The 110,107-nt window shown below is 40.2% G+C and overlaps 2 protein-coding genes across 7 annotated transcripts; both read left to right on the top strand.

Annotated features, from left to right (window-relative positions):
- The first annotated feature begins 2,604 nt into the window (after window positions 1–2,604).
- On the top strand, window positions 2,605–51,862 carry LOC149310487 (nephrocystin-1-like). Of its 6 annotated transcripts, XR_016281671.1 has the most exons (21): window positions 2,605–2,731; window positions 10,443–10,516; window positions 12,991–13,051; window positions 14,463–14,599; window positions 15,056–15,299; window positions 17,311–17,412; window positions 17,766–17,869; window positions 19,620–19,662; window positions 20,091–20,175; window positions 20,722–20,816; window positions 22,349–22,477; window positions 23,025–23,099; window positions 25,227–25,337; window positions 29,370–29,452; window positions 34,659–34,735; window positions 36,176–36,275; window positions 38,897–39,009; window positions 47,251–47,324; window positions 48,377–48,421; window positions 49,337–49,416; window positions 51,406–51,488. XR_016281671.1 is itself a non-coding variant. In XM_089529050.1 (20 exons), the coding sequence occupies exons 1-20, from the start codon at window positions 2,636–2,638 to the stop codon at window positions 51,682–51,684; spliced, it is 2,055 nt and encodes a 684-aa protein (XP_089385176.1). In that variant the 5' UTR covers window positions 2,605–2,635; the 3' UTR covers window positions 51,685–51,862. The 6 variants fall into 6 exon arrangements, 5 of the variants coding, with proteins under 5 accessions (XP_089385176.1, XP_089385175.1, XP_089385177.1 ...); XM_089529050.1 differs by lacking the exon at window positions 49,337–49,416 and having other exon boundaries at window positions 20,794–20,816; window positions 51,406–51,862; XM_089529049.1 differs by lacking the exon at window positions 49,337–49,416 and having other exon boundaries at window positions 51,406–51,862.
- A 3,398-nt stretch (window positions 51,863–55,260) lies between these two features.
- On the top strand, window positions 55,261–73,323 carry LOC149310486 (MAL-like protein). Its single transcript, XM_089529047.1, has 4 exons — window positions 55,261–55,555; window positions 67,189–67,356; window positions 67,514–67,651; window positions 71,873–73,323. Exons 1-4 carry the CDS (start codon window positions 55,445–55,447, stop codon window positions 71,933–71,935), a joined length of 480 nt encoding a protein of 159 aa, XP_089385173.1. The 5' UTR covers window positions 55,261–55,444; the 3' UTR covers window positions 71,936–73,323.
- Window positions 73,324–110,107: the final 36,784 nt, after the last annotated feature.

Raw genomic sequence — 110,107 nt, 5'->3', positions numbered from 1 at the left:
TGTACAGCTCTTAGTGTCAGGAAGTTCTTCCTAATATTGAGGTGGAATCTCTTCCTGTAGTTTGCATCCATTGCTCTGTGTTCTGGTCTCTGGAGCAGGATAAAACTTGCTTGCTTCATCCTCATGTGACATCCCTTTATGTATTTAAACCTGGCTATCATGTTTAAAGTTGTAAACGTGAGGGCTACGTTTGGTCCCCATTCCTTGTCTTTGAATCAGCTCTGAGTTGTACTGTGGTATGAATTCTTGTCTGGCTCAAGTAAATCCAGCAGGCAAAGTATGGGCAGCACTTCTGGCCCTGACTGCAAGTTCCTTGCCTTCCAGAATTCTTTTGTGTGTTGTCCCCATATCATTCACTTCTGCCTTTTAGACTCATGAGGGTATTTAAAAAACAATAACACGCCTGGAAAAGGGGTGGGGAGCCAGCTAAAGGGATAGGAGGGCAGGGGAAGGAGCGCATGTGCTCCTGCTCCTCCCCTCCCCTTTAAGTGACTTCCTAAGGGGGCAGTTATTTGCGTGTTTTCCACATTTGCAAGGGTGTTGTGCCCCTAGCCCTCATGAATGTGGAGGGACAACTGTAGTTAAATGCCTGTACTGCAAGCCAGAAGGTTGTGAGTTAGATCCCAGGGGCTCCAAGGTCCACTCAGCTTTGCATCCTTCGGTAGGATGCTAAAATGAGTACCCAGCTTGTTGGGGGCAATTAGCTTACACATTGTAAACTGCTTAGGAAGAGTTAGTTCACTGATAAGCAGTATAGAAATATACTTGCTAAATGTGCTTTCATATTCTCCTTTTCATCCCTTCTTCTACCAGAGCTAAAAGAAAGGTCCTCTCTTCTGAAAGAGCCACTTTTACTATCTACATATTACCTTCACAAAGTCCCCACTGCTCTTTAAATTATTGTAATCTAAACCAGTTGAGGACAGGAGCATTAGCCATTCCAGAAGAAGGGTGTCCCTCCAAAACACTTAAGATTTAGATTGGATAAAAGGGAAACAATGCTTTATTCAGAGATGATTGGGAAGAGGGAAAGACAATTTCCAGACTAACGTGTGGATGTTTTACCAAAGAATATAAAATTTAGAAATCTTGCATTGGTCATCTGGTGAACACTTAATCCTGATGTGTTTGTACACAATGCAATATAAATGCCATACAAAAAACAAACAAAAAATTAATCTTGGATATTTCTGCCAGCTGTTGTAGAATCTTGGATATTTCAATCAGATAATACTGTTGAGTTCTTTCTTGCTAGAACAAACCCATAAAGCTACAAATTTATACACTGGTCCCTCCATATTCACTGGGGTTAGGGGTGAAGGACCCCTGTGAATGTGGAAAAACCACAAATTTAAAAAAAAAACACTATTCTTTTTACCTAGGAGAATACCTCTCTAGGAATCCCCAGGTCCTCCAGTGCAACTCTGTGGTCAACATCTGCCATAAGTTGATAGTAGAATCCTGCTGGCGGACCTACAAATGCCTACAGAAGTGTTTTCTCCAGGAATGATGACTTAAGGTGAACCTATCATGGGAGCTTGACAAGATTTCTTCAGAAGGGGTTTGCTTTTGCCTTCCTCAGAGATCTAAATGCCACTTGTGTGTTTTTCCACGAATGAGTGAAGATTTAACCCTGGTCTCCAGAGTAGTAGTCCAGTGCTGAAACCACTACACCACACTGCCTCTCTCACACTTCAAGTACTCACTAAATTCAAAGGAACATTATATTCTCACAACCTGAGTGTCACTGATTTCAATGAGAAGTTAGTTGAGACTAAAGTCATGAGAAGGCAAGTCTCATTAGAAAAGTCAGTAATGCTAGGAAGGTGGAGGTTTCTCTCATGTATTTTGTGCATTTTGATTGTCCCTAAAAAGCAGTATTTTGTGGATTATGGATATTATTATACTTTGCAGTACCCCTTGACTATCTTTTATTCCCCTTTCCCCTTGGAACAGGTCTGGATTTTAGTTTTCCCCACTGTGGAGGAAAAGTTGGAGGCCACCTCATGCTGGCAGGCATACAATAATGCATCACCTTCCACCCCCACCTCCTATTCTTCCTTTTGTTGCTGTTGCTGTGTCTCTTCAAGTGGTTTCTGACCTATGGCAACCCTAACTCAGACCTCTGGAGACCAGGGTTCTAATTCTCACTGGGCCATTGAAACCCACAGGGTCACACTCTCTCAGCTTCAGAGGATGGCAATGGCAAACTGGCCATTGAAGAAACTGGCCAAGAAACTTTAATGATAGGTTCACCCTGAATTGGAGGTGACTTGAAGGCACACAACAACAACAAAGACTGCATCCTCACTGCAGAAATAATCCACTTTGACACCACTTTTGCTACTCAATGCTATGAAATTCTGGGAATTGTAGTTTTGTGAGACCTTTAGCCTTTTCAGTCAGGGAGCTCTGGTCAGTGTCACAATAAACTACATTTCCCAGAATTCCACAGCATTGAGCCAGGGCAGTTAAAGCGGTCTCAAACTGGGTGATTTTTCTGCAGTGTGTGTTTGGGTGGGCCTAGTGAGCCATGACTTCTTTCTCGCGGCGCGCGGGGATGACGCCTTCAGCGCTGGTTTCCTAGGCAACCAAGTGAGGCCTACTCCAGGCGCCAGGCCTTCCAATAGAGCTGATGATAACAAATAAAGCAGAAGCAATGGCCGGGCGCCGGGGCAGGACGGGGCCGCTCCAGAGCGTGCTGCGCCGGGGCCGAGAGCTACGGGAGCAGGTTGTGTCCCGCCTTCCTGCTGCTCCTTTCCCGGAGAAAGAGAGCCATGGAGGATGGGAAGGAGGATGAGGATGACAAATGCCTTCTTGAATCTCGGGCTGCATCCACACTGGTGCAATAACCCGGTTTGGCATCGCTTTAAGTGTCCTGGCTCTTTGCTATGGAATGCTGGGAGTTGGAGTTTGTTGTGGGGCCCAGAGCAGAGTTTTGCTCCGCTCTGGGCCCACAACAAACTCCAACTCCCAGAATTCCATAGCAAAGAGCCAGGACATAGTTAAAGCGGTGCCAAACCGGGTTATTGCACCAGTGTGGATGCAGCCTCTCTCAACACAAGAGGCTTATCTGTCCCAAAACACACTGCAGAAATAACCCAGTTTGAGACCTCTCTAACTGCCCTGGCTCAGTGCTAGGGAATCCTGGGAATTGTAGTTTGTTGTGGCACCGCAGCGCTCTCTCTCTCTGACAGAGAAAAGGCTAAATGTCTCACAAAAACTACAATTCCCAGAATCCCCTGAGCATTGAGCCAGGGCAGTTAAAGCGGTCTCAAACTGGATTATTTCCCCAGTGTGTTTTGGACCTAAGCCTGCCTCCACATAGCAGAAATAATCTGGTTTGATTCTACTTTTAACTGCCCTGGCTCAGTGCTAGGGAATTGTGAGAACTGTAGTTTTGTGAAACATTTAAGAGCGCTCTGGTGGCCGAACAAACTACATTCCCAGAATTCCATAGCACTGAGCCAGGGCAGTTAAAAGTTACTTATTTCTGCAGTATGGACGCAGTCTTTGTTGTTTTTTTGTGCTTTCAATTTGCCTCTGACTTAAGGCAAACCTATCATTAAAGTTTTCTTGGCAAGTTTCTTCAGAGGGGGCTTGCCATTGCCACTTTCTGAGGCTGAAAGAGTGTGACTTGCCTAAGGTCACCCTGTGGGTTTCAGCTTTAGGGTGCATCTACACTGTAGAAATAATGCAGTTTGACACCACTTTAACTGCTGTGGCTCTGTCCTACATAATCCTGGGACTTGTAGTTTGGTGAGGCACAAGCACACTATGGCAGAGAAGGCTAAAAGTCTATGCAAAACTACGAATCCCAGGAATCCATAGAATGGAGCTACAGCACTTGAAGTAACCAGATGTCCTAACTGCGAAGGTGGATGAGGCGCTTTAAAAGGTAGAACATTCAAGAAGAAGGTAAGGTGACCAAAGAAGATATTAAAACACTCATATAATTAAAAATGCATGCTTCTTAGTCATGTTCCAAATGGAGGACGTTTTGGAATTCCTTCAGGACAAGGAGGATGTCTGGCCACCCTGTGTCAAACTGCATTATTTCTGCAGTACAGATGCAGCTTTTTTGTTTCAGGATTTGTAAGCTACAGTCTACCCACTTCTTTGTCAGATGCATGATTCTGAGTAAGGTGAAGTAGCTGAGGCACAGAGGTATATACAGCCCGTGAAAAAGTGTGTTGTAAGAAATCTTTTTCGTTTTTTACAGGACTCTTGGTTGTTTTGGCTGCAGTAGGCTAATGTTGCAAATAAATATACTGGCTGACAAGGGGTATATCCTGGCTTGGCCATGCAAATCCACTGGGTGACATTCGGCAAGTCACACTCTCTCAGCCTCAGAGGATGACAATCGGGGGCCCCCTCCCTGAAGAAACTTTTCAAGAAATCTCTGTGATAGCTTCACTTAGGGTTGCTATAAGTTGGAAACTATTTGAAGGCACACAACAGCAGCAACAACAAATGGGTATTTATTTTTTGGCATAAAGACATGCTGATGAACATGTACTAATCTAGAATTCAAAGATATAGTTGTGTTAGGGACCAAACAGACAGGCCAAAATAAAGCTGCTTCAGGTCACTTTGGAGGTATGCTGTTTAAATGCTGCATGTATCTTAAGAGGTTGGAAGCCACGCCGAAGCCATGCTCCAGTCCTAAGGACTGGAGCACAGCTTTGGCACAGCCTCTGGTCTCTTAAGATGCATGTGTCATTTAAACAGCGTACCTCCAAAGTGACCTGAAGCAGCTTTATTTTGGCCTGTCTGTTCAGGCCCTTAGTCTGTAGAATCAGTATGCAGAGAGATCTTGTAGCACCTTTGAGATTAAATGAAAGAAAGAAGTTAGAAGCATGAGCTTTTGTAGACTTAAGTCTACTTCCTCAGATGCATTTCATCTGGAATACTGTGCCCAGTTCTGGGCACCACAATTCAAAAAGGATGTTAAGAAGCTGGAGTGTGTCCAGAGAAGTACAACCAAAATGGTGAAGGGTCTGGAAACTATGTCCTATGAGGAATGACTTAGGGAGCTGAGTATGTTTAGCCTGGAGAAGAGAAGGTTAAGAGATGATATGATAGCCTTGTTTAAATATTTGAAGGAATGTCATATTGAGGATGGGGCAAACTTGTTTTCTGCTGCTCCAGAGAATAGGACCTGATCAGTAGATGCAAGCTACAGGAAAAGAGATTCTACCTAAACATTGGGAGGAACTTCCTGGCAGTAAGAGCTGTTCAACAACGAAACACACTCTTTCTTTCTTCTTTGGATATCTTTAAACAGAGGCTGGATGGCCATCTGTTGGGGGTTGCTTTGATTGTGAGTTCCTGCATGGCAGGGGACTGGACTGAATGGTCCTTGTAGTCTTTTCCAACTCCATGATTCTGTGATTCTAAGTCTTGGAAAGCTCACACCGTCAATTTCTTTCAGTTAGTCTCAAAGGTGCTACAAGATCTCTTTACATACATACCAATGTAGGCAAAGCAGAGACTTGATAGTGGATATCTCCTCCAGTGCAGCTGATTAGCTGTTCCTAGCAGTTTCTCATTTTAGGAGTCCATTGGCAACAAAATAACTAGCTACCTTGGATCCCATTTTGGGTGAAAAGTGGATGTAAGTGCAAGAAACAAACAAACAAAGAAAGAAACAAATGGTCTGTTGAGAGCCAGTGTAGTGTAATGGTTTGAGCATTGGACTATGACCCTGGAGATCAGGGTTCAGATCCCTGTTCAGTCATAGAATCATAGAGTTGGAAGAGACCGCACGGGCCATCCAGTCCAACCCCCTGCCATGCAGGAAATCCAAATCAAAGCATCCCCGACGAATGGCCATCTAGCCTCTGCTTAAAGACCTCCAAGGAAGTAGACTCCACTACACTCCGAGGAAGTGTGTTCCACTATCGAACAGCCCTTACTGTCAGTTAGTTCCTCCTAATGTTGAGGTGGAATCTCTTTTCCTGTAGCTTGCATCCATTGTTCCGGGTCCTGTTCTCTGGAGCAGCAGAAAACAAGCTTGCTCCCTCCTCAATATGACATCCTTTCAAATATTTAAACAGGGCTATCATATCACCTCTTAACCTTCTTTTCTCCAGGCTAAATATCCCCAGCTCCTTAAGATGTTCCTCATAGGACATGGTTTCCAGATCTTTCACCATTTTAGTCGCCCTCCTTTGGACACGCTCCAGTTTCTCAACATCCTTTTTAAATTGTGGTGCCCAGAACTGGACACAATATTCCAGGTGGGGCCTGACCAGAGCAGAATATAGTGGCATTATTACTTCTCTTGATCTAGAAACCCACTGGGTGACCCTGGGCAAGTCAAACTCTCTTAGTCTCAGAGAATGGCAAAGGCAACTCCTTTTGAATAAATCTTGCCAAGAAAACCCTTTGATAAGTTTGTCTTAGTGTCCGTAAGTCAGACACAACGTGAAGACACACGACAACAAGAATGTTCTGTTATATGGTATCACAATAAGAATTAACACTAGAGCATTCATGAAAATCGGGTGTTTCATAGGGGAGAGGTATGTGCAGACCCTGATGAAGTCAAACTTTATATTAATATGGCTTTGGTTTTTATTCATACTTACATGCACATATATAGATTTGAAATATTTAGGTTACATTCATATATCCACTTGCTTGGGACTTACTCTGAATGCAATGAAATTTACTTCTGAGCTGGTGTGAGCTTTTTATGCCGTTCTTTAGTGCTTGCTAGGTGCAAACAGCTTCCTAAAGAGTTTTGCAAAGCATCAGTTTAAAAAAAAATAGTCCCAGGAACAGAAAAAAAATCTATGCATTTGGGATAAAATTACATGAATATACAGCATTATATTGTACTGGGCATAGGCTGGATTTTTGTGAGTCATTTCTTTCACCTGCTTAAAGACGTGGTGGCTGTATTAGTTAAATTGCTGTCTGATTTTGAATCATCACTTACAATACAATCTAATGCATGTGTACTGTGAAGTTCCTCTGAATTTACTGTGACTTATTATGAGGTAAGAGTGAATGTTGTAGATTTGGACTGCAATCTATACCTGAGGATAAGTCCAAATGAACTTAGTGGATTTGGCTTCTAGGCAGATACATACAAGATTTTACTGTTAATGATTTCTCTGATCTGTGATATTGAATACTGGTGGCTGAGAGAGGAAACTAGCAATGTGATGACCTTGTGTGTGTGCATGTGCCTTCATGTTGCCTGTTGACCTATGGTGACTCCATGAATTTCATAGGGTTTTCTTAGGCAAGGAATATTAGAGTTAGTTTCGCCCATTTATTCCTCTGAAATATCGCCTACAACATTTGATATTCATTGGTGCTCTACCACCCAAGTACTGACCAGGGCTGACCCTATTTGTCTTCCAAGGTCAGATGGGATCTGGTATATTGACATACACTGAATACTAATACATGATACAGCTTATATGTGTGTACACTAATGCATGACTGTAATCCACAACGGGAATGCTCATACAGATCACATCGAATGTATTTACCTGTCCCTGAAGGCTAGAGACAGTCTAGGGATTCTGTTGGTCTACCGGCCACCCCGTGCGCTAACAGACTCCCTGGCCGAGCTGACACAGCTGGTCTCAGAACTGGTGTTGGAGTCCCCTAGGCTTCTTGTCATGGGGGACCTCAACATCCCTTTCGAGGCCAGTGATATTCCAACAGGTGCAGCTCGGGAGTTCATGACTACCATGACAGCCATGGGCCTGTCTCAATTAGTTTCAGGGCCAACACATTGTGCTGGTAATACTCTTGATGTGATCTTTAGTACGGATATGGAGGTTCCGTGGGTAGAGATCTCTAGTGTCTCTCCCTTGTCATGGACGGATCATTTCCTGGTTGAGGCTAGAATCAAGGCTTCTACCATTAACCCCCCTGGGGGTGGTGGACCTATTAGGATGGTCCACCCTCGAAGGCTGATGGAACCCATAAGGTTTCAAGAAGCCCTAGAGGGGTATACAACTGGTTCTGACGGCGATTCTGTTGATGCCCTAACAGACACCTGGGATATTACTCTCTCTAGGGCTATACACAGTATCGCTCCCAAGCGTCCTTTCCGGCCTGCTTCCAAAAAACAACCCTAGTATACGGAAGATCTCAGGGAAAGGAAGCGGGTCGCGCAACGACTAGAGCATAAATGGCGAAGACATCAGCGCTTGTCTGACAGGACACTCCTTCGCTCTCATTTAAAAGCTTATGGAGTGGCAATACGTGCAGCAAAGAATTCCTTCTATGCTGCACGTATTGCGTCCGCAGAGTCGCGTCCGGCAGAGCTGTTCAGGGTTGTGAGGGAGCTAACTCGGCTTCCTCCCACCCTGAGCCCTATTTTGGAGTCATCTAAAGCCTGCAGCGACGATTTTAACAACTTCTTTGCGGATAAAATCTCTCGGATAAGGGCTGATCTCGACGCCAGTATTTATGCAGATCATACAGGAGAGGTGTCCGAAGCGTCCGTGGTCCCTGTTATACTGGATCACTTTGAGTTTGTTAGTACCGATGAAGTGGACAAGATCCTCCGAAGTGTTAGGAGGACGACTTGCTCTCTTGATCCCTGTCCCTCATGGCTGACAGCTCAGGGGGGAGATGTGGTGCGACTTATGTTACACCGCATAATCAACACATCTCTAAGTGAGGGTCAGTTTCCAGCTAAATTAAAATTAGCAGTGGTTAAACCCCTGCTAAAGAAGCCCTCCATAGACCCCCTGCTTCATAATAACTATAGACCCATCTCGCTGCTGCCGTTTTTGGGGAAGGTGATCGAGAGAGCAGTCGCTTTCCAGCTTCAGTCGATCTTGGATGACACCGATTTTCTGGACCCATTTCAAACCGGCTTCCGGGCGGGCTATGGAGTTGAGACTGCCATGGTCGCCTTAGTTGATGACCTCCGTCTGGGCATGGACAGGGGGAGCGTGTCCCTGTTAGTGCTCTTGGACATCTCAGCGGCCTTCGATACCATCGACCATGGTATCCTTCTGGGACGCCTGAGGGAGTTGGGAATTGGGGGCACTGCTTTGCAGTGGTTCCGTTCCTACCTCTCGGGCAGATCCCAGATGGTGGAGCTGGGGGACTGTCGCTCCGATAGGAGGGCCCTGACATCTGGTGTCCCTCAGGGAGCGATTTTGTCTCCTATGCTATTTAACATTTACATGAAGCCGCTGGGAGAGATCATCCGGAGACATGGGGCGCGGTGTTATCAGTACGCTGATGACACCCAGATAATTTTCTCTATGTCTCCGACTGATGCAGTAACTAAGGATGGCATCTCTCCTCTAGATGCCTGCTTGGCGTCGGTAATGGGCTGGATGAGGGAGAACAAACTCAGTGTGAATCCAGGGAAAACGGAAGTACTGGTGATAGGTTCCCTGGTTTCGGGTGGTGAGATCTGTCACCCGGTCCTGAATGGGGTCACGCTCCCCCTGAAGGACTTGGTGCGCAGCTTGGGAGTACTCCTTGACTCGTCGCTCCAGCTAACTTCTCAGGTGGATGCGACGGTCAGGAGTGCTTGTTATCAGCTACGGCTGATACGCCAGCTGCGTCCCTACCTGGACCGAAAGGACCTTGAATCTGTTGTACATGCTTTGGTAACCTCTCGATTAGATTTCTGCAATGCGCTCTACATGGGGCAACCCTTGTACCAAACCCGGAAGCTGCAACTGGTGCAGAACATGGCAGCCAGACTGGTCGCTGGTAGTTCCAGGTCGGACCATATAACACCTATTTTAAAAGACCTTCATTGGCTGCCTATTTGCTTCCAAGCTCAATACAAGGTGTTGGTTTTGACCTATAAAGCCCTAAATGGCTTGGGCCCAGGGTACTTGGAGGACCGCCTCTCCCTATATAATCCGCCTCGCACACTCAGAACTTCCGGGACCAAATTGTTGGAGGTTCCTAGGTCCAACTTGATACGGACCTCACAGAGGGCTTTTACTACTGCTGCCCCTTCACTCTGGAATAAGCTCCCTGTAGAGCTTCGCTTCGCCGCCTCATTAGCTGTCTTTAAGAAATAGCTGAAAACATATCTATTCCGGCTGGCCTTCCCACCTTAGATTGTCTGTCTATTTTCCTGCCCTCCTTTTCCCTTTCGACCCCGGACCGTTGTAAATTTCTTCTCTTTTTTCCTTGCCCTTGACATGTATATTTTATTGTTTTCCTGTTCCCGTTTCTGTAGTAATGTTTTTAACTGTTATATTGTATTTTTATCCTGTATTGGAATGTTTTTAAAAATTTTTGTAAGCCGCCCTGATCATATTTATGGAAGGGCGGGGTAGAGATAAAATTTATTATTTATTATTATTATACTTGTGGCAAGTCTAAACCAAGACCAGCTCCTCTGGAAGTTTTTGCTCATTAAGTTTTACATATGTGAGGCTGTATAGATGTTTTTCTCTGACAAAATGCATCTTGTTCTTAAAATATTTTAGGTGAGTGCTTTGCTTCAAGAAAGCAAAGAACCAGGGACCCAAGACTCTGAAAAAAGGAAAAGCCTTCACCAGAGGTAGCGTATATATGTTAGAAATGCCTTTTGTTAGTAGCAATGCAAATGTATTACATGTCAGAATCACAAAAATATATTTTTTTGTTTTTTGTGGGTTTTTTGGGCTATGTGGCCATGTTCTAGAAGAGCTTCTTCCTGACGTTTCGCCAGCATCTGTGGTTGGCATTTTAGAAGATGCCAGCCACAGGTGCTGGCGAAACGTCAGGAAGAAACTCGTCTAGAATATGGCCATATAGCCTGAAAAACCCACAAAAATTATGGATGCTGGCCATGAAAGCCTTCGACTTCATATAATTTATTCATTGTTATTAGTTTGGATGGTAATCTAAAAGTATTCAGATTGGATGGTCCTCTAAAAGTATTCTCATGTATAACCCTAAGCATAGTTACTTGGAAGGAAATTGCATTGATATCTGCAGGAGTTACTTCCAGACATACAGCTTGCATTTGATATGTGTGATAAATGTTATTTGCTGAAAGATATAAATGAATGTAAACACTTGAGGCAAAGCTATTGTGTTAGAGGAGTGACGAGATTTGTTCTCAAATAACTGTAAAGAAACCTAGTGTATCTAGATAAAATTCTTCTTCTTAGAGATAGTGCATAATGATTTTATTTGTTAAAGAATAACAGTATAATAAAGAATAAAGAATGTTCCAGCGGGGTGTGTAGAACAAAGTACACACACACACTCTCTCTCTCCCCCTCTCTTTCTTTTCTCTCTGTTTTTCAGATGATAGCCCCTATGGTGTTAAATTTGGAAAGGTAGCATATATACTCATGCACAATTTATATTGATCAGGCTGGGCTCGAGTGGGTTTAATATCTTTAGATGTTGCTTTGACATGCTTTGATACTCAGGAACTGAGTATACTCACTGCTGTTCCCTAGCCAGGAGAGTCCATTAAAGTACTATAGTGTCATTTCTTCATTTCAAACTGGCTTCAGAGCGGGATATGGAGTTGAGACTGCCATGGTTGCCTTAGTTGATGATCTCCGTCTAGGCATCAACAGGGGAAGTGTGACCTGGTTGGTGCTTTTGGACATCTTAGCGGCTTTCGATACCATAGACCATGATATCCTTCTGGAACGCCTGAGGGAATTGAGTAACGGGGGCACTGCACTCCAGTGGTCCCGATCTTATCTCTCGGGCAGATTCCAGATGGTGCAGTTGGGGGACACTTGCTCCTCTAAGAGGGAACTGACATCTGGTGTCCCTCAGGGAGCTATTTTGTCCCCCACTTTGTTCAACATTTACATGAAACTGCTGGGACAGATCATCCGGAGACGCGGGGCGCGGTGTTATCAGTACGCTGATGACACCCAAATATGTTTCTCTGTGTCTCCGACTAAGGATGGCGTCTCTCCTCTGAATGCCTGCCTGGAATCAGTAATGGGCTGGATGAGGGAAAACAAACTCAGTCTGAATCCAGAGAAAATGGAAGTACTGGTGATAGGTTCCCCAGGCCCGGGGAAGGAAATTTATCCACCTGTCCTGGATGGGGTCACACTTCTCCTGAAGGACGAAGTTCGCAGTTTAGGAGTACTTCTGGACTCATCCCTGCAGTTGACATCTCAAGTAGATGTGACGGTCAGAAGTGCTTGCTATCAACTTCGGTTGATATGCCAACTGCGACCCTACCTGGGCCAAAGGGACCTTGAAACTGTGGTACATGCTCTGGTAACCTCTCGATTAGATTTCTGTAATGCGCTCTACATGGGGCTACCCTTGTACCAAGCCCGGAAGCTTCAGTTAGTACAAAACATGGCAACCAGACTGGTCACCGGCGCATCCAGGTTTGACCATATAACACCTAAGCTGAAAGATCTTCACTGGCTGCCTATTCGCTTCTGGGCACAATACAAGGTGTTGGTTATTACCTATAAAGCCCTACATGGCTTGGACCCGAGTTACTTGAGGGACTGCATCTCCCCATATAACCCACCCCGCACACTCAGAACATCCGGGAAGAATCTTATGGAAATTCCACCTTCCAAATATGTTTCTACATCCCAGATGGCCTTTTCAGTGATGGTCCCGCGAATCTGGAATAGTCTTCCTGAGGAGCTCCGTTTGATGACCCCCCTAGAAACATTTAAAAAAAGGCTTAAAACCTTACTTTTTTGTCATGCCTTCCCCCCGATAAATGAAATTGTGTATGTTGATGCCATTGATTCCCTGCCTTACCATGCTGTATGACTGGGTTTTAAATTTTTTATAATTGGTTTTTATCTAGAGATGTTTTATAACTTTTTAATGGTTGTAATGGTTTTCTACGGCTGTAAACTGCTTTGATCTGTGGAAAAGCGGTATACAAATAAAATTTATTATTATTATTATTATTGTTATTAAAGTTGAAAATTGTATGGCGGTTCTGATAAAAGTTAAACACAAAGCAAAATTTTGGCCTTGAGAGCTTTTGTTGTGGTTGTATACGCTATATATGAAATGCAACCTTTTCTTTTGTTGTAGATGTTTGGAGTTGAAGAAATCTGTAGATGAAAATGCCTTTGCTCTTCAGAACCTGAAGAAGGTAAGTGTTTTAGATGCACTCCTTTCTTTTTCCTACAAAAGAAATTGAAGAGAAAGTTAAAAAGAAATACAGTGGACCCTTGTTATACACTGGGGTTTGGATCCAAGATCCCCCGTGGATAACAAAATCCGTGAATGCACAAGTCCCATTAAATATAATGACACAGCAAAATGGTGTCCCTTATAAAAAATGGAAAATCAAGGTTTGATATTTGAAATTTATACTTTTTTTGAACATTTTCAAACCGTGGATGCTTGAATCTGTGTTTAAAAAATCTGTGTATAAGAAAGGCCGACTGTATCTCTTGGCTGGATCATAATATTGCAACTTTTATCTTGTCCAGTTCACTCTATATATAATCCTCTGGGTTTATGTCCCAAAATGAGTGTATGCAGCTTTGAAAGCTACTTATCCGGTACTGGTAGAATTCAGCTGAACTGAACGAGAGAAGTTGGTAGCATAAGTTTTCATGGACTTTAGCCTCAGATGAATGTTTAGCAAGTTGAGTCTAGCTTAAGTCAGATGCATCTGAGGAAGTAGACTCAAGTCTGTGAAAGCTCATGCTACCAACTTCTCTCTTTCAGTTAGGGCCAGTACAGACCAGCATGAAAAGCTGGCTTCCAGCTGGCTTGGAGCCATGTCATACACATGCCGCATGCTCCCAAGACACTCAGAAGCTGGGTTCACACCGCCCAGTTGCCTGTCCGGCAGCCGGATTCAAGGCACTCGGGTGGTGCGGCCATAGGAGTGTCATAAAGCTGCAGCAGGGTGGGAAAAGCCAGCATTTTGCTGGCACAGAAAGGAGCAGCATTTTGCCGCTTCTTTTAGGGCTGGCAGAAAGGTGGATTGGGGCCAAGGTGTGTGGTTGCAGTGGCCCTGACTCGGTTCTTTCAAGGGCGATCTGTTTTGCCCCTTAGTCTCAAAGGTGCTACAAGATTATTTTTTTTTGATTGATTGAAATTTTATTTATATACCGCCGTTCCTATGATCACGGCGGTTTACAAACAGAATAAGATACAATACGATACAGGTTATAAATATAATACAATAAAAATCAGAGTTTAAAAATCAAAATTAACAGCTAAAGTCCTTCATAAAAAAAAATCGTATACTACTATATATCATTAAAATCCATCATTAATCAATCAAAATAATAAAACAATATAAAAATACAATAAATAGTATGCAGGAGCAAAGTATCCCTTTGCATACTAATGATCCAATATTGTTAAGCATATCTCAAAGAGAAAGAGTAGGTTTCTTTTTCAGTAGATAATAATCTGAGTATTTGCATGCCATTACGATGACTTTCCTTGGAATGTGATAATACAAGGCTATACTAAATTAAACTGAGTTCAGATCCCATGAACATGGGATATTTTCAGCAATTTATTGTATTGTTATCTCATAGTCAGATGAACCTGCACCTGTGGGAAATTATTATCAGAGAAAAGAAGAAGAAGAACAAGAGTTGCTAAAACTTTCTCAGCAGCTAGAGAAACTTACTGCAATCCTTAGCTGTGAAAATGTGATTAAGGGCTCCAATGTGTAAGTATATTAACAATATTTAATCAGACATACAGTAAGTCCCATTGAATCACATGAGCTTTACTGCTAATGAAGTATGCATGGAAGTACATCCTAAACTTATTGCATTTATTAGCCAGAATTGGACAATTACAGGTTTGCTCCAATCTGAGCATGGTATCTTTTTTTAGAACCAATATAAAGCTTTCTTATAAGAGATACATAGTAATATGGCACTAATCCTTTGTTTCCAATAGTACTTTAGACTTGATTTAAGAGCTATGGTAGCTTAGATGACTAAATGCAATCAAAATATGAAATTGGAAAATCAAAGAAACACCTGGTTCTTTGATGAACCACTCCCAATAAATTATTGAGGGAAAAGACCTCTAGGTATTGACTGCATCAAATAAACAATTGTTAAAGAGCCATGGCTTGTTTTGGTTTTTTCCCTTTCTTTCTTTGTGATGAGAAAAGGAGAGACAGCCCAAAGACTAAGCTGGTAAATGAGCAGATTGAAGAAGATGATGATAATGGTAGTGATGATGAAGAAGAAGATGAAAGTACACAAGATGAAGAAGAGGATGAGGAAAGTGAGAATGAGGATGAAGATGATGACCATGATGACAGTGATGAAGACAAACTTGGAGATGATTCAGCTGTTCATTTTATCACTCTTGGTGATTTTGCAGCACAGCAAGAAGGGGATCTTATGTTTAAAGTAAGTAAAATGCTACATGTTTAGATTTAGATTTAGAAAATGGGTGCACTATACCAAATACTGTGGCTGTGTGGCATCAATTTGCTGTTGTGAAACTAGTGCAAACATTGCATATGTCAGTTGTCTGTAGTCCACCCTAATATCCTCCTGAAGTGTGCAGCAACATTTTTTTATGCTACTGCACTTATCTTGCAACCAGATTGTTGCTAGAATAGCAAACTTGATCTCTGCTGCTACATTGGTGGGATGTGTCTATTTAGCTGATGCTGCCTAGACGCAACGGTTGTTCACAATCCAGAATATTTGTTTTCTGGTGTATTGTTTAATAGGAACAGATTGCCATTACTGCTATCATCACTCTCAGCAGTGTAACCCCTGGAGCGATTGTCAGTGCAGACAGGCTTACATAGTGTTATTGTCATGACTGATAATTTCTAACCACAGGGTTCTTTTTTTTTAAAAAAAATACATATCTTTTTAGTTATTTATATATAATTTGGTCTGCTCTACACTGTTCCAAAAACCTCTCATATGGAATGGTTAATAAAATGTGTGAATGCATAGTTATGGATGTGGATAAAGTTTTACCCCAAAACATTATTTTATCAAATGGCACTCTCTCCTCATCTAAGGGGTTTGACGCATGGGCCCAAATGCCTCTGTTCCCCTGGCCTGGTGTAGTCCTGTTTAGATGATGCAGACTAACAGCCCCAGGTTGGGGCAGAGCAGGGCAGGGCAAGCTTGCAGATTTGGCTTGCCCCAACCTGCCCTTGGTGAGGTTTGCTTCATGCTCCATTACATGCTGCTGCTGCCAAAGTTCTACTTGCAGATGTCAGTCATGGCCAGTGATGTCAGATGTGGGTGCCTGGCCATGTGGGTGAAGCCAGGCATCCCTTTCCTGCCCATACGGCCGCAGCGGGGCCTGCAGGTAAAATGTTCGTAGTCATGATAGGTGAGGCTGCAGTGGTAGCAACAGCTCCACTGTGTGACAGTGGATGGGCATCTCGATATCTACCTGTCACCATGCTGAAACAGGTAGAGGTGGTGGCAGGAATGGGCTGGATTCACAGGCAGAATATGATGGGGTTGGCCTGTCATATCTTGCCTGTTCATTCGGTATCTAAGTAAATTGTAAGTAAATTGCTGCCATGGAGAGGCAAAAGTGAGGATGGGAATAGAAAGATATACTAAATATGTTCTTATGACCCTGCTGTTTTTGAGTAGCTGGTGAAGAGTTTTTATCCAATTTTTTTCCTTCTTTCGCTTTTCTAATTGCTGCACATCTATTTTGTTCTTATACATTTAATACAAACATTGAGAATGAAGGCTGGGCTATCCCCTGCCTAAGTCTTATCAGGTTCTGTTTTTCCAGTTTGTCTCTCTAGAAATAGGAAAGAAGCAGAATGCAACATCAGGATTTTATACATGTGATGATGCATTTTGAAGTGTTGTTTTAAAAAAATTAATAGTAAGTATTAAGTTAAATGGAACACATATTTAGGTTATTGTTTGTGAAACATCAGGTCAAAGTTTGAGATCTGTCCAAACATTTGTTTCCACTCATTTAATTTTTTTATTAATATTCTAAACCCAGCATAAATCATCCATCTGTCATTACACTGTTTAGAGTACAGTATATTTCTTTAAAAAATAACCTTACTTCCATCCTTCCCTTTATTAATTATTCAACCTAAGTATAAATCCCTGCTAAAATTATTTCTGCATCATCTTTCTATCAAAATTTACAATGTTACCTGCATCTTACTAGAAATCTTCTTACATATTTTTCATTACAGAAGGACCTAATCTTTCAGTATTATCCAACCTAATTTAATTGTAATTGTCTAATTCTGAGCATGTCTTGCCTAAAAAAAACCTGTAAAATTTGTGGGGTCACCATAAGTTGACAGACAACTTTAAGGCACATACATACTCAGCAGAAAGTCTCTTTAAACACTGCAATATTAATATAGTTTTCTTTGTTTTTCATTTTTTCTTTCCAATATTGAAGAAAGGTGAAGTTCTTCTCATACTTGAGAAAAAATCTGATGGTTGGTGGTTGGGTCAGAATTCCAAAGGAGAGAGAGGACTTGTGCCTAAAACCTATCTCATGGTTGGTATCCTTATCCTTTCTTTCTGTCCAGTTTCTGCTTTAGAAAACTTATTATTGTTGGATTCTGTCCACATTCATGGGACAGTTGGTTTACAGAAATCTAGATGAAAACAAGGAAATCTAGATGAAAACAATATTATGCATGGTGTCTTGAAGAAGCCTGGATCTTGTAATGTACAATTAAGGTTGGCCATATTTAAGTAATCCCGGTTGACCTCATAAAGAAATGCAGCTGGCAACTTGGTTTTCAGCCTGGAAATTTCCCACTTGTGCTTAGCAGTCATAATATATCTTGTATTCCCATTACAAAAAAGAGGTTATAATGTGGTTATTGAACTATGGTAACTTTTTAGGTAAGTGACAAAGAAGGCAAAATTCAAGAACAAAATGAGGAGGAAACAGAAGAAGACATAGAAGTAACAGATGAGACAGCAGGAGGAGCCACAATTATGAAAAGGTAAAGATTCAGGGGTTTTATACACGGATACATTGCCACCTTGTGTGATGTGGTATTATCCAGTACAGAAGCAACCACTTCTCTTGGAACTCTACTCATTTTGAGGGGTGCACTAAAATTAAATAAACAGATAATGTCTTTAATACTGTGATTCATTTTGGATTGTCTAAAAAAAAGAGAGACAAAATGATGACCAGGAATTCTAGAGACAAAGGGGCCATACAGTCTACCTTTTACCCCGGATCAGGAACTGAATTATGCACGTGAAGTTCATATTTGCCCTAAATCTCCCACAAGCGAATCAGAGGCTTGCACAACTTTTGGGGGGCAAATGCCCTTAGCACGGGTCATTTGGAATCGGGGTAAAAGCTGTATCTTTTGAAAAAGCCCGGGTTCGGCGAATATGAACTTGCCCCCGATCATAATCGGGGCAAGTTCAGGGGAGGGATTTAGGTCAGAGGGAGGGCAGTGGGCAAAACATTCCCTCCCCTACATCGGGGAGAAGGAGGAGGAGGAAGGAGCCAGAGGAAGGATGCAAAAAAGGGCAATCAGGGTGACAGGATGCAAAGGGCATTCGGGGTGATTGACGGGATGCAAAGGGCACTCAGAGGGAGGGCAGAGGGGGGAAATGGAGATAGGGTGCCAAGAGTGATGGAGGAGGAGGAGGAGGATGAAGGAGCTGGGAGGGAAGAAGGGGGCCATGGAGGGCAATCTGTAACGGAGCAGGAGGAGGAGAAGGAAGGAGCAGGACGAAGGGTCAATTCAGGGCAGGTCAGAGGGAGGGCAAAGAACGGAACAAGCCTCTCTCTTGCACCAGGCAGCTTCCTCTTCTTAATTTTTAAAAATTATTTTTGGTAGACTATGCCCATGTTTTTTGCTACAGGTAGATAGATATATAGATAGAATGTGCCTGCCTGCCTGTTCACTTTCTCTTTCAGTTCCTTGCTTCCAGCAGCACTTTGCAGGAGGCTTTTTTCCTTTGTGAATGCTACAATGCGAATGTTACAAACATTTCTCTTTCCAATTTGGCAAATTGATACAGAATGCTTTTGCTACTATCTGTAAAGAATTTGGGGTAGCTGAGGGAAAGCAAAGGATGCATGGCATCCTTTTCTGGCATTCCGAGGTGAGGAATTACGTAATTATTATTATTATTATTACATGTATATGAGGCATTCTGGGGTGGCAAGAAGGGAAGATGCAGGATGCAGAGATGGCATTAGATTGCATTTTGGGGTTGAAAACGGGGCCAAGGGAAGATCCATATTCTGCAGTGACCCTTGTCGTCCTCCAAGTCCTCCTCGTGGCTGGAGCCTTAACAGATTGGCATCAAAGGCCAGCATCGGGGCAGAGTGGGGGCGTGGTGTCCACACGACGCACACCCCAACTCTGCCCCCATGCAACGTGATGTCGTGTGCCACTACTTCCAGATGACGCAGTGCCAAAGGAGCGCTGAAAAGCCACGGCGCTGGCGGCTATGGCTCCCTTTCCGCTGTGCAAAAAGGAGCCACTTTTTGTAGCTCCTTTTTGTGCCATGGAAAGGCCAGATCAGGGTGAAGCATGTAGTTGCCGCAGCCCCGATCCAGCTCTAAAAGGGGTGGCCTGTTCAGCTACTTAGTATAGTTTATAATTTGATCAGCTGACATGCATACTGAGTGCCATATACTGTATATTTTTTGCAGAAAATTTGACTTGTGAGTTTGTGTTATTTTGGTTTAGTCATATTCTTATTTATATCTATATTTTACAGGACAGATTCACATTGGAGTGCTGTTAAAAAGGCTATCACAGAGGTAAGACTGTATTTTATCTCTCTCTCTCTCTCTCTCTTTGTGTGCATGTATGTGGGTGAGTGCATGTGCACCTTCAGTAATTTTTGGAAGACCTTATTTTTGTCAGTTGCTTTAAACAGGCATAAAGGGTCCATCCATCTTCGTATTCAAATTTGTCAAATAGGCTGTATGAATTTCTCAGTTAGCAAGGTAGGAACGGTTATAATGTTTTAGTTGAAAAAGGACCCAGAATATATGAAGGTTTGTTCAAAAGTAATTACCTTGCTATGTTCTCTGGGTTTTAGGTAAGTGTGAAATGCAGAGCATTTTTGTTTGTTTGATCAGTTTGCCTGGTTTGCCTAAAAATTTGAGACTATTACAGTGACAAAGCTGAACTGATAAACAGCAGATATATTGGGAGATGAAAAATCTTTTTTCTAATTAAACAGAATAATACCTTAGATGCACTGACAACTATGGGAGCTGTTCCTGCAGGATTTCGACCTTCAACGCTTGCACAACTCTTGGAAGAAGGTATTAATTAATTATATTTTGTTTACTAATTTCATAACCTGTCTTTTACCCAGCATGGGACCAAGGTAGTTGACAATATAGGTAGGAGTTCTGTATAGCTGTTTCATTAATCCTGTAAAGCAGATTTCCCAGATATGGTTGTTGACTAAGAGATAAGTAGAACTTTAACTGCAGAATGTAATCCCTGCTAGCAATTTTGTGGGTTTAAAAATGTATTTTATTATCATATTCATTCATTTTTATGTTGTGTACAGCAGTGATGTAAAAACCTTTTAACAGAGTTTAAAGTACAAATGTACTTGTCCAAGAATTGGTTTTATTATTTTTCTTCTTCTCAAGTGTACACTTAGTGCTAAAATCTGGGCTTGCTATATGATGTGTTGTCCTAGGAACACATATGTGGTAGTAATTTTTTAAGATTGACAAAATTTACCAAGTCAGTTTTAAAACTGGGATGCCAGCTGTTATTGCAATTTTGAGATTTATAAAATAGATAAAAAGAAAGTGGAGCAAAACCATTTTAAAAAGCACACCTTGTTCTTCTAGGGATTCACTTTCGAGCTTCTTACTTCCTACAACCTGTACTCACATCTTCCAATCTTTCTTTTCGTGATCTAGTGTGGAACCCTGAAAAAGGCACTGTAAGTTTTTGTTCTTAACAAAATTACATAATGCTTGATATCTTTGGGGTAATAGATGATAAGGAAATTGTTATCTATGATGAGTTTTGGTTGAGAAATATAGTAGACAGTGTAGCTGTAAAATTATTTTTTCTTACTGTTAGGTTACCTGCAGTATTATGTTTTCATCATTTTGCAGGTTGAACATTAAAAACTAATGTTTGCAAGTTGAAAGATATAAAATATCTTTTTTGCCCTTGTGGCCATTTGTATTAATTAATTTTGTACCTAGATGTAAATAGTCATCTACAGAATAGGCAAGCAGCATTTCAGAGGAGACGTTTTGCTGGGTCTTTTTCATGTTTATGTATTTTATGAAGGAACAGGAATAATATACAGGAGTGTGGTTCATGTATTTTATGGCACTTCTCTACTTAGTGTTTGGAAATGCACATCATAGAATCATAGAGTTGGAAGAAACCTTAAGGCTATCCAGTCCAACCCCTTGCCATACAGGAACACATAATCAAAGCACCCGATCCAGCCTCTGTTTAAAGACTTCCAAAGAAAGAGACTCCACCACACTCTGAGGGAGTGTGTTCCACTTTCGGAACAGCTCTTAGTGTCAGGAAGTTTTTCCTAATGTTGAGATGGAATCTCTTTTCCTCTAGTTTGAATCCATTGCATCCACATCAAAGTACTATAAATGTTAGGAACCGGTCTTCCATGCAGAACAGGGAGCTCAGACATGTGTGTGTGTCACTTGGTGACTGCAGTTTCTTCATCATGGATGAATGCCATCTGGCAGCTTCTCCATTAGCACTTTTTGTATAACTGAAAGAGCCACTGAGCACAGAAGAGCCACTAAACTAAAACATACTTGCTGTTTATGTATGATCAGTGTAAGAGTTGTTGAAGCCCTTTTTGTGGGGATGATGGGTTAATCTATACAGTGTGTATGAGATCAGATGAAACCAGGTAATCCTGAGGAAGGGCTAGGAGCACACCAGGATGTTGGCTGTAATCCAGATTTAGAAATCCCGGGGTGCAGACGTTAAAATGAAGCAATTAGAACTTTAGAAAACTTGGTTACTGAAAGTTCTGCTTTATGACTTTTAGGATTAGGAACATTCATTAACCTTGAGATACAATTTCAATGATTGTGCGGCTGAACAGACAGGCCAAAATAAAGCTGCTTCGGGTCACTTTGAAGGTATGCTGTTTAAATGCTACGTGCGTCCTAAGAGGCCAGAAGACACGCCAAAGCCATGCTCCTGTTCTAAGGACTGGAGCGCAGCTTTGGCGCAGCTTCTGGCCTCTTAAGATGTGTGTGTCATTTAAACAGCATACCTCCAAAGTGACCCAAAGCAGCTTTATTTTGCCTGGCTCTTTGGGCCCTGTGACAATTTCTAGAAATTCTAGTACAGACTAACAGCACAATCTCATAATGGTTTCTCAAAAACAAATTACACTGAATTCAGTGGGATGCATTCCCAAGCAATTAGGAACAGCACTGCAACTTCAATATCTTGTTCTGTCATTTTGTCTCTCAGATTCAGTCAAGGCCAACTCGGATATCACTAATTGTGACTCTGTGGAACTGTAAAGCGATTCCTTTTCCTGGGCTGAGCATACAGGTCCTCAGCAGACATGTTCGACTCTGCCTTTTTGATGGTAACAGAGTAAGTATTACAGTCCAATCAACTTGAAGTGTTGACATTTGAATTCCTTCCAACTTTTTAATCAAATTAATGACGTAGAATATTTGTGCTTACTCAGCTATCATCTTATATTTTGACATGGGTTTATACAGTCCCTATATGATTAGGATATTTTGATCCCCCTTGCCAATTGGAAACCATTCTATTTCCCCATATTCTGTCCTGAGTTTACCTACAGTTTACCTATCTGGACAATCAAATATTATGGCACACCAGTTTGTTTAGGAACAAGCCATAGTTTTTCATGATCTATACATTCAAATGCTTTTGTTATAATCTATAACGCACAGGCTGAAATTCTTCTGAAATTCTTTGGTCACTTCTTTATCCAACATATATTCATACTTCTGAGTCACATAAAAAAGTGAAGGCTGGTCTTTCAGACAAATGCAGATCTCATAATGAAATAGTTGGGCTTGCTTCTTATTGGTCTTCATTGCTTAAGCATTGAATAAAGTAATTTAGATCATGCTTTAAGTCTTCCACATGCTTTCTTATCTCACTTTAGATCCTGAGTAACATTCATACAGTTAGAGCTACATGGCAACCTAAAAATCCAAAAACATGGACCTTTTCTCCAAGGGTAAGTGCATGGAGAAAACTGTAGTGAGATCTAATAAGGTAAATTTTAAGAACATAAGGAGAAACCCCATGAGAGAGCCCTGGATATAGTGCTCTGTGTCTGCTATAAGATGTTATATAAATGCTTAAAATGAATAAAAGTTGAGATCACAAAAACTATTACAGGAATTAATTTCCTCCCACAGTGCTAAAGTTCCAACTGAATTCATGCCTCCCCCTGACATTTGGCTTAAATAGAGTTTAAAGGAAATTTGGCTTTTAAATTGTGTGTATAATTATATATGCATCATTTTGGAATATAAGGGGAGGGAGGGAGGAGAAAGGGAAAGATTTATATTGGATGAAGTATCAGGAATTTGTCAATAGATGGCATTGCTTCCTCTGAATAAGTACAGTATTGGAGTCATGTATCAGGTGAGTGCTGTTTGGAGATGGACAATTATGATTTCCTTCATGAAGAGTTGTCTACATGCAAATACCTCAAATTCAGATTTTCTCTCATCTTTATATCTCAGTTTTCAATAGACCACTGAATACTTTAGTAACTTATATTTTTTAATGTCTGAGATGTGTTTGCATACAAAGCGGGTCCTTGGTGTCCACTGGGGTTTGGTTCCAGGATCCTTTGTGGATACCAAAATCCATGAATGCTTAAGTCCCATTAAATATAAAGGCCATGAAACCCACTTGGTGGCCTTGGGCAAGTCAGAATGGTAGAAACAAGGTTTGCATTTGGAATTTATATTATTTTTGAGTCTTTTCAAGCCATGGATGGTTGAATCAGTGGATAGAAAATCTGTGGATGCAGAGGGCTGACTGTGCGGTACATAAAATTTTACTTTTTTATTCCTGTAATGTGTAGATGTCATTGTAACTGTTCCCCCCCCCCCCACACCCCCAATTGTAGGAGCAAGTGATTTGAATCTGGAGAGAGGAGTGGAAATGTATCATAGGATTGTTTAACATCCACTTCTATTACTGTATATTAATGTCTATATCCTTTTCTTTTCTTTTTTTTTTGGTGGTACTGTTGTTTATTGTTAATGGTTCATGTTTTTAACTGGTTTCATTTTTTTAAATAGTTTAATCACTTTTTAACGTTATTATTTTGTGGCTATTTTATTACTCTGTTGTAAGCTGACATAATAATAATGATGATGATGTGGGAAACGAACTCCACAGAGGGTTGGCATTTTCAGTGGCAGCCATGTGCTCTTCATTATACCTAGTCCTGCTCTTCCTTTCCCATGATAGAGCTGAAGAGATACTGAATCATATATCGTATATCATTGTTTAGCTCAGCTTTGTCATGCTCAAAGCACAGAATGTTAAGAGTGCAAATGTTACAGGAATTAGAATGTTTAGACATGAAGAGCACAACAGAATAGCATTCATTGATGGCTGGTGCTTGTGTGTTAGATCCAAAGTTCATATGAGTAGAAGTCCAGTCATGGAATGTTCCTGCCAGAGGAAATAAGTGCAAGGGGAAGTGATTAGTGACAATTCTTTCCCTTGCACATCCCAAGAATCTACTTTGGAGGCTCAGAAATATTCTCAGCAGTATGGGAGGTAGAGCTGTCTGTTTTTAATGAAAACTCCCTTCCATCCTTTCTCCCTTCAACAGCAGTCTGTGATGGATGTCAATCTCTTCCACAAACAGGAGGAATCCTTTTGTTTATGGAAGAGCAAGTCTGGATCCAACCAAATCTCTTTGTGGTGAGAGATTTATGGTACCCTCCTAGTAATGTTGCTTGCAGAGCACTTTGGAAATTAACCTTCTTAGAACTCCTCCAGACTGTACAGTAATTCTGGTAAATGTTTGGGCATTCTATTACTACTCCTGTGTCCAGTCATGCTTGAAACATACCAGGTTTTGACCCTTGTTTATTGGTGTCTGTAGTGGACTTTAATATTACCCCTGATCTGCATGTTATACTTCCACTTGAGGCATGGCATAGAGGTGGTTTCACTCCATCCCTGCCATCTTTTCAACGAAATCAACACCTCCCAAGTTTCCTTTTTTTTTTTTTAAAAAATGGAAGAATAATAGGGGTGTTTTTTCAAACTACTTGAAAAGACTTTTGAAATCAAATACTCAGATATTTTTTGCTTTCGCTGTGTTTTACAGGTCACTGGTATCTTACCATGCTTGCTTGATGGTGATTGTTTTATTAGATCTAATTCACTATCTCCAGACATTGGCATACTATTCGAACTTGGGATCACTTATATTCGTAATGTAAGTTTAAAGAGTTAACTCACTGCATGAAACTATTAGAAAATGGTCTCTCTGTGTTGATGTATTGGAACAGAAGTGTGAGATGGTTCAAAATTAAAAAATGCAAGCCTCCCTTTTGAACTGGCATATTTTAAAATGATTGCTATTCTCCCATGGAGTGATCTGGCAGCCTGATCCTTAAGGTCTTATGCTGTCACCAGAAACTTGAAAACATAAACAAGGATTGATATATTAAAAAAAATAGGGTGCCAATGTAGTATACTGGTATGTGTATTGGACTAGAACTCTGGGAGGCCAGTATTCAAATCCCCTTTCAACCAGAAAAAGGTACTGAATGACCTTAGACAAGTCACACAGTCTCAGCCTGAAGAAAGCATTGGCAAACCTGCTCTGAGTAAATGTTAATCTTGCTAAGCAAACTTATGAAGTTAACTTGATGGCACACATGTTAATAATTCAAATCTACTTGCTAATGTAAAAAATCATAGAATCATAGAGCTGAAAGAGACCACAAGAGCCATCCAGTCCAACCCTTTGGTCATGCGAGAACACAGAATCAAAGTACCCCTGATAGATGTTTAAAGATCTCCAAGGAAGGAGACTCTACCACTCTCTGAGGGAAGTGTGTTCCACTGTCAAACAGCTCTTACTGTCAAAGGTTGATGAAGATAATCAAATATTTTTATTCCTCCTGTTTAGGAGGTATCTTTTGAAATATAAGTGAGCAAACGTTGTTTCACTTTTTAAACTTTCAGTGTAGCTCCTTGAAGGTAGTGTTGTTCTTTATCTGTAAAAAACATCCAGTCCTAGGATAGGTAGGAATTCTATGGTCTTTGGGCCACAATAGTTCTGTAAGCCTCCAGGAGCTGTGATTTTTCCTTAAAAGAAGGGTAGAAAAAATACTTGCAGGCCACATGTGATACCCCAGGGTAGTTTATGTGACCCACAGATCTCTGTTTTTGTGCCCCAAAATGCTGCATAATGTCCTTGGATGTGTGCGAGGCAATTTTTTCATGTCGCATGCCAACCATTGCAGCCCAGGAGATACCTTTTTTCCAACAACAATGACTACTACTACTGGTAGTAATATTTATCTGTATCCTGCTTCCCCATCAAAACTGGGACTCAAAATGGCTCACAATTTAAAAGAACAATACAATTAAAAACATAGAAAAGGTGAACATTAAATAGAACAACATTATTCACAATATTAAAACAATTCAAAGCTCAAGTTAAAAAAGTAAAATGCAATTCTTAAAAAAAAAAAAACTATTTAAGCAATTCCGTTAAAAACAGTACAGTTAAAACAATACAGAATCCCCAAGTCTGTTTTTTAAAATTTTTGTTTTAAAAGCCTCACAATAGAAAGGTTTAATTTGCTGACACAAAGACAACAAGGAGGGGGCCATGCTGGCCTTCCTGAGAAGAGAGTTCCAGAGGGGCAGCTACTGAGAAAGTCCTCTCTCATGTCCCCACAAACCATGCTTGCAATCGTGGTGGGATTGAGAGAAGGCCTTTGCCTATGATCTCAGGGCCTGGACAGTCTCATACGGGGAGATACAGTCTGCCAGGTAGCCTGGACCTGAGCCATATAGGGCTTTATCAGTCATAACCAGAATTGTGCTGGGAAACAAACTGGATGCCAGTGGAGCTATTTTAACAGGTGTAGTATGGCCTCTGTAACTTGCCCCAGTTAACAGTCCCAATACAGCTCTTTGGAACAGCTGAAGTTTCTGAACATTCTTCAAAGGCAGCTAAAGTAGAGCATGTTAACAGTATTCCAAACGAGATGTAACTAAGGAATGTACCACCATGGTCAGATCCAAAATCCAGAAAATCCAGAAACTGATTTTGGGTCCTTTCATCTTGGGGGGAAAAAAGACCTTTTCTGAGCCTATAATGGCCTAAAGAAGGCCCAAAACATGAAATTGCCCCAATGCATCCTAGGAGGCTTATGGAGATTTGAAGGCAAATTTCTTTTCAAATATTTCCCCAGGATTGTGATCCTCCAAGGTTCCTGAGAGGGCTATAGGCTTTCCTCACATTTGTCCCCCTCAACTTAAAACAAGGTGCAGCCTCTCCACATCCTGGTTTGCAAAGGGTGGGGGGGATGGGACCCAAAAGTATTTAAAAAACAAAACAAAATGGGAAGTGGACTTCTAGCCACTTCTGATGTTGTTTGGGAATGGACGGGGTGGTAGTGGTGTGTTGCTTGGTTGGATTGTGTGGTTAAAAACCTCTGGAAATTACCCCTGCTTAAGAGTTGCTAGGGGAAAATACAAAGCAAAACTATTTTTCAGTGTCTTACTGCTTTTTGACTAGTCCCATCTCTGTAGTGCACAGAAAGGTAAACTGCTCCCCACCCTGTTGTTTCGATGAAGTCCCTTCAGCTACAGCTAGACTTGAAACAATTACTAAAGGAAGTCAGAGAGGAAAGTGCCAAGGCAGGCTTGCTGTTGAACATGAAGGAAACAAAAATAAGGTGGAGCATGTCCAGAGGAGGGTGAACAAAATGGTGAAGGGTCTGGAAACCATGCCCTATGAGGAGTGACTTAGGGAGCTAGGCATGTTTAGCCTGGAGAAGAAACGGTTAAGTGGTGATATGACAGCACTGTTTAAATATTTGAAGGGGTGTCATATTGAGGATGGAACAAGCATGTTTTCTGCTGCTCCAGAGAATGGGACATGGAGCAATGGATGCAAGCTACAGGAAAAGAGAGTCCACCTCAACATTAAGAAGAACTTTCTAACAGTAAGAGCTGTTGGACAGTGGAACATACTCCCTCAGAGAACATGTGGAGTCTCCTTCTTTGGAGGTTTTTAAACAGAGGCAGGATGGCCATCTGTCGGGGGTGCTTTGATTCTGTGTTCCTGCATGGCAGGGTGGTTGGACTGGATGGCACTTGTGGTCTGTTCCAGCAGTCTGATTCTATGATTCTAAGAGTTTGAAGCTACAAGAATTCAATATAGACAATAAGGAAATAGAACTAGTTAAGGATTTTCCACACCTTGGACCAATTATTGATCAGAACAGAGATTGCAGTCAAGAAATCTGAAGAACTGGATTAAGGCTCTTAAAGTGCAAAAATATTAAACTGAATACCATAGTTGGGATTGTCCAAGCCACCATATTTCCCATGACAATGTACAGATGTGAGAGCTGGACAGTGAAGAAAGCATATAGAAAGAAAATAGACTCACTTGAGATGTAGTGCTGACGAACTGTGCTAAAGATACTTTGGACAGCCAAAAAGACAAGCAAATTGTCCTAGAACAGATCAAGCCTGAACTAAATTTGAGGTTGTCATACTTCAACCATATCATGAGAAGAGATGACTCACTAGAAAAGACAATAATGCTAGGAAAGGTGGAGGGCAGTAGAAAGAGAGGAAAGACCACATACCAAATGGATAGACTCAATCAAGGCCACAACCCTGAGCAGAGCAGTTAAGGTCAGGGAGGCTTGAAGGCTTCTAATTCATGGGGTTGCCATGAGTCGAGTATGACTCAAGCACAGTTGACAGAATCTGAGGTCCAAAACACACTGCAGGAATAATCCACTTTGAGACTGCTTTAATTGCATTGGCTCAGTGCTAGGGAATCCTGGGAACTGCAGTTTATTGTGGCACCATAACTCTCTAACAAAGAAGACTAAATGTCTCAAAACTACAGTTCCCAGAATTTGTTATCACTGAGCTGGGGCAGTTAAAGCGGTCTCAAACCAGATTATTTCTGCAGTGTGTTTTGGACCAAAATCAAAACATTTGGAAAGCACCAGGGTACAGCCACTTAAGCTACATCTATTTTTGACCCCCCTAGCCATGAGTGACAAGTGGGCACTAGGTGTTCATGAGTTGAGGGTAGAGAAGAAGGGAGAACTTTCTGTTGGGCTCCATGGTCTCTGTCATTCTTACTCCAGCTACATACGATACCTAGATAGGAGAGAAATGTGTGGATTTAAGCACTGGATTGTGCCTAGTCATTTTCCATTTGAACGCCTGTATAATTAGTATTATTCACTTTATTTTCTAGTCAACAGGTGAGAAAGGAGAATTAAGCTGTGGTTGGGCGTTTCTAAAACTTTTTGACTCAAGTGGACTTCCTGTTTCCTCCAAGTAAGTTTCCTTTATGGAGAAGGAGGGTGGCACAAGTGAGCCAAGACAGAATGAGAACTATTTGACAAAGATGGTGATGCTCTCAGTGAGATATCTGCCAGAAATGAAGATGTACTACATGGGTTATGCTCAGGAATTCCAGCTGCCAGAGATTATGAGTCAGCAACACCGAAGTACTGTGTATGGTCCGTAACATTCAGGAGTTAATTCGTTCTAACGTGAAGGATCTGTAACTGTGGCTGTTCTGTTGTAAAATTGTATGTTTTGATTTTACACACACACACGCACCATTATTTAGCCTAGGGCCCTCAATTGGAGAAAATAAAATTGTTTACTAAATACAATGACATATCCAAATTACAACCACAAAATAATAAACACAGATAGAGATACGAATGATAAACAAAATATATAAGCAACTTCAGGTCAATTTACATAATATTAAGAGAAATAAAGACCCCATACTTTATTGATCCCTTCCTTTTGTTGTTCATACATTTATACTATCCACCAAAAGAGGTAAGCAAAGTGACTTATGAATTAGTATGCATTCTTTTCCTTCATCCTCCCAAAGTTCAGTAGGCTGATCTCAGTTTTGATTTAAAAAAAAAATAGGGCAAGGCAGAACCAAATGCTGATGAATGCTGTTTAGTGACGGCTTTTTCCCTCCCCAACATTCTTGTAGTTTTTGCATTCCAGGGACTCAGCCCAAGGAAGTTGCCCTTGAATGTACTTTTCTCACCATACCACAAATCCTCGAGCTCCGATTGCATAGTGCCGCAAGAATGATTCATTTAAAAGCTTGTGCTAAATGTGTCATAAAGCCTGGGCTTAATACTGAAACTGGATGTCAAATATGCTAGCAGTTTCTGAGAGTGTTAAACAAGTTTCACCCTCGACCCCCAGACAAAAATGTGGTTTGAAAATAAACCAAATGAGAAGTGGGCCTAGATTCCCCCTCCTTTTTTCTTTTCCTTTTCTTTCTTTTTTTACAGAATCTTCATATGGACTTCCTATATGGCATCATTTCATATTATTGCCTCAGTCCTGAATGAAGGCATGTGAAAAAGAGACTAAAATAGAGTAATAAGAAAAATCTTCACTGCCTGCTTAGTACAGCTGTTTCCTTTCAAATTGCTTTAAAATCTTCACTGTATTAAACAACCCCTTGAGAGAGGTAATTCTTCAGGACTTGCCATATTATCAGTTTTTCATGGTACTCATTTTAATATTTGAAATATTTCCCCTCAAAGTTGCACTTGCATGGCAAAGATACCAGTACATTTGGTCCTTGGTATCTGTTGGGGTTTGGTTGCAGGACCCCCCCACCCTGTGGATACAGAAATCTATGGCTACTCAAGTTCCATTAAATACAATATTTTCCCCCTGTAATCTTGGAACCTTTCAACTTTTGTTTGATCCACCAGTGGCATCCTTTTTGTATTTTGTTTCTTTCTCTGTTATGTCAAAACCATAAATAAGTCAACAACCAGAATAAATAATGCTAACTTCTAAAGAACTATGTACTAAGGGGGGAGCTGGAATTGGAATGGAATTATGATTTTTTACTTTGTTTTCCCCCCTCTGAATTGCTTATTCCATGTCAATATCATTTCTACTGAAAGCATAGGATGTGAATGTCAGGTCGACCCACGAGTATTCCCTCACCCTCCTTTACACCTTGATGACCAAGTTGTAGCCACTGTGTGATGACTGGTATACAAAGAAGTGAACACCCATTTCTGTTGTAGCTTTTCTTAGATCCAGTGTTGAGAGTTGGCAGAAACATGTCACTGACATTTATCATCAAACTAAAGTACCACTGTAACATGACAAGAATTTCCACAAAACATATAATTCAGTCATCATTGCCAGACGGGAGGTTGTGTTGAGCTGATGGACACTTTAGTGTTTTGTTTGGTAAAAATAATAGTTGAAGCGAGACAGCATAATGATGAACAGGCTTTTGAGAGGGGAAAAACACACCACCCACTATTCTCTTCCTGTTCAGAGGGGGTTAATTAATATTGAATCATAATTTACATTCTTATTTTACACTTTATCCAGTGAACTCAGGGCAATATATGAAGTGCCCCCCTTCCCCCCAATTTTTTTCCTCACAACTGCACCGTGTGGTAGGTAGGTCAGACTAAGGAAAGTCTTCATGGCTGGATAAATATTTGAATTTAGCTAGTTATATTCTTGCTGTAGTCCATTGCTGTATACCACACTAGAGCTGTAGACTAGGATGGTTCTAATAAATATTAGGATTGTGTGTGTGTGTGTATGTGTATGCTCATATGCATATACCTATATTTGTTTCTGTGTAATATATCTCTCACCACTCTAGCTCAGTCAGAAGCATCCAAGGCAGTTTACAACAGTAAATGCAGCAGTTAAAATAATAATAATGATCAGCTGACTTGCATGGTCCATGCACACAAAACAATGCACACAAAATAATAATATTGCCTAGGCAATAACACAAATCCAGGTCAACCATCCAACAGGCCAAAGACCATGAGCAAAAAACAATTTATGCAAGAATTATTTTATGGTTGTGGCTTTGTGGATGGAGCCTCTCTAATTTATGGGCCTGTAGTACAATATGTACTACAGTGGGCTCTCTGAAATCTCAGATTCTGGATCCACAGATTCAAATACCCATGGCTTGAAAATACTAAAAACAAAACAAAACAAAAAAACCAAAAAGCAAACCTTGATTTTACCATTTTATATAAGGACCCACATTTTACTATGTCGCTGTATATAACGGGACTTGGGAACCCATGGATTTTGGTATCCATAGGGGATCCTGGAACCAAATTTCAGCGGATACCCAGGGCCCACTGTTTCTATATCTAAACAACACAGGTGGAAAAAACACCAATAACTAACATCAAACAAACAAACAAAAAATCTCGCAATAAAACATACAATAAAGAAGGGAGAAAAGCTTCCAGTTTACCTAGCAGTAACTCTTGTCTAACTCTTTTAGATTTATTTATTTAAAAGTTAAACCAGAAACTAATAAATATTCTTAGGTATACTCGCATACTATTAATAAAAACTCTTCCATAGAACTTAACAAAAGTTTAAAACATTATATAAAAACAAAGCATCTACTTAATATATAACTCTTAAAAACTTAAAATCTTACTAAAACGCCCCTTATTTTTCGTATAGTCAATCAGCATTTTCTTTTTAAAATTCTCCAAAGTTTTCTTGCATCAGCATAGTCAACCTGTCCCTTTCTGCTCAATCATATATTTTTAACAAGTACCTACTTTCTTCTGAGGGCCACAAGAAATTATGTTTTTGTAGATATGGAACTCATTCCTGTGTTTGGTAAGATGGATAAATGTGTGGGATGCACTGAAAAAAACATGCTTGTTTCACTCTTTTGTTCACATATATTAAAAACTTGAAATACTGTAGAATCATAGAGTTGGAAGGGGCCCTATAAGTCATTGAGTCCAACCCCTTGGTCAATGCAGGGACTCCCAGCTAAAACATCCCCAGCAGGTAGCATAGTTTAGTAAGAAATGCTGTCCCCTGGCTGTTTGTTAAACGGTTAAAGTTAAAATATTCCTTTGTCACAGCTTGACTGTGTTCTTTATCCATACTTTCTATGACCCTTAATCTGCAAAGGGACATAGCATTATGTCTATGAATTTTCTGCAGTTTAGGTGACATGCAGGAAGAGAGCAGGGACTATTCACATCTGCATGGGACTGTATTGTGCAAACGGCACAGGAGTGAGTGGTTTGGAATGGAATTCAAAACAAGAGTAAATTTAGTGAGTCCTATCTTACTTGATATTTGTGATTGCACAAACCTAGGGTGTATGTTTGACTCGGGAGAAACCTTTCATGTATTATCTTGATGAAATTGACTGACCTGACCCAGAGAGTTCTGCAGGTAGCTACAAGCCCAGTAGCAGTTTGGACTTTAGTTTTTCATACTGCCCTAATGCCAAAGAGTAAGTTACCTATGAATTGTATGAGAATTTTAAAAGTGGCTTCTGACACATCACTGAGGACACAGGATGACATAGTAACCTTTAAAGCTAAAGTTCCATGCAAGTTGTTGAGTGTATCAGTCATAAGTTGAATTCTAGATCATTGAAGTTTTGGTATGCAGAAGAGAAAGATTAAAATGAAAGAAGAGATTATACTCCTAGCTATTATGACTTGGACATATTCTACCAAATAGATACCATAAATTGTCAGATAATATAAAAACTTTTTTACTGGATCCTGTCTTCGGAAAGATGAACTGTACCTATCAACCTGAGCTCACCTTGTTTCGATGGGTCTGTTTATTAAGTTGCTTTTCATTACAATGTCTAATAAATAGCTTTCTGGTTTTATCAAGCAATTTATGATATCTCTTTGGATGGATTTGTACATAGGCTGATATATATGAGCAAGATCTACAACTAGCAGTAATCCAAATGATGTGGACTGCAGGGAAAAGAGATTCTACCTCAACATTACGAAGAACTATATGACCGTAACAGTAGACAATGGAATACACTCCCTTGGATAGTAGCGGAGTCTCCTTCTTTTGCTGGATGACCATCTCTCAGGAGTGCTTTGATTGTGTGTTCCTGCATGGCAGGGCATTGGACAGGATGACCCTTGTGGTCTCTTCTTACTCTATGTTTCTATGAAAGGGCTGCATCCCTGAAAATTGTGTAGATGTGTCTGGTGTGAGTGGGAGCTTTATCTAATATCCAGGACCTCTCATTTTTTTTTCAAGCCTATGCTTCACATTCTGGAGGCTGCCTCATATTCAGGAGAGGATGAGAGGCTTTTTGGTGGGCTAGCAGGTGAAGGAGTGGTGGGAGAGTCACATTCCCTGTATGCCCTTTCACCAGTGCAAAAGTGGATACTGCCCTTAAAATAAAGAATATCTTTACTATCTACCTTTACTATGAAGAAAGACTTTTTGAAATAGATTTATGCAATGTCTGGAAAAGATAATTTCTGTGGAATCTTCATACGGTTATTGAATTACAGTCATTAAGAAAAACCTGAATTAGGTTTTTTGTTTTTGTTTAAGATTTAAATCTCTGCAAATTCAGAAGATTTATAAGTTGAAAGCTGTTAATTGCTTTATTCTTTAGCTTTAGTAATTTCAGAAAAAGTATATATTTTCACTTTAGTTCTCACCTCCATATTACTTTTTGTATATTCTGCAGAACGTATGAACTCCTTCTGAATGGTGGGACTCCATATGAAAAAGGGGTCGAGGTAGATCCAGCCGTTTCAAGAAGAGGTATCATTTATTTAATTTCTTTTGTAACAATGAAAACAATTTAGTGGATATAGCCTAGTAATTATGTCAAAAAGTCTAAGTTATTTTATTAATTTTGGAAGCCCCTCATACTGTGGTAGCACTTTACAAGCTTAAAAGAGGGACAAAACTAGCTGTGCCCTGCCACTGGTTTAAATTTGATAGCAAGGAACATTGGAAACAGAAATGAGAAGGAGTGTTAAAATAAGTTAGGTTAAAGTGACATTAAGTGTAAACCAATTTCTCAGATTGCTGTGAGTGGGCTAGGGGGCAGGTCAAAGAGAAAAAGATACATTTTAAGAATTGCTTTTAAACAGAGAGAGGAATCACATAGGAGGAGGCCTGCTGGATCATCCCAAAGATCTATCGAGTTCAGCATTCTGTTTACACAGTGGATAACCAGATGTCTATGGGATGTCCCACAAATAAGATGTGAACTCAATAGTGTCTTCCCATTTATACTGGCCAGCATCTGACATTCAGAAATAATTGCTGGAGGTAATGTATTGAGTCCATGACAAGTAGTTATTGATAGCTTTATTCTTGACTACCCCCCCCCCCCCCGTTCTTTTTTAAAACTATGCAGATTGCTAGCCATCATTTCATCTAAATAAAAGTACATTTTGTTTGCTTTTAATCCCCCTTGGTTGAACAACAACGGATGGATTTCGGTGCTATGGTAGAGAGAAAAGCTTCTTGGTTTTGTGCATAGTTTTATAACCTTTATTGATTGTGCATAAGTTTTATAGTCTTATGAAATACTACCTCCTTTTTTACATTTTTCAAAGCTCAACGGTTTCAAACATTTGCCCCCTACATCATAGTTGCTGTAATCCTTTGATCATTTTGGTTACCTTTTTTGTTACCTTTTGCTGCAGCATGAACAGTATAGCAATAGCAATAGCAAGTACATTTTTATACCGCTTATCAGTGCACTTAAGCACTCCCTAAGTAGTTTACAAAGTGTAAGCTAATTTTCCCCAATAATCTGGGTACTCATTTTAGCGACCTCGGAAGGATGCAAGCCTGAGTCGAGCTTGAGTCCTTTGCTGGTATTGAATTTGCAACCTTATGGTTTGTGAGTGAGTAGCTGTAGTACAGGCATTTAACCACTTCGCCACCAGGGCTCCCTGATGTATGAGTAGGTAAATAATTCTGAATGTAAGGAGAGGCAAATGAGACTAAAATTGATGACTTAACAAATAGGAAAGAAGTTGGAATGTGATGAAAAGGTAGTCAATGACAGAAATTAGAACAGACATATATGTGTTTTTGAGTGTGTGTGTGTGTTTATAAAACAGGTTGAGAAACTGCAGGGGAATAGAAAGAAATGAAGGATTTATTTTAGAATATTTAGAGGTACCTTATTACTGCTACTGGTATCAGTATAATTGATTTTATATATTACTTCTTTTACAAAAGCCAGCGGTAGTGTTTTCCAACATATGATAGCACTGAGGAAGCAGCCACAACTTCTAGTGAAGCTGAGATCCTTAAGTACTCAATCTAAAGACATACTGAAGTGAGTGAGCAAAATTTAATATTGTTTTCTCATTATGTAGTAGTTTTTTCATATGGAGTGCATATGTGTATCACTGGTTTACGTTATTTTCTGAAAAGTTTCAAATTATTTTAAAAGCTGCAGAGGTGAGGGGTGCTTTGGCCTTCAGGAGTATCTGCTAGCATATCCAGAATAATGATATACAGTTTCAAGGGGTACTGAAGAGTTATTTTTTAAACTTAGTATAGCTAGCTCCATAGGTTATCCCAGCTTGATCTTCCATAAGACAAGAGCATGAGATCACCTTTTTTCTTGTGAGAATTTCAGAGCCCAAGTTTGGCCAACTTTTGTCCTAGCTAGGAAAAGTGTGAGAGAGTAAATCTTCTGTTATCTGCATGCATTTGGCTGCTCCCATGCATTTATGAAATGTATGTAAGGTTATATATGAAATTTTCTTTTGCCTGGCCCTTGGCCTCGGTCTCAGTTTAAAGGGTTTAAAGTTTAGGGTAGCCTAAACAGATTATTGGCCAAATGGGATATGTTCTATAGCAGTGGTTCTCAACCTTTGGGCCTCCAGATGTCTTGGACTTCAATTCCCAGAAGTCCCAGTCAGTATGCTCATTGTTCAGGAATTCTGGGAGTTGAAGTCTCAATCTAGAGGACCAAAGATTGAGAACCACTGTTCTATCAGCTTGTGGACCCTGTCTATCATTAGTTATGAGGGGAGACTGGTTCCCTATCAGTTGACCAACTGAAGTCCCTACAAACCAAAAAACCCCAAGGTGTAAAACTAAAACAAACCAAACTGAAGGGTTCTAACAAAAAATGTGAATAGTCAGGATAAATAAGAGAATAACTGAACCCTGTAGCAGAAAAACCAGTTATTCTCTTATTTATCCTGACTGTCCCTATCAGTTGAACAACTATGGACATTTTCCTCTGCTGTTACATATCAGTTGCACATTTTTACTATCTATAAAGCTTGTGTTGCACCAATGATGTTTGTCATCCTTAGTACAACACATGAATAATAATAATAATAATAATAATAAGTTTATTTCTATCCCGCTTTTCCAACTTTTGATCAAAGCGGCGTACAGATTTAGATAAAAAAAATACATCAAGATAAAACAATTGAAACAACATTTTAAAACAATCACAATAACAACAACAGGGCCAGCTGAGTGGGGGAATCCATAAACATTGCAAGGTCGTCAACAGAGGGGGTAAAATATAAAATGACATCTCATGGTGGGAAGGCTTGGGAGAAGAAAAAGGTCTTAAGATTCTTCTTAAAAAGATCTAAAGATGTGGTGGAGCGGAGCTCGTCTGGGAGATTGTTCCATATTCTAGGGGCCGAGATAGAGAAGGCCCATTGCGAGGTCCTCGCATAACGTGTAGTTGGGACCTCCAGCAAGTTCTTCCCTGCCGACCTGAGTGTGTGGGACGGATTATATGGGGATAGGCGGTCCTCCAAGTACCCTGGGCCCAAGCCATTTAGGGCTTTATAGGTCATTACCAACACCTTGTATTGAGCCCGGAAGCAGATAGGCAGCCAATGAAGATCTTTCAAGATAGGTGTTATGTGGTCTGACCTGGAACACCCAGCAACCAGTCTCGCTGCCATATTTTGCACTAACTGTAGCTTCCGGGTTTGGTACAAGGGTTTCCCCATGTAGAGCGCATTGCAGAAATCCAATCGAGAGGTTACCAGAGCATGTACTACAGTTTCAAGGTCCCTCCGGTCCAGGTAGGGGCACAGCTGGCGTATCAGCCGAAGCTGGTAACAAGCGCTCCTGACCGCCGCATCCACCTGAGACTGTGTCCCTTTGCAGCTCAAAACAGCCACCTAAGCCTAAACTAAATTAAAGTTCTGTTATGAGTAGAACAGGCTTCTATATTATTGCATGTTAACTAGCAGGTGTTAAATACTGTTGCGTGTCAGCTCCCAAATGGTGTTAAACATTGCTGAAGGCTATTCTGTGTTATCTGTCAGATGCAAAATATGAGTAAAGAAAGAAAAAAGCACTCCAGATTGTGAACCCTAAGAAAAAACTAAACGTACTTTCAAAATGACCTAGACCAAATTAACTTAATGCAGAAATATTAGGACTGTAGTGTTTAGCTGTTCAGTCTATTAGATGTAGTAATTTAAATATTTTGGTTGAATTAAAAGGTACCACCAAGTAATAGATCCGTGGATTTAAAGCATTAAAAAAAACTAGTACAAGAACGTCTTAAAAGTTAATATAGCATGTAAATCAGATACTCTCTTGAATGAATTTTACCTACTTAGGAGCATAGGAGCTGACAACCTTTAAATCTGCACAAAAGAAAATATCTGGACATACAAATACTGCAACCAGAGTGTTGGGTCCCTTAATATCTTCCATTGGGAGGCCTATAGTATAAACTGCTTCCTCTGGTTAGGATTTAATCCTCTGTTTTGTAGTCTTTTTCTGGCTGTTCAATGCCAGAATTCCTTAGTAGGTAAGAAAACCAAAGCAGTAGTTCATAACTATCCAGAATAAAGTGCAGGTTAATATGTTTTCATTTAGATATCTTGCATGCTAAACGTGTTCTGAGATATTTCAAGGGTAACCTTAAGTGACAACATGTTTTCTTTTGTTCTTTTTAATAAGTCTGCTACCAGAAGTATTAATTGGCAGCATGTGCTATATACACCTCATACTGTTTTATCGTCAGATTCTTGGTGATGCGCTCCTCAAGGAAAGAGCAAACATGCAAAATGCAGGTAAGCATCCTAGTTTTCAAGCAGAAAAAGTAGCAGCAATGTCCAGTACTTGGTGGTACAAGAGTGATGTTTTTAGAATAAAGACATGTCCTATTGAAGAGTGAAGCATACAGTCTGAGCTAGAAACAAATAATTCAGTTCTTAAAGCAAAGGTATCTTGCTAGAGCAGAAAAAAGTCTCTGAAAAATGCCATGTGCAGCACAGCATTATATTGTTGCAAGAATCCAGCAAAAAGGAACAACAAGGAATATTTCCACCACAGACTAATTTGATGGGGATAGGGTGAGGTCTGTTTGGGACTTCTGCTTAGCTATTCATCTCCTAAAGAAACTTTAAAGTGCTAGCATGCAGCCTTTCTCAGACAAACTGTTGCTGAAAACAAACAATGGTAAAGGGGCGACTTAACGCTGCCTCTTTGGAGTTTATCATGCGGGAGGAATTTATCTTAATTTTGAATGAAAAGAAAGTGGGGCCAGAACTCATTCACGTGAATTCTCTAGTTCAGTGAATGTACGTGAATTCAAATTACGTTTGAACTGACTTCCCATTGCCCGAAAATAGCTTGCCATTGCCTGCGATTGTTTGTGATCACCTCTCACGCAATAACGTGAAACCCCATGATTGCGTTCGGATTGCCATTGGATTATACTTCCAATTTCCCTTGTCTGATAAACTCCTTTGAGTGCCGGGTTGGGACCGCGGGCAATCGCACACTCCCAACTCAGCATTTTCCCGGCGCAAAAAGAAGCAGCAGAAAGCCTCTTTTTTGCACTGGAAAAAAGCACCTTTGCCATGGTGGTGGTGGTTTTTCTGGGTTTCAGTGGCGTGTGACATCTAAATGCCACACCTCCAAAACACCGCAATGCTGCTGCTGTGTGGTTGCACAGGGTGGCTTCATGGCAGCTTGTGAGCATGCATCATGCTTATGCCATGCTCCAAGCCACCGGGAAGCCAGCTCTTTTTGTTGGTCTGTATCAGCAGTATATCTAAACATATAGCCATATTAGTCTGTAGAATCAGTGTCTTGATTCAGAGATCTTGTAGTACCTTTGAAACTAACTGAAAGGAAGAAGTTGACAGCATGAGCTTTCATAGACTTAAGTCTACTTCCACAGGTGCATTTGGAGGAAGGCATTTGCATCTGAGGAAGAAGACTTACGTCTATGAAAGCTCATGCTGCCAGCTTCTTCCTTTCAGTTAGGCTCAAAGGTGCTACAAGATCTCTCTACATACTATGTCTGAACAATATAGTGATCATCTTTTTGTGGCAGAAGCTCATGAAAAGTAATGTGCTCAGTGTACAAAAGAAATGGAGGGGACAATTGTTGATGAGTTCAGATTAATCTTTAGATTAACAATTGTTATATGGATATAGAAGTGAAGCTGCCTCTCAAAATTCACTGGGCAATTTTCTATGTTTGTTACAAGTATCCTTCTAACATGGTAAAAAAGGAATCCAACTGTAGGAAGTCCCCCCTCGCTGCTGCCACCACCCAAGAAAATTAGCAGTGTTTTTTCCCCCATGGTTCAAAATCCATATTAGAGGAAGACGTTTGTTAAGGCAACTAAAAGGAGTACAAAAATATATGCAAATGGGGAAAGAAGACTTAAAAAATAGAAAAAGAAAAAGTCCTTATGCACTCATTATGTCAGTATTGCTGGTGAGGGAAGAATCAGCATATATTCAAGTCTGGTTTTATCAGGTGAAATGCTGATGTTAAATTGTTTTTTTAAAAACCATATTAGCATGTCTGATAATCATGGATTATTTTGGATTTCTGGCTATCCTCTGACCCTTCCCTGTACCAAATACATTATCTAAACTTTCTTCTTAATAGTTGGTAACAGAATGTCAACTTTAAAAATCCTGTGTTATGCTTTTTAAAAATCTGATCTACTAACAAAAATGTATAAGGGAAATATATGTAATTCCTCCAGTTAGCACTGTGTGTCCCTCACTGTGAACTATCACTTAAACATATTTATTAGAGTTATCATATTTCCAGCTCCCTCAGAATTCCTTTTGCATAGATTGAGTTCCTTTTTCTTGTCAGCCTGTGATCAGTCATTTTCTAACTCCTGTTGTAACATGTCTACGATGTACAGTAAACATCAGTAACACTGAAAGCTAAGAGTTGGGTTGAAAACATAATCTGGATGTCTGATGGAAGGATGCACTAGCTACTTTACTGCATAACTATCTGTAATGTACTTTGAACTTTTAATGCAACTAGGAACAAATTTTTGGTTGAGTGGCTGCTTTGCCTGAATGAAAGGATGTGATAGATTACTGTTGGGGGTGGAGGGTGGAAGGAAGGCAGGCTCTTACAAAATACACCTTTTTAAAAAGTGATTTTGGAGATTCCACTGAAGTAATGAATGGGGAGAGACTTACCGTAATTCTACTGACTGCATTTAACTGACTGTACTTGCTTTAGTTGAGGCCTTTGTGTACAAATCAAGGTGTTTAAAATGCTGTTGAATTTGGCAAGGAATCTCACATTATTTGCACTCTTGTTTTATAATCAATACTGTATTATATAGTTCATTGCACTTGGCCAACTGGATTATATAGTTCATTGCACTCTGAAACTTGAGTATCGGATTCTTGAAATACCTGTTGGTGCACCAATATAGTTCTGCACACATAGTCCAGTCCCTGGATAATCTATTATTTTATTAATCGTTAGCTAAAATACAGTGCACCCGCGTTATATGTGGGTGCGCTTTACGTGGTCTTGAGCATATATGCTCAATCCGCGGGGAGCGCGTGGGGCGCGCAGGGTGGCGCATCCCATTCAAATGAATGGGCGCACATGCCTGTGGCGTCCCATGCGTTGCTGCGCCGCCACACACGAGCCCCATTATTTCTAATGGGGCTTGAGCATAGGTGGAATTTGCCTTATGCAGGGGTGTCCGGAATGGATCCCCCACATAAGGTAAGGGCCTACTGTACCAGCTTTGCATTGGTTGGAGTAGCCCTTAGTTTGATACACTGAAGACTTCAAGTTGCACAGCTGTCAGACCTGAATGCCATCAGCCTACCTGTTAGAGTGAAGCTATAGCCAACAGTACTTCAAGCAGTGGTACACACTAACTACCATGGTGTATCTCTACAGCCATGAGGAGTCTGTCTGCTTGCTCTATTCCCAGAAAGGGAACTGCCCCATAGCCTTTTAACTGTCCATTAGGCCACTTCCCCAAGTTTTAAACTCAATTGAATATGTGTTGGTTCATGAAAATTGCACTGTAGGCTTTGAATGGTCTTGGTGATGGACTTGGTTTCTGAGAGAGACGAGTGTTTGAATCCGCACTCAGCCATGGCAACCCACTGGGTGATCTTGGACAAATCATATTCTCTCACCCCAAGAGGAAGCCAGTGGGAAACCTCCTCTGAATAAAAGTTGCGAAAAAAAACATTGGATACGGTTGCCCTTAAGTAAGGTTGAAGGCACATAACAACGACAAAGCATCAAACACACATCCACATTTAAATTCAATAAAATGAATTACAGTCCTCCCTCCGTTTTTGCGGTCTTCAGACTCGCGTCCCTTGCTTATGTGCGAGAGATGAACGGAGGGAAAATGAATGGGACACATGCCCCCTGCACACACATACCCCCACACACATGTGCCTATGTTCAAGCCAATATAGGCAAAACTCCGGAATAGATCCCCTGCCAAAAAGGAGGGGGGACTGTAATATGTTTTGACAATCAAAGAACTTAAGATTACTCCTTTATTAATTGATATAGCTATAACTATAGCAATAGCAATAACATGTACAGTGGGCCTTTGTTATCCGCAGGGGTTTGGTTCCAGGACCCTCCGTGAATAACACAATAATAATAATAATAATTTGTTTTATTTATATACCGCTATTCCAAAGATCATAGCGGTGAACAGCAAGTAAGCTAATTAGCAAGTAAGCTAATTTGCCCCCAACAGTCTGGGTACTCATTTTAGCGACCTCGGAAGGATGCAAGCCTGAGTCGAGCTTGGGCCCTTTTGCTGGTCTTGAACCCGCAACCTTGTGGTTTTGAGTGAATGGCTGCAGTACAGGCATTTAACCACTGCGCCACCAGGGCTCCAATCTGTGGATGCTCAAATCCCATTAAATACAATGGCATAGTAAAATGATGTCTTTATATAAAATGGAAAATCAAGGTTTGCTATTTGCAATTTATACTTTTTTTGGAATATTTTCAAGCTGTGGATGCTTGAATCCATGGATAAAAAATCTGTAGATAAGGAGGGCCAGCTGTACATTTCTATACTACTTATCAGTGAACTCAGCACTCTCTAAGCGGTTTACAATCTTTAAGTCAATTGCCCTCAACAAACTGGGTACTCATTTTACCAACCTAAGAAAGGATGGAAGACTGAGTCAACCTTGGGACCCCTGGGATTGAACTCACAACCTTGTGGCTACATTACCGGCATTTAACCACTGTGCCACCAGGCTTTGGCTTATGATGATTCTATAGACCTTCAAGTAACTCTGTCATCAGCAGCCTGGCTCAGGTCAGCCATGGCTTCCTTGATTCCATCTTTCCACATGTAACGCAGTTGTCTTCTTTTCCTACTACCTCCAACTTTACCAAACATTATAGTTTTTTTCTAATAAGTTATGTTATCTCATTATATGGCCAAAGTACAATAGTCTCAATTTGACCATTTTGGCTTCTAGGAGGAGTTCAGGCCTGATTTTCTCTAGGACGTGTTTTTTGTTATTTTGGCAGCCCATGATATCTTTAGAATTCTTCCACAGTTCAAATTAGTTGATTTTCTTGCTATTGGCTTTTGCCATTATCCTCCTAGGATGACGACACTGCTGCAAAAATTTCCTGCAGTGTTGTCATCCATATCCTCATTCTCCTCCTCCTCCAGCCCATAGCTGTCTTTCCCACCTTGGCCTTATCCGCAGGCTGCCTCCACTGTTTCCCCCCATCTGCCTTCCCCTCCCTCCCCAGTTTTCCACTGCTTCCAGTTCTCAGCCTCTTTCCTTCTCCTTCTTGTTCTCTACCTCCTTGATTTGGAGCTGGGTGAAGAGTACTTGTGGCATCACAGTTTTCCCGTGGCATCACTCACTGGCTGCCTGGTCAGACTGGAGATGCATGGATGGGAGTGCACACCCAAAGCAAATGCCCAAAGAGGAATCTCAGCAGCAGTGGTGGTGGTGATTCTTCAGGGTTGCAGCTGCCTCCTTGGATTTCTTTTGAAGATCCAAGACACCCCTACACCTCCTAAATCAGCTCTAAATCATGGATAATGATGATGATGAGGGCAGCTGAGAAATGAAAACAAAGGTTGGGGTGTAGGAGGTGAGGGTAGGGGGTGGGGTGGAGAAGCAGCCCATGAGCAAAGCAGAGGTGCTGTTGTGTCAGGGCAAGAAAGGCGGTATGGGCCAAGATAGTGAGGAGGAGGAGGAGGAGGAGGAGGAGGAGGAGGAAAATGACACTGCAGGAGATTTTTGCAGCGGTATTGTTGTCCTAGGAGGCAGAAAGTACAAACAGAGCAGAACAAAATACAGACGTGACAGAGGTGGCCTTGGAGCAAGATTGAGATTTTTGCAACAGCAGAGTCTGTAGCATGCATGTTTTGGGGGCTTAAAATATTTGTTATTTTCCCACTTTTGTTGGGAGGGGAGCTGTATCCCTAATCCCCACAAAAATTGAGGGCCAACAATGGTTTTCTTTATCTCTGAACAGCAGTGTTCATGATTCTGATCCTTTTTCTGTCATCCTTTACTTTTGTTTCTTGCTTCTCCTTAACTGTATGAAGTTTCAGGTGTCATCAATGAGGTTTGCTTTCTTTTTTACTGCAGATAGTGTTTTTTTGCAATCTTCCTTGACAATGTCACTGACTTCAGTCCAGAGTTGTTCTGGTTCTTGGTCTGTTATGTTTAATTGTGCAAATCTATTCTTTGCATGGTCTTTAAATTCTACACAGATCTTCTTCAGGTTTTTCATGATGATCAATTTAGCGTGCCTTCTAGCTTTACTCTAATTTTCGATATCAGTAGTTCACAGACTGTCACAGTCTGCTCCTGGTCTTGTTTTTGCAGAAAGAGTGCAGCTTTTCCATCTTCTGCTTCCAGTTATGTAGTCTATTTGATTTTTGTATTGGCCATCAGATGCTATACACATATACAATCATCTCTTTGCTTGTCTGAAGAATATATTTTCAGTGAACAAACTGTTGGCCTCACAAAGTTCAATAAGTCACTTTCCTGATTTGTTTCTTGATCCTAAGACAATTTTTCCAACAGTATTTTATTCTGCTCTGTTTGTACTTTTGCATTCCCGTTTCCTATGATTATCAGCATATCTTGCTTTGGTATGTGTTCAGTTTCTTGCTGGACTCCGGCATAAAAACTTTCAGTTTCTTCCTCTTCTGCCTACTAGCTCTGTAGTTGGAATTTAAACTTGGGTTATGGTTATATTGATAGGTTTTCCATGAAGGTTTATTATTATTTGATCAGATTTTGGATTATATCCCCTGACTCCTTTTGCTATGTCTCTCCTCACAATTAACAACATCCTAGTTCTTTTTAGATTTTCATTTCCTGGTTAAAACACCTCTAAGATACCTTTATGCATGCCAAGTTCTAAGTGTCTAGGTTTTATTGTTTTGGAACTGTGGCTCTGGCAGGAAGACAAGATATAACATAAACACGAGTGCTCATGAACATACATTCCAAACAATGGAAATAAATACTTTGAAATTTGGTGAATCATTTACAAGACAATCTATAAATATGCAGTGACTCCTGCCAAAGTCATTGCTAGCATTTTAGAGTCATTCCCTCCTCAGTAATTGGCTTTGGACTGTTCGGAGTTATTAAAAGATGAGGGAAAATTCATACTTTAGATTTTGTACTAGGATATAAATACTTCAGTTCTTGAGTACACAGTTCATTTGCACTCATGTAGATATATAATTAGGACATCTCTCTCTTTAAAACAACACACAATCCTCACAGAAGCAATTTGTTGTTATTGTCATATTCTATCAAGTTGGTTCTGACTTATAGCAACTCTAAGGCAACCATAGTGTGAGTTTTTCTTGGAAGGATTTGTTTGAAAGGAGAGATTTTTCCATTGCCTTCCTCAGAGGCTGAGAGAGTGTGACTTGTCCAAGGCCACACAGAAGGTTTCTGTGGATGTGTGTATTTGAAGCCTGATCTCCTACTCCGACACTCAGATCCCTACACTTTGCTAGCTCTCCACAGAAACAATAGCTCACTCAAGTCTCTTTAAAAGAGATTTAGGGGCACTTGAGATCATATGTTCTCCTTTTGGGCCTCCAGAGCCAAACAAAAAACAAAACAAAACCCCAAAACCTATATAAGTAGAATTTTTTTGTATGTGTCATTGTTATTTCTCCATATATACAATGCAGTATTGTTGTATGTATGCCACAACTGGTGATTATGGCATTTTGTAAAGTATCAAAAACATAAGAAATTTATTTTAAAGTATTTCTGTATTGTTTGTCAGTTCACCACCACCCCTGAGGTGATGAACAAATAAAAGCCAATTAAAACAATACAAAGATTAAAAGATTTTAAAAAAGCATTTTAGAAACATATTAAGAAGTATTTTTAAAAAACTCCTAAATGCAGTCTGAAAACAATCCTACAGTCCAGTTTTAAAACCATTAAAACAGAAATTTCAAGTACTGAATGTCAAGCAGAACAACACTATTTGTGCTGCTGTCCTGAAGTCTAAAAGGGATGGGGCCATCCTAATGTCCTTAGGTATGGAGTTCCACAGTTGAAGCGCTGCTACAGTTAGAGCCTTGTTACGTGTATCCACCAGCCTAACTTCACAAGGTGTTAGTACATGCAACAGAGCCTCCTCTGAAGATCTCAAATTTTTGGTCAGCTCATATTATCTACTCCAAGAAGCATTCGAGAAATTAAGTATTCTAAATATGGTGGAACCTTGTTCTGCTGCTTCTATTGGTAACTGGATCTTGTTGACTTGAAATATTCAGTACTGGATATTTCTTTGCGTGAGGATATTATTTTTGCAGCCAGTTCTGCCACAGAGACAACAGTGTCCTTATTTCTCCATCAACGTTCTTTGTGCTTTTTAAAGTGTGCTCACAGTGAATGTTCAGAATCTTAGAAGGGTGAGGCTGTCATGTAAATTCTTCTGCAAATTGTTTCTGTCTTACATAAAATATCACTAACACATTGATCAATAACAAATACATTTTTGGTCTTCCTTGCAGATTTGATTGGCAATCCAATTTTGGCAACATTTCCCAAACTTATGGAGCAGCCTGATCTTATGGATGCACTTAGGGTGGGTGAAAGGCATTGCACCACTAATATGAAAGGACAGCTCAAATGAAACCCTATTTCAGTCTAGCACAAGAAAACTGAATGGCCCTGCCCCCATAGCTGTTTTACGCACCTCCTCTGATGTTTTTAAGCTGGGGTAAATTTCTGGAGGCAAATTAAACAGAAATAGAAGCAGAATGCCCAAAGTCCTTTGGAAAGAGGTGACTTAGGAGGGGCTGGAATGCAATGACAGGGTGTGGTATGTTGAAAGAAACGCTTCACAAAGTTTGACATTCCAGTGGTCATTACTGAAAGAATGATTTGTGTTCACATCTCCAGGTATCTAAATGAATATAAGCCCTCTGAGAAAAAGCAGAAGAACCAGAGTTTGTTTAGCTTTGGGTGTGAGTTTGTGTGTGGGGTGGGGGTGGGGGGGTGGGGGTGGTGTTATTTGATAGCATTCAAATATTTTACAGCTTGGGTTAGAAACAGAAGAGAGAATAACTCATTTCACTGAGTTGGGTCCAGAGTGCCCCTTTCATTTATAAAAGGCTTTTCAGTTAAGTGGAGGCTCCTGCTGAAGTGCTATGTTATTTCAACTGTAGCTCCCTATGCTATTCCTATATTGTTCTAGAGAGTTCTCCACTCCTCTGAGCAACTTTTCAGGGAGCTGCAGGAGTGAAGAGAAATATGCGCCTTCTCTACCTCCAGACCATCTAGAGATCAGCTCCAGCGGGTGCGGGGATCTCATCTATTACCTTTTTCTGCTAAGAAAGAGATCAGTGGGTTTAACCAACCAAAAATGTAGATTTGGGTTATATCCACTGTGGAACCATCCTAAGCACATACACTTGAAGGAAATTTCAGTAGGTAGGGTCTGGGTTAAGCATTCTCCTTACAATCATATTTCTCAAGACATTCCATTTGTCTTTTCTGGGGCCTAGATTTTAAAACCTCTACAATTGCCTGCAACTCTGTGTGCGACATCTTCACAGTTGTACTTCTTTACAAACTGTTTGACAACTTAACCTGATACATGGCTTTGGCCTTTGATCTTTATTATTATTCTTTTAGAGTGCCTGGGCTGAGAAAGAGAGCACACTAAAGAGATCGGAAAAGGTAAGAAAATGAGAGAGTATTATTTCTGAGCCAATAGTTTATACATTACACATAAAACCCCAATCTTGGAAAGATCCCAGTGCTATCATAAAAGAGACTAGAATCCTACTACTACCCTGTGCTGCTCTTGAAACCAGGGTCCCTTGTTCCAGAACTGCTGGCTCCACTGTGTGTGATGAGGGAGGATGTAAGCATTACTTGAAGTGCTGCACTGATATTTTAGGAACTTAGGGGTGGAGGGCTGCCATAATCCCACTTTTGCTACAGACACAGAAGGTTTTGCTGCCATATCCTTGTGCTGATTAACAGCTGTAGTCAGAAGATTTTGCCTTGATTTAAAGGTATATATAGAGGTGTTGCTGTGCAGCTGTGTTGTAGCAATTAAGATATTAGAGAAAGGGGTCATTCAGACATCTTTTTTTTTTTGCGAATGTTGCGAATAAGCCAACACATGCACACCATTTTTTCATCGTAACCTCATCTCTTTGTATCTCTCTATGTTGTGTTGTTCAGACATGCTCACTAGCCGTGCACCTTCCCCCCAAGGTTGTGGCGATCCCTGGGAGAAACTGTCCCCAGCTGGGTCTCTCACTGCTCCTTGGAGCTGCTGGCTGCCAAGAGATGTCGGGGGCAGGGGCGAAATGAGAGAAGGAGAGTCCGCTGCTCCAATCATTGGAGGGGAAAGATGTAGCTGAGCAAGCAGGGTTAAATCCCGAGTCTATTCATATTGTTATTCACACTGCTGATGATGGAAATCTTTTTAAAAACTCAGAAAACACCCCGGAACTGATTATACTGGGTTAAGTGGGTTTTTCATCAGCAACCCTACAAACTGAATCAAGTGCATTTGGGATGCATACGAACAATGAAAATGCAACTCGGATTCATTCCAAATTATTTTCACTGTTTGAATAGCCCCTCACTTTGGCACAAGCTTGAGTCTGATTCCCCCTGAATTCAACACAGAGTAGCATTGGTGTGATCATCTCAGCCCAGTGAGTTTATCAGCATTACAGTTTGAATGTAAAACATTTCTGATTGTAGTCTTTAGCCATTTTAGACATGGAATTCACCTTTAACACCAATCTGTAACACTAGAATGACTCTTGAGTTTTGTATTATGTATTTTATCTCGTTCCCTCTCTTTGTCTTTCACTCTTGTCTTTCAGCTTATCTTTTCTTTAAAAAATAAGACAAAGTTAGAAAAGAGAGAACATAGTACTGGTGATGTAAGTTGCACAATGTAGAAATGGAGTCCATTTGTGAGACCCGACCCAGCAGCTGAAGACCACATTTCTCTAGAATAGTAGTTCACAACCTTGGGGCTCTAGATGTTGTTGGACTACAACTCCCAGAATCTCTGTTAATTGACCATAATTGGCCATGATGGCTGGGGTTCTGGGAGTTTAGGTCCAACAGCATTTGGGGACCCAACTTAGCAAACTACTGTCCTGTACAAGCATTCCACAATCAGACGTCCCCAGATTTGTTGGAGTACAGTTCCTGTAATTCCTGTCATCCAGTGCATCTGGAAAACACCAAGTTGGGGAAGGCTGCCTTAGAAAATGCCTCGGAAAAGCTGCTTTTCTTGCCTTTCTCTTTTTCACCTGCATTTGTCATACTGAATCAAGGCAGGGCAATGCGAGGTGGATGTCATGCTTATGTTCAAAAGATGATCCCTACAATTATATATATGAATAACAACAACCCTGGCCAGTTTTTAGGTGTAATTGCTGCCCAAAATGTTATTTTATATAAATGCAGTGTAGCTAATTAGTCTGTGGTACTAAAATGTGTTCTAATGGCCATAGCCTCCCACCTTCTCTGTATTGACTACTAAGAACTGTAGTTCTTTGATGCTTCTTGATGGTATTTTTTGAATTTTCACTGGCTTCTTCATCAGGCAAAGTGCTACAAACCAAACAGGAGGAAAAAAAATTGAGGATGTTAGTCATAGACCTGCATTTTGCTGTTTTTCTTCTTAGTTAAGATGGTATGGAGGGGCATATCTTGCAGGCTGGCACCTTCTCCTTCTGACCATATGGCAATTGGGAGATTTTCAAAGTCCAGGAAATTTAACATCAGTTTGCATTACAACAAAGACACTTTCTTACCCCTCCATACCCCCCATACCATCTTAAGAAGAGAAACAGCAAAATGCAGACCTGTGACTAACACCTGCAGTTTTTCCCTCTTGTTTGGTTTGTAACACCTTGCCTGATGAAAAAGCCAGTGAAGCTTCAAAAGCTTGTAACATGTATATTGTGCATTTGGTTGGCCAATAAAGTTATCACTGTTGGGTGGTTTTTTAATTGGATTTGCTAAACGTCCAACATAGCTAGTCTAGATACTTTAGACTGTAGGCAGAGAGCAATATATTTTGCATCTCCCCCCCCCCAAAAAAAAAAAAAAATACCACAAAAGGGGGGGGGGGAACCTTCTTGCACATACAGTGGACCCTTGTTATATGCTGGGGTTTGGTTCCAGGATCCCCCATGGGTAACAAAATCCATGGATGCTCAAGTCCCATTAAATATAATGACATAGCACAATGGTGTCCCTTATAAAAAAAATGTAAAATCAAGGTTTGATATTTAAAATTTATAATTTTTTTTAACATTTTCAAACCATGGATGCTTGAATCCGTGTATAAAAAATCTGTGTATAAGAAAGGCCGACTGTAGTATGCTAGGACATAGGAGAGAAAGATTTAGAGCCATCTTCTCCCTGGTGTGCTATATGCTATGAGCTTGTTAGATAGTGAAGCAGTGAAAAATTAATTATCATGTAGCAAAAAAAGAAAAAAGAATAAAGGACAAGAGAGAGAGAGAGAGAGAGATCAGTGGATATTTTCCAGGGTAAATCATTGTGAGGTAACTACTTGTGATTCCAGTGTAAGAAAATACACAACTTTAGGATGTTGTACTTATTTCATTATACAGTAGAGACTAATGAATATTTTACTTTCTCCTCTTCCTTTTTAGAGAGACCGGGAATTTCTGAAGTCTATGTTCATCTTGGTGTACCATGATTCTGTCTTCCCTCTTTTCCAGTCTGTGTTCCTTCCAGAATATAAATGGGCAGAAGAAGAGTCAGAAGGCACACGCTGGCGAATGATTGCTGACTTCTTGAAGAAAACCCGAGAAAGAGATGGTGCTCTCTCCTCTCTGCTATCATCAGAAAGTCTCCACAAAGCTTTTGATATCACAGAAATAACATATGATTTTGTAGGAGTGGCAAGGAAGAGTAATCCTTTGGTGTAAATGTATTTTAAGGTCAAGGATCTCTGCCAATTGCTGTGTCAAAATGAATCCATAGATATAATTGATAATGTGGCCAAAAAAATAATATTTATAGTTTAACTTTACTATTTGTATAGCCATTTTATAAATAGATATTGCAATAATAAAATTAAGATATCATGTTGGATATGCTATTTATTGTTGGTTTTTTTTTAAACAAAATATATAAAGTTGTGTTAACTTTCATAAATCATTTCTGCTGGGTTTTTATTGAGTTGTTTCATAGAAGGAGTTTTGTATTCTGTTATGGAGTTTGCATTACAGCAGATACCACTCAGTTGCTGAGATCCTACATGAAGCAGATGAAGAGTAATGATTCCAGGACACAGTGCTGTGCCTCCCTTTTGGACTTGGCTGCTGTCAGATGCTGGGAGAGGTCTGTGCTGCTTATTGGTGGTGGGGCAGGGAGGACAGTTCAGCTGATAAAGCAGCAGCTGATTTCAGCTTGGAGGGCAGAAGAAACAAAAGTGCACTCAGATTTCACCTTCCTTTTCCTTCCCCTTGAAATCTAGAGTAGTTGCATCTTCATTGTCTCCACATTGGCAAGCAGGTAACTTGACAGCTACTCAGGGGGCCAGCTTTTAGACAGAATGCAAATGGCTAGCAAACAGCTTTGCACCCTATCCAAAAAGAGAGAGAGAAAGCATGTGTGTAAGTCATACATAGAGCACACATATCTCACAGGATTCTGCCCAGTGAATGCTTTAATTTACTCCTCCTTAATATTTTATAAGATGAGTAGAAAATGTCAGACACTCTGACTTTGACTGGTGAATTTCAAGAATCACTTGTTTATGTGAATGTCACAATTGATTCTGCTGTGAAATTTGTTCCAAATGTTTATGAATGTCTTCGTAAATGCCAGCATTTATTAATAATTCATGGAAATTAATATTTATTTACTAGATGCATTTGAGCTGTGATGGTATTTGTGGGAATGTGTGGGAACGTATACATATCCTGAGCCAGCATGGTGTAGTGGTTTGGACTATGACCTTTGAGACTAGGGTTTGAATCCCCACTCAGCCAGGGAAACCAACTGGGTGACCTCTGACTACAAATTGCCAAGAAAACCCTGTGATAGGTTCACCTTAGGGTCACCATAAATCAGAAATAACAATCCACATAGCAGCAGCAACAACAATGCATTTTTCCTGCTGCTCTTCTAAGATACTAAGAATTATAGGCAAATGCTAACATTTATTATAACTTCTGTAAGCGAAGTATCAAATTGGACCAAAGTAATATTGAATATTCAACCTGATTTCCGTAATGATTTCAGGGAGTGTATGTGATCAAAACCTCTCCCAGGAATCCTTGCTTTACACTACAAACAATAGTTTGAGTGCTGAATGTTTGACATGGTAGGAATAGACTAGAAATATAAAGCATACCAGCATATTTTCTTTTTTTCCTTTTGCCACTCCCATATTGTAAGCATAATGGTGCAGCATTTTAAGATCGGAGTGTTAGGTTGTTATTTTGCAACACATGGTGCCTCAGAATGCTTCCCCCTTCTCATGGTTTTCCTAGCATAATAAATCTAATTGAAGTGAATTTGGCTTAAGCATCCCAAGTGGTTCTGGAGATAGGAGTGGTAATTCATAATGCAATTATTTTAAGATGTTTGCTTAGTGGGCTCAAAGCAGAAATCTAGCCTTGGCACCTGACTGGAGATGAAACTAGTTCAGCAAGGCTAACCAGAAATAGTTCTTTGTTGGATGTATTCCCAGTCATTTAACAACAAAACAATGGAGGCCTTCAGAAAAGCACGTCAGTGTTGCCCTTAGAGCATTTAGAAAATGTGCTGCTATGTTAATATAAGGGTTGCTTCAATCCCATCAGTTAAATATATATATATATATATATATATATATGCATGTATGTATAAAAAAATTAAACTCCCACAGGGTTAAGCAGTTAATCCTGCATACATTTTCCTTTCCCTGCAGCAGAGTGTACAGATTGAGCAGACAGGATTACTATCCTTAAGGCTATAGGTTTACTTTTCATTTCCTAACTAATTCAAGATGTAGTGATGGAGAAGAGTGCTGAGGATACTGTGAACAGCCTAAAAGTCAAACAAATGGGTTCTTCAGCATATCAAGCCTGAAATCTCACTGGAAGCCAAGATGACTAAACTGAGACTGTCATACTTTGGCCACATCAAGAGAAAGCATGACTCACTAGAAAAGACAATGCTGGGAAAAGTAGAGGGCAGCAGAAAGAGAAGACCACACGGCAGATGGATAGGCTCAATTAGGGAGGCCACAGGCCTAAATCTACTAGACTTAAGCAGAGCAGTAGAGGACAGGGAGTCTTGGAGATCTCTGATCCACAGGGTCGCCATGAGTTGAGGTTGACTCAAGGGAAGTTAACAACAACAAAAGCCTCTGCTTTGGCCCTCCAGAGGTTTGGGACTTTAGCATCCAATACCACCTTATCATCGATCACGGTAGATAAGGCTGATCAACTTTCCATCAGCTCCATCCAGCATGGACAGTGGTAAAAGACTATGGAAGTTTGTCTAAAACATCTGGAAGGCCAACGTTTCTTTATTCTAAAACTATTCTAATACCTTTAGGAGCAGAGAAAGCTGACACGCTTGGCTGACTTTTACCGCACCAGCTGAGAAGAATGTACGCAGTAAATTTGCATGCACTGAGTTTATTAAGACATCATTTCTCTGATTACACCTTCTTCCTGGCACCCAATTCTTTTTGGAAGTAAGTCTTGCACTCAAAACCAATAAATACCAGTTCACATGTTAACTTTTGCTCTCTTGCACAGAGCGTGCTAACCCAAAAGCAAAAGACATTTTTTTCCCCTTCAAATGTATGTTTAAATAGGACCAAAGATGTTTTGGAGACAAAAGCATTCTTTGTCTCCAAGCAAACCTCATGTTGGCTCCAGAACAAAAACAAGCCAGGGAACTTGATTCAGTAACAGTTCTTCCTGTTTTCTTTTCCTCTGCCTTCATCCTGCCATCTCAACTCCCCCTTTACAGCACCTGCCCACAGGTTTATGCCAGTAATGGGCTGAAAAATGAGATAGAGAAGTTTCTGTGCAGCCCTCTTTCAGCCAAGGGGAAACTGTAACCTCTCACATCAGTTGTTCCTTTTTGCTGGCTGGAGTGACCCAAGACTCATCTGATCCCAACATTTGACACAAGCCAACTAGTTGCCCCTTGGGAGACCTTTTTCTTACCTCAGCTGTGCAAAAGTCAGATCCCAACATCTTTTAATGTAAGTTCAAAACTGTGAGTCTGTTATCTTGCAAAACACATGTTTTTAAAAGTATACAGGCTTTCAGAATAAATAGTTAATTTCTAAGGATTTTTCCTGTTGGTTACAATGGCATTCAGTTTCTAGCCATTCAGAGTTCAAGAAACCATTAAATCCTTCTTTTGGCAAACTCTGACTATAAAAAAGTAAAGTTTTTCAGCTGAAGTGTGTGTGTCCATAGCCCCCCTGCTTGCCCTCTTTGTTTTCACAGAGGATTTGATCTCTGCTTTCTGATAGGTTTTATTAGCTTTTGTATAGTTGATTCTTCTTTGATGACTTAAACAGCTACCTGCCAAGCTGGAACTGGTTTCACCCTTGACGTCCACCTGGGTGTGTCAGTGGATACTATTTTAAGCTTCGCATGCCAATGGTAGTGTCACAGAGATAACAAAGAGTAGCAGAGTTGTAAGTGCCAGAACAGTTTTGATTGTACAGAAATGGATAACAAAGCTCCAGGACCAGCTTCTGGTTCCCCAGCATCTGAAAATATTCCTTCTGGACTAAGTGTTTTCAGAACGATACCATATGCTTTCATCTTGCCAGAGCTGGTAAGTTAGACTTTTAAAACTATTATTTTAAAAGACTAATCTACATTATGTTTAACAAAAATGCTAATCTACATTCTGCTTGACAAAAAACACTTCACACAGTGATAAACCTGTATTTGACATAGCGTATAGATATGAGGGTGAGTAATGGTTCCAAGGCATTTGAAACTTTGTATGATAAACACAGACTATATTGATGTGGACTTGAATAAGGAAATCCTCTCATATAAGCATGCATTGACACATGTGTACAGATTTAATTTATTTCAGAATGCCCTTCTGATAACTGAGTTTGAATTATTGCAAGATTTTGGAGCATCTGTTCAGGTTTAGCACATACCCTATTGCAATCTGTCAGATCCATCTTGAGTGCAAAGGATTTATTTTTTTAATTGGGACATCTTTGAAAGGAAACGGAAGCCAAAAGAGGAAACTACTGAAGAAAGCAGGGAAATTGTAACTTCTTGGAAAGTACACTGGTGGAATGAACATTTTCACTGTATTGAGAAAATGTAGTAGTTCCTTGAAGGAAAATTTGGATTAGTGGCTATAGATCAGCCTTTACCAACCTGGTGCCTCTAGATTTGTTGGCCATGCAACTGTGGATGATAACTTCTAGCCCAACACATTTGGAGGACACCGAATTGGGAGAGAGTGATTTTCCAGAGCTTGGAACTGTTGTGTATGTCTTCTCTCTAGCAAGAGGGGCTCCGCATGTGCACTAATATAGAATTTAGACTTAGTGCTATATTGTTGCATACTCCCTGTATGGTGAGAAGTTCCAGGGGCCCTTTTTGGTAGAGAGTACACTGGACATAGGGAACTGACTTAGATCATGAATTTGCTCACTCCAGTATTGTCTCCTCTGACTGGTAGCAACAGTTTAAGACCTTGTACTGGTCTTTCCCAGGACTTGATGTTGGATGCTTTCAACTGAAGAAGCTGGGATTTAAACCTGGGACATTCTTAGTGCAAAGCATGTACCCTGCCACTGAGCTACTGCTTTTTAAGATGCCTTTATGGTATTCATCCCCTCCCTCCTTCTCAACTTCAGGATAGCATAGATCATAATCATAAAACTGTCACTCTAATGTGCAGTAAATATAAAGATAACATGCAACACAGCAAAAACAACCTTAGTCAACCAAGATGCAGCTAATATATTCCTAATAGTAAAGCCTGACTGAATGGTTTAGAAAGTTGTCATGCAAAAGAGAAAGTTTCTAAGTTTTGCATCCACAGAGTACAATGTGGCCATTCTCAAGTGTAGACACCTTGGTTTTCAGCTAAGTGTACCGTATATACTTGACTATAAGTCCACTTTATGTATAAGTCAAGGGCAAGTTTGGGAGCCAAAATTAAAGATTTCCCTATGACCCATGGATAGGTTGAGGGTATAACCTAGGGGTATATATCAAAGGATCTAAAGAATGAAGCAAAGCAAAACAATGTCAAAGAACTTACAAAATTCCAGCAGATGCAACTCTTTGAGCTTACTCTTAAGGCTGGCTGGATAAAAGAGTAGGGGGAATCAGTGCTTCCAGGACAGGTTATACTCTTGCTTTTCATCAGGGGATGGTTCCTTCAATTAAATAAAAGTTAAGATACAGGACTTACATTGGCCTGTGGATAAGTTGACTCAGTTTTTTGGGGTCAATTTTTTTGACCTACATTTCTGATTATATACAGCATTCTCAATCTCGCTTCCTTTCACACACTCTTTACCTGGTGACACTTCTAAGCCCTCTTGCTTATCTAATTCCCAGAGTGATGCCCAGAAATAAGGAGAACATCTCCTAACTTTTCATGCCCATTGATGAAGCATCAGCTGCGCATCCTGGACTATTTAAACAATAATCTGCCTAAGTAAGATTTGGCCAACCAGCCATTATCAACAGTGCATTAAAGCATCCAGTCCAGCACATCTGGTATTGGGGAACCACCCCTTTCCCATCCCTGATTATTTATCTCCTGGAGGCTGATTGTTTCAAGGATATAATGACATCCTCTGCTCTTATAGGAGTTTTCTTTTCAATATATGGCTCATTATCCAATTAAGCCTGGAGGCAATGATTAGATAGCTTTCACTGCTGGCTGTGGCAAGACTGTATGTGGTACAGAGTAATTTAACCACACAAGAGAGCAGATTGACTCATGTAGGCCAGAGAAGCAGGGAAGTCTGAGTAGATGCAGGTTTGGAGACAGAGTTCTTCCAAAATGCATCTGCAAACAAGAGAAGACTGAGCTACTCTCACTCCTAGTCCCAACCATGTACAGTGGTCTCTTGATATCCACTGGGGTTTGGTTCCAGGACCACCCCCTCATAGATACCAAAATCCATGGATGCTTAACTGTACTCAAGCTGAAAAGACATTCAGCTGTTGATATGTTGACTTTACCACTTATAGAACAAGGAATGCCAGAAATCCAAGCTCAGTTCAGGAAAGGAAGAGGCACTCAGTATCATATTGCAAACACCAAAGAATTCCAAAAGAAAGTCAGTCTGTGCTTTATAGATCATAGCAAAGCCTTTGATTGTATAGATCATGGAAAAACTATGGCTCACTCTTAAAGAAATGGGTGCACCACAATATTTGATTGTCTCGATGTAAAACCTGTACTCAGGACCAGAAGCAAGGCAGAATAAGGAGAAATGAAAAGATTTCCAATTGGCAAGGGAGTCAGGCAAGTGCAGTTTATCACCCTATCTGTTTAACTTATACACTGAGCATATCCTTCATAATGCAGGCTTAAATTCAGAGGAAGGAGGTGTCAAAATTGAAGAAAGAATCATGAACAATTTAAGATATGCAGATGACATCATACAACTAGTAGAAAATAGTGAAGACTTGGAACAATTACTGAAGAAAGTGCAAAGGCAGGTTTAGAAGAATGCAGTCAAGAAATCAGAAAAAGGCTGGGACTTGGAAGGGCAGCTGTGATGGAACTAGACAAGATCCTCAAGTGTAAATATACATAATTGAATACTAGAGTTTGGACAGTCCATGCAATTGTATTTCCAGTTTGTATGTATGGTTGTGAAAGCTGGACAGTAAAGAAAGCTGGCAGAAATAAAATCAACTCATTTGAAATGTGGTACTGGATAAGAGTCCTTACACATACTGTGGACTACTAAAAAGACCAATAAATGGGTGCTAAAGAATATCAAGCCTGAATCCTCCCTAGAAGCCAAGATTACTAAACTGAGACTGTCATACTTTGGACATATCACGAGAAGACATGACTCACTAGAAAATACAATCATTCCTGATAAAGTAGAAGGTAGTAGGAAAAGAAGGAGATTGCATTACAGATGGATAAACTTAATTCAGGAAGGCACAGCCCTGAATCTGCAAGTCCTAAGCAGGGCTGTTGATGACCTGGAGGTCTTTAATTCATAGGGGTGGCTTAAAGTGAAGCTGACATAATGGCAGTTAACATCAACAATCTCTGACTACTGTATACCAGAAGATGGGAAGCATGGAGGCACCATTTGGTTCATTGTGGATTACATGAATTGGTAGACCTTATCTTTCATGACTCGGTTGTTATTTTTAAAACATATATCTAACCAAGTGGCTATCATTACATTTTGAAAAATAAATCCATGGGGGTAGTTGTGGTTACATTTCATAGCTTTGCTTCACTTCAGAAACCTTTCAGGAAGTTGTAGGGCACGCTTTAGAGAACGTGATCAAGTATTGTTGCAATAACCAGATCATGTTTCCAAGTGAGCTGTATGATGTGTGGACTTTAATTCTGTCGGACTCTGCCTTTGACGTTGGTGGGGTGTGTATATCATTAGAAGTGCTATTCAGCTACAGTCACAAACTCAGCTATTTGAAGAAAGTGATCACCACACAATGTTGATAATGAAGACATAGCAAGAAGAAATCTCTACTTTGTAGAACAGAAATTCAGACATGATTCTTTGATATAACTTACTTCACAGTTTTGGAACGGGCAATACATTCTGAAATGAACAGAAGGTACAGTCAACAGCAGCAGCAAATCAGGGGAACAATCGTTGCAAAGAGGCATAAGAAAAATATTGTGAAATGGTGGAAAGCTCAGTCCCTGCCCAGACCTCTTCACACCCTAGAAAACTATTTTGTGTGTATTTTAAAATAAATTAATAAATAAGTAATCACATTTCAGTGTTGCATTACAAGACTCACATCTTATATGTTTAGAATAGAAAGAAATGAATCCTCATTGTCAGATTAAACTATGGTTGTAATTTAGACAGGTATTTCAGACAGGATGCTGTGGAAAAGAGCTGATGGTTAAGGCAAGAAGGCATCAAAGCTATAGAGAAGGACAGGAAGTTGTGGAGAATGCAATTTAGTCTCCACATTAGCCCTGGCCAAGCATGCAATTTGACATTCCTTGAATTGTTCAGGAATTAAAAGAGTACCCTTTTAAAAAGCTCTTCATGGGGACTAAATCTTCTTATGCACCAAATCTCTAGTGCACATGTCACTAGAATAGCAGAGACCCCTGTATGAATATGTGATCCTATACATGTATGTTGTTGTATTCCTTCAAGTCATTTCTGACTTATGGTGATCCTAAGGCAAACCTATCGTAGGGTTTTCTACAGCCAAGATTTGTGATTTGGCGAAGGTCACCAAGTGGGTTTTCATAGCCAAGCGGGGAATCAAACTCTGCTTTCCAGAGTTATAGTCCAATGCTCAAACCATTACACCACCACTGGCTCTTAGATGTCTACATAAAATTAAATCTTAATGAGTTCACTCATGAGGATACTGCCCTGCCTTCACACTTTTAATAACGGATGTATAAATCAGCTGATCTTATTCTGTTTTAGTCAACAGTTCTGGGCTTTCCTTCTCAGCTCCAGGTTCTCTGTCTGCCGGCCCACTTTCCTTGAAAGTTATGTTAACTTGTCAGATATAAAATGGACTTTTAAAAAACTCATAATTGACTCATTTGAAGGAGTAGTTTTTTTAAGTATGCAAAACTAGTCTTGCATAGCCTCCAGTATTCCACAGAAGAAAATTAGGACATGAGGTCAAACATCAGCATGTGGTCAAGATGTCAAAGTTGTTAACAAGAAAGGACACACAAGCTAGGAGAGCGGCAGCAGTTTGCTTTTGCCATAGTCTCCTCGGAAGGGTAAAACTCTGTCCTTCTGTGAAGTCGAAGGCTTTCATGGCCGGGATCTATAGTTTTTTTGTGGGTTTTTTGGGCTATGTGGCCATGTTCTAGAAGAGTTTCTTCCTGGCGAAACATCAGGAAGAAACTCTTCTAGAACATGGCCACATAGTCTGAAAAACCCACAAAAAACCCTGTCCCTCTTTTTCTATCTCTCCCCTATTGAATTAATTGAATTTCAACTACTTTTGGTGCTTCAAATTCAGTTTGCACCAACTGAAATAAGCTGAGGGGGAAGAGAGAAAGTGAAAGGAGAGAGAAAATGGGACCTTTTAATAGCAGATGAGAAAGGAGGACAACGAAGGACTAATTGGCACTGTCCTGCCAAACTAGGACAGTTGGAGGATGTGATCTTGGGTTTGTGTGGCTAGTTACTTGTGTGTGTTGTGTGCCTTCAAGTCGTTCCAACTTATGGCGACCCTAAGGCAAACCTATAATAGGTTTTCTTGGCACGATTTGTTCAGAAGACGCTTGCCATTGCCTTCCCCTGAGGCTGAGAGAGTGTGATTTGCCCAAGGCCACCCAGTGGGTTTCATGACTGAGCTGGGATTTGAACCCTGGTCTCCAGAGTTGTAGTCTAACACCCAAACAATTATGCCATGCTGGCTCTCTGGTGGCATAAGTGCTGGCCAGTCCATGCTACAGCCAAGTTCTCATTGTAAATCACATTTCTTTATTATTTTTTGATCCTTTCCAACAAAGTACACTTGTAAGGTCTACATTTTCAGAATCAGCTCCTGACAAATAATATCATAATTGTTTTCATCCTCAGTGGGGCTTAGCTGCAAGCAAACGGTGATAAAATGGATATGTTGACACAATTTATCTGTTTCTGGGAGATGTTATCTTTCTAAACAGTGGAGGACTGCATTGCATGAAAGAGAGTTCAGGAAATGGATTTTCGTACCTTTGGGTGTGCTGCCATTTTGCAATGATTTATGGGCAGTTTTGAAAGGAGGTTACCTGACATCATGGCGAATCTCTCTGTTGAGAGATATTAGCCACAATAGCTCAATTGGATTTCTATGTTCAAAGAGGCAATGAGCCTCTGGATGTCAGTTGCTGGCTGGCCTTACTGGGAAAGAGTTGTCTTGCTTTGCTTGTAAGCTTTCCAGAGACATTAAGCTGGCAGTTTGGGAAACAGAACGCTGAACAAGGTGGGCCTGGATCTCTACAGGACTGGCAAACAATGGGGGATGGCCATTGCTGGGATATGGGAGTACCTGTTTTAGCCAGTCCCCCAAGCTATCTCCTTTTAGAAGACAGACTGCCATACCAGCTTCCCTTTGTCCCCTGAACCAGCCTGCCACTGTCAGCTACAGTGAAAGATCCTGTCTGATCCCTAGGGTTGAGGTAAGATTCAGGTACCACCCTGGTTGGCATCTGTAGAATTAAAGAGAGGGTAATCTGTTTTTCTTCTATTCGTGTAGGAAAATGTAAGTCTCCATTTGTCCATATATTCTTGTGGTGCACAGCTGGCATGACAAATTTAATATGGAAAATTAAGCTTGCTACTTTTGCTATTGTGTACTGTCAAGTCCTTTCCAACCTATGGCAACCCTAAGATGAACCTATCATGGCGTTTTCTTGGCAAGATTTGTTCAGAGGATGTTTGCTGTTGCCTTTTCCCTGAGGCTGAGAGCATGTGATTTGGCCAAAGTCACCCAGAAGGTTTCCTGGGCGAACTGGTAATTGAACCTTGGTTTCCAAATTCGTAGTCCAACACCTAAACTGCTATATAATGCATCTTGCTACAGCCCCATTACAATAACAATTCAACAAAGCTTGTACATGAAAACACCCAACCCTAGATTCCAAAGATGTGGACCACAGTTTGCTACTCTTTTCAACCATTTAAAAATATATATAAATAAAATAAGTGATATTCTGGTTTTTTTTGCCAGTTTTTAAAATAAGGTTTTTCATATTTCCCCCCTCCTCTTTCCAAACCTGAGTACCTGTCTAATTGCTTCTCAGAAGGGTGGATCATTGCTTACGCTGACAGTGATCCTTGCTCACAGGTACTCAGTGGGAGGGCAGGTCTGAGTAAGCATATGTTAAAATGCACCTGTCAGTATGAAAAGTTCAAGAGGTAATCCCTTCCCTGCTTTCTTGGCATTGAACAGGTAGTTCCAAGTACATTTGGCAACCCCTTTGCAAAATATGTGACTGTTTTTATATTGGTGGTTGAAGTGATTTCATAGGAACTAGCATCAAAAAGCCAGCATGGTGTAATGGTTTGAGCACTGGACTACAGCTCTGGAGACCAAAGTTCAAATCTCCACTCAGTCATACAAACCCACAGGGTGACCTTGGGCAAGTCACCTTCTCTCAGTCTCAGAGGAGGACAAAGGTAAACCCCTCTGAACAAATCTTGCCAAGAAAACTCCATGATTATTATGGGTCTCCATAAGTCAGAAATGACTTGAAGGCACACAACAGCAACGTGGAAATCCAATTGTGTGGTCCTGTTCTTAATTTGTAATCAATGATCTGGAATGAATAGTCTGTTTATAATGAAAAATTTGCACAAATGATATGAGATGTACTCCAAATATTCCTTCCCTTGTTGTGTCCTTGTTGCTGGGCTTCACAGGTGTCCTTTTGTTGTCAGAGGAATGAACAGATTTCATGTTTGTAGGATCTGTTTTGTTTTTGGGCCACAATTGTGGGGTCAAACATCCCAGGGGTCAATCGATGAATCCCCATGTAGAGAGATCCTGTAACACCTTTGAGACTAAATGCAAGCAAGAAATTGGCAGCATGAGTTTTTGCAGACTTCACTCTACTTTCTCAGATGCATTTATTTCATTTCCCCCCCTATTACTGGTTGCTTATGAATGTTTTTGTTAAAAAGCCAAAGTAGCCTCGAACAGACCAAATGTTCAATTTGGTATTAGTGGTAGTATTAGCTGCCATTTTTTAAAAAAGACGAGTTATTTATAGTCTTCTGTTTGTCAAATAGCAGGAAGGTTTGTAGTTTATTCCACGGTGTCCAGTTCAATGACTTCTGGGTGGGGACCTTGAAAAAAGAAAGCTGAGCAAGGAGAACGGAAGAGGGCATGGGTGTGGAGGTAACAGAAAAGAATCACAAAGTGGGCGAGGACCTGTGGTGTTGTCGTCTTGGTAACAAGGCTTAATGCTGGAAAAAAAAACACTTATGATTACTGAATATTCTTTAAATAGCATAGAGGCCATCATACAGCATTGCAATGGAAGCATGACACATCCAGGGGTGTGTGAAGGAGAAGGAAGGGGGGCTTTGCCCTTCATAAGAATTCTGTTCCGACTATGAAGTCTTTAGGTGTGAAAAGTCAGAATGGACTTTATTACACCAGGGTGGGTGTGGGGGGGTGATTGGTAGCTTAAATGGCGATTATCCCATGTAAATTGTGTAGTCACGATTAAAGTACAATTAACATTTTCACATACAGCGCAATAAAAGAGCCATTATCCCGGGAATAACCAGAAAATAAACAGCAACAATTCATTCATGGGATTTTGCCATGTATGATTTGTTGCTGTTTATTGCCTGGTTATTCCCGGGATAATGGCACTTCAATAGCTTTTCATCGTGATGTCATGTGAAAACCGTTATCGCTACTGAACAATATTAATGAGATAATGGCACTTTATTCATGACATCGTGTAAAAATCTTAATCATGAATGCACGATTTTCACAGGATAATCACATTTTACATTAATTGTAACATGCTCATACTAACCACACATTCTGATGCTCCTTTTACTGGATCAGAATTTTCCTAAACAGGATTAAATTCTTCTATTGCTGTTGCATTATTGTACATAACAGTGATGGAGAACATGTGGACTATTGGATATTGTTGGACTACAGCCCTTCAGCATTACCTGATGAGAGCTGCTGTTCAATTACATCTGAAGAAGCCATATTTCCATCTTCCTTTGATATATAGGAGGGATGTGCAGCTTTAGCTATCCAGATATTGTTGGAGTACAACTTCCATGTTCACTCTGCCTGTGCTGGCTTAGACGGATGGGAATTGCAGTTCAACATCGTATCAAGATCCAGAATCACCTATCCCTGATATTTACTCATAGTAACCTCAATTCTCTAAAAGCCTTTTGTTTTGTAGCCAACATGGCATCACTTACATACAAGAGAAGAGGTCTCAGTATGCTTGGGGAACCCCAAGAATGGCACAAGTACAAAAGAACCCAGTGGGGACTAAATATGCTCTGTGGCTAAAGGTATAAGAAAGTTAGTTGAGTTTTTTGGGGTGGGGGGGTGGGGAAATGTTATAAGTGCATATATGCGTTTATAAAATGGCAGAAGCTACTGAGATCCAAAATTAAGACCCCAACATAAACTTGTTGTCCTGCCACATTGTTGTCCTTATTCTCCCTGTTTCTGATGTTCCAGCTGTGAATGCCATTATGTAGCAAAAATTGTACCACCAAGAGAGAAGTATTTGCGGGCGCAAGGGAATCTCCCAGCACTTGCAGGTGTGCAAATAATCTTGATGGGGTATACAAAGAAGGGATAGTACTCAAAAGAACCCCATAAGAACTGAGAATGCTCAATGGGCATGGAATGATGACTAATGGTTGGCAAAGGCAGATGAAGGGGAGTGATGAGAGTGCTGGAGAGGAGTACCTCTATCCCACAGCATTTTGTTGAAGGGTCCTGCTTGCTTAACATATATTTTGCTTTCATAGCTTGAGAGGCCTTACAACAGAAGTGATGTTCTCTCTTTCTGCCCTGATTTTATGCAGTTCATATCTAAAGGTCTTACAATCAAGCTAGAGAGACAGAGCTTGTTCTTCAAATGGGTTTGATGATGTTTATTATTGTGTCTTTGTTTTAACTTTTGTATGGGATTTTAGAAGAGATTTTCATAGAATCATAGAGTTGGAAGAGACCACACGGGCCATCCAGTCCAACCCCCTGCCATGCAGGAAATCTCAATCAAAGCATCCCCGACAGATGGCCATCCAGCCTCCGCTTAAAGACTTCCAAGGGAAGTCGAACAGCCCTTACTGTCAGGAAGTTCCTCCAAATGTTGAGGTGGAATCTCTTTTCCTGTAGCTTATATTTATTGTAACGGGTCCTATCCTCTGGAGCAGCAGAAAACAAGCTTTTTCCATTCTCAATGTGTCACCCCTTCAAATACTTAAACAGGACTATCATACCACCTCTTAACCATCTTCTCTCCATGCTGGACATACACAGCCCTCTAAGTCTCTCCTCAGAAGGCATGGTTTCCAGACCCTTCACCATTTTAGTCGCCCTCCTCTGGACATGCTTCAGCTTCTCAACATTCTTTTTGAATTGTGGCGCTCAAAATTGGACGCAGTATTCCATGTGAGGCCTGACCAAAGCAGAATAGAGTGGCACTAATACTTCCCTTGATCTAGACACTATACTTCTATTGATGAATTGCATTGGCTTTTTTAGCTGCCACATCACACTCTTGACTCATGTTCAACTTGTGGTCTACCAGGACTCCTAGATCCCTTTCACATGTAGTCTTGTTAAGCCAGGTGTCCCCTATCCTATATCTATGGATTTCATCCCCCCCCCCCCCCCCCAAGTGAAGTACCTTACATTTCTCCTTGTTGAAATTCATTTTGTTAGTTTTGGCCCAACTTTCTAATCTATTTTCAGGTGATTTTGAATGTTGATCTTCTTCTCTGGGGTATTTAGCTACTCCTCCTAATTTGGTGTCATCTGTAGATTTGATAAGCATGCCCTCTATTGTTTCATCCAAGAATGTTGTTCAATTTATGATTTTAAAAATGGCAATATTTTAATTGTGTTTTAATTTTATTGCTATCTTTTTAGCTATTTACTGTATATACTCATGTACAAGTCTATCAATTGTAGTCAAAATTGCCTCAAAAAACCTGGGTTGACTTATCCATGAGTCAATATAAGTACTGTACTTTAAATCTTAATTTAAAAATGGATCCTCTCCTGGTGAAAGGCAAAAGTGTAATCTGTCCTGGAAGCATTGACCTCTCTCTGCTCTCTCATCCATCCAGCCTTTATTGTGAACACAAACACTTGTATTTTCTAAGTTGTCTGGCTTTGTTTTCCTTTGCTTCATCCTTTAGATCAGTGATGTCCAAACTCTGTCCCACCAGGTGTTTTGGACTTCAGCTCCCAGCATCCCAGACCATTGGCCAAGTTGGCTGAGGCTTCTGGGAGTTGAAATCCAAAACACCTGGAGGGACAGAGTTTGGACATCACTGCTTTAGATCCTTTATTACATGCCCCTAAATTTTACCCTTTATTTATCCATAATTTTGGCCCCCAAACCTGCTTTTGACTTATACATAAGGTTGACTTATAGTTGAATATATGTGGTAGTTCTATTGTTTATGAGCTGCCTTGGGTCCCACACCAGGAGAAAAGCGGCATATAAATGCAATAAATAAGTAAGTAAATAAATGTTTTCTTCTTCCCTTACAGATCTTGGGTTGCTGGGTTTGGATTCTGGTAGCGGCTACCAATGTGTATTTCCCTTTGCTGCAAGGATGGGTTATGTATGTGTCGGTCAGTTCCTTTGTCATCTCCTTGCTCCTTCTACTGTCCTACCTGTTTGGCTTCCACAAAAACTATGAATCATGGAAAATTCTGGTAAGAAAATCTACAAGGTCTGAGTAGATTTGCAGAAGGAAGAATGTCAAGATCTTCCTTGTCCCTCCTCCTCATGCCTATGAATATATTTTCTTCATTTCAATAATAAATGGGCTTTGGAGTTCCACTTTACATTTTTGTTCTCCTTCTCCCTCAGGATAGCCTTTACCATGGAGCCACCGGCATATTCTACATGAGTGCTGCAGTGTTACAGGCAAATGCAACCATCCGTTCTGAGACAGAAGTGCCAGCAGAACATATACCCCGCTACTATCAACTTAATGTTGCAGCCACGGTAAGATGATGATGATGATGATGATGATGATGATGATATTTATTTATATCCTGCTTTCTCCCCAAAATTGGGACACAAAGTGGCTTACAAATTAAAACAGTACAATTAAAAACATATAAAAATGCACATTAAAATAGAATTAAATTAGTACAGTATTAAAAATCACTTATGAAATGAATAAAATGCAATCAAAAAGATAAAAGCACTTAAAAACAGTACATATTAATACCGTTTTCATACAAACCTTAATCAAAGGGGCCTAAATACCCTAGAGGCACGTGATCCTATTTGATCCTGGAAGCTAAGCATTGTCAGCTCTGATTAGTACTTGGATGGGAAACCACCAGTGAATACCAAGTGTTGTAGGCTATATTTCAGAGGAAGGAACTGGCAAAACCACCTCTAAGTATTCTTGGCCAAGTTGATGAGCAACTGAAGGAACACACACTTACAAAACATCCCTATTTCAAACTATAGTTTATGACGTTGGCTAGTTTCAGTAAATGATAGCTCAGATTAACCAGCAATCACAGTTCAGATGTAACACTACAATATGGTTAATCTAAAACAAGTGGAAAATGGGGATGTTCCCACTTAAGATTTGAAACGATTTAAAATATAACGTTTTTAATAGATCCGATTCAAAATAACCCTGGTCTTATCACGCGTTCCGAATCGCTTTTATTCTTCGTTCCCATCTGGTTTTTTAAATCGAAGTTTTTACCTGCAAGCGTTCCTACTTGGCATGAAATCGGTGTTTAAATAAAGCGATTCTTCTCCTCCATACCTTATTTGGAGCTGTCAATCAATAGTACGTCAGAATGATGTAACGTTAATCCAGAATATTTGGAAGCGATTTATCTTTTGGCATCGTTTCCATTTCATTGACTGTTTGTGAATTTAGCGAATTTAGGAAAGTGAATTTAGGAAACCCAAGCTCTTTCCAGAGGAACTATGGGATAGGTTTTGCATGACAGCATCCCCTCTTCATGTCTCCCAAGACAGCCAGGGAGAATCCCTTCAGAGAGCACAGAGATCAATGGGGGAGGCTTCTGGCAAAGCGAATTTAGGAAACCCAAGCTCTTTCCAGAGGAACTATGGGATAGGTTTTGCATGACAGCATCCTCTCTTCATGTCTCCCAAGACAGCCAGGGAGAATCCCTTCAGAGAGCACAGAGATCAATGGGGGAGGCTTCTGGCAAAGCGAATTTAGGAAACCCAAGCTCTTTCCAGAGGAACTATGGGATAGGTTTTGCATGACAGCATCCCCTCTTCATGTCTCCCAAGACAGCCAGGGAGAATCCCTTCAGAGAGCACAGAGATCAATGGGGGAGGCTTCTGGCAAAGCGAATTTAGGAAACCCAAGCTCTTTCCAGAGGAACTATGGGATAGGTTTTGGAGGGCAGCATCCCCTCTTCATGTCTCCCAAGACAGCCAGGGAGAATCCCTTCAGAGAGCACAGAGATCAATGAAGGAGGCTGCTGGAAAAGCAGGGAGGGAGCACTCTTCCCAAAGATTCTCTTTCCAGGGTTGGAGGAGAAGGCAGATTCCATTTGAGAAAGGGAGGGAGAAAGGCTCTATCCCCCCCCCCCCATTGATCAGAGCCCTTCCTTGCCTGGGCGAGATCAGATGTCTCCTCGCGAGGAGCCTTCCCTTCCCTGCCTGGGCGAGATCAGAGCCCAAGCGGGCAGGGAATGCCTCTTCGAGAGGAGCCTTCCTTCCTGCCTCTCCTCCGTTAGAAATGGGCTCTCCCCACATAGAGGGGAGGTTGCAATCCACCGGCAGATGCAGGCGTTTGAGCAGCCGGGACTTCAGGCGCTTAAAGCGCTGAAGAGATTAAGCGCCTGTAAACCATTAAAATAAAAAATAAAAATAATCCTTATCTCTTATTGAAAGACCACAGCGGACAAAGGGGTGAGGGAAGCAAAAATGGTGACAGCCATGACGGATGGGGACAGAAAGGGCAACTCCCCCAAGGCCAGCCCCATCGCACTCGGCTCCTCTCATCCATCTAACCCGATTCAAAGGCTGTCGTTCCTATTTAAATACTCCGGTTCCTAACTCGAATCAATGGAAAAACGTAGGTCGGACCCTAGTGTTTTTTTAAATGAGGAAAACTCGATTTAAATTTTTATCCTGCTCTACGATTCGATTTGTAGTGGGGACGATTGCGGGTTGCTCTAGAACCGTTCTAGGTTTAAATCGGATCCTAATAGGAACGCCACTCCTTGGATTCGATTCAGAACGCGGGGTTTCACCTAGTGGGAACAACCCCAACGTCTGCCTCTTGCTCTGGCTGCACTGGGAAATGAGAACGGAAGGTGGAGCAGGCTAATTCTCGTGATATTAAACCATTAACGAAAAATGTCACCTTTTCCTTCCCTCCCTCTCTCTCTTTTATGTATACCCTCTGGTTTCCCTTTATACAGTTGCATTTATAAACTAGTAAAATGGGGCTCATAGTTCTGTAACAAAGGGTTACTTTACTAAAATGAGCTGATGTCAATCTTGATGGCACCTGCAGGAATTCAAGGGAAAGTTTACACAACAGAAGACTCAAAGGGCACATTGTTTGTACTGTAATGTTTATAGTTCATCACATTAGTATAGATTATGTTCATTTCCCACTGATTAGCTCAATTAATTAACTCATCCAGCATATACACATGCACTGTTCATCTGATAGGCTGTGTGTGCTTAATGGTTAGACTTTAAGCAAAAGGATTTATAATTCTTAAACCGCACAAATGTTGGAACACACTTTCAAAGATAACATGTAATCTTTGGTCTCTAAGTTGACATCTGCAGCTTGTATAACAGAGGAAAATCCATAGGGATAATTCCAGTGTTAGTTCAGCTCAGAGTTTGATACTATGTGCCACCAAGACATTAAGGGTTTTACCCTTAAAGGTGGCCTAAAATCATTGTGAAGGCATCTGTTAATGCAGACATGAGTTAATGAATAAATTTAACTATTGTTGTTGTTGTTGTTAATTGCTTCAATTTATGGTTGAAGCAATTAACCTATGGTTGAAGCAATCTATGGTTGCATCAGCTTCAACCTGTGGTGATCCTGTGGATGAGAGACCTCCAAGGCACCCTGTTATTAATAGTCCTAAAAAGGTGCTGCAAACTCAGGGCTGTGCCTTCCTTGATTGAAACTTGTTGTTGTTGTTGTTGTTGTTGTGTGCCTTCAAGTCATTTCTGACTCATGGCGACCCTAAGGCGACCCTATCACAGGGTTTTTCTTGTCAAGTTTCTTCAGAGGGGTTTGCCACTGCCATCCTCTGGGACTAAGAGAGCATAACTTGCTCAAGATCACCTAATGGGTTTCAGAGTCAGCTCTAGATATTCTTAGTCTGATATTCTAACCTGTTCTTACAAGGGTGGAGACTGAAAGAATATAACAAATAAAGGTTAAGTCTCTCTTATTCTGAAATCCGAAACATTCAAAAAACCAATTTTTTCCCCATGGGGGGCTGAGATATTTACACTTTTGATTTCGGGTGGTTCAGTGTGCACAAATTTTGTTTCATGTGCAAAATTATGAAAGGACAGTGTATAAAATTACCTTCAGGCTATGTGTATAAAGTGAATATGAAACATAAATGATTTTTACGTTTAGATTTGGGTCCCATCTCTGAAATATCTCATTATGTATGTACCATACATACTCAACTATAAGTCGATCTCATCTATAAGTCAAGGACAGATTTTGAGACCAAAATTACATTTTTGATATGGCCTATGAATAAGTCAAGGGTAAAACCTACAGGCATGTAAGGAGCCAAAGGATGAAGCAAAAGGAAACAATGCCAAAGAACTTACAAAATGCCAGCAGGCATAACAGTTTGTGCTCATACTACAGGCTGGATGGATGAGAGAATAGAGGAGGGTCAGTGCTTCCAGGGCAGAGTACACACTTGCCTTTCACCAGGGGATGGTTCCTTTTGTAAATAAATGTTAAAGTATTGCACTTCTATTGACCTGTGGATAGGTTGACATATTTTTGGGGTCAATTTTTAGACTAAAATTTCTAGACTTATACAAGTATATACAGTATATGCAAATACAGATATTCCACAATTTTTAAAATATCTGAAATCCCAAACACCTCTGGTTCAAAGCATTTCAGATAAGGGAGACTCAGTCTGTAGGTATTATGTCCCAGTCAAATGTATGTATGTACTTATTTATTTATTTGTTTTTATTTTTCCTTAGTTCTTTGCATTCCTCACTACACTGCTGTATATTTTGCATGCCTTCAGCCATTACTACCACTGAAAACCACTGGGGAAGAAAACAGCATGAGACCAAAGTCAACCTCCAAGAGTGGCATCACTTGGAATCTGTGCTCCAAAACAGATTGTTCACATTTGTGTAAGAACAGAACTTGGGCTTTTCAGCCTGAAGCACCTTCTTGAACTGAGTTTGGCTAAAACCCGCACTTTGTTCATTCTGTCCTGTGGTGCTGTGCTCTATATGAAAACTCACTCAAATCTCGACAACCAGTTTCTGGTAATTTGTGGAGTATCCCATTCTGTTTCACAGATTTTGCCTTGTAAAAGCCTGTGTAAATAATATACTCATTTATTTAAGAAGCAGTTTTTCCAAACCCGGCATTTTCATGGGGAACATTTCTATACTAATTCTGATGCTGAAGAACCTTGGTGAATTGTGAGTCTGCTATGGAACCATAAATGTTGATGGCTGCATCTACACTGCAGAATTAACATAGTTTGACACTGCTTTAACAATGGCTCAGTGTTATGGAATTCTGGGATTTGTAGTTCTGTGAGCTATTTAGCCTTCTCTGTCAGAGAGCTGTAGTACCACAACAAATTACAGATACCACACTTCCATAGGATGAAGCCATGACAGTTAAAACAGTATCAAACTGCATTAATTGAGCAGTGTAGATGCAGTCTCAGTTGATATGAGGCTAAGCCTATAGGGCCTTATCGTATTTCTCATACACAAACAATGTGTACCCTGGAATATACCCATCATTTTCTTTTTGCCATGGCTCACAGGGGAGCTTGTTTGGTTGTGGGTTATAGTTTCTTCTGCAAGGTTTCAGAGTATTCCAGGTTTCCCTGGAACACAGCATGAAAACCATTCCCTCAGTTCATTTGGCTAACAAGATGTTCACTACTGTAAACCAGTAATAATGACTACTGTCTAAATGACCATATACAGGTACATGATTTTTTAAATGTTATATTGTTGCCCTAAGATTACTTTTACTTCATCAGCTTTACATGGGAATTATCCCTTAAGAATGTACATGCCTGCAAGGAGTGACAAATTTTATTTACTTCAAGGGAGGAATGGTAAATTTCTATATAGGGTGTATACCATTTGCCCTCACATGGGAGCAAACTAACAAAGAAAATATCATCCTGTGAAACTGAAGAGGTATTCATCCTGTTATGATATTATCATGTCCAAAAGTAGTAATGAAGCCTCTCTTATCTTTCAGTACTACTGACATATGTAAAGTTTTTTCCATCTTTACTTATTACATTGAAATTTTTTTCCCCATGGGGTAATGCAAAGTAACTTATTGGTGAACCTGTATGTTTTTTAAAATGTTATTTTCTTCATTTTATATTGCTGTTTTATTTAGCTATCCTTTCTTTCTGGACAACATGACTGACTTTTCTGTCTTTGCTTGGCTCATGTGTGTCTTTTTAGCTGATGCTGTCAAAGATGTTTACTCAGAGATTTGCCAGAATGATTTCTGTCTCTTTGCTGCAACGGATGGAAACATTTCTATTTTAATGTTTGGTTTATATCCTGGACCCTGGATTCAGTGTCTAGGGGTTATTCTTTTGTAGTTTAAGCATCCCAGGGCTAAACATATGAATACCATCATGTCGACTTTTCACTGGAACACAGAAAGAAATACAATGAAAGATGACACAACATTTTTCTGTGTAGTTTGCAAGACTAGGGAAAATACAGCTGAGTGCAGTTTTCAGCAAGGCAGTTATAAGCAGAACTTGCAAAAGTTCCTTTTTTGGATTGCAACTCCCAGAATCATGCAGCAAAATTGGCCACTTAACCTGTGCCTCTGAACACAAACTGTTGTGACCACATGCCACATGATATGGATACTTGTCAGATATTTTCATGTGAAGAAACTCACGGACAACATTAAATCACATGCAGAGAATCCATATTTAGCTTCCCTAGGAATTTTAGCTAGGAATTGCTAACTTACCAAACACAAACCAGCCTGTGCTTTTAGAAACACCTTGATTCCTAGAAGCTGGGTGCTAGAGATAAACAGCAGTAGCATCACCAGCTGGCTGTCTTGAGATCACATTGCTGCTTAAGATATAAGAGCAAGGAACATTTTAAAAGGTGGCAACTACAATTGTTGGAAGCTGTATTTTTTTTTATTTTTTTTTATTTTTATTATTTATTTTTATTGAAAGTAAATTGAAAATTACAATCAAGCTATTCGTCATTATATATCATCACCAGTCTTATATATCATGTTATATACAGAAGAACAAATAACGAAAGATATAAACAAGAAAAGTGTAATAATCCCCGACAACAAAAGTATAATATTTAATAAAAGAAAGAAACCCCTCCTTCCCCCTATCCCACCTATAGTATTTTCGCTTGACAGTCGTTTGAGCTTTTTCTCCAGAGAATTTCTTTACCTATAGCAATCTCTTTCATCTGCTTCTTCGCATTACCTGTCCTGTGTTTCAGTTTAAATATAAGTTATCTTTGTATATACATATGTGTATAATTATCCACTATGGGCCAATGCTTAGTTACTTCTATTGTTCGTTTTAGTTGGTCTGACTTGATCAATATGTGAACTTATCTTAGTTGGGATGTAAAATAATAGGTATAATATCTGATGTACCGGCTGTAAATCAGTAGGACCCTCAGAGAAAGGATATTCCTTGAAAAAGTATTGAGAATAAAACAAAATAATGGTGTGTGTGTATGTGTGTGTGTGTGTGTGTGTATGTATGTATGTATATATATATATATATATATTATATATTATATATATTTCCCCCATCCTTTCTAATTTATAAGAATTACTATACCTTTTGTATTCTCATTTTCAGTTCTTAATTTCTTTATATTTTATAACTCTTTACTTCATTAAGATGTCTGCACTTATGACCAATATTTTTCACAGAAAATTTTAAAATTATTCCAATCATTGTTTATTTTTTCAACTTCGTTTCCTCTTATAATGTTTGTTAATCTATCCAGTTCCATCATTTCTGTAGATTTTTTCAACCAATCGTCTATTGAGGGGGTTTCATTATTTTTCCACATTTTTGCGTATACGATTCTTGCAGCAGCTATCAGATACAATAAGATCTTCAAATGTTTCCTTTCTTCTTTACTTTCCAAAATACTTAGTAAGAATAATTCTGGTTTAAATTGAATTTGTATACCGAGAATTTTCTGTATTGAATTATGTACTACCTTCCAATATTTATTTACTTTGGTACAGGTCCACCACATGTGATATAATGATCCAATCCTTTTATTACATTTCCAGCAATTACCCTTCCCTTTTTTATTCATTTTAGCCAATTTACTAGGTGATAGGTGCCAACGATGTGTCATTTTAAATATATTTTCTTTTATATCCATTGAGGCGGTAAATTTAATATCATTACCCCAAAGCCTTTCCCAACTTTCCAAATTCAAAGAATGCCCTATATTTCTTGCCCATTTTATTGTAGATTCTTTTATAACCTCCTCCTGTAATTCTCTTTCTAAAAGTAATGAGTATAATTTAGATATTTTCGATTTATTTGGTTTGAAAATAATGTTATCTAATTCATTTTCCAATTTTGAGATTCCTTTGTCTTTTAAGTCTATTTTTAACCTCTCCTTAAGTTGTCTATAAGGAAACCAAGAACACAAATAATTCTTTTCCCGTAATTCTTCTACTGATCGCATCTCAGGTTCTTGATCATTCCATTTTAGTAAATCTGAGTATCTTAATGAATTACCTTCCTTTGAAACTATCTCAATTTTCCATGCTTCCTGGGGTGATATCCAAATTGGGATCTTAGTGTAAAATTTGGCTTTGATTTTTTCCCATACTAACAATAATGATTTCCTAATGATATGATTTTCAAATTGTTTATTTGTATTTATTCTATTATAAGCTAAATACCCGTGCCATCCAAATATTTTGTTAAAACCTTCCAAATTCAACATTTTTTTATCTGTAAGAGAGATCCAATCTATGACCCATATAAAGGCACACGCAAAATAATATAATTTAAGATCTGGAACACCAAAGCCACCTCTGTTTTTCGAATCTTTCATCACTTTCCATTTTATTCTTGGTTTCTTCCCTCCCCATATAAATTTTGAGAGTTTTGTTTCCCATGGTTTGAATATTCTATCATTTTGTATAATTGGGATATTTTGAAATAAAAAATTTAATTTGGGTAATATAGACATTTTAATTGCTGAAATTCTACCCATCAAAGATAAATTAAGAGTTTTCCACCTTTGAAGATCTTCCCTAATTCTTTTCCATGTTGATTCGTAATTGTTATCAAATAATTCTGAATTCTTCCCTGATAATATTATTCCTAAATATTTAACCTTTTTAATTGGGGAAACATCCTATATCCTTCTGTATTTTTTCTATTTCTGTTTTGGACATATTTATTGACAAAAAGTTAGATTTTGTTTTATTTACCTTTAGCCCCGCGAACTTCCCAAATTCTTCCATCTCCATCATTATTTTTTGTATACTTTCTCTAGGTTCTTCTACTGTTAAAGCCAAATCGTCCGCATACGCTCGTAATTTATATTCTATATTTCTTATCTTTGTTCCTCGAATTTCTTTATTGTTACGGATTTTGTTAAGAAGTACTTCCATACATAGAATAAATAATAAAGGAGAAAGAGGACACCCCTGTCTTGTTCCTTTCATAATTTTACAATATTCTGATAATTCCCCATTAATTATAATTTGAGCTGATTGCTTAAAATATATTGCCTTAATCCATTTTAAAAAAATGTAACCCACATCTATGATTTCCAGTAACTTAAACATAAAGTTCCAATTAATTGAGTCAAATGCTTTCTCGATGTCCAGAAATAAAATTGCTGCTTTTGTGCTAGGGTTTTTTTCATAATATTCCACCAGATCTATCATTGTTCTTAAATTTTGTCTCATGTGCCTATTGGGTAAAAATCCAGTTTGGTCATCTTTTATACAATCCTGTAAAATTTTTCTTAATCGTTTTGCCAATATTGATGTGAAAAGTTTATAATCTAAGTTCAACAAGGATATGGGCCTATAATTTTGAGGTTCCATTAAATCTTTATCTGGTTTAGGAAGTAGAGTTATGAAAGCATTTGACCAAGACTCCGGGATTCCGTTATTCTTAATATCATTAAAAGTTATATAGATCAAATTAGATAATTCTTCCTGTAATTTTTTATAATAAACTGCTGTAAATCCATCTGGTCCAGGAGCTTTCCCTTGTTTCATTTCCTTAATTCCTTCCAGTATCTCCATCATTGTAATATTAGAGTTTAACAGTTCTTTCTGCTGGTTAGTTAGAATGTTTAAACCGTAATTTTGCAAATAATTTTCACACTTTTTCTCCCAATTTTTTTTACCTTCCTTCTCATGATATAATTTATTAAAGAAATTTATAAATATCTTTTGAATCCTCTTTGAATTTGTTACTATTTCTTTGCCGTCTTTCATTTTCAGGATCATTTTTTTTTCTCGTTCCTTCCTCAGTTTATATGCTAGTAATTTCCCAGATTTATTTCCCCCTTCAAATTCTTTTTGTTTCAATCTTTGTAATTTTTTCCCAATTTGCTCTGTTATTACTTCTCCCAACTGGTCCCTCAATAATTTGATTTGTTCTAGAATTTTACTGTTTGTAAGATCCTTACTCAGTTCTGTTTCTTTCATTCGGATTTGTTGATTGATAAATTCATATTTTTGTCTTTTTTCCTTATTCCATTCTGCGTTTTTCTGAATAAAAAACCCACGCATCACAGCCTTGGATGCTTCCCATACTATTTGAGTATTTGTATCTTTATCTAGATTCTCTGCACAGTAGTTTCTTAAATACTCCTTTGCTTGTGAGACTATTTTTTCGTTGCTTAATAAAAATTCATTAAGTCTCCAGGATCTTTTTTTCTTTTCCCTCTTAAGTTTCAATGTTATTGGATTATGATCTGAAAGTTTTTTTGCCCTTATCTCTGTTTCTAGTACATCACTCATTACTCCTGTTGATACCAAAAAAAAGTCGATTCTAGAGTTGGATTTATGTACTTCTGAAAAATATGTATATTCTCTAGATGTTCCATTCAATAGTCTCCATGGGTCAATTAAAGTCAGTAGTTCAGACATCTTAAAGAAGGAAAGAGGTAGTTTGCCCTGATTTTTCTTTATTGATTTCTTTTGGATTGATTCCCTGTCCACAGATGGATTTATTACCCTGTTCCAGTCCCCGAAACATATATAATTTTCATATTCCAATTGAGTTAATTTATTTGTAAGTTCCTTATAAAAGTTAGCTTTATTTTCAAGAGGTCCATAAACATTCAATAAAAAAATACATTTCCCGTCTATTTGAATTTCAACCCCTATATATCTTCCTCCCTCATCATTAATAATTTCTTTAGCTTGGATCTGATTGGAAATATAGATCGCTACACCACTTTTTTTTTTACTTTGGGCTGAAGCAAACAGTTGGCCTAATTTATGATTGGTCAAATATTTCACATCTTTTTTTCTAATATGTGTTTCCTGAATACCACATATTTGCACTTTCTCTTTTTCTAGTATATGGAAAATCTGCCTTCTTTTATCCTCGTTGGCATTTTCTTCCAGTCCTCTGATTTTAAGGCATTTTTTCCTGGCTTTAGATTCTCTCTTTAAATCTTTCAATTGCTTCTAAAATTTTAGAGTTAGAGTCTGATGTTTTCATTTCCAAAGATGGTCTTCTGTTCATAGTCTGACTTGTTATTTGTAACCTCTGAGCTGCATTCCTAGTTACTATTGACATTTTGGTTATGTTAACTACTTTTTTAGAAATAGAAAAACCATCAATTAGAGGGAGAAAGATATTAATGCTGATTACACAATCAATATTACTTCAACTTTAACTATCTCCAAACCCTCTTGTCATTAATTCTTTTCCTTTGCACCTTATCTTGTTCCTAATACCTATAGTCAATGTAGGATGTTAACACTGTATAACTCTAGGAAGATAACCTAAAGAAAACCTGTATTTTCCACTCCAAGGAAAAAGGAAAGAGGGAGGAAAAGAAAAAAAAAAGAAAAAAGAAAAAAAAGGAATAGGGGAAGAGAAAAAAGAAAGAAAAGAGAAAAAGAAGAAAAAAGAAAAGAGAAAAAGAAGAAAAATGGAAAAAAAAGGGAATAGAGGAAGAGAGGGAAAAAAAAGAAAAAAAAAAGAAGGGGAAAAGAAAAAGGCAAGGAGAAGGATTTCAGGCCAGGTGTCTGATTAGAATGACGCAATCTTCCAGTGCACCAATTTGGCCAGCTGTTACCAATAACTTCACAAGGTTAACACTCTCAAAAAGCTCCCATATACCTAATTAGAGAGCCTTTGCCTTACACAGTTACTTTACAATGAAATATCTTTGCTAATTAAACCAAAAATTTACACAGTATCTAAACATCTACATCAATAGTTCAGGTGTCTTAAACCGGTAATTTAGATTGATACAAGCCCACTATACTCTTTTACTATATCCACTTAATGTAACTATTCCTCATATCATATACTTGAAACAATATGTATCAAACCAAGCCCAAGCCAAGAGAAAGGAGAGAAAGAAAAAAAAAATTAAAAGAAATGGAAGCCACTTAGAAACAGCAATTGTGTTACTTATGTCAGTTGGTAATTGTTACATAGTTCTTATTCCCCAAGAGTCTCAAAAATTAGCAGTATCAACGTAGACTCGTCCCCTGTCCTCAGATCCGACGAATTCTTTCTTGTACTGCTGCTTCTTTGTTATTGTTGTTTATATTATATTGTTGTTTATATTATTGTTATTGTTTTTCCCTCTTTATACAAAGAACAAGTTGCTTGTAGATATAAATTTCAGCCAGTTCTCAGAGGTGAAAAAAGGAGGAAAGTAGAAGGAGATAAGAAGATCCAGCAGCGTCAACAACAACCACAACCCCCCCCCCCAAAAAAAAAAACTATTCTTAAGTTGTTGGTTGTGAAGTGTAGCTTTCAGTCCTTTGAGTCCCAATCCTTTGAGTCCCGACTAATTCTTATAAATCCAACAAGAAATAAAAATTCAGTTCTCCTAGTTTATCTTCTTTATTTATTTATTCTGTATTTCTACTAAATTCAGGCCTTAATTCAATCTTTAATATTCTTTAAAATTTAGTCCTTAAGTCTTTAGTCTGTTCTTGCTTTGTCCTCCAACTGTTTCCAGCACTATTGGCTCTGTAACCACCGGTTTTAAATTAATTCACATCCAATCTAACATAAATAATACTCCTTCAAGTTCACGCTTTTAAAGGAGATAATCCTCTTAGGTTAACAGTTCCTTTACCAAACAGAGTTCTCTTGCCTTAAGAGGATATCCTTTATTTATGAGCAACCGGCATGGCCCTTTGCCAGTCCTCCAAATAAAGGAGGATCGCTGCCGCGGAGCCTATTTTAAAGACCCCGGCGGAGAAAAAAAAATCAGCAAAGACCAACACAGGTCCAAAAAGATGAAAAGAAAAGCGTTTGTCAAGCTTACTTTGGTCTTCTTATGAAATTTACTCCTAAGTGTCCTCTAAAATCCGGCAAGGCAGGAATTTGCTCCGTTCTTGGAGCACCAGCTGTGACTGCGGTCCGTCCGCGATCTCAAGCCGCTTCCCTCTCTCCAACAACCACCACCTCGAGGATACAGGCTTGTTTGCAGATCTTTGGGGACCCGTCTGTGCCCCGAGTAACGATGGGGTTTTTTGTAGGAACTTAGAGAGGTATCCTCCGTCCTACCCTTTCACAGCTGGTCCGGCTGGGATCCCGCTCACGGATCCCGCTCTGCTATTCTCGCCATCTTGGCCGGAAGTCAATTGTTGGAAGCTGTAAACTGTCTTGGAATCTATTTTGATTAATGTTAGTATGGAAATATTTTAAATAAGTGGGCATATATTTTCTTATAATGTGGGCTTAACACACATATTAATCCAAGTATGGAAGCTACGCAATTGGTCCATGCAAGGAGAAGGGACAGTTGTACCTGCTGTATTGGCTACCCCAACTAGTATCCAGCTGCTGAGCGCTGGTTGTGACAAAGCTTCTTTAACCAGCTTTACTGACATTTTTATAAATTTTATAAAATTTACAATTTTACAAAATTACACATTTACAAATTTACAAACATATTCTGTCTCATCATTATGATCGGGATGCTATTCTTATTTTCCTTTAACAGACAGAAGGATATGATGGGTGAGACTTTCTTATCATACAACTTCTGTACCAGGAAAACTTAAGCAGCTACATTTTTGCATGTTGAACAGCTCTTAAAAGGCACAGGAGCCCTCCATAAAAAAAACCAAAGGTCTGTTGGTGACCTATCATGATTAAGACCTTAGATCCCTGCCCCCTGGGTTGGAGAGAATCACTCAAGGCCTCATTGAGAGTCTCAATGTACATCACACAATGTTTAAAGCAGGGGTGCCTATCTTCCTTATCAACATTAAGGTTTTTTTGTTATCCCCATCAAATCAGAATTGACTTATGGAGACCTCTAAGAGCCCTAGTCATCATCTACCCTACTCAAGTTTTCCAAACTCGGGACCGTGGCTTCTACGACTGAATCAATCCACCTCTAGTACGGTCTCCATCTTTTCCTAGTGCCTTGTACTTTATTGAGCACCATTGTCTTTTCCAGTGAGTTGCTATATCTTATGCTTATGTCCAAAGTATGAACCTCAGTTTGGTTCTTTTGGCTTTTAAGGAGTGCTCTGGTTAAATTTGCTCTTGGGCCCATTTATATGACTTTTTAGCAGTCCATAGTGGTATTTTATTTTTATTTTATTTATAGGATTTATATTCTGCCTTTCTATAGACCTCTTCTCCAGCACCACATTTCAAACAACTTGGTTCTCTTCTTAACAGCTTTCTTCACTATCCAGTTTTAACAACCATGCACAGAAATGTTATGTCATGTATGATTGTGGCTTTTGTGTTTAATGATATATCTTCACATTTGAGGATCATATCTAATTCCTTCATCACAGATACCCTCCCCAGTTCCAGTCTCAGTTTTGATTGATGAGGTTATACATATTTTTAATGATCAGATAATTCAAAATTTAAGGGTTGACAAATTATTTAAAATGCCAAGCACTCATGAATGGATAGAACATTACTTCTGTGTTTTTCCTTGTATTTCCAGAAGTAGGAAGATTAGAGCCTTCTTAAAGAAAAAGCCTAACATACAGAAAGGTATGGACTAGGACTGATCATTGTAGTTGCACTTTTGCTCTGCAGCAATTGGTAGATGATTATGTTCATCTCTGTGCTGATTTCATCTGCCTTATTATTTCTGCTGCAAAAACAGAGTAGCTCAGCACATTTTCTCCCTTCAGTCTCAAAGGCAAATCTAGTGATCTCTTAAAAAGAGGGTGACCAAATGTCCTAAGAGCAAAGGAGGATGAGACACCTTAAAATGTAGAACATTCAAGAAAAATGTAGGCCATTACAAAATAAAAGCTAAATATACTAATCTAAATTCATGCTGCTTAGTCAAGCCCCAAATGGAGGGCATTTTGAAATTCCTCCTGGAAAGAAGATTGAAATGTGGGACATATCCTGGAAAAGTTGCATGGATGCCTGGTCACCCTTGCTTACACAGGACCTGCTTTGCCATTGAGTAAAATAAAGTGGTTGCCCCAAGTAGCAATGTTGGGAAGCTGTAGTAAAGATGTTGGAGGAGAGTGCTTTGCAGCCTCTTTTTCACCCTTGAAGCCAGCCCGAGGTATGGCAGAATATGCTGTCCCACTGCCAGTGTGATTCAACTGTAACTCCCAGTCAGTTTTTACATATCTGTAACCCAAAGCACACTGCAGAAATAATCCAGTTTGAAACCACTTTAACTGTTCTGGCTCAGTGCTAGGGAATTGTGGCAACTAGTTTTCTGAGACATTTAGACTTCTCTGTCAGAGCTCTGGTGCCACAATGAAGTACAATTTGCAATATTCCCTAGCACTGAGCCAGGGCAGTTAAAGCGGTCTCAAACTGGATTATTGCTGCAGTGTGTTTCGGACCTTTGTCTCAAGCAAGGCAGCACAATGTCTTTGGTCAGTTCTCCCCTTCCCTTCTCTCCCCCCCCCCCCCCGCCAATTTCATTTTCTTCTGTTTCTAGCAACATGAGATGGTTATTTTCCTGTTTGTATCCTTGTGGGTATAATTATGCTTTTATAGCTGCTAGAATAATCTCTAGCACCATATTTCTTGTAATGGATTAAATTGGCCACTGGGTGTCTACATAGCTCTGCTCAAATATGAAGAAAATAACCGTGTCCCCTTTCTGGCTATATATATATGCTACTTTGGTGTCGTTTCTTTGAGAAATTGGAGCCATTTATTCAAAACTTTGAAGCTGGCTCCTTTCTTTAACTCATCCTTGAGGGCCATTTTCCACTTTACAGCCCATCTAGAGCATGGTTATCCACTAGATCTGTGGCCAGAAATTGGAGCAATGGCTCTGGAGTCAGAGAAGAACAGCAAAAAACATATCAACACCAGTTACCTTTAATATGTGTAAAGATATTTAATTGTATTGCTTAGTGTGGAAAGGGGTGGGAGGGCGTGGAATACTGCCTGAGTTATTTTCCTTTTATCACTACAAGCTTTTTTTAAAAAATTTAAAATGAAAGCTGAACATGTAAGGATGGCCTCGGGGTATTTCTGTGTGGTGCATTCAGTACATACAAACCCTGGACATCATAAGGCTTGTCCGCATTGCCGCAAAAAATCGCACTCTCCTCATAATTGCTGCAAGCAGGAAACACACAATGTTCTTGACTATTCACATGGAATGTGGTTCTGGATGCCTTTATCCGATTTTTTTTAAAAAACATGCCTTTTACCCTGCATTTTCTTGGAAAATCTGGATAATAACTTATGCTGCTGGTCCTTTGCATTGCTGGGGAGCCAAGAGGGGTTTTCAATGGGCTCCTTACACTTGAAGCAGCATTATGTATATTCACATGGATGACAGAAAGACTCCCCCCCCCCCAAAGTGTGGAAACAGCTGAGTGCCCAAAAATATTGCAAAAGGCTGGAGATGTGGACTGCTCCCTTGCACCAAAGCGAGTTTGCTGGTATAAACATGTGGCTGGCTAAACTGACCTCAGCTCGATGTTTGTGGCAATAACAGGGCCACTGCAGATCAGGAAAATGCAATGTGAAGCAGAATTATTTTCCTCAGTGTAGACAAGTCCACAGTTTTATGTGGGGGAAAGGGGCTTTAACTGATAACATGCAGCACTTCACTTGCTTGAAAATGCCCCCCTATGTGAGGTCTCTGGCCCTGGATTTCTGTCTTGATCTCCTACTTGTTTAAAATGCCTGTTAAAATCAGAACTAATTTTTGGGGTGAGAAGGGAGATGAGACCATCTCAGATCCTGGAGACATAGGTGTCCTCAGGATCCCTAGAGGTTTCCCATCCTTGCTTTGAGCAAGGCACCTCTTTGGTGCTTCCCCTCAAAAAAGTGCCATGAGGAATTGGGTTCAGAAGGATCTAAATGGGTTTGGGGAGGTGGTTGTCAGAAGTCCCTCCAGCCATTTCTTTTGAGTTTCTTGGCTGTCTTCTCTTATGCAGGTCAGTGTACGCACCACACAGCTTGCCTTATTTCCCCTAAACTAGGAGTTTATCAAATGGGAGGAATTTCTCTTAAACTCGAATGAAAAGAAAGTGGGGCCAGAACGCATTCACTTAGAGGAGTTTATCAGACAAGGGAAATTGGAAGTTTGAACACAATCTGCATTCAGGTAATTGCACTAAACTAGCGACTTTAAGTGAATGCGTTCTGGCCCCACTTTCTTTTCATTCGAATTTAAGATAAATTCCTTCTGTTTGATAAACTCCAAAGTTGCTAGTTTAGCGCAATTACGTGAATGCACACGGCGTCCGAATTGGCTTCCCATTGCCCAAAAATAGCATGCCATTGCTCAAATTTGCGTGTGGCAGTCTATCACGCAATAACATGAATCCACATGATTGTGTTCAGATTGATTTCCCATTGCCCAAATTTGCGTGTAGTGGGTTATCACGCAATAATGTTAAATCTCATGATTGCGTTCAGATTGCCATTGAATTATACTTCTAATTTCCCTTGTCTGATAAACTCCCTAGTCTGCTGCCCTTAGGTGTGTGCTCTCTTTGGGAAGATGTTCTCTGAAAGCCAATGATGAAATAAATTTTAATTGTCAACCTGGCCAGATTCTGTAGCTGGAAGGTGTGGTGTGTATTCACATACCGTACATACCCTCCAGCTATCCTGATTTGGCAGGGACAGTCCCTATTAAGGCTTTTACTGTCCCACTTTTTCAGCTGCTTTTAAAATGTCCCAGTTTCTCTTTCCTTCTCCTGCTTTCTCTTGAGCTCAACTGCTGCAAACTGAATTCAAAATGTAAAATTAATTTGCGTTTAGTTAATTCATCAACAGGGAGATGACAGGACACGAGAGGAGAAAAATGGGCAGAATCTTGCCCTTCCCCATGGTCTCATGTGAAAGTAAACTGCTGTAATAATAATAATAATAATAATAATAATAATAATAATAGGTTTTATTTATATACTGCCCAATCACTGGGAATCCGAGAGGTTTACAACAGAGGGGATAATAGATGGTTCCCTGCCCTCAGGCTTACAATCTAAAAGACACGACACAAAAGGAAAAGAGAATGGGGAGGGGGGAGGGGATCAGGTCCAGCAGTTCTTCTCTCCCTCTGAGGCCTGGACCAAGGCAGATGGACTGGAGGGAGGGCTCTTCTTCTTCAGGCTAGCCCTGATGGAGCTGGGCCAGCCTATTTACTCCTTCACAGGCCGAAAGATGACAGTGATGGAGGGAGGGCGCTCTATCTTCAGGCCGGCCCTGACGGAGCTGAGCCAGCCTATTCTCTCCCTCACAGGCCGAAAGATGACAGTTATGGAGGGAGGGCGCTCTATCTTCAGGCTGGCCCTGATGGAGCTGAGCCAGCCTATTCTCTCCCTCACAGGCCGAAAGATGACAGTGATGGAGGGAGGGCGCTCTATCTTCAGGCTGGCCCTGACGGAGCTGAGCCAGCCTATTCTCTCCCTCACAGGCCGAAAGATGACAGTTATGGAGGGAGGGCGCTCTATCTTCAGGCTAGCCCCTGATGACGCTAGGCCAGCCTGTTCTCTCCCTCACCGGCCGAAAGATGACAGTTATGGAGGGAGGGCACTCTATCTTCAGGCTGGCCCTGATGGAGCTGAGACAGCCTATTCTCTCCCTCACAGGCCGAAAGATGACAGTTATGGAGGGTGGGCGCTCTATCTTCAGGCTGGCCCTGATGGAGCTGAGCCAGCCTGTTCTCTCCCTCACAGACCGAAAGATGACAGTTATGGAGGGAGGGCGCTCTATCTTCAGGCTAGCCCTTGATGATGCTAGGCCAGCCTGTTCTCTCCCTCACCGGCCGAAAGATGTTAGTTATGGAGGGAGGGCGCTCTATCTTCAGGCTACCCCCTGATGATGCTAGGCCAGCCTGTTCTCTCCCTCACCGGCCGAAAGATGTCAGTTATGGAGGGAGGGCGCTCTATCTTCAGGCTAGCCCCACCTACTTATGTGTTCTTTGTTATTTATAACGTTTGCCACCTTGACCACACTCTGATGTTGCTTGGCCACACATATCCAGGTTTTCATCTGTTAAATATTGGAGGGTATGCACTCCTGGTGTAGTGGTATGAGCATTGGACTATGACTCTGGAGAACCGGTTTCACATCCCCGCTCAGCCATGAAACCCACTTGGTGACCCCTGGGCAATTCACACTCTCTCAGCCTCAGAAGATGGCAGTATCAAACCCTGTCTGAAGAAACTTGCCAAGAAAACCCTGTGATAGGTTTGCCATAGGGTCACTGTAAGTTGGAAACAACTTGAAGGCATACAACAACAATGACAACAACAATGCACCATATGGTCCACAGGCAACACAGTATCTTGGGCTGGATTCTTTTGTGTTTTTTTGGCAATTGAATTCTAACATTCTACTTTACCTTTCCTAGGAGAGAAACCATATACTGACTACACAGAATTTGTCTTTTCTCCAGTGATCTGTATATGCAGCTGTACGTAGTCTCCGGGGTGAAATACATGGGCCAAATAAAGTGGTTTCAAACAGCTTTGAAGGCAGGTTGTTTAGATGATACATGCATCCAAATTAGGAGGCAACCGGATTGAAGATGCATTCCAAGGCTAAAAGCCAGAGCAAAAACAACCCGGAATATTCTAGTTTAGCCTGGAAAATGTGCACCTTTGACCTTGCATATAAGCATCTCAGCACCAGAGCAATTCTAAAGGAGTGAACTATCCCAACCCTAACCCTAAAGCTGCATATAAATGCACAAGTGCAGAAGCACATTTAGAAAGGACGGAGCCAGTGTACCCAAGCGATCAGGGTGGCAATGCAAAAAGTGAAAGTGTGACACCTCTAATTGATGTAATTACAACATTCACAAACTAGACAATCCAAGAGGGGGAATGGGGTGAAGGAGGGTGAAGGGGACATGTAGGGGGGGGGGGGCATGATTATGCTTTGCCTGTGTTTCACTGGGTTTTCTGATGCTCTGATGCCCTGTACTGGTAGAGGATCGCAGGTGTGACTGTGTGGCCAATCAAAGGGGTGGTCATCCAATGGGATGGCATCTAGGGAGCATGTGGTCATCAACAGTGTGTTTGTGTGAAGGTGCACATGGATGGTGGGGAGCTGATCAAAAAAATTACCCTGTGTGGTCAGGCCATGCACATTTGGGCTGCCTTGGCAGTGGCTGGTGTGGACAGCGGGGGTTTGAACCGCTTTCAGAAAAGTTTGAGCCACTTTTTCCTCCCTATCTGTTATGCCCCTAGGTTAGGGAAAAATGTAGGGGGAAAAGGTTAACCCATCCCATTGCAGTCTGCTGTAACACTTAAATATTTTGTTTTCCAATTGCTTGATATAAAGCTTTGAAAAAGGAGTCTTGTCTAGTTTGTTTTTTAGGTAACAGGCAGGCAGAAAAGATAGAAACCAACATAGGGAGAAAGAAAGAGCAGAATCTGTTAAGGCACACATTTTCTGAACTGTCTCTTCTGGTTGTCCCTTAACACCATTTTGATTGGAGGCACATGATTACAAAAGGGCAGCTGGCAAAGCTGTTTTTTATTCTTGTAAGGTAGCAGTCTTGCCACTACACATGCAAAATCCACAAAAAAGTGATACCTTTTTTGAGCCAACCAAAATGCACAGAACATATGTTGCAAGCTTTCAAAGCTCAGTTGGTTTCTGCATCAGTAAAAAAGATGTTAAAAATCATACAGGAGAAAAAAAATGATAATGTTCGCCACAAGCCTGCAAATGGAGCCATAGATGAAAACTTTCCCCTCCTATCCTAGGGAATGTGGTTGACCCAGTAAAACAACTAAAAGCACTTAGACTATGCAGATGAAAGTGATATAGACCAAAGCACCAGGAAATGGGCAGCTATTTATTGAACATTAAATGCAGTGTAGCTTAACAGGAAAAAGTAGACTCTGAGTCACAGTGACTGGAGATTAAAGAAATAATCTTAAATGAGGAACAATCCTAAAAGAGAGAGGAAGCATACCTTTGTTTTTCAAACCAAGTAGGTTAACAGCAGGGGTGGGGAAACTTTGGTCCTCCAGAGATTTTTGACTACAACTCACAGTCTCTTACCATTGGCTATGTGCGGAAAGTCGGATTTGTAGGCTAAAATGTCTGGGCAAGGCTCTCCACCTCAGGTTTACAAGCTGCAATGATGACCAGTATTTGTACAGTGGGCCCTTGATATTCACTAAGGTTTGATTCCAAGACCCCCTGAGGATACCAAAATCTGTGGATGCTCAAATCCCATGAAATGCAATGGCGCAGTAAAATGATGGCCCTTATATAAATTGGCAAAATCAAGGTTTGTTTTTTGGAATGTATATATTTTGGGGAATAGTTTCAAGCTGTGGATGCTTGAACCCATGGAGATAATCAGATGGGAGCAAAAGGGATTGCTCCTGTCCTTAACCCATAGTATTCGCATGATCTGGGGGAAGATTATCATACCCCTGCATGCTTATCCCATTCTTCTCCCACCAGTAAAGACTAATGCACCTGTCATTGTTAGGGAAACATTCCCAATATGTTCATTTGAAAGGAGTGTCCTTGAGTGAAGATACGAGAAACCGAAATCTCCATAGGCAATACGCACTTTATTGATTGGCCAAGACGACAGCACACCAGCAGAGGGTGATAAAATTGCTGCCGCACCCAATAGCCATTTCCAAAAGTTTTTATAGCAAAACACAGTTCATTGTTTACATAGCATTAGCTTAATTGGCTATTTAGTACACACATGATTATACCACAGGCAGTTAATTGGCTATTGTCTAAACAACAAATAATTGGTTGCGTTCACTGTCCATGCAATGGTCACGCATTTTCTTATCGGCTCTACATTTGCTATTACATTTGCTAGGAGTCTCGAATGCAAAGAGATGCTAGCTAGGATGATCCTGTTCCCTTCAAGGCCACAGCAAAGGGAGAGCATTGTATTCTCAAAGCTCTGGCGAAGGGAGGGTGAGTGCGTGCGTGTGATGTGAGTGTGTACGGTGGACGCACACAGGAGCAAAAGGTAGGGGGCCATCATAGCCCATGTACACTTTACTCTGTAGCTCAGTCTATGAGTCTACTGTAACCACTGATTCTTTTGCAAAGCCATGTACAGAAGCAGAAAGCAAGAAAGCATAAGCTCAGCCATATTTATGTCCCTCTCATCATTTGGTATTAACGGGAGTTTCTGTTAATACCAAATGATGGGTACATTACTCTTTATGGATGGGAGATGAATGGGATAAGCGTGGGTATGTGTGTGATAATCTTCCTCCCTGATCACCCAAATACCACGGGTCAGGCACAGGAGCAATCTGTTTTGCTCCTCCATGTGATAATTTCCCATGGACTAAAAAAACCCCAGTGGATATGAAGGGTGGTTGTAGTTACTTTGTTCTAATGGTTGAAATGGACCATTCCTTTTCATGCACTTTAAATATCTCATTCTGGAGCAAAATTTCTAGTACAGTAGAGTCTCGATTATCCAACCTTCGATTATCCAACATTCCGGATTATCCAGCGTCGCTGCTCAGTGATTTCTTTACATTTTCAGAGGACTGAACTGTTTATACAGTACATATTGTACATCACAATGTTGATCAGTGATTTCTCTACATTTTTAGAGGACTGTTTATACATTACACTGTTATTCCTATAACGTTACTGCAACGTTACTTTTACTGTTACTGCAATAAAACTTCAATACATTTGCAATTCATAGTGATTTCAAGGCTTTTCTTGGACCCTCCGGATTATTCAACATTTTCGGCTATCCAACTATCAGCCACCCGTTTATGTCGGATAATCGAGACTCTACTGTAGTTTACCCTTGGTGTCACCCTAGTGTGGGAATTCATGTTGTCATCCCCAGGAAGACAGCCACTCAAGGGAGACAACATGGGGAGAGATTGGCATGGGAGTGGGGCAGTGGAAGGAGAAGCAGCAGCAGCTGCAGGTGGGGAGGAGTACTTGCCATCTGTTCTCCCGTCTGACCACCTCAATGCCCTCCCTGTCCCACTCAAACAGCCTGGCACACCTGTGGCTGCTCTGCTGCAGCTGCTGGCAGGTGTGGGCTACTGCTGCCCAGAAGCCCTTTCCCATACCCCATCCTCGGCAGCAACTGTCTCACCACAGCTGCCACCTTCTGTTTCTCCATGGCCTTGGGTTCTCTCAGTTGAGGAGAAGAACAGGTGGATGGTGGTGGCTGTGGTGAGCTTGCAACTGGCTCACTGGGCCACTGCTTCCCATTTGGGGTTCTGTGTGGCCTTTGGTTCTCTCAGCCAAAGTTGAGAGACCAAAGCAGTGGAGAGGAGGCATTAGTGTTCGCTGGCCAGGAAAGAGGGATGATGGAGGCAGGAAGAGGAGGAGTATGTGGTGCTACTGCTGCTTATTTACAGTTCTTTCTCCATATTTGCGGGGGTTAGGGGAATGAGACCCTCATGAATATGGAAAAATTGCGAATAACTCCACCCCCCCCCACTCAGAAGCCAGTTAAAGGGAAGGATGAGCAGAGGAGGAGGAGCAGGGATGCTCGCTCCTTTCCCCCCCACCCTCCCATCCCTTTAATTGGCCCCCTGCCCCTTCTCCTCCCCATCCTCTTCTTGGGCATCCCAGGGAGAGGATTGGGAAGGAGAAGGCACTTAGGCCTTGGCCCCTTCGAGACCCTTCTCCTCCCCACTCCTCTCCTTAGTCTGCCCAGGGAGAGGATCTGCAAGGAGAAGGGTCTTGCGGGGGGGGGGGGGGGGGGAGGTCACCTGCTGCCTTCGCCTCTCGGATCTCTCCTTGGGCTTAGTTTTTGTACTATAATTCCCAGAATTCTCCAGTTCGCATGACACATTTTTCTACTGGCTGAGAAATTCTGGGAGTTTAGTCCAAAAAGGTAACTACATGAGACCAGTCAGGACCAAAGACAACTAGTAGCCACTGGAAAGACAGAAGAAGATAATACTGTGAAGGGGGAAAAGGAACATAGTCATTCTAAATGTCTAAATAACCCAAAGGCACCAGATTTTGGATCTGATCTTGGAAGCTAAGCAGGGTCACCCTTGGTCAGTACTTGGATTGGAGACTGCTGATGAAGACCAGGTGCTGTAGGCTATATTTCAGAGGAAGGAGCTGGCAAAACTGCCTCTGTATTTCTTGCCTAAGAAAACACTATAAAATTCATAGGGTCACCACAAGTCAACAGGTGACTTGAAGGCACAGACAATGTTACACCTCATTCCAAAATCTAAGGCAAGGCACAAAAAGAGAAATGGATCAAAACCTAAGATAGACATCACATTGAGTCATGATAAGAGAAATATTTATGGACTCTAACCAAAGCATCATTCAGCACTTGCCAGACCTGTTTTGTTCCCATGATCTTCTGCAGTATTTTGTGTTTTCTACATATATATACTACATATATAAATTTCTCCCTCTTTAAATTTATCTGTTTAAGGGAAACATTTGAAAATAATTTAGCAACAATGTAACTAATTATTTGGATAAAAATCAGAAAGAATAAAACAAAACAAAATAAATAAAAATAAATCAATGGAATATATTTCCAAGCAGAGATGGGTGAGAATTTCATTTTTAAAAATATAATCAGAATTTTCAGCATTAATAATTTCTTCAGAATTCAAGATGGAATGGGACTTAATCCCAGGAAAATGACTATAATGAAACAGTGTGGTGTAATGGTTTGAGTGCTGGACTAGGACTTTGGAGACCAGGATTCGAATCTCAGCTTGGCCATGGAAACCCACTGATTGACCTTGGGCAAGTCACACTCTCTCAGTCTCAAGATGAAGGCAATGACAAACCCCTCAGATCAGTATAAGCTGAAAATGACTGAAGTTGTCTCTGCCTTAGCAAAAGGCAATGACTCTTTTGAATAAATTTTATAAAGAAACCATAGGGTAAGTCTACCCTAAGGTGGAGTTGACTTGAAGGCACATATGGGAAAAAGTAGATATAAGATTGCTGCTTTAGGCTTTATCTATGATTGCATCTGCATTGCCAAATTAATGCAGTGTGACAATCGTTTAACTGCCATGACTCATGCTATGAAATTCTGTGATTTGTAGTTTTGTGAGATATTTAGCCTTCTCTGTTAGAGAGCTCGGGTGCCATAACAAATCCCAAATCCCATGATTGTATAGCATTGAGCCCTGCCAGTTAAAGTGGTGTCAAGATGCATTATGGTGGACCCTCCACATTCACTGGGATTAGGGGCACAAGACTCCCGTGAAAGTGGAAACACATTGACCACACTAGAGATTCCTAGAGAGAACATATTAATCAAATCTGGGAATAATCAAATCCACAAAAAGTCAAAGCTGCAAATATGGAGGACTGAATATGTTTCTGTAGTGCAGATACAACCCCAGCTGAGAATTAGGATGGATACAAGGCTGAAGCAGGTCCTCTGAATGTTGTTAGACTTAAACTCCTATAATCCATAGCATACTGTGCTGGCTAGGGTCCAAAACACACTGCAGACATAATCCAACTTGAAACTGCTTTAACTGCCGTGGCTTAATAATAGGTACTCAGGGGAACTGTAGTTTATTGTGACACCACAGTCTCTGGCAGAGAAGGCTAAATGTCTCACAAAACTACAGTTCACAGAATTCTCTATCACTGAGCCATGGCAGTTCAAGCAGTCTCAAACAGGATTATATCTGCAGTGTGTTTTGGACCTAAGACTGGTAAATATTGCTGCCTGAGAACATCTGGAGGAGCTCAGCATTTGGAAGTGGGCAGGCTGGCTGGAGTATTCTGGGGGCTGTGGAAAAAGTAACCTTTTCAAACTCTGCTTGAGCTAAAGTTGTTAAAGAAAAGTGAATGGCCTCAGTATTCCACTCTGCTCCTATACCAGCCTTCTGTGTGGCAGTGCAGATCAGTATACAAAGAGAGGCAGATCAGAAGTGCAGGTGTGAAGCCGCCTTAGGACTACAGATTTATCTAAAAGTGTTGCTTTAAGCAAACACAAATTAGTTTGACTTAGTATCAGTAGGTCAGTAACGACCAGATCAGATGACAGCACAATTCATGGTGTATAAAGGCTCTGAATTCCTTTAGAGAGGATTGGATGGGAAATATAGTCCAGTAAACGAAATGACGTGAAGTCGAAGGCTTTCATGGCCAACATCCATAGATATTTCTGTGGGTTTTTCGGGCTAGGTGGTCATGTTCTAGAAAACTTTATTCCTGACGTTTTGCCTGCATCTGTGGCTGGCATTTTCAGAGAATGCTGGCATGGAAGAGAGTTGGGTATATTTATACTGTGTGGCCCTGGGTAGGAATGATGTCCTCAGATGATGCCACTAAAGCAACATTATTCCCAATCATTATGTTATTTTGAAATGTAGCCTCATTTTATTCTCATTATATGAAAAAAAACCAAACTAATTACAACTTTGATGCTTTACTTGTACAAGTTGAATATCTCTTACCCAAAATGCTTGGGAAGTGTTTTGGATTTTTTTTAATTTAGTCATATTTGCATATACATAGTGAGATACCTTGGAGGTGAGTCCCAAATCTAAGCATAAAATTCATTTATGTTTCATATACATCTTATACACATGGACTGAAAGTAATTTTATAAACTGTTTAAAAACCTTTTGTTCATGAAGCAAAGTTTTTGTACAATGAACCATAGGAAGGCAAAGATGTCAGTATCTCAGTCCCCCATGAAAAAAGTTTTGTTTTTGGAATATATCGGATTTTGGAATTCCAGATAAGGGAGACTCACTTTGTATCTCATTACTTCCAAGTTTTATCTCAGCACAAAAATACTTAAGAGATTCATTTCCCTCCAGAAATAAATATCTCTGTTCTTGAACATAGGTTTGATTTAGCCCTGTCAATGAATGTTCTCCCTCTGTCTTCCTCCCCATCTGCTCTGGAATAAGGATATAGAGGAGGGAGGGGGGAACAAACAGGTCTGAATTATGAATGAATTTATCCATTTTGGACTTGTAATTTTATATTGTTTTTAGCTGATGTTTTAATTTTTTTTATTGCAACATGTTTTTAAAATTGTTATTGTGAGCTTCTTTGGGTCCCTTGGGGGAGAAAGACTGGATAGAAATTAATTAATTAAATAATAAATAAATAAACTCATAATCTACTTTTATAGAGTTTTGCTGTTAGGGCCACAACGTGACTGACTACTGCTTATATTGGTTTTCCCCTTGCGACTGGTTCATTCACACCCAACAACTATACAGTTTCCTTTGCTATAAGGATAACCCCAAACCCTGCGTAAAGTCGAAGGCTTTCATGGCCAGCATCCATAGTTTTTTGTGGGTTTTTCGGGCTATGTGGCCATGTTCTAGCAGAGTTTCTTTCTGAGGTTTCACCAGCATCTGTGGTTGGCATTCTTCAGTGAATGCTTTGCCTGGAAAAATTGGGTGTATATATACTGTGTGAGCCTGGGAATGCAGGAGTGATTTGCATGTGTATTGTTCTGTGTTGATGGCTGGCCCCCAAACCCTGCCTTAGGTAAGTGTGCCTTGGAATTGGATAATACATATAAAGTATTTTTTAAAAAATAATTTTTATTTTGTTCATCCATCATAATCTCAATCATAATATTACACATTTTTACATTCTATATTACAGTTAACTGTATTATAAAAAATAAACTCTGTCATCCTGTACATGAATTACCATTGCAAACCACTATTTTGACTATTATGGAAGCCATAATTTTGTTCTATGAAATTATCAAAATCCCTCCCAACTCAGATTTTTAGTTTCCATGTTGGTGGAAAGAGCAGTAGAAACATGCCTAGTTATTTCTCCTGAGCTGGACAAATAGCACCAACGTCACCCTCATGGACCACCTGAAGACTTTGGCCTAGGAGGTGCCAAGGAGATGTGTCACCATGCGTCCAGCTCAAGGAACATAGTTGGATGCATTTCTGCTATTCCCTTCACTCTCCACCAACATAGAAATGGCCCTTTTGGATGGTTTTATTCTGGGCCTCAAAATTCTATTACAGAGGGAAGTAGAAAGAAAGGAAGACTACATGCTAGATGGATGGATTCAATTAAGGAGGTAATGGGTATGAATCTGCAAGAACTTAGAAGAATAGTGTGGATAGGGGGTATTGGAGATGTCTCATCCATGAATCGAGATTGACTTGAGGGTGGTTAAAACAACAACAACAAAAACAAAAACACCATTTACACATGAAAAAAGAAAGTGAGATCCAAAATAAAACAATAGTCCCTCAAATAAATGTGTTGCCTGGAATGGTTAATTTGGCTATTTATCGAAAAGATTTGTATCCTGGAACACTTACCATAGCTGTTTCCCCCAGATTAAAATAATGTCAATTTACAAATTTAGAAGAAGCTTATGTCTGATATTTCTGGCACCTTTGAATGATATCTTTTGTTCAGAAACATCTGCTAGGAAAGAGATAACTGAACAAATTTATTCCAATCAGGCATTAAGAAGGGAATAATTGCTCCCTTGCCTTCTTTTCCATAATTCATTTTACCTAATTCAAAATTTACCTTTGCAGACTTTCTCACTTGTAAACAGAACAATCTATATTGCTCTGTTATATAAAATGGTAGATTCTGTTCCTAGAGAAAAGGCAAAGCATCTTGTGTTTGCAAATGTAGGCAATTTGTTAAATTTATGATTATTAATTGACACAAGTAAAATTGGTAGTTAATGGGAAGCTGGCACATAAAAAGACAGTTTTATTAGTGTATAAATTTAATTGAGAAATAGAGATCGTGAAATTATTACACTGGGCATAGGGATTAATGGTAAATATGCATTGCATTAAAAATGCACATATCATAATGTACAATAAAGTACTTTGAAAATAATATATATTGTCCAGAATCACGCTGGGATGTTGAATATTCGTAAATGAAGTTATGTCTGTGAGAATTATAACTGCACTGTTGCATAAGATCCATATCTAGTAGAAGGCTGCTGTTACATTACTATGTAGTAGAGTTGGCAAAGAGACCAATACACATTGGTGTCCAGTGTACAATGGGACCAATGTGCATCACATCAGTCCTGATGAGCACGGGGCTTTCGATACTTGTTCCTGTTACACATCTTTGCAGTTCAGTCACTGAGTTCCTTAGCACTTCTTCTATGTAGTTAATTATATTCAAAGATACATAACATAATAGGTTAAATAGGATTCTGGCAAGTACTATACTATAATATAACTGATTGACATTGGGCAAGTCAGTGCTCTCAGCCTCAGGGGAAGGCAATGGCAAACTTCTTCTGAACAAATCTTGCCAAGAAAACCCCATGATAAGTCCGCCTTAGAGTCACCATATTTTGGAAATGATTTGAAGAACAACAACAAAATATAATATAATATAATTCTTAATTATAATTATAGTATTAAATATTATCTTTGATAATTAATACTAGATATTTGAGGTTATTCTTGTTTGGCAAGGGAGTTGGATTAGACAGTCCTTGTGGTCCCTTCCGGCTCTAAGATTCTATGATTTTATGACCTCAACAAGACTAAGTAATTTTTAATCACAGAAATAAGTTTATCTTTTGAAGAAGCACTGTAATTATAATGCTGATATTTTGCAAATTTGATGACATTACAATCGGTCCCTTTTTTCAGATTTCACCTGTGTGGTGATGAATATGTGTGTGTGCATATGTATACACCTAAATGCTAGAATTAATCTTAGCTGTAAATTTGTGCCATCTTGCTGGAACAACAAATCAATTTTTCCTAATGGGCTATTCATTTTTAATTTACTGTAAAATTGATTTTGTAAGATATTGAAACTGGCAGTTTGCACAGTGTATAAAAATGTCTAATTAGGATTCTTGAAGTCACAGTTTAGATCCATACCTTGCTAAAAATTTTCAGCTCCACAGTGCATTACCCTGCATCAGTTTGACTCCCTTTAGTGTCAGGTTTAAACATAATCTGCCGCAAATATGCCTTGATGGTCACACCATTTTTACTCCAGAAATCAATTCAGGACAAATGGGAATGTCCTATCACTTGCATGTGATTACTGCATTGGGTTTTTTTGGGTTACACTACTGTGATGGCTCCAAATCTCCTCCCCCCCTCCCCCGGTCATGCTTGTGAATGTACATAAATCTGCATCAACTCAAACAATCCATTAATCTTTCTTTGGACCAACCCCTTAAACTCCCATTGGCTGACATATACCTGGAAAGGTACAAACCTACCTGGGCAGTTAACCTAGTCCTAACATGTGTTCCTTTTGCCGTTCTGATCATTTTAGCAGACCTTCTTTTTGGGAATGGAATGGGAATGGGTTAAATGGATGACGCAAAGAAGTTGTTTCTGGCAATTTTATCATGACTGTAAATACATCTATTGGTATTGGGAATTGAAACCAGGGAGCCCAGTTGCTTTAGGCACTTGTGGGTTTACCCATGTAGTGATGAGTGGTAGGAGGCTTTTGTGATGTTGGTATGGTCAGGTAAGAAATGAATTGCAAATTCCATAGGCTTTGATCCACTTTTTTCACCATGCGGTAGCACTTCATGCAACCCTACAGAAGGAGGACACAATCTTGAGGAAAGCCATCCCCATGGAAAAAAGAGTTGCTCTAACTGTTTGGATGTTCACTAACCATTGTATTTATCAGCTTGCAGCTCACACTTTTGTTGTCACCAGTTGGTCACTTAATAGTTGCTGAAATATTTATAGAAGTGTGCCTAGAAATGGAACTGGAGATTCTTCATCAGACCATTTTTCTGGAAAATGCTTGAGTGTTGTATTTTAATTGCAAAATTGCAGTTGATTCAAACAGCATTTTCATGCATTTTGGGGTTATTCATACAGTTGCATTAATTATTCTTTTTTCCTTTTTCTCCAGGGTGCATCCATAGGCTATCGTATGTTTGTATCTGTTGTCCTTTTCCTTCTCTCTCCTCCTTTTCTATGGATTACATTCTTAGGTTCCCAATAACCAAGACAGCATCGCAGTGTAGTAGAAATAGCGATTTAATTTGGATATCAAGACAGAAAGTTCCCCATCCCAGGTTCAGTATCAGAAATCAAAAAGTTTCCCTTTGGATCATCACAAATACATTCCCATCCTCCAGCCCCCCTTTCCAACCCCAATCGCTCCCCTTTGATCTAGAGCAAAGGGCCCTTCATGTTTCCCTCCTTCCTCTCCTGTGTTATCATTTCATCTCCCTTCAGGAAGAAGATCATCCCTGTTTCACAGTTCAGATCCATAGCAAGAAGATTGGCATCATAAAACTATAACTCCTTTCCACTGCTGGCCATCTGCCTCTCCTGTTTGTTTCCCAGGCTTGGATTTAACATAATTGATATCCCCTTCTCAATAGTCAACATACTATACAGTGTTAAATCACCATATCACCATGCCCTCATATCTTCATCCCCTAATATCATCATATCATTGTGCCAACATGACAGGACCATGCACATGGATTCTGACATCTTAGCCATCTCTGCCAGAGAGCTCCGGTGCCACAACAAACTACAAATCCCAGGATTCCATAAAGTGGAACCATAGCAGTTAAAGCAGTGTCAAACTGCATTATTTCTGCAGTGTTGCAGCAGCTTTCAAACATTCACCACCACGCTCGATATGGGTTTTCTGATCTGTAGCACAATACCTCATGCTTCCCTTTAGAGGTCTTTGAAATATACTGGTATATAAAAAAGCTGAAACAGAGCGGAGCCCAGAAAGAAGTGTAAAATGCAGATGGCTATAGCTGCAAATAGAACTTGCAGACGAAGCTGAAACCCTATGCATGTCCTGAAGTATTTTGTGCTATGAAACTAGTTCAAAGATGTTTATTGAGAATGAACTCTTTCTAATTTTCTAGCACCGAAGCACCTGCTACCTAGTATCAACACCAATGTTAATGCTAGCCAAATTGGTTTTCCTACACTTTGCAGAACCAAATGCCTTTCATTTATAGAGGCAAAAGATAAGAAGGCATATGTTCTATGTTCTAATTCTTCCACTGTTTTGAGCAGCACTTCCTTGCTTGTTGTGTGCCCCAAGTTTTGCTGGATTACAACTGTTCTTGCTGGTTCGGGCATCTGGTAATTGAGATCATACAATGGGTGGAATTCACAAATGCAGTTATGAATAACTTAAAGTTATGTATCTGTAACTCATTTACATTCATGATTCCTACATATTCATGATCATGGCAATAGTGTAGGAAATAGGTAGGGATTATAAAAGCTCTTCAAACTTGCCTTACTGCACAGCGTCTGCTGTAACCGAAGGATGTCCTGTTGATTGGGACACAGCTTCTGATTGCTGTACCAAAGATTGCTGGTGGAAGCAGGTAGAATATCAGTCTACTGCATCCTGATCAGTAAAAGAACAGACTTTCATCTCTTGCAGTGGCTGCTGCCTGGTAAAGTGAGGAGTGGAGGAATCAGGCCAGGAGATGCTCAACTTATATTCCCTACAACAGTCGTTCCCAACCTGTGCTCCATGGAGCCCTTAGGGCTCTGCATGCACTTCCCAAGTGCTCCACGGCCGCTCCAGGAAAATGAAAGAAATAAAAAGAATGAAATTAAAGAATAAGAAACAAAAAGTAGAATCAAAATAAGAAAACTAGAAATTACATTCTGAATGGAAATTTGCCAAGTTGATTTCATGCCTCCTCTAGCAGATGACACTTGGTCATTCTGCTGCACACACTTCCTGAAACTGAATATCATAGTGATTTCTTGGAATTGTACATTCATCAATTATTTCTTGACAATTTAAGCAAGCTGGTAGTTAAAAATTTAAAAATTTGTAATAATATTATAGTTGAGTTTTAATTTTATATTTGTAATAATATTAAATATCATTTTAATATATTTCAATAACATACAGTTATTTTTTTTAAATTACTGGTAAGAGCTCAAAGTTAAATGAAAAAGAGCTCATTTTTAAATGATAAAGGCCTAATTTTTAAATGAAGAAAGGCTCATTCTTCACTAAAAACCCTGTATTTGCTTTATTTTGTATTCTTGGTTATGAAAGATAAAGTCAGTTATTCTCATATTCCCGTCTGATTTTCTTCTAGGCATGGATCGCTGACTTAAAACAGGTACTTTGAAGAACAATTTGAAAAGGAGGCAAACTATCAGCTGACTCCATTACTTCGCCAGATGAGCCAATGGGAAAAAAAAAGATAACTAAGCAATGCACTCCAGCCTTTGTTTGTCAGAAGAGCTTTCCGCAAAAGAAATTGTTTCTGAATCAGCTGTTCCACCTCAATCTATGGGCCCGACAGGCCAAAATAAAGCTGCTTTGGGTCACTTTGGAAGTATGTTGTTTAAATGATGCATGCGTCCTAAGAGGCTGGAAGCTGCACCAATGCCATGCTCCAATCCTAAGGACTGGAGTGCAGCTTTGGCGCAGCTTCTGGCCTCTTAAGATGTATGTGTCATTTTAACAGCATACCTCCAAAGTGACCTGAAGGCCGAAGTCGCTTTATTTTGGCCTGTCTGTTCGGGCTCATTGTTTGCAAAATGCGACAGACATGGGGCAGTGGGGCAAAGACCTGCCAATAAAAAACAAAAACATGAAGTTACTTGAATATGGGATTCACAGAAACAAATGATGGGCAGCCTCTCTATGTGATTTGCAGAAATGTGTTGACCAACAGTTCCATGTTTCCTGCTAAACTGCAGTGTCATTTGGAGGGAAACCATTCCGAGTGGAAAGATAAACCATCTGATTTTTTCAAGTGGAAGTACAACAAACCTTTGGCTTCACAGAAAACTATGACCACACTTGCTAAAGCCAACAATGAAAAAATACTGGAAGCTTCCTATGAGATAAGTTACCTTGTAGCTTGAGCCGGTGAAGTTCATACCATTGCAGAGATTCTTATTAAACCTTGTACAATTGATACTGTGAAGTGTTTGTTTGATGAACAAGCTGTTAAGTTAGTCTCCAATATTTCTTTGTCAAATAACACTATTACTAGATGAATCAGCAGTATGGGAGACATTTATCAGTTGCATCAGGTATACCAAATTCACACTATAAATGGATGAATCAACTGACATTGCAGGGTTGGTGGTTTTAATGGTATTTCTTCATTATATTTACTTACAAAGCTATCAGGAGGACCTTCTTCTTTGCAGACCGCTACCAATCAACACATTGAGTGGGTGAAATATTTAATCTTTTGGATAAATTCTTCTTATCAAATGAAATACCGTTGGAAAACTGTGCAGATGCATGCACTGATGGTGCAAAGGCAATGATGGTTCACAATGCTGGAGCCACTGCCAAAATTAAAGAAAAGGCAAAGAACTGTAGCAGCAGCCATTGTGTTCTTCATAGACCCAGACTAGTCTTGAGAAAAATGCCTTCTGAGCTTATGACATTGTTGAATGATGCCATAAAAATAATAAATTATATAAAATCAGGACCTCTTAAAAACAGGCTGTTCAAACTAATGTGAAAAGATATGGGAAGTCACCATCAGTTTCTCTTGCTGCACACTGAAGGAAGGTGGTTGCCTTGAGGAAAAGCATTGGCATGTTTGTTGGAACTGCGTACAGAGGTAGCAACATTTTTGATGGACCATAACACTCCACTGGTGACACTTTACATTTTTAGCAAAATGAATGACGTGATTCTATCATTGCAAGGTAAAACTACCAGTTTTTTTTTATGCAAATGCCAAAGTGTCTTCTTTTGAGAGGAGACTTATGTGTTGGTTGGAATGGGTGGAAAAGGAAGATATTGATTGTTTACTTCTTACAAACAGCTTCTTGAATGAAAATATCATTAAGCTTAAAGAAAAAATACAGAAAATTCAGGCACATCTCAAAGCTTTGAAAGACTCATTTGAACATTATTTTATAACAGCTCAAGAGAAGGTGCTTGATGACTTTAAATAGGTACAGAAAGTGTTTAGTGTGAACAAAAAGCCACCCAGCTTAAACTCAGTGCAATATGAGGCCCTCATAAATTTGACATCTCCCAGTGAACTAAAAACTGTGTTTCAAAAACAAAGCTGCATTTAAAGATGAATTCAAAATCTTGTCTGAGAAAGCAAAATTACAGTCATCCTTCCCAATTTGTGGGGGATCCATTTCAGACCCCCCCACCCTGTGAATCCAGAAAAATGCCGATATTCAAGTCATCATTGAATTCAATGGCAGCAGACTTCCACACGTGCTGCTTCATGCATGCATCAGACACGAGCACCATTTTGTCTCTCCCCACTTGCCAGCTAGGAATGAGCAAGACCGCAGACTCCAAGTCCGTGAATCGGGAGGGACGACTGTAATATTGCTGTCTTTCTCAACTACCTATCTCTGGGAAGTGGGATTCTCCGCCTATACAGCTACCAAAACAAAATACAGAAGCCACTTAAATGACCAGACATTTGCTTGCAATGATCATCAATGGAACCTAAAATAAGAAAACTGTGCAAAAAATGCAACCACAACGTCTAATTAAATATTTATACGTTATTTTATGCTATTATTATTATTATTATTATTATTATTATTATTTTGTATAAGGTCATACATTTACATGGTCCTTTACAGGAATAGCTTGTTTCTGTATGTTATATCTTAATTTAGGCCTTCTATTGCACTACAGTGCACTCTAGTTTTATTGTAGTTAGTAAAATTAAATAAGAATTGTCTTCTATAATGAATATTTCGAATAGCAGGTGGGCCTAATGAATGAATATTTATATTATTGTATGTGAATTGAATTGGGTGTAATGATTAAATTGGAGGAACTGAATTTATTGTATGGAGGACCTGATTGTTGCTCTCACCAGTAAAATCTACTGTAATGCCAATGTTTCATTTACTGAACTTTGGAAGAACTTTTATATATGGTCAGGTTTTGACACTTTCGTGTATAGGTTGTAGTTGAGAATGATCTGAGATATTATGGTAAATTTCAATGTTTTTAAACTACAATTTAATTGCATGGACATTGCACAATTGTTTCTTTAGGTTTAGATATATCTTTACTTTACATTCCCTTACAATCTATCCAATCTTCCTCCCCCTGCTCCCACAACACTACTCCTAAATATCATTAACTTGTAAGACTTAGGGTAGGCCTCTTAGGGGCTCTGCCATACAAATTGATTCTAAAAAGGGCTTTGTGAGTCAAAAAGGTTGGGAACCCCTGCCCTACACTATCATCATGATCATGAATACATAGGGATTATGACTATGAATCAGTTACAGATGCAGTATATTTAACAAAGTAGCTCATCTATAATCTTGGCCAAGGTCTGGAGATCCAAGATGGGGAACCACTGCTCTAAACTCTGGAGTGAGGTTCTTATCTGAATCCCAGCTGGACAGAATTACTTAGATATGATTAAGGCAATAGTGAAGGGCAGGGGTTCCCAGCCTGTCTAGAATAAATCTGCCAATTTTTCCTGTCATGCTTTTGCCATGTTTTAGTGGTTCCAGAACCCTGGGTTATGTTTGGGTCTATTTAGTTAAAGTCATATTATACTATGATTGTATGATGGCATTGCAGGCAAAGGCTGAATGAAGGATTCAAGGTGTATGCTGGATATATTTGGTGTTAGAACAGCCCTGGGACAGTTGGCTTGGTCAGGACTGAATTACCAAGCCATGAGTGATGGTGTATGAAAGGGTTCATTGATGGTTAAGATTTATAGGTAGAGAGGTATGATATAGTTGCAAGATTAATTGCCATGGTTAAGTTGTTCATTGGATTACTGATATAAATGTTATGAAATATATTGACACAATATATTGTTTATGATTAGTTTTATTTGAGGTTTATAGAAATGTTGGGGGCCACTTAGTACATCAGTAAACGGTATAGAAATGTACTTGCTATTCCTATGTTTTAAGAATCCTGTTTGTTTTCATAGAATCATAGAGTTGGAAGAGGCATAAGGTTTGTTTGATTGCCACAAATTCTGGGCTGACCTAGGGGTTGTTCACACTGATGGGAAAGGCTGGGTTGGGGGTGGAGTCAAGCTGTAACATCCATATGATGCACGCCCAAGCTCCGCCCTCAGGGCAGCATGACACCGCACATCGCACCACATGGCACATGTTGTCATGGCACTCCTCTGATGCTGCGTCTACACGACACAGTGCTGAAGGAGTACTGTAAAGACACAGCGCCGCAGCTATTGCACCCTTTGCAGGATACAAAAAGGAGCCACTTTCCCCAGCTCCTTTTTGCGCCCTGCAAAGGCCAGATCAGGGCTGTGGTGTGTGGTTGCCGCGGCCCCAATCTAGCCGTAAAAGCTGTGAACTCTTATAACATTTTCACTATTTGAGAAGAGAAAGAAAATACCCCTCAAAGAGACAGACTCAAGGCACATGATATTATTGCATTCGATATTTGTTCTATCCTATTTCTCCTATATAAGACCAACCGCAGTTTAATTTTCTATTTTTATTTTACAAGCTAATTTTTAAATCTGGATTTGCTTCATCTTCTTGACTTGGCTGAGACTTTTAAATTTCTATGACTTGTGACATCACTCGATATCAGAATGTCTATGTTTGCACTCACTCAGACTATCTCCATGCCAACAGCAGCCAAGGTAGTAAAACCTGCAAACAGATAATCTTCTGCCTATATATATTCTCAGAAACCTAAGCCTCATGAGGATTTTTGTGAAATCTCAACAGCTATTTCCATAATTTTTTTTCTTTAAAAGAGATTGAGTCAATAATTGTTACAAATGAATCTTGATTTATAGTTTACCATTGAATAACTTCTGTTATTGGGGACATTCAATAGCATTCAGCACATTCCTTTTAATACATCTGCCCATGTCAGTTGCTTAAGGTCTCCCTCAGTAGAAAAGTCTATTTGGTCAAAAACAAAACACAAAACCCCCAACTCCTCTGTTACTTTTGCAAGCAACTCAATGGTGGAAGAACCCAGTAGGATCAGACAAAGGCAAACTGCTGCATCCTTTCCTAGCTTGCATATTCTTCCTCACTTATAACTTCTGCCATCTTGACCACACTCTGATGTTGCTCGCTTATATGTCTGTGTTTTTGCATGACGATTATTCTAGCATACTTAAAATGGGAACACAGTGCAGCAGCCAACAGAAATGTTCAGCTTTGTCAATATAAATATGGCAATAATTGGCAAATTATGCTTTCAATTGCCTTCCAGAAAGATTTATGTGATGCTATTTTTCCAACTTCCTTCAAATTCCTCTGAAAAACCTGCCTTTTCAATGAACACTAGTTCCTATTCCCTGATGTATCCAGGAGCATCCACAACTGAAACAACAACTTTCTTATGTGTCCCTGCCTCTTTCTTCCTCTGTCCTCAGTGTCAAATTTTAGATTGGAAGCACCTTGGGGCAGGGATCTCTCCTCTGGTTACTCTGGGTAAGTGGTGTGTATCTTGTGAGCTGCCTTGGGTCCCTTTTTGGGAGAAAGGTGTTGTGATGGGATGGAGCACATCCCACCCCTTACTACTATGAACATTTCCTAGGTGCCAGCACAATAGGTCTTTCTGATCCCACCGCTGCCACCATTTTGTGAAAGTGACAACGTGGCACAGTCAACATTTCTCAAAACCTTCCACTCTTTCTCCCTGTATGCCACCTACACTAGACCTCTCTAGATGCCTATCCTCTGGGTCTTCAAATCCGCCCCCCCCCCCCCCCCCAGCTTGGCACCAATTACTTGTTGACAACCTCATACCCACTATCTGATGTGTCCCAAACCTAAAACACTTTCCCCTCTGTTGGTAGCATTTTAATATATTTCTGAAATCACTTTGGATAGCTGCTTGCTGAAACAAAGTAAGAAATTTATTTACAAGTCAGGCTAAATAAATAATTAAATAAATAAATGTAATAAAATATTTATTTATATCCTGCCTCAACCTTCTGGGATCTAGGTGGGTAAGAACAGTCCAATAAAACAGATATACAGACAATAATAAAATTTCTCTAATTCCCTTAACCCTCCCTTCTTCTGCTAAAAATAAACATAAACATCAAGATACAATACAATATCCCCAGTACAGTGTACTTAGTTACAAATTTTGTAAATAGAGATTTACACAGGTCGAATTATTACAAGAGTCCATCAGGAGAGGCAGGTGAAAGAGTGAATGGATCAATTTGGTTAATTCAGCTGGAGGTTAGTTTGGAAAGGCCCACTGGAAGAGATCTGCCTTTATTGCCTTTTTAAACCCCTCCAGAGATGTAATATGGCAGATCTCTTCCGGCAGGTCATTCCATATTTTAAGAGCAGCAGTTGAAAAGGTCCTCTGGGAAGTCACCACCAGCCTGGTTTTCTTTGGCTGGAGTAGGTTCCTCCCAGAGGACCTGAGTGCGCAGGAAGGATTGTATGGGAGGAGGATGGTGTTCACAATGGATATGGTGTATAACAGTTTCTCTAGCTTATCTTTGTAATTCTCTCTCTCTCTCTCTGTGTGTGTATATATATATATATGTATGTTCCCTTCCAGAATTAGGCCCGGTACAGACTGCAAGAAAGTGCAGTCTGGGGCCGATTTTAGGGCTTGGGAGTGCGGAGAGCCCTACCATGTGCCAGCGGTGCCATCATGGCACAGCCCCATACACATGGGAGCCACCATGATTACGCAAGCGCAGCACAGACTCCAGATGTTGCCGCACCACATGTGCGTCATCACTGCATGCAAGTGTGCCATTGGTGCACTCATGGTGCCCACCACGCAGACTAAAAAAGAACCCGCTTTCAGTGGGTTGTTTTTAGTTCTGACAGAGGTTGCAGTGTTTGGTTGGTGCAGCCTCCGTCAAGAGTAAAAAACGGGCGGCTCCAGCCTGCTCTTTTGGGGTGGTCTGTCGAACCACTAAGTTCTCACAGATAATATTTTGTATCTTATGGCCTGAAGAGGAAGAGCCCTCCCCTCCCTCCTTCCAACTGTCACCTTCTGGCCTTAGAGGGAGCGAAAGGACAGGGCCAATGCCATCGGGCCCGGCCTCGATTAAGAAAAAGAGCCCTCCCTCCAGTCCATCTGCCTTGGCCCAGGCCTCAGAGGGAGAGACGCATGCTGGACCTGATACCCTCCTTCCCCACCATTCCCTTCTCCTTTTGTGTCGTGTCTTTTTAGATTGTAAGCCTGAGGGCAGGGAACCATCTATTATCCTGTCTGTTGTAAGCCGCCCGGATTCCCAGTGATTGGGCGGCATATAAATAAATCTCATTATTATTATTATTATTATTATTATTATTATCCTCCTCCTCCTCCTCCTGGTTATCTGTGACTCCTCTAGTCACCAAACACTGTGTCTTCCACGGAACACTACAACAATTTAATTAAAGACACTCCTCATCCCTATCCTGGGTACTTAAAACCCTTTCCAACTGCCCTTCACAGCAGCCTAACCTAGCCTCAACTGCTCTTCATCCCTCAGGGCACAATAAATATCTCCCTATCTTGGGTACATAAACCCCCTTCTAATGATTTGTTGCTGGTTATTCCCAGGATAATGACTCTTTAATCATGACATTGTATGGAAATCTTAATCACCATCACAAAATTTTCATGGGATAGTCACTGTTTAAACCCCTGATTTTTCCTGATTTCCCCCATGTGATAAAGTGCTATGTGTCCTGGACTGCAGCCAGCACACACAGACACACACCAATAAGAATGGCTTAGCCCAGCAAGTGGAAGCAGAACACAGACCTTGCAAGGAGTAAGCGTAAGAGCAGTCCGAAAAGCCAAGCCAAAGTCAGGATACCAGAAGTCAGAGCAGTCCGAAAGCCAAGTCAAAGTCAGGATACCAGAAGTCAGAGCAGTCCGAAAGCCAAGCCAAAGTCAGGATACCAGAAGTCAGAGCAGTCCGAAAAGCCAAGCCAAAGTCAAGATACCAAAAGTCAGAGCAGTCCGAAAGCCAAGCCAAAGTCAGGATACCAGAAGTCAGAGCAGTCCGAAAGCCAAGCCAAAGTCAGGATACCGGGAGTCAGAGTAGTGGAGTCAGCACAAGGTCAAAGCAGCCAGAAGATAACAAGGGTCCAGTCCGTTCCGAGGTCAAAGCAACAAGGAGTCAAGATACAAGGAGCTGGTACCGGCAGCAATTATACCAAAGGATCATGCAATAAACTCTAACACTGAGTGGAGGCCTCTCTACAGCTTAAGTAAGGGAAACTCTCCCCCGTGCCACCTGAGGCTGGTTGGCTAATTGCCTCTCTGCAATCCTCCTGGATCTGCGCCTGCAAGCACTCTCAGCCCTTCTCTGTTTGTAAGTAGGCACATCCAGGCAAGCTTCCTCCCCAAAGTCACCACTGGGCTGTTGCACCACAGGAGGCCTCTCACTAGCACTAGGACCTGGTTGGGCCTCCTCCTCTGGGGCTGGGAGAGCACAGCTGGGACCTGGCAGAGCAGGATTATCACCTGGTGAATAATTTAATTTGTTTTATTTATATACCACTATTCCAAAGATCATAGCGGTGAACAGCAAGTAAGCTAATTAGCAAGTAAGCTAATTTGCCCCCAACAGTCTGGGTACTCATTTTAGCGACCTCGGAAGGATGCAAGCCTGAGTCGAGCTTGGGCCCTTTTGCTGGTCTTGAACTTGCAACCTTGTGGTTTCGAGTGAATGGCTGCAGTACAGGCATTTAACCACTGCGCCACCAGGGCTCAATTAGCTCTTGCTCTGGAGGAGGCTCGTCCTCTCCCCATCCTCCGAGAGCTGTTCTTGGCTGGCCATGACATCATGTATCTTTAAGCCACCTGGTGACCCATGAATTTCATAGGGTTTTCTTAGACAAGGAATACTCAGAGGTGGTTTTATGAGTTCCTTCCTCTGATATATAGCCTACAGCACCTGCTATTTGTTGACCGTCTTCCATCCAGTTACTAACCGGAGCTGACTCTGCTTAGCATCCAAAATCAGACAGGATCTGATGCCTTTAACAACACAGTACTAATTGATGATTGGCCAAATTGATCACCAACAATAGTCTGCCTTGGCCTCGCATCGGGAGGCATGGAGACACACTATCCATGATGCTGCAGCCTTTTTCGAAAGCTCACGGCAAACGAGTCTTGAAGACAAACGACAACACAGAAAGAACCACAACCCGAAACATCACCCAAGGAGACTTTGTCCCAAGGTTGTTCAGTAAGCTGACTGAGGATTTGAACACAGGTCTCCATGAGCCTTAACCAGGAATACTAAACATTATACCACACCACCTCTCAAGGAAAAGACATGACCTGGCAATGTACCTGGATATAGTGCTGAAATGCTCTATGAATAAAAAAAATGTGCTAATATTTTGTTTATTATTTAGTGCTCGTGTTCTAAAGAAGACCCATTAGAAAAATGAATTAAAGTCTTCACGGAAATTTACAGTAGTAACTAGTTGGGATAAGGACACTGAATTGGCAAGTATTATACCCAATTCAGGATCTGCACCCTAGTAAAATCTTAGCTTAAAAGGACTCTGAGTTTTTAACAACAACCATGACAGCAACAAGAAAAATAGAGTTATGTGGCACCTTAAAGACTAACCACATTATAGCATGACCTTTCATGGACTAATATATTTGTACATCAGTCTTCAAGGTTTCAAGAGACTGTATCTTTTTTGCTGCAACAGAC

This window comes from Sceloporus occidentalis, unplaced genomic scaffold (genome assembly GCF_023333645.1).
Source record: "Sceloporus occidentalis isolate IW3139 unplaced genomic scaffold, rSceOcc1.0.p SCAF_6, whole genome shotgun sequence".
In the NCBI taxonomy this organism is placed as follows: Eukaryota; Metazoa; Chordata; class Lepidosauria; order Squamata; family Phrynosomatidae; genus Sceloporus; species Sceloporus occidentalis.
The sequence above is the reverse complement of the archived record's forward strand: the minus strand, read 5'-3'. Positions and strand labels throughout refer to the sequence as shown.

Bases quoted from the DNA above. Each gene is read 5' to 3' on its own strand.
- LOC149310487 (XM_089529049.1), top strand. From the start codon at position 2,636: ATGATAACAAATAAAGCAGAAGCAATGGCCGGGCGCCGGGGCAGGACG. The intron at 2,732-10,442 runs GTTGTGTCCCGC...AAAATATTTTAG, and splicing joins GCCGAGAGCTACGGGAGCAG to GTGAGTGCTTTGCTTCAAGA. The intron at 23,100-25,226 runs GTAAGTGCATGG...TGTGTTTTACAG, and splicing joins CATGGACCTTTTCTCCAAGG to GTCACTGGTATCTTACCATG.
- LOC149310486 (XM_089529047.1), top strand. From the start codon at position 55,445: ATGGATAACAAAGCTCCAGGACCAGCTTCTGGTTCCCCAGCATCTGAA. The intron at 55,556-67,188 runs GTAAGTTAGACT...CTTCCCTTACAG, and splicing joins CTTTCATCTTGCCAGAGCTG to ATCTTGGGTTGCTGGGTTTG. The intron at 67,652-71,872 runs GTAAGATGATGA...ATTTTTCCTTAG, and splicing joins AACTTAATGTTGCAGCCACG to TTCTTTGCATTCCTCACTAC.